Genomic DNA, 144,179 nt, shown 5'->3' with positions numbered 1-144,179 from the left:
ACAGAGATACCAGAAAGTGACAGAGTGACTGAAACCCCAGACATGAGTGAAGAGGCCAGATTAGAAATGGATGTTAGCCCCAGTTTCCCCAATTAATGCCACATGGATGATAGAGGAACTACCCAGCCAAGTCTTCCCTGAATTCATGAACTGAACAATTGTGATAAAAATAAAATGACTGTGTTAAATCACTATAAGTTTTGTGATAGTATCTATAGATAATAAACTGAACCATTAATCAAATTTTAAAAAAAAATCCATGAGTAGATAGTTAATGCACTAAACCAAACAGAGTAAGTCAGAAAATTTGTATAAACCTAGGCATTTAAAAAAATGCTGTCATGCAGATCACTAAGAATCAAAGCAGAACATTTCATTAAAACCCAACCTGCAAATCCTTGTCCTTCAGAGAAGTTCACAGGGATAACTTCAATCCAGACTTGGGGGATATGCCGAGCCAACACATCTGTATTACAGGTCCAAACTCATATTACATTTATATATCACTCAAGGCCACTGTGACTAATTCCTAATCAAGGTTGGCATAACCCCAGGAATACTGGCCAAGCAAAATCAAACCCCAAATTTGCAATGCAGCCATTATTTAGCATTTCTTAATCAAGTCCATGGCAGTATATGTGCTCATAAGTCATAAGGATAACATGCTTGGTAACACCCCAAATCTCAGATTCTAAGGCAGTTGCATGCCTCCCCCTTGAGAACATATCTTTATTGATTTAAGTCTCTAATTCTTTTTTTTTTTTTTTAAAGATTTATTTATTTATTTATACAAGCACTGGGTATAGTCAGAAGCACGGGAGGGTGAGAGAATTTACCAGAGCCCGCGTGGGGAACAGAACAGGCAGTGATGAAATACACTGCTGAGGGGAGCAGCAGGCGGCAGGAGAGGTCTGCGCACCATGTGGGACCCTCGCCGGTGGCCGGGGATCGAACCAGTGCTGCAGAGGTTGCGGGCAGCTTTGCAGCCCAGTGCTCAACCACTGTGCCACCAGGGGAGGCCCTAAGTCTCTAATTCTTGATAAACATCAACAAGGAAATCCCTAAAAAGGACAAAAACCATTCAACTGTTACCCAATTTAAAATTCCCAATTTAATTGCATTATTTCTTCTAATCTTTTATTTTTTTTCACAACATAGAGCAGTGCCAATTACAAGCAGTCACTTAAAAATATGTAACAATTACTCTTCAATTCTCAATGTAAACTAAGCTTTCACTAAGCTTTGAAAGAGTATCCTCCACCTTGTGAGTTTTAGAGAATATTTATCTGCTCCCTGACTGTCTAGGGAAGAAATGTCTACTTACTGGACAAACAGGTCAAAGAAAGGGGATTGATATTTATTTTTTGCTCATTGTTAAGCACAGGGAAAATTACAGAAATAGTTAGGTGTCAAATTACCTATTATGCTCTGACACTTTACTTCAGTTATGGCTTTGGGAAATTAGGTTCCTTTTCCTAGCAATTTAGATCTCTGCTGTAGACATCTCAGCAAAGCTGTAGTCTCCATCTCAGGCTTCACGTTTGCAGTTGAAGGATTTTTGTCAGTGGGGATTCATTCTAATTCTTCTGACATTTATAGGAAGTTGTTTTTTTTTTCCCCGTCCTATCCTTTCGATTTTTTTTTTTTAATTTTTTTTAAAGGACTTATTTATTTCTACAAACACTGGGTACAGTCAGAAGTGTGGGAGGGTGGGAGAAGTCACCAGAGCCAGAGCGGAAAGCAGAACAGGCAGACCGAAGAAGTACACTGCTGAGGGGAGCAGCGGGCGTGGCAGGAGAGGTCTGCATGCCATGTGGGACCCTCGCTGGCAGCCGGGGATCGAACTGGCGCTGCAGAAGCTATGGGCAGCTTTGCAGCCCAGTGCTCAACCACTGCGCCACCAGGGAGGCCCTATTTATTTATTTATTTATTTATTTATTTATTTATTTTTCTGTCCTTTTGGATAGCTGAAGGATACACCAAAGCATACTTATGGATTAAATTGTAGACATTTGAAAGTCTACTGATGTTGTACAACTTTTTTGGAGAAGATGTATGTGGGTCTAGTAAGAGAAGGACTATTCTGACTGTTAATCATAAACCTGCCCTGGGAACATACCCTGTTAGTGTGTAGGTGAGAGTGTGAATATGCGTTTTTGTTCCATTTATCTGTTGCTGCAAAACAAACCACTTTAAAACTTAGTGGAATAAATATAAACATTTTATTAATCTTAGCTTGCGGGTCAGACCTTTGGGCAGTTCAAAAGGGGATGCCTCATCTTTGCTCCATGGCAAGCTGAGGACGTTCAAGCAGTTCAAAGTGAATGAGATCCCTCAATGGGGGTTGTAAGTGTGGCTCTCAGTTCTTCTCTACTTCATATCTGCTGAGACTGGAATTCCCAAGGTGGCTTCCTCAGCTGGTCTGGGACAGCTGGCCATTGCTTTTTTCCATATGGATTTTCCATGTACTAACCTAGACTTTCTTTCAGGATACTGATGATAAGGAGGTTGGCCTTTCATGACTTTGGTTTCCCCAAGAACAAACACATGAAGAACCCAAATGACAGCGGCAAAGCTTTTAATGATGTTTGGCCTGGAAATCCCAAAACATCACTTCTGTGGCACTCTTTTGGTCAACCAAGTTATTAATATCACTCAGATTTAGGGAAGGAGAATTAGAATCCACCTCTATAGGAGGAATAGCAAAGCATTTGTGGTCCTTTAAAATCTGCAGTGATGGGTGCAATGAAGAGTAGATATCAGTTGGATAGGCACCTCATGCACAATACCATGGGATAACTGTAGAGGACTATGCCTATGGGGATGACATTTTCTTCCTCTCTTTGGCATCTGGGGCCGAGTTGAGACATTCCTCAGGCATTGCATCAAATGGACATGGAAAGCACTAGACTGATTGGGACTCATCGGTAAAGTATCAACCTGATGAGGCAGTAACATGAATGGTAGAGCAAATTCTGGGGCAGAGCTGTTCTCTCAGGGTCTCTGGATTTATCACCATATGCAAGGAATCTTGGAGAAGGAAAGAAAAGCAACCCATATTTTAGCAAGTTTGTGTCTAGAGATATAAAACATTTTAAAAAGACATGTGAAAGTATTGATATTAGAAGGTATTTGATATTTTACAAGTAGTGAAGAAAGATGGATGGTTATCATCCTCCTTCAATCAAAATCCTTGTACCTGTGTCAGTTCTTCATACACCTTATTACCAGCAGGAAGCACATTAAATAAATATCTCTTAATTTTCATGGAGATCAAGCTCCTAATAAAATTTTCTATCAATAGTTACCAAATTTTCTTTTTTGTTGGATTTTTGGTAAAACATTATGGACTTGAAAAAACATTGAAAAGCACCACACAAAAGAGACATCAAGTAATGCCCCCCCCCAACACGTTTAGAATATTAATGCAATAGCAGTGCGGATACAAAATAAAAATTGCCTGAAGTTTTAATAGATGATCATCTTATTTAACATTTTCTACAAATATATATTTGCAAAAGTTAAGATAATTTAGAAGCATATACATACAAAATAATTAGAAAGAAAGATATACAAGGAATGTATATACAGTTGTAGTTAGCGATTCCTGTTAGGACTCTCTATCCCCAAACTCATGAGTTTGTTACGAACATTTCCAGAAAACCATTTCACTGAATCATGTACTTCTATTTTCTGCTTAAAGAGACATGAAAGTTCTCATACAAATAAATCATTGAAATAAGCCTTGAGCACAAATTTTATAATTCAGTCAAACACAATCATAAAATTTCATTTGTGGTCTACTTTCAAAGGACAGATTTCTTTACCCAAATTTTCTAATCCACTTTTAAAAATAAAATAAGATTATGTGAATATTTGGAGAAAAAATATATATATATTTGTAGAATTCCTGATATTGGTCTTTTTATGAAGATTTAGTCTTTGCCTGTGTTTTACGTGGGTAACATAAAACTTTCCGTATTCTTTCTCCTTCAAATCTAGGGGTAGCTTCCATCCTGAATTTACTCATACAATTTTCTTAAACTAAATCCAACCAAGTCAGGATTCTACAGAGAAGAGAGCACGTGAGTCTGGTAGAGTATTTTTGGCTATTTGTTTTGTGAATTGCCTGTCAAGTCAAAGGATACTGCCTTTTCTAATGTGGTATTGTTCAATTTCACAGTAGTTGACATTATTTCTCTGCAACTAATCCTTCACGTTACACCACCATCTTTATGAAGCATAGGTCTCAGTGGTGACCCACAAGTTCCCACTGTGGAAGCAGCATTTTTCTCACTTATTACAGCTAGAGGGATCATTTTCTTCCATTGGCTTCATAAAATTAACTCATATAATTTTCTTCATCCTATCATCTATGAAGATCCTCTCACTCACTCTGAGCTTTCACTTGAGGCTTATTGCTGCAATTTAGAGACTTTCTATAAAGAGACCAAGAAAAGCATCTGTTTTCTAATTCTGCTTTGTTTCCACATTTGCAATCCAAGTTTTTGTATCACTAACATTAAGTCAAATTGATTAGATCTGGTTTGGAAGTGGCAACTGGACTCAGGACTAGTAAACTGTAACTGGTAATAATTGAAGTAGAAAATTGTATAAGTACAGTTCAGAGGAGAAATCATCTTACCCAAATCTAAGTCCACATTTATCTTGATGATGCTCAAGACTCTGGTTCCTATGATGCTTACAGACTTCATTGCCTTTAATCATATCCCAAGGCACATTATTTATTCACCAAGTGTGGTCAATCAGCTTAAATAATATGACTACATAATATCTTGGTAGATAATTTTCTTGACTTAAATCTCTGGTTTCTGGAGCAAAAATGCAGCCAATTTTTCTACTTTTCTATAGTTGGAGTTAGCGATTGCCTGCACAATTTTAGTTGACAAACTTAAGTTCATGTAATGTTAGTAATAGAACTGACCAATTCTATTGGCTTTATGGATGTCAGAAACTATCACAGAGTTTGTTGGGTTGTTCAAGTGTAGTGTAATAATGCTGCATCCTTATGGTGCAATTGGGGAGATTTTTATGGAGTTAATGTATGTAGTTGGCAAAGAAGAGAGATTGTAACACAGCACAAGTTCAAGAAATATGAATTACTATTATTACCATTGTTATTACTGCTACCATCACACATTCAATGATTGGTATCAAGTGTGACCATTGATTATTTTCTTCATTCCTTATAGCCATTCATTTTGATTTTGGTATGCAAATACTAAAATATAGTTCTTAACAAGAGCTAAAGCCCAGCAAGCAACACAGACACAGACTCAGAGAGAAATTTGTATTTTACATTCTTTGTTATCCCAACTGTATGAGAATGCATCAAAATCCTTGCAGAATATATAATAATCTGGATGAATGATAAATCATCAAGTAATAGTTTTATGTGGAAATGGTACATAGGAAATAGTAGTGAAAAAAGTAAAATGTCAGTCTGCATTCCAAACACGTAAGAATTCTCTGCTATTCTGAATGTCACCAGACACAGAAAGGGATCAGTGGTCCTTCAGTTTGATTCCACCCCCAACGCAAATGGATAAAACTGGAGAGAGCCAGCTGCTGTCCACACTGTTCGACATATCGGGAATCTGAGGGATGAACCAAGGGGCCCTGCTTCTAAGTCCAGGAAAGGGCTCTTGAGACTATCTGGTCAAAATTAAAGAATCCACAGACACTGGTGAGGGCAGGCAAGGACTTGGCATGTATTGAATACAAAAAGAGCAAGAGAGCTCTGGGTATAAGAGACTCCTCAAGATGTCAGGACTAGGGGGTCTAGGTTTTAGGGCTGGAGTTTGAGAACAAAATAATTAAACTTTATTGGCTGAGAAAGCAAGGAAAGTGAACTTGGCTGAAGTCCATTTGTCTGTCTGATTGTGAACACCAATCAGCTGCAACTTGGTGGTTGTGCTGGGCTCATGAGTATCTCCTGAGGACTGTGCTTGTGTGTATGCCCACGGCTCCAGCTTTTACTGGTCTGCTCTCAGGACCTGTAATTCTTTTCTTCTGTAACAGCCAGAGACTTGATAAGTGATAAAGAGATAGCTCAGGAATGCACAGGCTGAGGAAAAATTAGAAATATGAACACTGGGCCAAGGAGATTTATCCTGGCAGGTGTGCAAGCCTAGAGTCATCAGATCTGTTTAACCTCTTGTTTACTAACTCATGGAAACAGCAAAGTTCTCTTGGTGTCCTTGGCCCTTCCTACCTCATGAATATCCTTAAGCTTTTGACCAAAACAGAGATTGTGTATTCACTAAGTTGAAGAAAAATTTTAGAGCGCCAAATGAAGTTCATGACATTTGTGAATATATTTGTTAGCAAACCTTGATTCAGATATATTTTATGGATATGCTATTAAGAGGACTTTGAGGATCAGAAGTAAAAACTTACTTAAAATTTTGATAACTGGAATTAGACCAATGATGTGTTAAACATCATATACATATGGCATATATACATATATATGGAAAAAGAATATGAATATTCTATCAAAAAATGATCATTCATGAATAAAGTACAAGTCCAACATCTAATTTCCTTTCTTGCAGACTTTTAAAAATTTTGTGTTTATCAGGCAAAACCATGGAAGTGCTACCTAACAAGGCTTGGACAAGCTCTTGGCTGTTTATAGCAGTAAACACTGCTATGATGACATTTCTAAAGCAATTCTGAATCCTGTGACTCAAAGGGCAGAGAGCCCTGGAACATTTTCCAAAGTTGAAGTTGGATATTGCTTCACAAGGTATGCCTTCTTAATGAGAGTGTTCAACCTAAGCTTTTATGAAAATTGTTCCAATTAATAGTCTTATATGATGGATATGGGATTGTGGTTATGAATTTCCATTCCAGTTCACTTTGTGCAAGAGCAATCATCCTTAAAGGCTCATAATTTCTTTTAATTGGATATTTCATTACCAGGCAAGGGTACAGAGAGCAAAACTAATTTCCCTTGCCTTTTATTTAGCCCACTTGATTTGGGAGTAAGTGCTCATGAAGTAGACCTAAAAAGCAATCATTATTTCTGCTTCTAAAATTGAATTGCTGAACAATGGAGAGCAAATTATTTTGTGTTCTATGCCTCAGTTTCCCTTTTGGCAAAATGGGTTTTGACAGTTAATTTAAAAATAAAAAAGGAGACATTAAAGTGAACAGACTTGTCTCCATTTAGAATCTAAATATGTTGCTATTTTCATTGAGAAAACCTCTAAACACTTCATTTCCTTTGCTCCCTTTCCTGTCCAGGACTGGCTGCAGTTCACTCAGTAAAGTTTGGAAAGAGGGAAAAAAGAGCAAATTAGGATCAAATAACTTTCAGATTAGTTCTTGTTCCATCATTTACTTGCAACCTTGGCTTGGTCACTGAGCTGCTTCAAGGCTTACTTCTTCATTCACTGCTGTGTCCTATTGGCCCTCAACAGCCTTTCAGAAGTTGCTGTTATTACCTGCTGCATCACCAAGGTATCATTCCATCCCTGGCAACACATCTAGTTATGGGACCTCCACACAGAGAAATGAGGACTAATCCTGCCCTGAGCCATCCATATCTGTATTCACCTCAGACTGGACGATGCCGCCTCTGTCATTCACAATCATTCTGAGCCTCATTCCTGTGGTTCCCCCAATCCACACTCTGTCCTTGTCATGGCTCCCACCGTTCTTCCATTCTTTCTACAGTCTGCAGAGTCTCTAGTCCTTTGCTCACACCCCTTTTCACTATCTATCCATGCTCTCCTGAATTCATTTTTTTCTCCTTGCTCAGGTAAAATTCCACTGTGCCATTAGGATCCTGCCCTTGCAGATAACCATTGTCCTCATGTATCTTTCCCCTACTCTTTCAGTTATTTTTGACAAAAGCTTAAATCTTGGATAAACATTACTATACACTTTGTGCACATCTGTGCCCATGTAAATTGCACATTTCTGGGGGAAAATAACATGATTAATGCTTTACTCTAAATTAATTAGCTCAAGTCTCAATTTGACCCCATATAACCCCCAGATCCAACTACATTTCTCTAAAATTTTCATTTTTCTACTTGCCAAGGAGTATCTGTTGTTCAAACCTATCTTCTTTCACATTCAGTTGAACACCTCAAACGTTATTGAAAAAGGAAGAGTTATAAGAAAAAACTCATATTTTCCCACAAGGAACCCTACAAACATCCCTAAGTTTATTTCCATCTTCTCTTTGCTACTTTTTCTTATTGAAGCAAATTTTTCCTCTTTTTTTCCACAGGATCATTTAATTTTAATTTGATTTACAGCTTCCATGATGCTGAATGAAATTGTCATATTCCTGTCTTTTTCTTGCCCCATCTCTTCCCAGAATTCAATATACTTAACTGAGCTTTCCTGATACAACTCTCTCCTCTTGGCTTTTATGACACCCGTGCCTTCTGGTTTCTTTCTACTTCACCAGTCATTTCTTCTTGGGCTCCTTTGTTGCTCTTTTTTCTCTACAGGATCAATGTGGGAATAATTTGGATTTCTATCCTGGACCTGGTTCTTTAATTATATTTTTCTCTTGAGGGGATCTTTCCCTCTTTCTAGCTTTTATCATCATTGTTTATTTTGAGAAGTTCAAAAGCACCAGGTGTATTCAAGTTTTACGTAGTCAGCTCCCTGCTTTTCATCTCTAGTTGGATGTCTAGAGATATCCTTAACTTTACAAGAGCCCTTAAATCTACACACTAGCCAGAAAAATTAAACTTTGCCTCCCTTCTCAATAATGCTTTAACCCCTGTAACTTCCCTTTATAATAAATGGTAATAGCATCATCTTTGTTTCTCAAACCAAAATCTAGGCATAACATTTAAATGTAAGACTTTAGTAAATCCATTCTCTCTTGATGACAAATTTTCATTGATGTCCCATGAACTAGATCAAGCCTGGCCCACATGGATCAACAGGATATAGGTCTTCGCCTGATTTTCCCACCACTGGTCCTGGCTTCAGCCTTGCTCCTGTCATGCTGATCTACATTCACATTCTTTTTGTCCTCAGGACCCATGTTTTGTTCATTGGTTTAGAATTTCTTCCATCACTGATTCTATAATTAGCTTTTACTTCTTATTTTAGATCTCCTTAAAACAGTATTTCTAGCAACCATACCTGAAATAAAATGGACTTCTTATCTCTATTTTATTATTCTCCATATCAGAATTTCCACTTTCTTTTGTTGGAGTCACTATAATTGTTTTATAGTGATTTACAGGACCTTTAACCTCTTGTGGGTATCACTTCCCTCTGTATCTTTGCTTCCTGAAGCAGGAACATGATTTCCTTCTTATTTTTTCCTCCTAGTGCCTGATTCCTTCTTTGAGCATAGTAGTCACTCATAAATATTCATTAATGAATGAACTAAATAATAAATGAGGAAAGAGTCATATTTAAAGTTAATTTAAGGGTCAAATGAAATTATGTAGAACAAATCACCTTTGAAAATATAAAAGTGTTAAAGCAAGGTATTTTTTATCCTTTTTTTTTATTTTAGTGAGTGACAGACGTAGGACTACTTCCATCATCCTATCTTCCAAGCCACCTTTCTGCCCTCATTCATAAATCTTCACAAATTCCATCTCATGCAGGAAGCCTGTGTAGACCAGGTGGGTTGGGAGAAAATTCTCACCTCCCTCACATATTTATGCCTAGCAACTGTCTTTCCCATATGTCCAATTATGTCTACAAGATAAGAAAAGTGAAAATTATGTGGAACAAAACCAAGAACCTTAATTAACTCTAAACGATGAATGTTAATTTCTTCATTGTATGTATTTTATGTCAGTGCGAGCACGCTGTACACTGGTTTGCATGGGGTTTAGGTGGGACTGAACTTGATGACTTTTTTTTTTTTAAACTGTTATTCTACTAAAATACATCTTGACATTTCTTTTTTCCTTTTTTTTATTTGTATTTTTAAAAAGGATTTATTTATTTATACAAGAACTGGGGTACTGTCAGAGGCATGGGAGGGTGAGAGAATTCACCAGAGACAGAGTGGGGAGCAGAACAGGCAGACTGACCAAAGACACTGCTGAGGGGAGCAGCGGGCGAGACAGGAGAGGTCTGCTGCGCCATGTGGGTTTCTCCCTGGCCAGCCAGGAATCAAACCCATGCTGCAGAGGCTGTGGACAGCTTCACAGTGTGGCATTCAACCCACTGCACCACTGGAGAGATCTAAACTTAATGACTTTTAAGGCTTCATCAACTCTATGAATTTAGTTCTTTAGCATTATGTGGGATAGATGCAGATTTAGCCACAAGACAGGCTTAAATGTTTAATAGTGGAGGACTTTTCTTTCCTGTTTAATAATTTATACTAAGATGTCCTACTCATGGGACCCTTCAATTCACATGTAAGTCAAAATCCTTTCATCATTATTCCTTGATCTTATAAGACAAAATTTGAACCTTGGCTACCATATAGGAAGATGGAAAACATCGTCAGTCCATATGAGTGATTCACTATCTACCCATGCTGTCCTGAATTCACTTTCTCCTTGCTCAAATAAAATTCTACTGTGCCATAAGATCTTGCCCTTGCAGATAATCATTGTCCTCATGTTTCTTTCCCCCTCTCTTTTAGTTTTTTTTTTTTAACAAAAGATCCCTTGTGAATTAGAATCTTTCTATTATTGATTTCATTTTTTAAAATAACCTATTCTACTCATCCCAAATGCCTCTGGATACTTTGAAAAGTTCATGGCTTAGTGGCTAGAAAACATATAAACTACTTTATTTCATATTTTCTTCCTGAGAGCTCTGAGCCTTTTCTTTCTCTCCCTCCCCTCCATATCTTCCTTTTTTTAATTCTAAAAAATATTTATTCAGCCTCAAGAATCTGTTAAAACTGTATCTCTGCTATAAAGCTTTGTTTACTCTCTCTAGAAAGAGACTCTCTGATGAGGTGTTGTAGCACCAGAATATTCTTTTGGACTACCCACATCTACATTCATATTCATAACTTCAGGCGTGCCACTCTCACCGTATTCTGTGTGAATTATCCTCCTTGGAGTATATGGTGTATGTCTTATTGGCTAGATGTGGTAACTGGTTTTCATATCTTTATGTTCTTCTGTACATGTTACATGTATCACTTTATATCACAGCCTTTAGTCTTAGACATTATTATGGTCTTTTCAGTACATCATTGGTTATCTATATTGTTTTTTTTTTATTGTACCTCTATATTTATCACAATTCCCCTTATCATTGTAGGAGAGAGAACCATTTTCCTTGCCTCATGAATAAGAATGATGGGATTTCTAGAGAAACATACCTGTTCTCTCTCAACAGTCCTATTTCTATCTCTCAATTGATTATAAATCTGAAGGGTAGAAGACTTTACTGTTACTTATAGGTCCTCTCAACCTCAATCTACAGCTTTCTTTTTGTCTCAAACACAACCTTTGTTTTAATGGGTAGTGCCTCCTAGATAAGATTCAAGGTAGTCATAGTTAAAATGTGGCAATTTTTCTAATAAATGTTTCATTTTTGCCGATTGTAAGCCTGCAAATTTTTTTTAGTTCAGTTTAGTCTGCAGTGGTCCAGTTCTTTTGCTTTTTCTTACTGAAATGTCAGCTATAATTTAACGCAGTAAGCCAAGATGTAAAATACAGTAAAGCAAGCCTAGGTCTTATAATCAAGGTTTGGAGAGCATTTATACTTTACTGAAGTCATGTCATTTCTATTAAAAGTAGAATCCTCCTATAAATTCAGAAATCAATAACTTTTTGGTTTCTGCTCATTTGAAAATCCTATCTAGTAACAATTGCTCTTTGGCTGGGTTTTGAATATTAAAAAGCCAAAGACCACAAATACCACCCTCACGTAATTTTTCTGAGTTTAGTATTGCCAGTTGGCTAGAGGGCATTGTTAATGAAGCCAAAATCTAAGGTTTGTTGGGACTGTCAACCAGTAACTCTGCTCTAGTGTTTGGCCTCAATTACACTTTTAACTCTGAAGAGTGGAGTTATGATTGTGAGCCAATTATCTAAATAAACATTTAGAATATATAGATATATATAATATAATAGATGTAAAATCTATTACCACTTACACAAAAACAACTCATAGTTTAATTTAATGAAATTTACTCCCTTTATCAGCAAATTAGGTGAATTTTACCAATTCTATGCCATTGAGTATAATTTTTGTGTTGTTAAAAACCAATTTATGTTGCTTCTTTTGACATAAAATCCAACTCATGTCTATCAATATCTTCATTTGGGATCACTTTAGCATTTAAAACTTATAATTACCAACCAATGAAAACATTAAAAAAAACTGCTGTTTTCACTTCTTGTCCAACCTATTTTTTCCATGTCCTCTCTATGTCAGTTAATGTCATCACCACCTACCCAGTTGAGCAAACTCTAAACCTAGAAGTCACTCTTAATTCTTCTTTACTCTCTCACCTCTCAAATCCAACCACCAGCTAGTGATGTTGTCTTAGACCCATATTTACACTTAAGCTATCTCTGTATCTCCACTGCTATCACATTAGCCTGAGTCACCTAGACTATTGCTATAGACTTTCAACTAGCCATCTGCTTCCACTTTTGCTTCTTTTCAATCAGTTCTCCACAGAGCAGCTAACCTTATCACATAAGTTTGCAGTATAAAACTCTTTGGTGATTTACCTTTGAACTTCAGATATACCAGACCCCCATGAAATGCTTACATTGCCCTAACTTAGCAGATCTTTGCTGGAAGCCACTCTCTGCCTTGGTCAATGCATTCTAGACACACTGGCCTCTTTTCTGTTCCTTAGATTCACCAACTCTTTTCCATTACATACTTACATCTGCTCCTTTTGTGCCCAGGTTTGAATTCCCCATTCCTATTTTCTCATAATTCAGTGCTAAATTCATCCTAAGTGAGATGATCCTTTGATGGTCAGATTTTTATTATCACTCATTTCTTTGTCACTGTTACACCACTGATTTACTTTTGTCTGAGATTATTTTGTTTACTTCCTTGGTTTTTTTTGTATTATATGCCTTTATTGAGAAGATAAGCTTTATTGGAGCAGAGCCACTATCTGCTTTGGTCATGCTGCTGCTGTATACCTGGTACTCAGAGTTATATTTTAAATCTACTGGGCCTTCATTAAATATTTGTTGAGTAAATGAATGTTGGTTTCTGCAAGAATATTATGTATCATCAATGACAGATATTGTTCCCCATTTGACAGGCTGGTAGTTTGCTTAATTAATTGTTATCTTTACATCTTTAACTGTTTAATTAAAAATTTTGAGGTTCCAGATTGAATTTTCTAAATAGGAATGATGAAACAATTAATATGTTTTGAGAAGGTCAATGGTCCAAAGTAAGCTTATGATGAATTCCATTAGAAATATCAGCTGAAGCAAATGTAATTGGAAGTCAATAATAATAAATATTATCATAAAATTGTAAGAAATACACAGGAGATATGAGATCGGAAAAAAATAGAAAAGCTTAAAAACAGATGCTGTGGGGTTAAGTGAGATTGAAATAGGAAAAACATTTGTTATTTGAAGATTATGTGCATTTGTCAATTTTGGTGGAGAAAAAGCTTATGATTATTTTCCTTTGCAGCAGGATATAAGAGCAGATAAAAATGTCATGTCCTCTGGAAACCATTGCCTTTGGTGGCAAACTTTCTCTAATTTCTTTTGGAATATTTATCTAAAACATATACTCATTATCTGTGCAGTTCTAGGTAACTCCAAGAGCACCCTAAAAGCAAAAACTATAACTTATTCTTGCCTTTTGCACCCATTCATCAGCTAGTTCAATGTTTGGCATGGGATGGGTGCTCAAGTCACCTTTCTCATGGAGAAGCATGCACATTTTCTGTGGTGGTGCAAGCATAGACTTGGTGTCAGGATATTTGTGTTCTATTCCTCATTCTGCACCAAACCTTCTACGCTTTCTATTTTCACCAAGTTTGGACTAGTTGGTGACTACAGAGTCTCCATTTTCTCCAGTGAAGTTGTAAGCAGAGACTTGCATCTAAAATAGTAATTGACTGAGTTTAGTTGTAGAACCTCCTAATGTACCAAGGAGCACTCTGAAATTGAAGGTTTTCAAATTCCTCCAGTCTTAAGAATTCTATATGTAGTAGGATTTCAAGTGAAACTTTTCTTATTATCTGAAAATTGCAGTTAAGGCATTGCACAGTAAAGGATTAACCTTACCTAAAGAAAGATTTGAACTTCCCCCTTGAAAAAGGCCTTCAGTTCCTTGAATGTAACCTCTAAACCTTTAGAATATCCTACCTGATAAGGTAGTTATATTTACCTGGGGCCATAGACCATGCCAGATAGTCCGTGCTAACAAAATGATTTATTGTGGAACCCTTGGCCACAAGGTATTTGCTTGACTCCTGGAAGCTTTGGCAACTAAGGTTAGCTATGGATATGTGACCAACCCCAAATAAGAAGTTTGAACGCCAAGGCTTGAGTGAATTTCCCTGATTTGCAGTAGTGTATGCAGGTTGCCACATATCTTTACTGGGAGAAGAAGGCACTATCTACACAGCCCTATAGGCAAGTACAACTGGAACCTTATATTTGAAATTTTCCTAGATCCCTGCCCTCAGTTCCTTTTCCCATTGCTGATTTCAAATAACATCTTTTTGCTGTAATAAAAGATAACCATGAGTATGATGGCTTTGCTGAATTCTATGAGTCCTTCTCATGAATTGTTGAACTGAGGATGTCTTGGGGACCTCCTCTACAACAGGCACAAAATCTCCAACAAAAGGTACAAATAATGCTCTTCTAACCCATCAAACATTTTGAGAGACTCACTGAGAAGTGAGATGTAAGTCCAGTACCATTAACCATCATTCCACTACCCCAATTCATATCATATAAAGAGAGGTCTGAGATGCATGTATGTGAGTTAGGAGATATTGGCTTTATGTAGAATGTAGTGCTGTAGTGAAAGATCTCTCTACTCCCCGAAGCAAGTAAAAGGGTTTCTGAGAGAATCAGTGGTAAAGGTTGAAGAGGTGCTCCCAAATCCAGAGATTGGCAACTTCCCCTAGCCAAATGCTCTTGTATGAATGTTTTACAGCCCACTTGGTACTATCTTGGCCATAGTAGAATGGGCAGGAATGCTCTTGATAGAGCCTAATGTGAGTATCCTTAAAGTTTGGGGATAAATGTGATTATAGAGATCTATCATATCTACCTTTGACCTGAAGAAAAGATCAGCCCTGCTAAGCTCAGAGAGTAGGACTTAAAAAAATGGTGCTATACTATACCTTGTGGCTCGGAGAGAGTGGTGCAGAGGGGTCCAGAAGTTGTAGTGGGTTTATGTGAAGGAAATTGGAGGCTAGAGAAGGGTCCTGAGACCTGGGACAGTCTGGATAACTGCCCAGGGAAACAGTTTCTCAATCTCAAAGAATATTTGTGGTAGTGTGCTTCTGGCAGGACTGATGAAAGATGTAGTTACCCTTCTCTGAAAACATCCAAAGCGGGAAGAAGCTGGGGGTGACACTGTCATCTTAAAAACGTCTTAAACATCAACATCCATGCAGAGACTACTGGGTCACCTTGGGCCACCAGTAGTAGATGAAAATAAATGTAACTAGAGGGAGACCAACATTATCCTGCTCTCTCATATGTTACACAAGACCACCCTGTTCTCTCCTGTTCTTTCCACTGCCATTTCTAGCAGCAGAGAGATATGGCTTATATGAGGAATGCAAGTGTGCCTTGAACAGTTTTGTCTTCTTCCCCACCCAGCCTTTTCCAGACCATGTGTCTATTCTACACTGGAGAATAAGAAATGCTTCAGAACAAATAGGAGACCAAAACTTTAAAAATACAAAGGGAATCCAGCATAGAGTCAGTGAAAATTGTGACAAATAATATTTATATTTCTATCCTCCAAATTGGAGAATGCTAACAAATCTGGAATATTTGGATATATATGTATGTATGTAAGTACGTAACTACCTACCTATCAATCCATTCATCCATCTGCAATCAATCTATCTTTTACTTGTCTCTCATTTATCTGTTTCATGGGATCCCTGCCTCTAAAAACTGATACCCAGAGGTGCCAAAACACATCTCATACAAGAATTTCCATTTTTGCTAGCAATTGATTCACATAAAATGTGTTATTCATTTTTTCTGCATACATTTGTTAATGAAAAACAACAAAAGACTATAATCTATTCTCATATTGCTTTTTAAAAGGCATAAAGTTCACAAAGGCAAATGACTCTACATGCTTTAGCCTCACTCAGCCCCATTGTTAAAGCTGCAGTATAGATATGACATCAGGAAGGAATTTTCAGCATTACTTCATTATGGTATTCAGTGTGAAAACTTCCTGTGTCACTTTCATCATGGTGCTCTTTAGGGTCAAGAGTGTCTATCCATATAGGTGGTAAAGATCTCTTTGTCTGGGTAAAAGGAATTTTTGTGAGGCCATGGGTAATGTCATTATTCCCATGAAGTTAGACCATGAAAGTCTACACACACCTCAGGAGGTGCTTTTCTGCCTAACTTATAATATTAAACTTTATGTAAGAAAGATCCTGAAGAACTTTCACTCATTAATGAGTTAGGTCGCATTAAGATCCCATTTATGTTCATTCCCTACATGATGCTTGTCGCATAGAAACAACTTACCCTTTCAGAGTCTCAGTTTCTTAATTTTTTTTAAACAAATGCTGAGGTTGGATCAGATGATCTTTCAGATCTTTCAGATTCTAACATTTGTGATTACCTGAAACAGGTAGTTATGGGAGAAACAGTAATGTCCTGCTTCTGGACCAGCCCCATTATGAGCCTGTTTTATCAACAGGACACTGGCTTAGCTGCAGTAGAGTCCAAAAGACTCACAGGCTAGGTGGTTTTCTTGTAGATTTTGGTCACCAATTCTCAAATAAGAAATCACACAGAAAAATCATCTCATCATCTCTTCACAGTTGGAGAGAAATATTGAACTGCCTAAATTAGGCCAAGGACTGAACCACAGTGAGGACTAAACTGCCTCTTTAAAAGCTGCAGACTCTCCAAGTCAGGGTAAAGGGCATCATCAGAGGAAACCTGCATCAAGGCTAATGAGGATCTTACTGAAAGCAGCCATGGGAATACTTTAGAAAAACTGCCTTCCTGCCAGTGCCTGAATCTAAACTCTGCTATTCTTTACTTTACTTGTGCCTCCCTACCTGCTGCCAACCCACTAACTTTAATTCAGAGGGAAGGAGAATTGGTGCTGGCTGTGTCTGTCCCACCTTCTTTCCCCTTTCACCTGAAGGGCAGCATGGCGGGGACTCACTGCAGACCAACAGATAGAACAAGCTGCCTGCAAATATTACTTTAAAACTCCAGTGCACACTGAACAGCTCTTGCTGACCACTGCCTCTGTGAGCACGTAATTTTTATTTGTTTCTTTGTTTAGTGTTTCCACATGCATACTCTCCATGAGAGTCAAGATCATGTCTGCATTTTTTTTTCCTACCATATGTACTCAGAGTCTATCACAGCCCGTGACACACCACTGAAATCTAATACATGCTTGCTAGGAGAATGAAGAATGAATGATCATCTCCAAGTTATCATAAAGCATTTTGCTAGCTCAGAAGTTCTTCCCTATATCATTTTTAAAAATTTAATTGAACAACTATTGATTGAGTACTATTATAGGTCAGGCACCAGTCTAGATGTCGTGTGTACAACAACTAACAAAAACTGACTTGGAAATTCATATCCTGCTTGTTTTCTAGTGCAGCGTTTTCTTTTAAACAAATGAAAACTGCATATGTTAACGTATACAATGTGATGTTTTTGATATCGTGAAGTGGTTACCACAAACTAACCAACACACCCATCACTTCGCAGTTACCTCTGTCTCTGTGTGTGTATGGTAACAACACTTGCGATTTACTCTCCTAGCAAATTTCAACCATATATATCATTATTATTAACTATAGTCACCAAGTAATACATTATATCTCCAGAAGTTCTCTCTCTTTTATCTGAAATTTTGATCAATGTGTCCTCATTTCCCTTACCCTCCCTAGTTCCTGGTAACCATCTTTCTATTCCCTGTTAGAATGTTCAACTTTCTTATATTCTATTTATAAATGAGATCTTGTAGTATTTGTCTTTCTGTATCTGATAAATTTCACTTAAAGGCCCATCTTTGTCTCACCAATGGCAAGATTTCCTTCATTATACAGGCTATACAATATTCTACTGTGTGTACTGTTCTTAACAAAAAGACAATATTCTAGGTCTGGTAAAGCAAGACTTTTCTGTACAGGGCTAGGCAATAAATATTTTCCTCTTTGTGGGTCACATGGTCTCTGTCACAACTACTCAACCCTACATAGCAATGACCTTGGGCTGAGCATTCTTGCCAGGATGCTACTATCACTACTGTTGCTTTATTGCTTCTGCTGCCACCACTGCAATGAATAACTTTCAACTCTCCATCCTTTCCTCACTGCATCAAGATTTAAGCCCTAAGAGGAAGCATCCAATTGGATAACTTTAGTCCATTTGTACTTGCTCAGACACTGCCAGAAGGAGCAGAGAAGCCAAAATTGAATTACCTATCTGACTGAAGATGAATATAATGGGTTGGGGGGGGTTATTCCCTCAAACAGAATCAAGGTGCTAGTAGGAAAGAAAGATGCAGAGTAGCCAATAATGACAAATGACCCCTGCATTTACATGCTTATAATGCCAATAGAGTTTTAGAAATCTTTTCAAGAGGCTATAGACCAAAAACCATCTATGGATCCTCTAAAAGTTCATTTCTTCCTTTTTTCACACACAGTCTCAATTTAATCAAGCTATCAAACACTTAGAAGGGTGAGTCACTGGGACCCAAAGTCAAATCAGACACAGTACCTGACTCTCAGGAATTTCTAGTCTGGTAAGGCAAGGGAATTTATGCAAGTTACTATAATAAAATGGGTAATAACTGATAAATTTCTGATAAATTAAATAGGATTACCTAAGGAAAGTTATTCAATTGGGAGGTTCAATGTAGACTTAATGGAAGAGGTATTTTAAGATGAAACTTGAAGGAGGCTAACAATTCAATAAGTGAAAATGGAACAGAAGGGCATTATAGACATGAACTAAGACAAAAAAGAGGGGAAAAGGTATATACCTTTGCATGTCATTATAACCACTAGAAATTATTCATTTGGGGGGCAGGGGACATTAGGGACTGTGAGAGGTAAGGTCATAGAAGAACACAGGTACTTCTTGCCATGCTTAAAAGCACAACTTTTATACTGTGGGTGGTCAGAAGCAGTGTAAAGTAAATAACTGTGAACTGTGTAGAGATGTGATCATCAGTGAATTGAAAAAGATAGACTCTGGGATATTATTCATTATGAATTGAGTTTTGTCACAGGAGGTCATCGTGACTGCCAGCTGACACTTGAGTTGGAGCTGGCAATTATGGCTCCTCTTCTTGCTTTCCAAGTTTCAAAGGTCAGTTTCAGATTTCAGTATGGAAGCTTTTGAGAGTATAAACCAACAAGGTTGAAGAATTTGAAGACGGGCAGTGTTACAAAGAGGACACTGCACGCATTTGACATAGAGTGACCAAGAAGTAAATCAAGGTAATGTGGTCTGGAAGGAGAGGATAGATAGGAGATATTGTGATGAAAGTTGTCTGCACAGAGTGATGAAGAAAGAATTCTACATGGAATGCACATTGGGAACCAGCATGAATGACTGGTTATATGTGGCTAAAGAGTCTGACTTCCTCAAGTAGGTCTTTTTTTTTTTTTTTTAAAGATTTATTTATTTACACATACAAGAACTGGGGTACAGGCCAGAGGCACGGGAGGGTGAGAGGATTCACCAGCGACAGTGGAGAGTAGAACAGGTGGATGGACCGAAATACACTGCTGAGGGGAGCTGCGGGCAAGACAGGAGAGGTCTGCCGTGCCATGTGGGATTCTCCCTGGCCATCCGGGAATCAAACCCGCACTGCAGAGGCTGCGGACAGCTTCACAGCGCTGTGCTCAACCCGCTGTGCCACCAGGGAGGCCCCTCAAGTAGGTCTTCTAAGTTCAATTTTAGCAGTGTGGAGTTTCATGTACCATACATGCCAAAAATATCACTGGTTAGTAGGTAGTTGAAAATGTAGTATTAGACATACAGTGACTGAGACTACTAAATATGGTTACCAAGGGCCAGATTAGTAATATAGATAAGTAATTCAAGATGCAAATACATGACAGAAATGTATAAACTAGAGATTATTGTTATTTGAAATATAAAAATAAAAAATACAAATAGAACACAATTATATTTCATAATTATTTATTTATTTTATTTGGAACCCAAACCCCCAGCTTATTTTTTAATAGAGTTAAGCTATAACTTTCAGTTTTGCATTTTGAATTTCAATAAACACTCAACTGTAATAATTTTAGTGGAGGCAATGTTAGGTATCAGTCATTTTCATGCTTTGAGAACAGCTAATATAGAGGATTCTGAATATGGATGATATTTTAGCACATTTCTTTTGTATTTAGCATAACTTTATCTGAGAATTTTGATACTTTAATGCTCTCATATTTGGTTTTCAGCTCTTTGTTATGCTCCAGTTTAGTATCTTCTATTTGGTTCTTTGTTCACAGGAGTAGGCTAACTGCTAAATGTTAGGTCATTGCTATAAAATGTTAAGTCAGATAATATTTCTTGGACTCAGTCCTCAGCTCTACAATTTTGGGCAGATAGTTGAAACAATATTTTAATTTCTAAAAACCAATTTCAAGGTAGAAAGGTGAGCTAGTTATTTCTTTTTTTACTCCATACACTTCTATCACCTAGGAGCATATTGCTATCTTAAATTAAACTTGTAGAGAATTGATCACTTATATAGTCTTGATTACTAATTTTAGATTTGTCCAACATGAACATTTTCCTAACACACAAAAAGTAATTTCTAGACGTGATTCCTATCGTGGGCATTCTGCCCAAGAGTCCTTTGGTCACATCAAAATCCTTTTGACATCATAAATAAATATAGTTAACCATGTTGTTATTAATACCCATGCTTTCATCAGTTGCAATAGAATATGCCACCAAAGATTTAACTTTTTCATGCACTGTGTCCTATAAGTGCTTAGACAAGTCTATAATACATTGAACTACAATATTTCTGGCTAGGTATATTTTTGCAATTGATTATTTCTGCTTGAAGCACATAATTTCTAATGCATTCTGCAGACTTTTTTTTTTTAAATAAACTCACCATCTGCAGAAGGTTTTAAATTGTGAGGAAATTTTCATTTAATATGTGATGGCACTGTACTGTAGCAATGCTTATTTTATTTAAAAAGGTTAGAGATTTAAGTTCTTTCTCTGAAGTTTATTTATTTTTCATCATTCATCTTTTCTGTATACTAATCAGAGTTCTTATTATGGTTTGTCTCATAACAAAATATTAGAATAATATTCTCCTGCTACCTTTTTTGAATAGTGAATAGAACTAATCGTATTTTTTTTGGGGAAATATTCTTATTGGCTTGCCTCTCTTGACCCTATTTTAGATGGCAACAAGAAAATCATTTACCAACCCAGAGAACTAGTGGCATAATGATGAGTAGTCATTTCATTCTGGGCTCAGTTTTTAACTTCAATAGTGAATAGGAGGACTGTGATAAACTAGATATGAAATTCTCACATCAAAATGATTCCAGGTATACATAACTGATCTAGTTATTGTCTAGTTATTGATTTCTTGGTTAATTGCAGCAATCCTTTCAAATGTAATGCAACTTGTTATATGTATATACAATATTTGGGACATTTTGGTCAGTATCCCATCTTGGTATATTCCACAGTCATGGGGTGCGGTATTCTATGCAAGCTCATAGATCAGGCTTGCTAATTTTGGACAAGTACCCACATGCATATTGACTCTTGTCTGATCGATCAGTTCAGATCTATTGGCTAAAATCTCTAATTCAGCACTAAATTGTGTATTTTTACCTATGGCCTGTCAGTTTTGAATTTATGTCATATATTTTGATGCTATATAATTAGGGGCACATATAAATTTACAACTGAATCAAACATCATACTCTCACCCTTATTTCTAGTCATGCTTTGTTTTTTTATTAATATGCTCATACCAGTTTGTTTGGGTGAGTATTTGCCAGTCCTATTTTTGACATCCAGCATTTCTGTAACTTTACATATTAGGTATATCCCTTGGAAATGGTATCTAGGGTGATAAATATAAAACCTTGTGCTAGTTGCTTGCACAAGGAATACATGCTGCCATTTTCTAATGACTTTGAAATTGTTTTCCTTTTCAGTTCGAACTAATTTCAAAATCACTGAAAAGTTTCCAAAATAGTGCAACACATGAATATTTCATCTTCAACATTTGACTAAGTTTTCTTAATTCTCTCTCTTTGTCTATCTACCTTCCCCTATATTTTCTTTACATTTAGGAATAAATCACAGACATGATGCATCATCAGCTTTAAATTTTGAATGCATGGTTTTCTAAAATAAGGATACTCACCTGCATGTGGGGAGTAAATCTATTAATATCAGGAAACTAACATTGGTACAATATAATCACCTTAGCCATAAACTCTATTTAAATTTCTTTCTACTATCCCAATGATGTCATTTATAGCAAAAACACAAAGAAACAAACATCAATCAAATAAATAAGATATGCTTCTCTGTTTTCTCTTTCCTTTCTAGTTCAACATTCAATCTGGGACCAAGTATGGGATTTAGTTATTAAGTCTCTTTGTTTTTCTTTACTTTGCAACAATTTCTCAGTCCTTCTCTGTCTTTCATGATAACATTTTTATGTGTGGAGACCAGTTAACTTCACTGCATATTTGCTAAATACTTCCTCACAATTTAATTTAGGTTGTGCAATTTTAGCAGAAATATCAGAGTAGATACTCTAGTCAATATGAGTCTGATCTGTTCTATTACTATTAAAATGTGCTCTTTTATCATTTGGCTAAAATGATGCCTGCCAGATTTCATTACTATAAGGCCAATATAAATTATTCTTTTACCTATCAAATACCATAGTAAATATGGCTCTCTGGAAGAACAACTTTGAGGTTATAAACATATACTGTTCTCATCAATATACTTATCTTTTACCCACTGATTTTAGCATCCATTTGTGAATTTTTTCTTTTATAATTTATTGTTTAATTGAAAGATGGGGAGGAGAAAAGTTGAACCATGAAGATCCAAAGGAATTTCTTATTTTTCTCTTCAAAAATGAATGGGTGAAGAACTTGCTATTCTATAGGATGTGACTTCATTCTATGAATCATCTGCTGTTGGAGTCATTTCAGGTAATTCTTAATGGTGCTCAACCTCGGATCTACTAAATCAGAGTCTGTAATGTAGAAAATGGGAATTTTCATTTTTACCAAGTTCCTGGGTGATTCCTAAGTATAGAGAACCATGTTCAAAAATCAGTCAAGTGACCCTTACTTTAAGGATTTGTCTGATGCTTGCAAATTGTGGACAAAGGGTATAGAAGTTGCATTTTATAAAACAGGTTATAAATATTACATCAGACACACCATTGAGACAGGATGGATTTATTCAGTTTAGAATGCTCACATTCTGGCTCAAAATAGATGAATGTGCAGCAAGCCATTTAAGCAGAAGGCTGTTCTGCTCTACATAATCCAGCAAGTGAAGTGGGAAAAAAGATACCTTTCTCTGTAGTCCTAATGTCTCCACCCACAGGCTAAACTTTTAATTTTGCTTGGTGAATATCAAAGCAAATAGCACCCAGTCCTATCTAGCTTATTCCAAGTCTTCCATCTTCAGTTCCTATTTCCTCTGCTTTTCAGTAGCAAATACACTATTATCCAGTGAGTTGCTAGGTTCTTTTTCTCTTGAAAGCCTCTGCTGCTATGAATCATGAAAGAAAATTCTATCTTTGTGTATACCTTTTTAGTGCTGTTTTACCTTGGAAATTTTATCTGAACCATGGTCCCAGACCTGTTACTTCTGACCACTTTTATTATAGGAGCTAGTATGAATTGGCATCCATGAACTTTTCACAATTACAGTCCTGTTTCAAATCTCCCTCAAGTGCCATAACTTTGCCCAAGTGGATTTATTAAGTGCACTTTATCAGTTCAAATCTAAATCTCGTGAGCAAAATGCAATCTGGGTGTCCTCAGTTAACATGAATGTCTTTTTCCATCCAGGGTTTTCTGTAATTTCACCATAGGATAGTTCATTACACAAAAATTGCCCACCTAAAGAGGGCAACTCCTATTTTTTTGTTTTAGGTACACTGGTGGTTTTTTTTTTTTTTTTTTTTTTGAAGTACTGCTTATTTAATATGGCAGACACATAGCTTGGAATCTTTTTCCACTTGAAGACTGTTCTTCATAATTCTAAATAGAAATATTGTCATCCTAAATCTGAGGAAAACTCCTTGGAAAACAAAGATAAGAATTAGAGGAAATGCAAATGGCCAACAGACATATGAAAAAATGTTCAACATCACTTGTAATCAGGGAAATGCAAATCAAAACTACCATGAGATACCATCTTACACCAGTGAGAATGGCACATATTAAAAAAACTAGCAACAACAAATGTTGGCGAGGTTGTGGAGAAAAAGGAACTCTCCTGCACTGTTGGTGGGAATGCAAACTGGTCCAACCACTATGGAGAGCTGTGTGGAGATTTCTGGACCTACTAAACATAGAGCTTCCATATGATCCAGCAATTCCACTCCTAGTTATTTACCCAAAGGACACAGAAACATCAATTCCAAAGAACACCTGCACCCCTATGTTTATAGCAGCACTATTTACAATAGCTAAGCTTTGGAAACAGCCCAAATGCCCAAAAATAGATGACTGGATCAAGAAGATGTGGTATATATATACCATGGAATATTACTCAGCATTCAAAAAAGATAAACACATGCAATTTGCAGCAACATGGATGGTGCTGGAAAGGATCATGCTCAGCGAAATAAGCCAAAAAGAAAAAGAAAAATACCGGATGGTCTCACTCATAGCAGGAATCTAGAAAACTTAAATAAGGGATCAGGAAAATGAATAACTATAAGAAAGTGAAAATCAAAATCAACAAAAAACTATGAACCAGAGACACTTTTTGGGGGCTGGGGGCCGGGAAGGGAGGGATTGGGGTCAGAATGGGGCATGTGCAGTTGTATGGGGGAATATAAAAATAAAATTTATTATTTAAAAAAAAAAGAATTTTAAACACAGAAAAATCTTGCCATTTCTTGAATTTTTGTCAGTGGAATGATGAAACAGAAAGCAAAAGTAATATGGTTAATTTTTTTTTATACTGACCTGAGTGTTTATTAGTATATTAGTAGGTAATCTTTCATTGATTTTTATGCTGTTTGCCAAAAACTGTGACTTTATATAAATATATCATATAATTTTGACACAGCTGATTTTACAGATGGAAATGGATGCTTTATTCCACACCTAGGTCTCTACCCAAGGTATAAAAAAAACACTAATTTGAAGAGATAGTTGTACTCCTATGCTCATTGCAGCACTATTTACAATAGACAAGTTATGGAAAAACCTAAGTACCTAAAGAGAGATGAGTGGATTAGGAAATTGTGGTATATGTACATAATGGAATATTACTCAGCTATAAAAAATATAAGCTATTGCCATTTGCAACAATATGGATGGAACTGGAGGGGATTACATTAAGTAAAATAAGTCAGAATAGAGAAAAACAGATACTGAATGGTGTCAGTTATGTGTGAAATATGTGTAAACAAAACAAAGGGTCAGATAAAATCAAACCAATAACAAACCCTGGAAATCTGACTAGCATTGAGAGTACTAGAGGGGAAGGAGGAGGGAAGGAGAAAAGAGTGGGGAGGGGGCACAATGGACTGTGGTGGAGGACTGTGGGTACTGTGGTGGAGGTTGTGGTGTGGTAACATATACTTGAAGGGTGTGATCCTATACCTCTAAATCATATACAGCATTGTAAACCAATTTTATCTTAAAACAAACAAAGAAAATGGAAACTCTGAAAGACTAAGTAACTTTCCCTAAGGCATATATTGGCATAAACCTCAACCTGTTAGGTTTAAATGAGAAAATGTAAATTTTCTTAATTTCTATAAAAGAGATCATTCCCGTATTTCTATTTGCATCAAAACCAAAAGATGACTCTGCAAATGAAATATTTCTCTTTTTTTTTTGAACAGCAGATTGTGATGAGAAAATTATATTTCTTAGAAGTCTTTTTTTTTTTTTAAGATTTATTTATTTATACAAGAACCGGGGTACAGGCCGGAGGTGTGGGGGGTGAGAGGACTCACCAGAGACAGAGTGGGGAACAGAACAGGCAGACTGACTGAAATATGCTGCTGAGGGGAGCAGCGGGTGAGACAGGAGAGGTCTGCCCTCCATGTGGGTATCTCCACTGCTGGTGGGGATTGAACCAGCTCTGCAGAGGCTGCAGACAGCTTCACAGCACTGCGCTCAACTGCCTGCGCCACCAGGGAGGCCCATCTTAGAAGTCTTAAGCCTAAAAACTTATGTACTTAAGAGTTTTGTTGGCAAATCCAAGTGCTTATTGGTTTTCATCCTACTTCGATGAATAAGAGCATTGTTAACAAAACCAAATAAAGCAGATAGGTTGGAAATGTTCTATTATTTTGAGGCATTGGCAATTTGAAAATCTTGGCAGTAGATGACTAGGCATATGTGTGCCCTTGCACCACCAGGATATCTGTCTCCCTTTCCCTGCCTGCCCCTCCCTTTCCTCTTGTCCACTCCCCTCTCATTTATTTTTTTTTCCCCGACTCTTGCTCTGTATATATTTCTCACTTTCTTGCTGAACACTTAGAAATCAATATCCACCTCTACTTAACATGTATTATGCCTGCTCCAAATAATTTTATCTCTTTTCAAGATACATATATATTTAGTCACTTTGTCAGGCTTTCACAAATGAAAAATAATGTTTTCAATTTCAACAAAAATTCCAGCTCACTTGACAATTAATTTACTAATAACAGTAGAAGCTTCCAAGGTAAACTTAAAAAAAATAACTTATTTACTTTAAAGATTGAAGGTCTTTCAAACAAAATGTGTTTGTGTTAATGAGAAAGAGTTTATAATAAGAAAAATATTTTTTTCTAGTTTTTCCTTCTGTTACTGACCATAAGGACTTGGTTGTTTGGTGTATGTTAACCAACTGACCAGAGTAAGTCAAAAATTTATACCAGAAATAGCTTTAATTTTTGAATCAAGTAAGGATGCAGATGGAGGGAGTGCTCCCAAAGTACTGTATCTCCTTCCTAAAGGGAGTTAGGATTTTTATAGAATTAGTGGTGTTTGGAGAGCAGGTCGGCTGGAATGTCTGGCATCTTGGTTGCATAGACACAATAAAGTTTCATAACCAAATCATGACTCTTCATGGATTAAATGTTCAGAAAATGGTGGCCAAGCACACCCCTGGTGAGAATTTTATTATGTAAATGTAAGCTAATGAGCCTGCAGTAATGTTAGATTACTGGGGTCTTCTCTGGATTATGTTGCTTTTAACTAATTTTGGCCAGAGTGAAGGTCTGTTCTTTAACTAATCAGCTCTAAATAGTTTTGTTTTTTTTTTTAAAGATTTATTTATTTATTTATATAAGAACCGGGGTACAGGCCAGATGTGCGGGAGGGTGAGAGGATCCACCAGAGACAGAGCAGGGAACAGAACAGGCAGACTGATGAAATACACTGCTGAGGGAGGCAATGGGCAACAATGCAGGAGAGGTCTGCTCGCCATGTGGGACCCTCATCGGGCCCGCAGAGATCAAATGGTGCTGCAGAGGCTGTGGACAGCTTCACAGCTCTGCGCTTAACCACCTGCGCCACAAGGGGAGGCCCAACTCTAAATAGTTTTAAGGATTTTTCTGATGTTGAAAGTTTGCCTTGTAAGCATTGTGGGTAACAATTCTTATATTTATTTTTATAAATGTGTCTTTTGATTATAAAAGTTACTCAACATACTACTTGACATTAGGGGAAAGTATATTGAATAAAATAAAATTACCCGCCATCTCACAAATGAAAAATTTACACTATTATTTAGGGTATATATCATTTTCTTCTCACTTGTTCCTTGCCATCCCTTGAAAAGGGCAGCTAAAATTCCACAGATTCTTTTTTATTGTCCCCTCCTCAAGCCAACTGGATCGTGTCCAGTTATATGGTATTATAATTATCTGTGCTTCTTACTCACAGCAATGAGAACTTTAGATGCAACAAATTATATTATCTATCCTCATCTGTAGCATAGACTATCTGAATTGTTTTCTCTGCAGGCCAGACTCTTAGAAAAGGAACAAAATTTTGAATGATGATGTATTAGAATCTGTTTTAAAATGGCATGTTATGAGGAGACTATTTCCTTGTTTTAAGTATTTTCTGAATCTGTGTGTGTGTGTGTAGTGGTAATATGTAAATGTGTTATATATTATATATATGTTTTATCTGTTTGTGTAACTACAGGTAAATATACATGAAGATACTTCCATTTTATGTAATCAAATATATATTTTTTGTAGTCAAATCTGTTAATTATTTTCTTTGATGTACTTCACCTATCTTATTATGCATTAAAAAGACATGTGTTTGACAACATTTCCCCCACTACTTTATGTGCTTGTTATTTATATTTACATTTGATCCCTTCTAGAATTGCTTTTTTAATTTCTTGTTATGAAAATGTAGAAAAATAGTTTAATGACCCCTTATGTACATTATAACCTAGATTCACAATGATAAATTTATAATTCTGTTTCATTACCTTTTTTACTACTCTCATCTTGATTATTTTTGGGGGGGAATCCCAGATATCATTTATTCATCTGCAAATATTTATTTTGGTACCTATAAAAGATTATTGCTCTGTAAGATTGCTACATTACTATCCTCACATCTAAAATAATGAACAATTATTCCTTACAGTTTTAGTTTTTAATGTAATGAATGAAGTAGGAATCACTATCATTTCCTTCCTGTATCTTAGCATCTGTGTCATCAACAATTTTTCAATGACCTATGTTTTTTTTCATGTAGATTTATCTTTCTCTTTGACAAAACTCAGGGAAAGTGACCAATTTCTTTGTTTATCTGGCTGGCCTGGGCTTAATGCATTTGGCGCTACTGGTTCCCTGCTTTCTCTATGCTGATTCCCACTGGTATGAGTAGTGTTTACAAATCTGCGGCTTCTCAGCATCTTTTGAATATGATTAAAAATGAAGTATGGATTTGAATAGTTAAAACTTTTCCTCCACTACCAGGGTCAACATTCTTCTTAATGTACAACCTTCCAAATTAGGAAGGTTTTGTTGACTTCTTTCAGTTCCTTTGACAGCTTCCGCCATACCACATAACTTTCTCAGGAGGAGGAAATACAATATGTACCTCAATAATTTTCTTCAATCTGTTTCGTCTGCACTTTAACATACTTTAGACTTTACAGTTTGCAGCTGCATTTTCTCTTCATTTTTATTCCAAATATAGGATTTGTATTTGTATTCACTATTCTGCTGACAAATTTAATAGAATCTTGATCAGAGGAACTGGACACCCCAAAAAATATGAATTCTACTGCCCCTGGCTTATTCAGCCATCATTGTTTAATTGATATTCTCATTTCCTTACTTTAATCAGCAATTCAATGAGATGTGGAGTGAATACCATAAATTTAGGGGATAAGTTTGGTATTATTGGTATTCCTTAACGCAGTCTCTGATTAAGTAACCCTCTGAAATTTTTAAAGGGAAATTAGTGGTTGTTAAAGATTAGCACCTAAATGAAGACCTCATCCTAGGAATTCAAAGTACCAACTGGCTAAAAATTGCCCATGTATGCAGTTTAGAAAGATCTGTCTTCTCTAGCTTCTCTGCTCAAATTAAAAATTATCCCTTTTCTTGTAGCCATCTTCTCTCAATTGGAAGACATTAAAGTAATCCTTGCTATATAGTTTTTAGGTCTTTGACCTTAGTTATAATATAATCACTTATATATGGGCTGTGTTAATATCATATGAATGAATAAGCATACTGTTTTGCATACAAACAAAGGCAACTAGTTTGTATTGAATTACATAATTATTTTTCTAGGAGAAATGCTTTTGAATGGGGATGGATAATCTCTTAACTGGGCTGCTGCAGCTGGTACTTCACATCCATTCAAATTGTTACAGAACAGGGAGAGAGGCAGCCCAGACCTTGCAAACCTGCCTGCTCTAAATAGGTTCTGCCATCTGCCACATCAACACAAAACATATGAGACTTTAATGGGAAGGAACTTTAATACAATTAGGAAACAATACAGGAAAGGCAAAGAATCTAGTTTCTAAATCAAGCACCCAAAGTTACCCATCCCCTCATGGGTAAAACTCCATCCAAACAGGATTGGCCCAGAGCAAGGCCCCAAATCCTGCACAAGTCTAAAGCATCCTCCAGTGGGGACCCACAGAAAAGGGTCAGAAACAACCAGACAAGTCTGGAAGGAAAAGAGCAGAATCAAAATCAAGACAAAAACCGCCATTGTCACCTCCTCACAGGTCTCTCACCCACATCTGTGTTACCCAGCCCACGACAAAAGGCAAGTGTAGTTTCTTCACGTGTCTCTTGGCTCCATGTGCCTCCTCCAGGTCTCTTTCTGGCTCTCCATCCTGCTTCCTTCCTTCCTCAGTCTCCTCTGCAGCTTCTTCTCTCTCTGCTCAGCTCCACCCTCCTTTTGGGTGGGGCAGGAAACCTGGAACTTCCCCCTTTCCTGGGGACTACCCTGTTACAAAATGATTGAAGAAGCTGGTTGCAAGGAGTGGAGACCAGCGCCAGAAACAAAGACATTCCTGAAGACCCCCCTCCCACTTTACACAATACTATATAACTTTACCTTACTGCTTTCTGTAAGACAATTTCTTTGGAAGCACTAGGGTCACTCTCTCCTTTTCTTCTCATGAGGAAATAAACACTTGTCCTTTATTCATGCCACCTTGGCAGTGTCTTTTATTCAGTCCAGACACCCACGGGAGAATGACCCCATTGAATTCAATTATACTCTGAAGCTACCAGAGAAGCTGTAGCATTGCTAGAGACACATGAGGGCAAGAGTAAACATGGATTACTTCTTAAAGGCCTAGGTTTGAAATTGGCATAATAGCTGTGTTATTTCTGCCTACATGTCATGGTTGAAAGCAAGTCATATGGACTGCCCCAAAGTCAAAGGGTAGAGAAATATATCCCACTTTGGATGAAGTCATGACAAGCATGTGAATAGAGGGTCCTTCAATTAATCAAACTGGAAATATACATCTAAAAAAAAATCACTTTGGGCCCCATAGCCAGAGGTTCTAATTCAGCAGGTCCCCGGCTAAGTTCAGAAATATGTAGGAGCTGAAACATCTTGATGATCAATAACCACAGAGAATCACTCCATTAAATGCTTTCTAAAGCCACTTGCAACTCCATTTCATTTGATTCTATAAAATGAAGTTTTCTTAGAGTGCACTTTGTTCTCAGAAAGTTTTTTTTTAATATGATGGCCAGTCTCTGCAGTGGCTCAGCATTTCAGGGCCACAAAGCAGGCAGACCACGGCCTTGATGGAAACTGCTTTTTGCTCCCACAGAGAGCTCTGACCCGCTTTATCCTTACCCACTCCTCCACCTCTCACCCAGACCTCTCCTGTTGGGGTCGACTCATCAGGTACTCATGGAGGGAAGTTGATGATAACCATCAGTCAGCACAGCTGGACTAAAACCAACTCATTTCACACTGCAGTGGCTGGTAATCAAATGGTACTACATGCTTTATTAATTTGTAATCACCTTCTCCCTCCCTTTTCTTTTCCTCATAGGTCACTTAAAAATTCCTTGATTGTGCAACAGTGGGGAATAATCCTTTTACAAAATATGTCACACTTTCATTATGCAATTGCTAAAGTCAGCATCTTGGGGGCATTTCTCATAAATATTTAATGCTGCATTTTAAAATTTATATTTAGGATGATTTTTCTTTTCTCACGTGAAAGAAGCATTTAATTGTGGCGTAATGGCTGGTCTTGTCACCATCAATATCTGTGGGTCAATAGTATATTAAGGGGTAGCAGTGTTAGGTCTCTGTTAAGTCACAGCTGTGGTTAGGAAGAACATGGATGCCCGCAGAAGCTCTTTCATGAAAGCTGATGTCAGCATGTCATTGCCAACCACATAGGAATTATGTTCATCATTTGGCTTGCTAAAGTAACATGAATTTCTTTTAAAAGTCCATACATTTAAATTGCCAGCATATGATTTATGCAACACCAGAATTTGTCAGCTGGTTTAAGCCTACATAGAGACATATGCAGGCAGTAAGTAGAAAGAAAATGCAATGCAGGATCCAGAATTTTTTTATATATTACTCATTTTTATTAATACATTACATTTACATGGAAACCTTCTTTTGCATACCATAAAACTCCTTAAAACCAAATTTTATAAATTCCACTAATATCACCCAGGATAATTGTACATTAGCCTCTCGAGATGATTAGACTTAGTTCATGTGTTGTTTTGATATTCTTTTTAAAATGACAAGTAAAACAGTCTCCAATATTTGCATCAGTTGGCATGTGAATGATTCTAAATTGGGTACAAAAAAATTCCACAAAACCCAAGCCATCAGGAATAGTTTTTATAAAAAGGAAATAATAACAGGGGGCTGTGATCTTACAGGTGACAGCAAAATTTTTTTGTAAAAGGCTAGATAATATTTTCACCGTTATAAGCTAAATTGTCTCTGTTGCAGCTGTTGTTATAGCATAAAACAGCAGTAGACGAACATAAGCAAATACCTAAAGGCCATAAAATTTTACATACATAAACAGCAATGAAATACATCAATTAAAAGAGATCACCAGAGGGCCTTCCTGGTGGCACAAGGGGTTAAGACGCAACCTATGAAGCTATCCACAGCCACTACAGCACGAGTTCGATTCCCTCCCAGGGAGCTACACACATGGTGCAGCAGACTTCTGACTCGCCTACTGCTCCCCTCAGCAGTGTATTTCAGTCACTCTGCCTGTTCTGTTCCCCACTCTGTTTCTGGTGAATCTTCTCACCCCCAAAACCTCTGGCCTCTACCCTAGTTCTTGTATGCATAAATAAATAAGTCTTTAAAAAACAAAAGAAATCACCAGAGACCCAACTATAGATTATTTACAAGAAAACTTCTTAAAATATGTATATACATATAGATTAAAGTTAAGGAATTAGGGGTTAACATATAGCTAACATTAGTCAAAGGAAAGTGGGATTATAAGTTTCTATGTTAGGTTTTTGCTCACTGCACAGAAAACCAAACTCTGAACAATGCAGAACATTTTTTCACTAGGAGTTTATTTGAATTGGTCACCAAGGGAGATGGTGGAATCGGTATCCTAAAAAGACTGGCTCCCTGAATGGCTGGAGTGGGAGGAAAGTGATGGGGTACAGGATGTGAAGGAAGTGGGGGCTTTGAATTCCCAGGCCCAAGGAGGTGCCAGGAGTCTAGGTGCCATGAGTCAAGGTGTTTGGCTCTCTCAGAAGCAACTGTTTTCTCCTGGCCAGCATCTAGCAACACTCAGCAGATGTTTGTTTTTGTATCCTCAAAGGAGCACAGAGAACTTTTGTTAATGATGCAACACAGTCAATTTTCCAAGTTTCTGGGAATGCAGCTGGATAGAAATGCATTAGTTGCAAGTTAAAAGTTAATTGCAAGGAAAAGTTGGGTGGGGGTGGGGTACGGGGGAGGGTGAAGAGAGGAACAGAAGTGGTTATAATTAAATTCCTCTTGCTCCTGGTTTTCTTCTAGGAGAGTTTTTGCTGCACAATGGAGGAGATCTGGCTATAGAAGTTGTTATATTAATTTCAAATAAAGCAGACTTCTAGAACAAGAAAAGTTATCAGGGATTAGAAGGGTTATTACATAATTATAAAGATGTCAATTCTCCAAGAAGTCATGTTACCTCTCTTAAATAAGGACATTTGTGATTACATTTAGGGTGCATCCAGATAATCCAGGATAATCTCTCCACCTCAAGATTCTTCATTCAATTATATCTGCAAAGTCTTTTTTGGAATTTAAGTGAATATTCACAGTTCTGTACATGAAGACAGGGATATACTTGAGCAAACTTATGAAGCCTACCACACTACCATCTTCCAGATCTGTCTCTGTCATTTGCCCAGAGAAGACAGCCTGACACTCCAACCTACATGTGTCACTTGGGTTGTCTCTTTCATCAAACCCTCTAATTTTTAATTCATCTCAGTTACATTTTAGTGTAATTCCTGTCTTCCTCACCAGATTTTAAGCTGGGAGAGTTTAGGGGGCATGTCTGTTTTGTTTACCATTGGTAAATAAAGGAACTGTTGATGCAGTGATGTGTCTTCACATTTGCCACGAAAAGCCACAACTTGGTTTCCTTTAAGCAACTTAAATTTATAATAATAACTTTTAAAGTAATTTTTTCTTTGCTTGGTCATTCATTTTTCCTTTTTTTTTTTTTTTTAGAATAAGCTTAAGGAAAGAATTTTTAGCAATTTTTTCCTTCTCATAAGAAAAATAAACAAAGCTAAGAATCCTATTAGCATCTAGATTAAGTGTCAAGTGCTTTCTCATTTAATATACTCTGTCTTCTCAAAGAAAGAAACTTCTCAAAAAATATTTGTATAACAGCAGTCTCTATCAATTATGGATTTTTACATTTTTATTGAATTTTATTTAACATATAATAAAATGTATAATAAAATGTGTTAGGTATTTGCCATTCACATTTTAATCAACAACGGAATGCTTGAAAGCTTTCGTTGGCTGCTGTAGGGAAAATAGGGAAATGATCTTCAATTTTTAGTTACTTTATATGGCTTTAAGTATAATATTAGTTTATGGGAGGAAAAAAGGTATATTGAGAACCCAAATAAGAAAATAAAAATCATGAAGAATTCTACTACCCGGCATTCATCAGTCTTAATCCTGAGAGGCCAGGCACACTCCTATCGCTTCTCTCCCCATTTTTCCTCAGATAGGCTTATTCAGTTCCAACTATAAACCCTGTTTATAAGCAGATCTATTATCTCTTGTTCCTTACTTCTCTCTGACCTACTGCAGTCAATTTGGCAATTTCTAGTTCTTTTCATTTATACTGAAGTAGCATTGCATAACGACATTATATAACTTTTAAGTGTACATCATCAAAAATCAGCATGTACTACATTACAAATGCTACATTAAATTTACCACTGAAAGTCCAATTACTTATTTTACCATACAGTTGTCTTTTTTTTTAACCCAATTTACTCACCACCCACTCCCTTTCATTCTGGTAACCTCTAATTGGTCAGTACTCTGAAAGTTTATTTTTGTTTTATTTCATTCTTCTATTTGTTTTGTTTAATATGTCACAGGTGAGTGAAATCATATGGTGTTTATCTTTCTCTGTCTGAATTATTTAACTAAACATAATAATCTGTAGGTCCATTCATGATGTTGCAAATGGCAGTATTTCATCTTTTAATAACTGAGTTGTATTCCATTGTGTGTATATATATATATATATATATATATATATCACACATTTTTTTATCCACTCATCTGTGGACAGGCACTTAGGTTGCTTCCAACTCTTGGTTTTTGTGAATAAAGCTGCAATAAACACAGGGGTGTAGATATATTATTATATATACATATATAATATATATACATATATATATACACACACACACAAAAACACTCATTTGAATATATATATATTCAAATGAGTGTTTTTGTATTTTGTAGATACCCAGAAATGGGATGACTGGATTGTATGAAAGTTCTACTTTTTTTTTTTTTTTTTGAGGAATATGCACACTTGTTTCCATAATGGCTGCCCAATTTACATTCCCACCAACAGTATACAGGGTTCCCTTCTCTCCTCATCCCCTCCAGCAGTTGTGTTTTGTATATAGCCATTCTCCCAGGTGTGAAGTGATATCTCATTGTTTTACCTTTCATTTTCTTAATAATACGAGATGATGAATATCTTTTCATGTGCATATTAGTCACCTGTATGTCATGTTTAGAGAAGTATCTATTTCATGCTTCTGCCCATTTTTAATTTGGGTTGTTTTTTCTTGTTAATGAATTCTTTATATACTTTGGATTTTTTTTAAAGATTTATTTATTTTTATACAAGAATTGGCGTACAAAGCCAGAGATGTGGGGGTGGTGAGAGGATTCACCAGAGACAGAGCCGGGAACAGAACAGGCAGATGGGCCGAAGTACACCGCTGAGGGGAGCAGCAGGTGAGACAGGAGAGGTCTGTCCCACCATGTGGGTTTCTCCCTGGCAGGCCGGGAATCAAACTCGTGCTGCAGTGGCTGCGGATTGTGTCTTAATCCCTGTGCCACCAGAGACGCCCTATATTTTGGATATTAACCTCTGTGGAACATATGATGTACAAATATCTTCTCACATTTGATGGAGTATCTTTTGATTTTAATGCAGATTTTTCCACGGTGCAGAAAACTTAGTTTGCTGTAACTATATTTGTTTATTTTTACTTTTGCTTACATTGCTGTCGGAGTCAAGTACTCCAAACCATCTGTAAGGCCAATGCCAAGGTCTGTGTTTTCTTCTATGTATTTTGTGACGTTAGGGCTTACATCCAAGTCTTTAATTCATTTTGAATTAATCTATACAGTGGTGTAGTCTCATCCTTTTGCAGGTTGTTATCCTGTTTTCCCAACACATTTACTAAGACAATTTTCTCGCTCAATCATAAGCTCTTAGTTCCTTTGTCATAAACTAGCCATTCATACATGTATGGTTTTGTTTCTGGGTTCTCAGTTCTCTTCCTCTGTTTTGTCTTTTGTTTTATCCCAATACCAAAATGGTTTAATTATTATCATTTTATAGTATAGCTTGATGTAAGGGAACATGATATCTCTGTTCTTTTATTTCAGAGTTGTTTCATTATATGGTATCTTTTAGTTCAAAATTTCATGATTCTTTAACCAAAATCAACAGGCAGCTATAAACAAGAGACATTTTGCAGTGGGAGAAGAAGGGAATAGGATCAAAATAGGGGTGGGAAGAGCACAAGGGACTATGGTGATAGTACATGGGTGGTAGGAATTTGGTGGTAGGAATTTCATGGGGACTATAACCGAGATGAGAAAGCATACATTGTACAAAAATGAAGATTAATGTGAAAAATATATAAAATAAAATTAAAAACCCCGAAAACTTCATGATATTTTGACTGGGATTTGAAGGGAATTGCATTATATATGTATTTTGTTTTTGATAACATAACCATTTTAATGATGTTAACTTTTCCATCCATGAGCATAAAGACATTTATTTATGTCTTCTATTTCATTCAACAATGTCTCATACTTTTCCCTTATAGTTCTTTCACTTCTCTGGTAAAATTTATTCCAAGTTGGGGCCTCCCTGGTGGCACAAGGGGTTAACCACTGCACTATGAAGCTATCAGAAGCCTCTGCAGCACTAGTTCAATTCCTGGCCTGCTAGGGAGCTACCCATAATGGCACAACAGAACTCTCCTGTCTCATCTGCTGCTCCCCTCAGTAGTGTATTTCAGTCAGTCTGCTTGTTCTGCTTCCCATTGTGTCTCTGGTGAATCCTCTCACACGCCTGCCCTCCCGACCGCACCTCTGGCCTGTGCCCCAGTTCTTGTATGCATAAATAAATAAATCTTAAAAAAATTTATTCCAAGTTATTTAATGCTTTCTAATGCAAGTGTAAATGGGAGTTTTCCTGATTTCTCTTTCTGCTAGTTCATTATTTGTATATAATAACACAACAGATTTATGTGCATTAATTTTTTACCCTGCCATTTTACTGTATATGTTTATTATTTCTACTATTTTTTATTGGTGTCTGTGGCATTTTTATGTCTATTATTATGTCATATCAAAATAGTGATAGTTTTATTTCTTCCTTTCAAATGTATTTATATTCTTTTGTATTATTCTGGCTAGAACTTCTAACACTATATTGAATATCAAGATTGCCATATATAGATTTTATTATGTTGAAATACATTTCTTCTATGCTTAATTCATTGTCAATTTTTTTTATGATAGTGTACAAAGCTTGAATATCTGTTACTAACTTAAAAGTCAGAGGAAAATCTAGGATTGACCTGGTTGTATAAATACTTTGTAGCATTGTGTAACATAGCTTTGATAGCCTAGATTCAAAGTGTCAGACGGTGTTGAAATTTTGCTTATGGTCCAGTCTACCACCAGAGAGGTACATGGGAAGGTGAAATGAAGATACAGATGATCCTTGCTCCAGGCTCTTCCTGTGGGTAATTGGGGAGGCAAAATTATGGGACAGGGAAGAATAAGGACAGTAAATGCTGTTGTATAGGCTTTGTCTTTATTGATAGATGTGAACTCTTTTAAGGAGACTAACTGATATTTCTAAGCCAATTTTCTTTATTTACGAGTAAAGCATGGTTGAGGTCACCCTCACACCTTCTCAGCACATTAATCCCTCCCTCTGCCCTAGATTCTAGGAGAACAGGGTTTGGGTTCAGCTTTATTCCAGAAATTATCCCCTGGGTCAGAGGGAGAGGAGCAGAACTCAAATAGATTTCTTGACAGAGAAAGTGTTGAGGACCATTACTTTATGGCTCCTTAAATAGCATCTGTTGCTACTATGTGACTGGCATATTCTCTGAACTCTATCTCCCTGCCTTTTGCTGCAGAGGACTAGAATAGTTTATGTTCAAATTGACAGTGACTGCAAGATCATCTAGTGTGATTTTCTATTCCAGAATATGGATTGAGAATACACACACACACACACACACACACACATATTTTATTATTCATTTGTAGCCTATTTTATTTTATTTTAAAGATTTATTTATTTATGCATACAAGAGGAGCTGGGGTACAGGCCAGAGATGCAGGTGTGTGTGTGTGTGTGTGTGTGTGTGAGAGAGAGAGAGAGAGAGAGAGAGAGAGGATTCATCAGAGACAGAGTGGGGAACAGAACAGGCAGACTGACTGAAATACACTGCTAAGGGGAGTAGTGGGCAAGCCAGGAGAGGCCTGATGAGCCATGTGGGTTGTTCCCTGGCTGGCTGGGGATCAAACTCGTGCTGCAGAGGCTGTGGATTGCTTCATAGTGTGGTTCTTAACCACTTGCGCCACAAGGGAGGCCCCTGTAGCCTATTTTAAATGTAAACTTAAAATCATTAACTATTTTTTTTAAATAAATTTTATTGTTATATTCCCCATACAATTGCAGCCCCCCCATTCTGACCCCAATCCCTCCCCTCCCACCCCCGCCCCCCTAAAAGTGTCTCTGGTTCATAGTTTTTTGTTGATTTTGATTTTCACTTTCTTATAGTTATTCATTTTCCTGGTCCCTTATTTAAGTTTTCTAGATTCCTGCTATGAGTGAGACCATCCGGTATTTTTCTTTTTCTTTTTGGCTTATTTCGCTGAGCATGATCCCTTCCAGCGCCATCCATGTTGCTGCAAATTGCATGTGTTTATCTTTTTTGAATGCTGAGTAATATTCCATGGTATATATGTACCACATCTTCTTGATCCAGTCATCTATTTTTGGGCATTTGGGTTGTTTCCAAAGCTTAGCTATTGTAAACAGTGCTGCTATAAACATAGGGGTGCAGGTGTTCTTTGGTATTGATGTTTCTGTGTCCTTTGGGTAAATACCTAGGAGTGGAATTGCTGGATCATATGGAAGCTCTATGTTTAGTAGGTCCAGAAATCTCCATACAGCTTTCCACAGTGGTTGGACCAGTTTGCACTCCCACCAACAGTGCAGAAGAGTTCCTTTTTCTCCACACCCTCGCCAACATTTGTTGTTGCTAGTTTTTTTAATATGTGCCATTCTCACTGGTGTAAGATGGTATCTCATGGTAGTTTTGATTTGCATTTCCCTGATGACAAGTGATGTTGAACATTTTTTCATATGCCTGTTGGCCATTTGCATTTCCTCTTCAGAGAAGTTTCTTTTAAGCTCTTCTGCCCATTTTTTGACTGGATTATTTTCTTTGTTGTTGTTGAGTCTCATCAGCTCTTTGCAGATTTTTGTGATCAGTCCTTTATCATTAGTGTTGGGTGCAAAAATGTTCTCCCAGTTGGTGGGGTTTCTCTTTGTTTTTGTTATTGTCTCTTTTGCTGTGCAAAAGCTCTTTAATTTGATGTAGTCCCAGCTGTTTATCTTTGCCTTCACTATCACTGCTTTGGGTGATGTGTCTGTAAAGATGTCTTTGATGTGCAAATCACGTAGTGTTTCGCCTATATTTCCTTCTATATATAAAATCATTAACTATTGCTTAAGTTTTCTAGGTGAGCCTGAGATTGGAAGCACCACTTAACTATGTTGTTTCTGTGCATTTTGAGTTCCTAACCAGTAACCAATATGACTATGAACCTTTGGAACATAGTCCATTTGTAGCCTGGAAATGTAAGTAAGTCCCAGTGCAATTATCAGACCCACTTATTCATAAGTGCCATTCCCTGAACTAATTTACATATTCATTCTTGTTGGCAGCACGTACCCTTTAATGACCTCCACATCCCCATTATATTGGCCTGTTTTGCCACAGCAGGCCATGACACCCTGAAACATTCAGCTTAGAATTAATAATCTACTATAGTAATTAGCAACCCAGTAGAATGAAAAGATCACAGCTGAAGTTGTAGCTATTTATTTAAAAGCAAATTATTGTGTAGGTGTTCAAGATTGTTTCTATGCTCTCAACCTCAGGGAGTGTTCTTGTAAATTGCAAGTTTGCTTTCTCCAACATAAAAAGGCCCTACAGCAGCAATAAATATATTTGGAAGGGAAATATAGACACTCAATTTGGATGGCTGACTTGATCAAAAAATACTGTCTTAGTTTAATTAGAACAGAACTACACACACATACATATACATATGTTTGTGCATGTACACTATACATACAAGCACACACTCACACAAAGGCAAACACACAAAGTGGAAGCAATAATTGGTAGCATTTTTCAATTGATGACTATTATAGCATCACAGATTCCATGGAAAAAACAATCTAGTAAAGTTCAAATTTAGAAAAAAATCAGAATTTTATGGATCAATGCAATCCTGACTCTGATTTATAACTATTTATTTGTGAAAAATATGATGCTTAATAAAAATAACCCTATTATTTGCACAGGTGATGGTTGAAGATTAATACTCCTTACTCTAAAGAGAGACAGTGAGACTTTAATGCCACATGTGTAACTGAAACCAGTATATTTGATAATATCCTGTTCATAATGCTTATAAACCAAATGTCTTTTAGGAGGGGAGGTGAGTAGAACAGTATAGCTGGAACAAGAAATCACATACTTTAAATAGATTTATTAAACAAGTTCATTTTCTCAATGTACTAAACTTGTAAGAGAAGTTAGGCATTTGGAAACTTTGCTAATCCGATTTTATCTGATATTAATCCCAGATTTTATTTCTAGCTCCTTTGAAGAGCTTGTCTTTTCAGACATACACAATGTCCCTTAGATTTCCTTGGTCTTGTCTGCCTTGAAACCCTAGTCACAGCTGTCAGATTCTAGGCAGGACCATGCACTTTCCACCACTTGTAAGGCTAGAACAAGCTAGCCTTATTAACCCAAATCTGAAGGTTTTTCTTATTGTCAAAATTGACAATATAACAAGAAGAGGAAAGGGAAGAGAGAGAATGAAAAAACTAAACCAAATCAAACCCTCAATCCAAAAGTCCTATTATATTAACATCAGTCAAGGGAGGATGTCTCTCCAAGATTTATCCTGTGTTCTGTACGGCAAGATGAGAAGAAAACCATATTTTGATTTTCTAAATTAATTCGGAAGCAGATTTCTTCCATGATGTATTCTAATGTTTTTACAAAATGCTACTCATTTTTCTTGGTCATTATCTCTTTCAATTTTTTAGAGAAAAGATCCCCAGGAGTGTTGGAATACTTGATAATTGCTATTTCTCAGAAATAACTTACTCTTTTTACAAGCGGAAGGAAAGAAAAATAATAAGAAACATATACACCATGAGTTTTTAAACTTTTTGCCTGAAAAGACTAAATCTCCCAACAGGATATTATTACCCAACACAATGACAGTCCTTTCTGATCCGATTGCGTGGAATTATTTCCTTCTGCTCTATTCAAAACCTCCCATTGGCCAAAGAACTTCTTATCTTTTCACAGAATAAGCTGCAGAGAAAGTACAGTTGATAAAAGAAGTTCTGTCTAATGGTGAAAGCTGAGAATTAAGTTGGTGTAAGTTGGTCAAACAGAGATTTTATGTATCTCTTTCTCCTCTTGGTTTAGTTATCACATTTAAAAAATATTGCCAAGCCATGAAATAGGATTACTGATTTATTATTATTAGTGAATTCTTTTTAATCTTCAGAAAGGTATTTTTACACTGGGGTAATACTTTTTCTTCACATTTGATATTTTGCAATTCATTATTTCGTTCTTTTGTACTGTCTCTGTATTATGTTACTATGTCTTGGTTTTCCAATATAAAATTAACTTACTATATGAGAGATTTTTTTTTATTGAAGTACCATTGGTTTACATTGTTGTTAGTATTTTTAAATTTTTTTAGTTGAGTTAATATTGGTTTACATTGTTGTATCCATAATAGAAGTATAGATTTCCCCCCTTTCGGCATTGTCGCCATTTTGCACCCAAAAGACAAGAGATTTATTGATAGATAGGGAGGATGGGAAAGCTCTCTGAGTGGAGAGGTGTCCTGAATGGGGTAGTTGATTAACAGATAAAAGGAAGGACAGGAATGTTCTCTAAGTGGAGTGGGTCCTGAGTGAGTAGCCAATTGAGATGACAAGATGCAGGTGCATCCAGTGGGTGTCTCCATGTTGTGTCTTTTGCTGATTGGCTGGGACTGGGGGTCTCCTAGGCTACCAAGGCTTTCTGAGCTTTCCCACGTTACCCAGCCCACTTTTCTGAAACCAGTTTTGGTCCATTGCTATTGTGCTTTCATGTTGGTGTTGTGAACATTCCATTTTTAATTGAATTGTGGGGGCATCCTCCTGGTCTGTTATTTTTTTTCTCAATCAGGCTAGTAAATGGACTTGGTGCATGGGGTACCCTCTAACTGACTGCCTATACACATTTCCTAACTTCCTCCTTCGCCAGGATGGCCACAGATACTCCTGGGAGCCCAGAGAAAATACTGGGGATGACCATGTGCCTCTTCCTATTGCCAAATGCAGTCTCTGGTCACCTGGGTGTCCCTTGTTGAACTGTGGAACAGGCTGCACTTTCACAGTGTTATACTTGTTTACTTCATAGGATGGCAGGGGAACCTGGTGATTGTTACAGGAAGTCCTTCCAGTGAACTGGCACCATTCCTGACTTACTGTTTCTCAGTCTCTTTTTTCCTTTGCAATGGCTTCTTGCTCTCTTTCTTGCTGAGACACTGATTGTCACATTCCCTGCTCTGTTCTAGATGTACTGCTCTCTCTGGGTGCTTCTACTCAGGGCTCCTGAGGGAAGCAATGGCTCAATGATCCTGTCTATCTGCCATCATCTCACCCTCCCCTATTGTCATGTTATCCTCCAGAATGTAAAATTTCACATTTTTGACCAACTGTATTTCTCTAACACTTGGTGTATTTGCTGTCTATTTCTGTCTAAGAAATTCCCTAAAAACAAAAGCATTTATTATCTCATAGTTTCTGTAGGTATCTGCATGTGGCTTAGGTGGGTTTGTCTGAGTCAAGGTATGTAAGAAGTCTGCAATGAAACTGTGAGCTAGGGATAGAGTCTCATATGAAGGCGCAGCTAGGGGAGGATTCACTTCTAAGATATTCATGTGGTTGTTGGTAGGTTTAAGTTCCTCATGGGCCATTGGACTAAGAGTCTCAATTTTTTATTAGCTGTTGACTGGTATTCCCCTTTTGTTCCTTGCACTTGGGTCACCCCACATGGGAGCTTGCAATATGCCAATTGACTTCAATAAAAGCAAACAAAAGAGAGAATGAGAAAGAAAGAATAAGACAAAAGCCTTATTCTCTGCGATCTAATATTTGTAATGTCATTCTCTCACTTTTACCATGCATATTTGTTAGAAGCAAGTCAGTAAGTAGGTCTCTACTCTGATTTCTTTCCCAGTTGAATTGTTAGGAGGCAATCATGCAGAGCATTTAGAGAAGTAGGTTTTGGATTTAGACAGTCCTGCTTCTTGATCCTACTTCTGCCTCTGCCTCATTATGTGATCCCAGGCAATTTACTTATTTGCATAAAATTCAGTTTTCTCATTGTTAAAATGAGGATAATACTAGCATCTATCACATGAAATTATTCTGAAAATTTAACAAAATGTAATATAGGAAAAGCTTAACATAATGTATATGGCACATATGAATTTTCAGGTACTATTTCCTACTGTTATTTTAATTAAATTATTTTTTTGGTATTAGGATTTATACTGAGAAAATGATGGCAAAAATATATTATCTTAAGTTATATTTCCTGCAAGAGTGGAAAGGAATGGAAATAAAAAAGCATTGGATATTAAAATGAATGTTTAACAAAATCCATGAAGTCAGGGGAAAATCCTGAGTCCTGATTGGAGGATGGTCTCAGTAAAGGTTTCATTGTAGGATTTAAATAGCCTACTACTCTAGGATTTGAATGTATTGTTTCAGAAGGTGAAAATGGAGTATGAGTTTCAGTAAAGCCGTAGGTAGAAAGTATGAAATAAGCTTGATTTTTACAAAGTTAACCAATTGGCAGAAAAAATTTCTGTGGATATGATGATGATGCTCTTTGTTATGTGGAATTATTCTATTTATTCAAGCTTATTTATTTTTAATTTTTAAAGATCTATTTTTATTTATTTATGCATATTAGAACTGGGGTGTTGGCCAGAGGTTGGGGGGTGGTGAGATGATTCACCAGAGATAGAGTGGGGAGCAGAACAGGTGGATCTACTAAAATATACTGCCAAGGGAGCAGCAGGCAAGACAGGAGGTCTGCTGCCCTATGTGGGTTAGCTCCCTTGCTGGGGATGGATCTTAAGCTGCAGTGGCTGGCTATAGCCTGATAGCACTTAGACTTTAACCCCTGAGCCACCAGGGAGACCCATTAATAGGAAAAATAGATATGAGTTTGCCCAGTTTTTCAGTTCTGCATTGTTAATGAGTGATAAAAACTAAATTTCAGTATGAGGTCATAGGGGTGAAGTAATAGCAAAAGTGCTGCAGACTTCTGTTTAGAAGCAGTAAGAACTAGATGCCCTGACAAGGGCTCTCTCCACGTGCACTAAGTTCACAGGGATCCCATCAGTCAAATCCCAGCAGTCATCTGCTTTCAATGGTAGTGCTGCCAACTGGTGTTTTACTGCATGCATTATTCATCTCAATATAAAGATAAACTCAGCTCTGTTAACCACTGCCCAAGGGCCTTTGCAGTCACGAGTGGAATATCTGGTTTTGGATTTGTGTTTTTTTATGGGACTGGAAAAAGCAAACTTGCCATGAACACTTGCCACTACAATTTAGTTAGTAAAACATATGTAGTCTAATTAGTATTTACAGGTTGCTTATGGTAGCAGAAAAATTTCCAGAGAAGACACAATTTGTTTTTACTTTGTTTTTTTGAAGGTAGATGAATTTTGTTTCTGGACAGTCAAGCTACCTAGCAACTAGATAAGGAAAATGTGAATATTGAATGATGTCAAAAATCCCAGAGTATCCTGTTTGAAATCTCAGGCAATAATTTGACAGGTCATGAACTAAGTAGCTTAAGTAGTAAGGCAATTAAAATCTCTGAAGCAAATGAAAATCAGTTTATGTGGTGAAAACAGCTAAGATTAGCAGCAAACACCTGTAAATACAGTGAAATTAAATGAGGTAATATTGATATTTTAACATAAAAATTTAATTCCCTTTATGCTGTAAAATAAACAGGCATTTTCCAAAATGTCCCTTTTTAACAGTTTTATTGAGATAGAGAGATATTAAAAAAACTACACATAGTTGATTTGTACAATTAGATGAGTTTGGACACATGCATACACTTTTGATATCACCAGAATCAGGGTAATAGACATATCCAGTTCCTCTCAGATTTTCCTCATCTCTTTGCTTTTACTGTTTTAAATGTTTAAGAACACTTAACATGAGATATACCCTCTTAACCATGTCCAAGTACACAGTACCATATTGTTAACTTCAGGCACTAGGCTATATAGCAGATCTCTAGAACTTACTCTTAATTAAAACTTTATACCCATTGAATAGAAGTTTATTAGTCTGAAGTCTCTATGAGTTAAGTTTTTTTTTTAATTTACATATATTTTACATCATTGTTCATTTTTTTTTTTTTTTTTTAAATAGAGGCATGTTTTATTTATTTATTTATTTTGTTTACACATGCACTGGGTACAGTCAGGAGCGCGGGAGGGTGAGAGAATTCACCAGAGCCAGAGTGGGGAGCAGAGCAGGCAGAAGGACCGAAGTACACTGCTGAGGGGAGCAGCGGGCAGCAGGAGAGGTCTGCGCGCCATGTGGGACCCTCCTCCGGTGGCCGGGGAGCAGCCGGGGATCGAACCGGCGCCGCAGAGGCCGCGGGCAGCTTCGCAACCCAACGCTCAACCGCTGTGCCACCAGGGAGGCCCACATCATTGTTCATTTTTAAACAATGCTTGCTTTCTATTTTCAGGTGTTGTCCCCCTAGAATTTCCACCACCAATTCACCCATGCTATTAAGTTTTTAGTCCATGTTGGGGTGATTTTTGTGTATAGTGTAAGATACATGTCCAATTTCATGTCTTTTGCTTATTATGGTTATTCAGTTTTCCCAACACTGTTGAAGAGACAATCCATTTGCCAAAATACGCATAATACAATTATCTTCTTTAGTTTGTAAGTTAAATATTTGAGTGTTATATATTTTGTTAAATTTTATATTTTTTCTTTATATATTTCTTCAATATGCCATCTAAAAATAACTACTATTGGGGCCTCCCTGGTGGCGCAGCGGTTGAGTGCTGGGTTGCGAAGCTGCCTGAAGCCTTTAAAGCGCCAGTTCGATCCCCGGCCGCTGGGCGAGGGTCCCATATGGCGCGCAGACCTCTCCTGCCGCCCGCTGCTCCCCTCAGCAGTGTACTTCGTCAGTCTGCCTGCTCTGCTCTCCGCTCTGACTCTGGTGAATTCTCTCACCCTCCCATGCTTCTGACTGTACCCAGTGCTTATATAAATAAATAAATCTTTAAAAAAAAAATAAAAATAACTACTATTAAATTTTTGTGTATTCTATTAGTTTTTTATACATCATATCTGTGCATATTCCTTTACACTATTATATTAAAAATACAAAACAAAATTTGTTCATGTTGTTTTAATTGTGCACATCTCTTTGTGATGTTTAAAAAACAAAATCATTATCATTTACATGTTATCAAATCTTTTTCAGTATTTTAAATACTTTTATAGTTTGCTATTTAAAATGAAAATTTTTGTAGTTGTATCCTTGTGAACTTCTATAATTATGTCTTCCATATAAATTGTAGAAATTGAAAAATTAAAGGGTTTAAACATTTTGAGGCATTTAGTGAATATTATGTGTTTCCAGAAAGATAGATCAAATGTGTCTGAAAGTATTTTTTTTGCATTCCCATCAACACCAAGGGATTTATATTCTGATTTTAATGTCATTTTGCTCTATTTTTATTCATGTTGCATTGAAAATGAAACTTTATGTAAATTTATTGATCATAAGCATTTATTTAAATTTTTTTTACATATTTTCTATTTCATGAGCTTCATACTTTTCCCTTAATGGATTATCAACTTATTTTAAAGACTTTTAACCTATATATTTTTAAAGACTTTTAATCTATATTTTTCTGATTTTAGCTCTTCATATCTTGCAAATTATTTTTATATCAGTAGTTAGCTTTTAAATTTTCTTTATAATGTTATTGGTATATGAAAGTTTTTAATATTGTCAAATTAGCCAACTTTTCCCTCAATTTCATTTTTCTTTAGTATTTTCTTTCTCAAAATACTTATCTGTTCTTTTTGTACATAGTTTACTTGATTTTTCTACATTGCAACATTTATCTGGCTCTTATAATTAACATTGGTCCATAGATTGAGGTGAGGATTAATAATTATTTATTAATTATTCTTCCCTGATGATTTAAACATTAGTGATACCTACTCATCTTTGGATTTTCTGCTTTGTTGATTTTATTCACACCATTTCAATTTTATATGTCAGATTTATAATACATTTTAGACTCTGAAGGTAATAATCCCTGTAATTATTCCTCTGTCTTGTTATTTTTTTTCTTTCTTTTTGACATATTTTTCTGGGTGCTGATCATTAAACACAATGCTAGATTTTGACTTAACACAGACATTCTTTATCATCTTAATAAGCATGCTATTGTTGTCAAGTTATAAATAGCTCTATTTTTCTTTTCTTTTTTAAAAGATTTATTTATTTATTTATTTATTTATTTATTTATTTATTTATTTATTCTTAGAAGAGTTGGGGTAGAGGCCAGCAGTGACAGGAGGGGTGAGAGGATTCACCTAAGACAGAGTGGGGAGCAGAACAGGCAGACTGACTGAAATACACTGCTGAGGGGAGCAGCGGGCCCGGCAGGAGAGGTCTGCTACACCATGTGGGTTAGCTCCCTGGCAGGGGATTGAACTCAGGCCATGGTCGTGATAGTGCTGAGACTTAACTCCTACACCACAAGGAGTCCCAATACCTGTTGGGGTATTTTTATTTTCTTTTTGCTGAGAAGATGTTAAAGTTTGTTAACTGACTTTTTTTGGGAACTATGGAGTTGAATGATTATTTGTTTTCCTTAAGTTAAGTTGAGGGGATTCCTGCCCATATTCTTTTAGTCATGTTCTAATAATCTTTTAGATTTTTTACATCCATATTAATTACTGAGTTTGATGTGTGTGTGCTCTCTCTCTCTCTTTCTATCTCTTGTTTCTCAGGACTTTCTATCTGTTTTAGGGTTACTTTTAAAACTGAATTGGGGGCTTTCAGATTCTATGCAGAACTAAGTAGAACTGTTTTTTGATAGAGAAATTTTCCCCTAATATCACTTTCTAAATGTCTGTTTCTGATACTTTTTTTGGACATCATTTTCATTTTCTTCCAAAGTTATTTATCCTTTACTGTTTCAGATCCATAATGAGTCAAATCTGATAATTTTTACTTTTTTACTATTAAACTTTAATTTTATTTTACAATTTTGTTGTGACAGTTTTTCTTACTTGTGACTTATTTTAAAATCATCTCAGTGTAACTTCAGTGATCAAGAAATATGGTTTCATTTTTTAAAAATTGAAATAAAGATGTAATTCAATCTGGGTAACCTTTATGTGAAATAAGAAACTTGGACCAGTATATTTCCTCTTCCACCTACCTTTTTTTCAGTGCTTAGAGTTTATTTTTCTTAGATATATTTCTTTGAGTAGAACTTTCTCCCTCTATACTCATGGAAGATTCAATGTTTACCATAAAGTATGCAACTAAGTAGTTCATTCTTGTGTTCCTTGATCTAAAGACCACACACCAGTCCAAATGATTGTCTCAAAACAAAAAGAGAAACATGTGATTCCACTGTTCATCCTCCCCCTCACCCCACCAAAGGCTTCCATTGGATAAAATACAAATTCTTCTCATGGAGAAGGTTTTGCATAATCTGAACCTTTCAACCTGTAGGCTGTCTCGGCATCGGTGGTGGTTTCGTGGTCCCACCATTTTCAAGGCAGACAGACTTCTTGTGTTATCTTCCAGAATCTCCTGCCTGCCTTACAGCCTTAACTAATGCTCTTCCCTAGGCCTGGAACACTTGTTTTTTTTAAAGATTGATTGATTGATTTATACATACATGTATACAAGCACTGGGAACAGCCAGAAGCGCGGGAGGGTGAGAGAATTCACCAGAGCCAGAGCGGGGAGCAGAGCAGGCAGAAGGACCGAGGTACACTGCTGAGGGGAGCAGCGGGCGGCAGGAGAGGTCTGCGCGCCATGTGGGACCCTCCTCAGGTGGCCGGGGAGCAGCCGGGGATCGAACCGGCGCTGCAGAGGCCGCGGGCAGCCTCGCAAACCAGCGCTCAACCACTGCGCCACCGGGGAGGCCCAGGCATGGAGACTTTTGACTCCCTGCTACACATAGCCAAGTTATGCAAAGTCCACCTTACCTATGGGGACTTCAGGTCTCAGCAGAAAATAATGTCATTCCCTCTATAATCCTCCTTGAACCTTCCCAGTCCCTTCTAATTTTCTGCATGTTACTAGTCTCTGAGAATGCCCTAGCAAATTTCATGAAGTCTGGAGGCAGAATGGGTTAAAATTCTGGATCTACCTTTTATTAGCATTGTGACCCTGGGCCAGTTACTTAACCTTCTGTATTTTAATTTCCTTGTTTATAAAATACAGATATGAAGAACTTAAAGTAATGCTTGGCACCTGTAAATATTGTCTGTTTTAGACATTATTATAATTATTTCTTTTGCATTATAGAACCTATTTTACATAACTCTGCATTCGTGAGCATGCTTATTTCATGTCCGTTTTACTCCACTAGGCTACAGGCCTCATGAAAACAGGGTCTGGGTTTGTTCATTACTATGTACTATTCCCTGGCATAGGGGTGTGGAGATATTTGTTGAATGATTATTTATTGCTCCATTTCTTTATGTTCCCATTTCTTTAGGCTTTTTATATTCCTGTAAACTTTGGTAATGTTCTTCAAGAGACATTTCCCTTTTCATTTACTAGACAAAAATTAGGACTCTGACAATTTTACCTCTATTCTAATAATACAGTTTAATACCTTCATCATTTTCCTCAAGCATTTTCACTAGACACCCAATTCTATGGTGCTGAGATTGGTTTCATACAATGAAGTGATTTTTAATTACATGACTTCATGATGCAATATTTTTTTTCTTTCTTATTGGTCTTCATCTTAAATTCTTCTTTTTCAGAGAAGATATGGGCTGAATGGGATGGGGAAGAGGTGATTTCTCACTATCTACAATATTCAGCATTAAGCACTACAAAATGCTTCGATTTCCAGTAGTGTGATTTCCCTCATTTTGCCCTCAGGCGGCTCCTTATCACCTGGGTGCTGTGGTGATACTGTTGGACATGCCTGTGCTATTTAATCTTCGCATATACAACACTGGTGACACTTCCAGCCTCGGGGAACCCCTATGATACATGCCTGCCACAGTGCAGCATTCTATCACGAAAATAAAAAATAGCACGAGGGACAGTGATCCTGCTAGAGCACTTTCTCATAGTCATTGGAGGTGACAGTGATTGAAGATTGAAGAATGCCCAGCTCTGCTGTGAGGGCTTGGCTTGAAATGGAGTACTGTCCCTGTAATTTGGGTGCTCCCACTGCAAACATGGACAGGAAGTTACCAAGACATAGACTCAGTTTCATCTGGTTATACCTCCCTCCTCGGTGCACCTCAACTATCAGCCTTCTTCCCTGCACACATAAAAACACACTAAATTAAACTTGTCCCTTTTTCTTTCTTCTGGACCTAAAGGATTAAGTATGAATTCAGACTGGCTCTAACAGAGCCTGTCTAAATTCCCAACATGGGCCAGAACTACTTTATTCTGAGCTAAACAAATGAGAACAGAGATTGGAGATTTAGCAATTCAAAAAAAAGATTTCCATCTGAGTCATTGTCTTTCTAGAGTGGAGTTTATCACCACAGACTTCTGAGAGAACTTCACATCTCTGAAATCAGCGAAAATCATCAGGACAAAGGGGAAAAAATACAGATTCTTGGACTCCAAAGCCACCCTTGGGGGTCATACCATTCCTTTACCAAGGTCATAGCAATGATTTCAGTCAGTGTGAGACACTTAAATAACAAATCACTGCATTTACTGAGGAAGTCATCTTCTTCATCTCTTTGTAGATTTACTGTAATTCCTTATCCCACTTAGTGTAGAGAAAACATTTCCTCTCCAAAATGAGAATAACAACCTCAGCTCATTTCTAGTAACATTGGTGTCCCAGGTACATATGCCAGGTGGAAGGGTCTGATTCCACTCCCTGTGGAAAGGATTCACATTACATGCATGTCACAGAACTAACAATACCATTGTATAGTTTGTTAGGTCTGACATAGTCAATTACCACCACTGGGTTGCTCAAAGCAACAGAAATTCATTTTCTTATTGTTCTGAAGCCTGGAAGTCCAAAATCAAGGTGTCATGTTCTTTCTGAAGGCTGTAAAAGAGAATGCTTTCTTGCTTCTTCCTAGTCTCTGGTGGTGGGCTGCAATCTCTGTCATTCCTTGGTTTGTCTGATTTCTACCTATTTTATCACATAGTGTTCTCTGCATCTTCACATGGTTTCTGTCCATGCGTTCAAATTTCCTTTTCTAATAAGAACACCTATCATTGGCTTAGGGCCCATTCTAATCTAGAATGACCTCATCTTAAATTGGTTACATCTTTAAAGACTTTATTTTCAGTAAGGTTATATTCACAGGTACTGGAAATTAAGACTTGAATGTATCTTTTTTATTAAAGATTTATTTATTTATGCACACAAGAGCTGGGGTACAGGCCAGAGATCTGGGGGGTGAGGGGATTCACCAGAGACAGAGTGGGGAACAGAACAGGAGGATTGACCAAAGTACACTGCTGCGGGGAGCAGTGGGTGAGTCAGGAGAGGTCTGCTGCACTATGTGGGTTGCTCCCTGGCTGGCCAGGGATCAAACTCGTGCTGCAGAGGCTGCAGATTGCTTCATAGTGCGGTGCTTAACCCCCTGTGCTACCAGGGAGGCCCCTGAATGTATCTTTTAAGGGAATACAATTCTATCATCTATAGCCACCCAGAAATTACGTTATCTGGTAGTTACCTGACAGGGCATTTTCTTGCTTCCAACTTTAGTTCTGCCAGTTCTACAAGACATTTATCATCTCAAAGTACTCCCTATATACAACTAATCAAAACATATTTCTAAACTATTTAATTTCAAATGTTATCTAAAACTCAGATTTGCAGATGTATCTAACTCAGATTTGCAGGTATGTAAGCCACTACCAAACTACCTTTAATAAATACTTCTGGTATTTTTGGGTGGTAAATGCATAGCAGTAAAACTTACTGTGCTTTTCTTTTACAAATCTCAGTGTTGCCAATGTTTAGGTCCCTAGTGGTTTTATGATAAAAGTCCAAGTACAGTGGCCACTATATTTTACTTGATGTATGCTATGATTTATTCTTGGATTTCCTGAACCTCAGCCCATCACAGCCCATAACCTTCAGTACCCTTCTGTTTTTAGCACTTTGTATAGTGAATTGCTCCTAAGGAAATGAGTGAGTGTTTGATAGCAGATGAACATTCATTTTAATTTCCATCTCTCCAGTGGATGCAGTTGGGTTGTTTTTCTGAATTGATCAGGAAGGATTTCTTTTTCTACCTAAAGGCTTCTAGGTCAACAGCTTAGGTCACTAAATGCCAGAGTTCTCTTCAATCTTAGAAGTCCTCATTATGGTCAATTTCCTCTAAGAAATAAAAAAATAGTTGTTTTATGATGTGTTATATTGCTATAGAACAGGGGAAATGCCTTGAGGATATCAGCTATTTTCAGGAATGAGAAACCAGTGTACCCATTAAGTTGCGTTATACTAGTCCATCATGCTGTCACTGAAATGAGGTTCCTGTCACCTGGTGCTAGTTGAGCAATATATTGTTTTGAGGCTTGTTCATAGGCCTTGCTCACCACACATGCATTCACTTATGAGGGATAAAGTATATTAAAATATAATTTAATATAGTCAATAATATAGTCAACAATTTAATATGTCAGTATAATATAATATAGTCAATGTCCACCCAAAATTTGGTGAAAATTCTTCTGCACTATATCCCAACAGTCCTGCTGAAACAGGATCTCCTGTTTCACAGATCCCCACTGTTATCTCTGAAATTCCCTTATATGCTACTATCTCAGCCTGGGATGAGGGGAGAGAATGCAAAGGGTCCTGGAACACACCAGAGTGGTATTAAAAGATAATTTTTCAACAAAGGGTAAAATCATGACTTAAATATTAGACATAAAATGAATACACATTGCTTTTATTTAACTCATAATTAATGAGGGAATCAGGTGGATGCTAAAACTGATTCAAAAGAGAATCTGAAGCATAAATTTATAGATGAAGAATATTGTAATGAGTTTACAAATGAAGGCAAAACTATATTTCCCATTGGTGAGCTTTGTTAAAGATGAAAAAAATGAATGGAATGAGACAGAGAAGATTTATCATCAAAAAAGTATACCCATTCGAGTGAGTGAGTGAATGTCAATCATTCAACCTCTACTACACAGGACATCATTTCCATGTATAAAGGAAAGAATGAATTTGCATTTTTCACAGTTGTTTGCATTCTAAATCAGATAACTAAGAGGGCCTCCAAAATGTAGACAAAGTAGCCTTTTTCATTGTAGCTCTCATTTCCCTCTACAATATCCTGCTAAGTCCAGTTTTAGAAGTCTTTCTGATGTTTTCGGTATACCAGAATATAAAATTAGGCACAAAATCCTTTATATTGGTGTGGATAAAAAATTACGGAAGATTTGGGATATATGCTTACAGCAGGGCAGGGAGAGAAGGAAGTATGACTAATGGGAGAATTGGGTAGAGAGACAGAAGAGGGAAGAGAGAGAGAGAGAAAGAGAAAGAGAGAGAGAGAGAGAGAGAGAATATGAAATGAATAGCTGCACTTAACAAGTGTTGGTGCTCCCCTAGCAGGAACAGACCAAACCATCCACACCACATCAGTAGAGACCCACAGGTTTGCAAATTGTCTCAAAACTTCTCTGTACACACGGAGGCTCTGTGAATTTTCTCATGCTTGCAGATGTCTTTTTAGGGAGGGAAAGGAAGAAGAAACCCTTCTGAAGAAAGACAAACTACCCTGATAGGAAGATTAAATTTTGAATGGAATATTTTCCCCAGAGTGACTAAGTAAGAATAAGTATGTATGCAGTGGACCAGAAGAGTCCACATTTCTCTAAGTCAGCAAATGTATTTCTTCTATTGTCATCAGGAGTAGGGTCTCAAGAGCAAAATAGGATTAGTTATAAATTATATGAAAAGTCATTAAGTGATACATTTAGAAATGATGTTTATATTTTGATTCACACAATATATCCTCTGGAGACTTAAGTACATCTCCCTCATCTTTCGTAGCTTTTCCCCATATCAGAAAATATTTGAAAATTTAAAAAAATGGTATTTTTTTCTCTAGTATGTTTGAGTTCATTTGATGGTCATTTTACTGGGGCTACCTATAATGGTTAGAGGCTAAAATACTCTGTAATTTTATATATATCATCATTGCTAAAAATAAACACTTAACTCTTAATATAATAGATGTAACGTAATTGACTTTGGAATCTTTATTTTATAATTGGACACCAACCTGAACACACTTACTGGCTTTCTTCTTTGACAAATATTCAAGGTAGACAGTCATATTTTCAAACAATGATGCTTTTGTTTTTGTTAGTATATGTGGCTATTATTTCTTATCTTAAATTCCAGAACAGCATTGATCTAACACAACTGTATTTAGGTTAGCTTTTTTGTTTCTTTTTCACTTTAGTGGAAAAAGTCATGGGTTTTACTTTTAAGTATAATGTTAGTTGCTGTTTGATACTGATATTATTCAGCAGATACAAATGTGATTTAACTTGTAGTTGTCTAAAGCTATAAAAAGATCAGAAAGAAATGTTGAATTTTTCTCCTTGACTTATTGAAGTAATGAACTGTATTGATAGTGTTCATAATATCGAACCATTTATACTTCTGAGACAAAACCCCTTTGGTCAAAGTGTATTGTTCTTTAATAGAGTGCTGTATCTATTTGATATTTTTATTTGATTTTTGTCATTATTTATGTTTTATTGCATTGAGGTCAGCAAACACAAACTGTAAAATTTCTACACTTTGGAATGTATTGAAGTTTGCTTTATGGCTGAATATATAAGCTATTTTTGTAAATGTTTCATTGACATTTGAATAGAATGTAAATGTGATATATAACAGGCATATGATTTAGCATTGATAAATCTATTAAATTTAGTTCACAGAGTTATTATTATAGGCATCTAATTCTTTATTTTTGTTCTTCCTAATTTGTCAAAGACCAAGCTCCATATGTCAAAATCTCTTTTTATGGTGATGGCTTTGTCTGTTTCTTTTTGATTACTCACACATTTACTAAACTATTGTACCTCTAGTCTTTTTTATCCAATTGAACACACTGTTTATATTCATTTATGTCTATTTGCTTGGTATTTTTCTTTCCCTAACTGTACCTAGAACATTGCTGTGCTCACATTAGTTGCTTGATAGACACTCATGGATAGCTTTTATTATGTTGCCTGAGAATCATTCTGAACAGGACTTTGTTGAACTGATTTCAAGGTTAGTATTCAACCATTACAGGATTTTTTCCCTATGATTTATACCCTGTTCTATTATCACTGATCATTTACCTGTTGTAATGTCATTTCTTATTCCCACTTAAACAAGCCTTTGCTACTAATTAATTAATATATTTCGAAGAAATAGCACCAATAAAGGGTAGTTCCTAATAAATTATTTTTTGTATTTTCAGTTGGATTCTGCAAAAATCTGCTGTGGTAGGAATTTCTTTAGGTCCTCTGAAAAAAGAAGCAAACCAATAATGCTGAGGGAATTCAACATCAGCTTTATTCATTTAGCTAACATTTGCCCTTCCTTCAGCATCTGTATTCTTTCCCAGAAATTGTACTTTGCAAAATCTACTGTGAATGATAAGTTCCTGAGTGGAGCTACAGTTAAAAATAACTGCCTGTTAACTGTTAATAAGCATTTGTATGGCAGAGGCTAGATGCTGTAGTGACCTAATTCAGACAGAAGCAAAGTGAGCTCTGCTAAAGGGCACAGGCTTTAGAATCTTTCCCATTTCCTCTTTCTTGTGTCTTAATCAGGAATTCCTATAAAGAGTTCCCCTCTCTCTGAGGCTGAGTAGCTGTTTGCATTATGACTCTCCTCATTTTACTAGTCAAGAACTTTTTTTTTCATAGTGATTCTTCCCTTGATTCTAAATTTGTTCTTATCACCAAGAGAAAGTCTTTATGTATTAAAGTTTTGCTTGTGACTGTTTATAACTGCTGTGATAAATAAGGAGGGGGTAAAGAATGCTTTTTATGTGTCATATAAAAATCTGTGTAACTCAGGAATTTTTGTATAGATGCTTGCAAGCAGAAGGCAAGTAAAAAAGGATTTAAAATTATGATTGAGGAAATTATAAATTGCCTAATTGATTATGGTATGGATCATAGGGTATATGTATTTTAAAGCTTTCACAAGCCTCGAATTGGAAGGAAGGATGATAAGAGGAATAGGAGACTATATAATAGTAGGTAGGTAGGATTGTTTTAGTAATTGCCTCAAAGACTGAGTGATCTTTGCAGGAGTTTTAGAACCACACACAAATGAGCAATGGTCAGAGGTCAGAAATATTCACACGTCCTTTTGTTCTCTAGGAAATACAATATCCAAATGACATAAAGATATTAATGACACTATTTCAATTTGCAGGCGGAGGACTTGATTATTATCTTGTGCTCTAACTGCCTTTTCAGCCTTGGCAACTGGGGAATATAAGATAAGATGATCTTATCTGAGTTGGAACTGTGGCCCCTTATTGTCAAGAAAGGGAAAAATCCAACATGGCTAAGATCAACTGACTGTCATACATTTAGGAAGAATTTTTCTGAAGATTCCCCAAACCAGAGCTCACAAAGAAATTTCAATGAATGTTTTTTTTTTTTTTTTTGAGTGAGAAATTGAGGCAAGGAATATCTACTTCCACATTGCTTTGGTATATTGAATTACAGAGTTAGTAAAATGTAGGCTTCTAATTTTTGTGTATTATTCTTGAAGCCAAAGGTCATGGTTAGAGGTAAAGATTGAGCTAGTTAAATAAATAATAGAATGGGTGGTATTTTCAGAACCCATTAATTTGATACACATAGTTTATATGTAGCAGAAGAATAATACAAAAAAAAAAGGATAAAAGATATTACAACCAGAAAAATGTGACACCATCCATAAATATAACTGGGTACCAAAAACAGAATTTTGGAGGAAAAATTTAAAAGATAAAATTTCACATATTAGCTAATTGATTACCTAAAGCTCATTGTAGTTTGTATCCAAATTTTTTTTTTGCAATATATTCATTTTATATTATTTAAACTTTTAAAAATTATTGTGCAAAATTTGGGTTAAAATGTGAAATGAATAATTAATATCCATTCATAATCCCTCAAATAAGAGCCAATTATGATGAACATTTGTTATATATTTTCCAGTATATTTTTCTATGTAATGTATAATTTTAAATTCAGATGATTTTTACTCTTATAAAATAGTAGCATGGGCACCTCCCTTTACTAATCTTTTGAAAAAATGATTTTACTTTTTTTAAAAATAATTTTCTTTTGTAAATTTTTTTTAAAGATTTATTTATTTTTGCAAACAAGAACTGGGATATAGGCCAGAGGTTCGGGGAGGGTGTGTGTGTGAGAGGATTCACCAGAGAAAGAGTGGGGAGCAGTTAAGGCAGACTGACTGAAACACACTGCTGAGGGAAGCAGCAGGTGGGCGAGACAGGAGAGGTCTGCTGTGCCGTGTGGGTAGCTCCCTGGCAGGCCAGGGATCAAACTCATACTGCAGAGGCTGTGGATATTCACAGCGCTATTCTTAACCCCTTGTACCACCAGGGAGATCCCCAAATGATTTTACTTTTCTAATATCAATCTAAGGTTGTTTAAACAAATAAAGTGCTGTCAAAAAGCTTCATAACCCAATTTAAAACCCCAGTTTCCTAATGCAAAGTAGACACCTATGAGTGTGAATCCTATCTGCTCTCACTCAGTACCTCTCCATGGAGTGCCAAGAATGCAAGACAGTCAATGAAAGGTTGTTAGATTTAAAGTAGATAGGGGTAGCAGAAGAGACTTGACTTTTTGCAGTAGTATAAGATTGATGGCACACCTTTAAAAAATGACAAATGTCCTGGCTCAGCTGTTAAATAGGGTGTAATTCTCTTAAAACAGTCATGTCTGGTATTTATGCCTTTGTATCAGAACATGATTTTATGTGTTAGGAAATACGATTTGACTGGTAGTATTTTAAAGCTGTGTTGCAATGGGTTATTTCTTTGGGAATACCAATTCATCTTTTTTTTTATTTTTTATCAAATATTTATTTATTTATGTATACAAGAACTGGGATACAGACCAGAGGTGTGTGTGTGTGTGTGTTGGTGGGGGGTGAGAGGATTCATCAGAGACAGAGCAGGGAACAGAACAGGCAGACTTACTGAAATACACTGCTGAGAGGAGTAGTGGGCGAGTCAGGAGAGGTCTGCTGCACCATTTGGGTAGCTCCCTGGTAGGGATTGAACTCATGTAGCAGAGGCTGTGGACAGCTTCATAGGCTGCATCTTAACCCCTTGTGCCACCAGGGAGGCTCCCCAACTCATCTTTAAAACCCAAGTTGATGGTACCAATAGGCAGTACACAGTTATTCCATTTTATTCACTTCATAAAATTTTTGTGGTAAGGTCTAATGAGTTGAATCTTCCTGGGGGGGAAAAAAAAATAAGTTTCCTCCTCTGTTGTTGGAGTGCACATTCTTGGGGAGGAAAGCTACCCTGATGGATTAAAACTTATAGAGCTTTCATTTCTCCTTGGTAGTTTATTAACAATGCAGATTCTCGGGTCCTGTTTCCAAAGGTTCTGATGTAGTGTTGTGTGGGGGTGAAAACTCTACTTGTAATCAGTACTCCAGGGCAGGGTCATGATGGACATTGGCGGGGACATATTTTTTATTGTGCTAAGGTTGGTATGTTGAATAAGACTATCTCTGATTGTGGAAGTTATCAAGGATGACAGGCAAGAGATTTTTTAAATGAATTTTTATCAAGTCTCATCCTCCTCCCTCTTTCCTTGCAGCTTGGTGGTCTACATAGTCTGTGTGTGTGTGTGTGTGTGTGTGTGTGTGTAAAATGATTTCAACTCTGTCTCATATTTAGAAATGTCATGAAATGCCTTTAAATATTCATCTACTTGCATACATTTCCCTGTTAACAGAGACCATTTAAGGATCAGTCCTTCAGAGGGCATCTCAGGCATCCTGCAGGGGATACCAGGCTGAGGAAAGATAAGAACCAGTGGATGGGGACCCACAGTCATCAAGTTCCCCTCCCTTTAGACAGAACAATGTTATTATGAGTCTCCTCAATATGTTGTCTTTTGAATCTCAGGCCCCAGGATCCTACAAATTTTTGAGAACTATTATAGATGTTGCAAATGATTCTCATGAAGTTTCATTTTATTTTTTTATTGTAAAAGTGATCCATGAATATATTTTCATTGTAAAATTTTCAAACAATATATTTATGTAATGGATTAGTGAAAACTTCCATTTTCTTAGAGTAACTGTATAATGTATCTTTCAAACAAGGACACCTGAGGATAAAAGTGTGGTTATTAGTACTTGCACTGGTATAAATTGTGACTCTTCTGGACAAACTAAGACTTGAAGTGATCCTATACTTTCTTTGCCAAACTCATTCATTTCCTCCTTTCCTCTTATTTCCCCACAGATATTACCACCAATTACAGCTTGTTATTTATTTTTTCATAGTTAAAATGTGATAAAATTTATTTTATCACTTCCCTTTATACTTTGCATTTTCCGGGCCTCCCCGATGGCGCAGCGGTTGAGCGCTGGGTTGCGAAGCTCCCCGGCCTCTGCGGCGCCGGTTCGATCCCCGGCTGCTCCCCGGCCACCGGAGGAGGGTCCCACATGGCGCGCAGACCTCTCCTGCCGCCCGCTGCTCCCCTCAGCAGTGTACTTCAGTCCTTCTGCCTGCTCTGCTCCCTGCTCTGGCTCTGGTGAATTCTCTCACCCTCCCGCACTTCTGACTGTACCCAGTGCATGTATAAACAAAAAGAAACAAACAGACCAGCAAACAAATAAATAAAGCATGCCTCTATACAAAAAAAAAAAAAAAAAAAAAAAAGACTGTTTATACTTTGCATTTTCCTTTCTTTTTAGCTTTTACAAAAAATGCTTCAGTGCAATGCACAAAACTCTAATGGCACACGTGCAGAATTACTGGTTGTATTTTAAATTTTAATGCATTTATGTTTAAGACTTCCAAAATATATTACCATAATAAAATGGTAACTCTACTTGATGACCTGATATCATGAATATTAATTCTTGCACTGTGGACAAAAAAAAAAAAAAAACAATCAGGCTCTCAGGGGCTATTTAACCTTGCCCTAACTGGCCCCTTTGAGTTAGTGTACCTGTTTATATTACTAATAAGACCAAATAATTAACTGTTCAGGACCTCAGAAATCATCAAATACGATTCTGTCCTTTAAACATTACAATGCCAAGACTTGCAAAACTAAATTCCCCTATCCAAGGAGAACTAGAACATTTGTGACTCTAACAAAGATTTCCTGAGTACCAGGTTAATTTTGCTTTTCTCTTCTTTGCTAGCTTTCAGCTAAGCTTCATGTACCTAGGAACACCTCTCCCTAAACTTATGGAATTGCTCTTTTCTCACTGGCTATTCTATATGTGTGTGATGATGCCATGGCAAGCGAATTTTGGTTCCAAGTGACAGAAACCCAAACAAAATTGATCAAAAAACGGCAACAAATGTATTGACTCATACACTGGAAACATCTAACAGATTTAGCAATTCACAGATTGAAGGGGTTCTAGGTGAACAGTCTGTGGTTCTCTAGACACTAGCCTCCTCCTGCTCTCAGGATGATGATTCACGGAAGCAACAGGGCTGAGCTTTCCAGGAACTCCCACTCTGTTCCAGACTGCCTGGAGACGCTCTAATCTTTCACGGTGGTTCCCACAGGAGTCAGGGTACATCTTTTCCCCTAAAGGATCCATCAAGAATCTCCTCTTGCATTATTGATGGAATAATGACTCATATCCTCCTGAAACAGGGGTTTTGGGAGAAAGGATAATACACTGATTGACTTAAATTAAATTGAGTCCATTTTGGGGCTAGGGTTGGGCCAACTCTTCACTGAAACTATACAACTGAATTAGGAATGAGGGTTTCCCAAAAGAAGAAAACCTGGATATTTTTTTTTTAAAGGATTGGGTTATGAATGCTGAGGAGGGATCCTATTAATGAGCATGATATCTGGAAATTCAGAAATGACATTTTTAGAACTAGGAAGAAATAGAGAACAGATAGGCTATGAGTGAAAAAGGTATGACCACTTTTTCTATAATTAAATTCAGTGTTAATGTTTTATGTGATCCACTGTTTATGAGATAACTTCTTTTAAGCTTTTTGGTGATCATTATTCTACATAGTTGATTTTTATAGCAGTGTCCTGAAAAAACAGTTTGAAGTCATAGAGTGACAGCACACCCTGGGGGGAGGGGAAACATCAACAGTAAATAGGATTGATGAGAATTTTAATAGAAATCTTTGAGCCTTTTTATTGTTGTAGAATTTCAAGTCATTGAGTTAACTTGGACAATAACTTTTTGTTCACAGGGTTCTGACCTCTGATTCCCAGTGGGCTCTTTGGTGCTTTCTTTCATTTAGTTTCATTTCACCTCACTTTGGAGTTTATGTGAAATTATGCTGAGAATTGAAGAATTTAGAATGTTTTGGAGTTTAGATGCCAAAAACAAGAATCTCAGAGATACAATTAATTATTGCTCTTTGTAGTCTTGAGAGAAAGAGTGGGGGACATACTTGTCAGATTTCTTTTTCCAAAGTGGGAAGGTAGGTGTTACCATCTGACACGCTTTGGTCATTGAAATGTGAGCAGAAGTGAGAGATGCTATTTCCAAGGGAAACTTTAAGAGCCAGAGTATGACCCATCTCTTTTGTCTTTGTAATTTGGGGGCCATTTGTCAAGAATGAGAATCCAATAGACTGGTGACCTCTGTGATATGAGTGACCTACTGACCTGAGATGGACATTTTAGTATAAATGAGGAAAAAAACTAGTTGGAAGCAAGGTACCTGAAAACTACAGAGTTTAACCTATGTTAGGTCACTAATATTTAGGGTCTTTTATTAATAGAGCATAATCTACCCTGTTCTAACAATAAAAAATTAAAACAAATTTTTTTTTTGTGACAGTGTTAAGATGTAAAATAACAAAAATGAAAATTCAAAATGATTTCCCTTGCTACTTATAATAGGTAGCACCATTGAGCACTTAGTCCTTTGAAACCGCTGAATTATGTGATTAGTGATTAGTACTACCTTGGGAAATGGCCATGGGGTATCTGAGAGTTGGAATTTCAGAAGGAACATGTGCAAAAATATGTGCAAAATAACATCTTACCATTTCTTTGACATTCTAACACCCTTAAAACAAGGTGAAGAAAAATAAGATCAAGAAAAAGACATTGCTTTTACTGGGTTGTTTTTCTCCCTTCACTTTGAAAGCACACATGAGTCTAAAAATTATGATTTAAACCACATGTTTTTTTCTTCACTACTTTTCTAACTTTTCTGAAGGCCTTTAAGTTACGATAAATATAAAGAAAACACCAAAAGTGCTAGATACATTGCCTTTTCTGAAAAAGATGTGACCTTTAAATTAAAATCAATAAAAAGCTGACATCTCTTATTCATACTTTGGGGTAAAATAACAAGACAGATAAAGAGAAAAGAGATTGAAATTTTAGAAGATTTTGACCTTACTATTCCAAACCACCTATTTGAATATATTCACTCATTTTCTCATTCATTTCTTTAGAGATTTATAATTTCCATGATTTTCAAAGACTGGTTGATTTGGGCTTTTTGATCCATAATCTAAGATACTTCTAATTTAATGACAAAGGTAGTGTAGTTTGGACTAGTTCACATGATTCAGTTATGAGAGAACTAAATATCATCTTTGCCTAGTATTTCAAATACCGAAGAGCATAAATACCATACAATCTGACCAGCAGCCTTGCTCTTTGCCTTCCCCTTATCTTCATCTCATATTATTTCACTTCTTGCTCATTTTGATCTAGCCACACTCATCCTCTTTTGTTCTTGATGCCCCTTTATAATAAAAGAACCAGTTCTTCCCACTTCTTGAAAAGTTCTTAGCCCAGATATTTGCATGTCTGCATGGCTCACTCTCTTATCTGCTTGAACATGGCCTAACTTTAACTGCATGTAAAATTAAAGTTTCCTCCTCCGTGACTCCAAATATCCCTTATCTGTGCTGTTCTTTTCAACCGTATAACATTTTCCAGTATCAAACATCCTGGTTATGTTTATATTATCTATCTCCATCCTAGAATGTAACTTTCATGAAATTAGGGATTTTGTTTTGTTTATTGATGTGCCTAGAATTGATTTGTTTATTATTCTGTGCCTAGAATAGTGCTGCTGGTTCATGGTAGGGATGCCAAAAATATATATTTGTTGAATGAGTGAATGTACCAGAAGATGAGAGAAAAGATTCTGTAAGTGACTAAAAGGAAAGGAGCATATTCAATTCAAAGACTTATTGAAAGTCTCTGACATAATTATATATCTAACACTGCTTATGCCTGGCTTTTGTGATCTCTTCTCTGTACTGGAGGAAAAACCATTACATTTTTTTAATACTTATAGGTATGCATTTGGGAGTATTAGATACAATATCTGTTTTGTTTTCACATGAGCAGCAATCTTAGTGCCTTTGAGGTAGGGCTATTATTTCCATTTATAGGTAGAGACTTCAACTGCAGGTTTAAGAAGCTGCTTAAATTACTACAGCTGGAAACTGTATATTTGAATTCACATCAATTGGCTCCAGGGTCTTTGTTTGTTTGTTTTTTTTCCATTCTACTATAGAAGCAGAGAGGAAACTCAGTCCTACCCCTCTGGGTTATTGTCAGATTGGTGAGCAATCAACATCAGACAGATTAGTAGGAGAAAAACCAAATTTAGTTACATACATGTGGAGAATCCATGTTCATATAAATTCTAAAGCCAATAGGGTAAAAAGAGGATATACAAAAATCTTGAATTAAGGCATAGCATAGGGACCTGGGTCTAAAGGAGAAAGGATGGGGGCTCAAATGATGAGGAAAGTACTCTCAGATGATAAAGACAGGTGCTTTGTAATTAGATGTTTGCCCTGTCATACAAATAGCCTTCTCTGAATCAAAGGTAAGTTTTGATAGAAACCCCAATTCCTTGTAATGTGCCCAATTTTCATTCTTCTAGGTAGTTAAGGGAGTGGTAAAGGTTTCTTGTGATCCTGAAGGGCATTAATTGACCTCAGCTCAAAATAATCCACATGCCAATGTGACATGTCTTGGGAAAGTCTGTTTTGAACATCTTGGGGAGTCCTACACTTTACTGGCTAAGGTATAAATATAATGAAAGAATGAAAGCCTTAACATACTTTATACAGACACATATTTTGTTGGACATTCATAGGCTCTATGTTGTACCCTTGAACATAGGACGAAGTAACTCACCCTTCTTTGTCCTTAGAAGAGACTTAGTTATTATATATATCAATGATTCAAATTCATTCTAATTAAAAATGTTAATTGATTTTACAGTTTTTGGCCCTCACATACAGAACTCTTCAATTCATAAATACTGTTAATTTATGCCCTTGACATACAACTCAAAATGAGGGTTAAATATCTTCCGGAAATCACACATTTCAAATATTGGTCAATATAGAGTTGTGAATAAATGAAAAAAAATATAAACTTTCCTTGGCATGGTTCCTTGAGCAATTAAACATTTCTAGTGAATGTAAAGAAAGTTTTTCTGTTTGGAGGTAGACCTGCATGAAGGCCTTCCACTGGCAATATACTCAATATCAGGCTGAAGAAGCAGAGTTGACAGACTTGATGACAGTTGCACTGTTGTTTCAGTTGTCACTCAGGGTTCTGGTCTCCCTAAAGACACTTAAGGTTTTCCTGTCCTTGTAAGGAAAGTTTTGCCCATAATAGGAATAAGCAGCCAAGAAGTGGAATGTTATAGCCAAATTTTGGAATCAATGTTAAGTGCCCCAAAACAGATGAGTGGATCAAGAAGAAAAAAGACAAACTCATGTCAAGGGCAATAAGCTCACCTCTGATAATATTATTTTAGACTCAACTAAGAAATATTTCTGGGCAGAAAGTTGACAGTCTTTGAAATATTTTAGAGCAGTCATCTTAAAAAGTTGATTACAATGAACTGCAGATTATGGTTTATCAGCAATTTTCATGGCCTTTATATATAGGGAAATGGGTACAAAATGCACAACTTTAAGTAACCTCTAATTTTTATAAATTCTATTTCTGGGAATCTTCAATTTATAGCTTTCAACATCTACTCAGAAATAGTAATTGCAAGTAAAATACAGATTAGGAAATTGGAAGATATGCTTTTCACATTGAGAGGTATGGTCTCATCCTTCCAATCCTTAGCTCCCAAATAAAAAGTGCTAGACATTCCTCTATGTATAGAGGAGAAAGAGACAGAGAAGATCTGTTCATGATTTATGCTAGGAATTAAGTTTTGATGTATTAAGATTTTTTTCCTGAGTTCTCATTGTCTCATCAGGGATCTAGGCGATGAAAACTCTTTGGGTTTCACCGGTTTACTAGAAATTGTGAATTGGGCTTAGAGTAAATTGTATCAAGCATTGAGTCATGTAGGATGTGAGAAAGATACTAAAATAACCCAAGTGCATGTGCTGGGAGTTAAGACAGGCAATTTACTGGATAGAGCTTGACTTCATTCATAGGGAACAAGTAGAAATCTCCCCATATGCATGAGAAAAACTACCACACACCAGAAGAAAGGGAAGAGTATCTAGAAGCCTCAGAGGAAGAAATTGTTTTTGTATTTAATCTACTGAATGGTCTGCATGTAATTTTAAGGCAAGTTATTTGCATCTTTAGAGCACACAAAGGCATTATATTTTCTTAAGAGAAGCAGCATTCATTTTAAGAAAAGAAAGGGTTATGAACAGGCAGTAGAATTAGAAGAAAGTGTGATTATAAAACTAAGATTGGCCTCAGAGAAAATAAAATCCTAATGACAGAAATAAAATATCTTCAGCTATAAAGAATTAAAGTGGTAGAAAATCATTTAGGAATGTGAAAGTCAACTTGAGCAGAGCATCAAGAATTTAAAGGAAAAAGATAAAGAGGAAAATGATGAGTCAAAGAAGTTGAACTGAGTGACATGAGCTACAAATAGCAGATATATCTGAAGGGGAGAAAGAGTTCAATAAATTCCAATGAAAGAAAAAAAGATAATGACTTTTCCAAAACTGGAATATATAAATTGGGAAAGCTTAATGTATTCTAGACTTAGTCAGTGAAAATAAACTCAAGCATAGTTATTTCATTGCAAAATTTTAAGGACTTTAAGGATAAAGGAAAGATAACCTACAAGAATTTTCTGCCGAAATATAAGATGAGATCTCTTTAATCTTCAATTCTGCAACATCGAAGTCAGGATGTCAGTTCAGTGCAGCAGTACATATAATTTTGAGAGTAAAAAACCCATTTGAAACCAATCAATTTAATGTATTTTATGTGGTACTTTTTTAATATTATAGTGTTAGTAAGATTTAAATTTATGGATATATAACAGTAAGTGATGGATCAGACTATGGGCCAGAGGATAGACAGTGGTGTGGGAGACAAGAAGGGAGGGAGTGAAGTCTTAGGAGAAAATAAACGAGTTTCTTGATGACATATCCTTATATAGTGTACTTGAAAATATTATAGGATTTCACTTGAGGATACAGGATAAAAAGGAAGTTTTGGTCAGAGAACAAGTATGTCAGCATTTGTACCATTCATTCTATTTTTTTTAAGATTTATTTATTTATGCATGCAAGAACTGGGGTACAGATCAGAGGTGGGGGGGAGAGGATTCACCAGAGACAGAGTGGGGAACAGAACAGGCAGAAGGACTGAAATACACTGCTGAGGGGAGCAGCAGTGAGACAGGAGAGGTCTGCTGAGCCATGTGGGCTGTACAGGCTGCTGATAGGTTGATAGTGCAGTGCTTAACCCCTTGTGCCACCAGAGAGACCCACCATTCATTCTTTTTTTTTTTTTTTTTTTTGTGAAATAGCAATGACTTTATTTTTCATTACTTATAAGTTGTCACAAAGCAAAATTACACTGCTTTTAAAAATTACTCAATTTGTACTCTATTTGAATTATGTTTTAATGTAATGCTGCAGTATTTGTTTATTGCCTGTTCTGTTTTTTTTTTAACATATGTACTTTTTATTTATTTTTATTTTTTTATTATTATTTTTTTAATAATAAATATTATTTTTATATTCCCCATACAATTGCAGCCCCCCCATTCTGACCCCAATCCCTCCCCTCCAGCCCCCGCCCCCCTAAAAGTGTCTCTGGTTCATAGTTTTTTGTTGATTTTGATTTTCACTTTCTTATAGTTATTCATTTTCCTGGTCCCTTATTTAAGTTTTCTAGATTCCTGCAATGAGTGAGACCATCTGGTATTTTTCTTTTTCTTTTTGGCTTATTTCGCTGAGCATGATCCCTTCCAGCGCCATCCATGTTGCTGCAAATTGCATGTGTTTATCTTTTTTGAATGCTGAGTAATATTCCATGGTATATATGTACCACATCTTCTTGATCCAGTCATCTGGGAATAAATCTAACAAAAGAGGTAAAGGACCTATACAAAGAAAACTATAAAACACTGTTAAAAGAAATAGAAGAAGACACAAAGAAATGGAAAGACATCCCCTGCTCATGGACTGGAAGAATAAACATTATCAAAATGGCCATCCTTCCAAAAATAATATACAGATTCAATGCTATTCCAATAAAAATTTCAATGTCATTCTTCAAAGAAATAGAACAATTATTGATGAAATTCATATGGAATCACAAAAAACCCCGAATAGCCAAAGCTCTCCTGAAAAAAAAAGAAGGGAATGGAGGCATCACACTCCCAGACTTCACACTATACTACAAAGCCATAATCATCAAAACTGCATGGTATTGGAACAAGAACAGACATACAGACCAATGGAATCGAATAGAAAATCCAGAAATAAACCCACAGATTTATGGTCAACTAATCTTTGACAAAGGAGCAAAGACTATGCATTGGAGCAAAGAAAGTTTGTTCAATAAATGGTGCTGGGAAAACTGGGTCGCTACATGCAAAAGAATGAAGCTTGACCACTACCTCACACCATACTCAAAAATCAACTCAAAATGGATTAAAGAACTAGACATAAGACCTGAAACCATAAAATATATAGAAGGAAATATAGGCGAAACACTACGTGATTTGCACATCAAAGACATCTTTACAGACACATCACCCAAAGCAGTGATAGTGAAGGCAAAGATAAACAGCTGGGACTACATGAAATTAAAGAGCTTCTGCACAGCAAAAGAGACAATAACAAAAACAAAGAGAAACCCCACCAACTGGGAGAACATTTTTGCACACAACACTAATTATAAAGGACTGATCACAAAAATCTGCAAAGAGCTGATGAGACTCAGCAACAACAAAGAAAATAATCCAGTCAAAAAATGGGCAGAAGAGCTAAAAAGAAACTTCTCTGAAGAGGAAATGCAAATGGCCTACAGGCATATGAAAAAATGTTCAACATCACTTGTCATCAGGGAAATGCAAATCAAAATTACCATGAGATACCATCTCACACCAGTGAGAATGGCACATATTAAAAAAACTAGCAACAACAAATGTTGGCGAGGGTGTGGAGAAAAAGGAACTCTTCTGCACTGTTGGTGGGAGTGCAAACTGGTCCAACCACTGTGGAGAGCTGTGTGGAGATTTCTGGACCTACTAAACATAGAGCTTCCATATGATCCAGCAATTCCACTCCTAGGTATTTACCCAAAGGACACAGAAACATCAATTCCAAAGAACACCTGCACCCCTATGTTTATAGCAGCACTGTTTACAATAGCTAAGCTTTGGAAACAACCCAAATGCCCACCATTCATTCTTAAGAAGGACTATCTATAGGAAATAACATGATCTAAGGAAAGGATATAAGAGTTTGAAGAAAAATGATGAACCAAAAACAAAAGAGAGGAGAAGCTATGGGGTGAAGTTCTGAGAAGACAGTATGTCTTCTGGATTGTCCACAGGACATTTAATTCACTAAATACAACAGTAGGACTTGGTGAAAAGTGGAAAAATGTGAGCTGGAAATCAAGTAAAGAAGGAAATGAAATGGTAAATTAGAGCAGTGAGGAGCTGATTATGTGGAATGGAACAAGCTTCAAGGAACAGAGGAGCCTTAAAAGTGGAGAGGAATAAGGGAGGCTGAAAGCAGACTTGGAAATCAAAAAGAGAGTGTATATCAGCTTTTTGCCTCAAGACATTTAAGGTTGGTAGAATGAGGAGAGTTTATTTGAGAGTGATGCTGATAAGAATGCATCTTCAAGAAAGAGTTAGGAAATGGAGAAAATATTGTAAGAATAGATTATTTAGATGATTTTATTTACCATGAAATAAAGTTATTTTAGAGGACACAGAGGGTTTGAGAGAGCAATATAAAGTTAATGAAAGAAAGAAAATAAATTCAATATTACTTAGTAGTCAAAAAAATTCAAGACAGATACCATTTTCATCTCTAAATTGGCAACAGTGTTACTCATTATTACTGATGCTGTGGCTGAATCTTCCTACACATTCTCTGTAGTGATTTAAATGGTGCAGTCTTTGTGAAGGCATTCTGGCAATATAGGCTAATGTGTTAAAATTGTATATACTTTTGAGGCTGTCCTCTCTTTTCCCTTTATAACAAAGGTTTCCAGTTTAGATTTTATATATTATAGCTAGCATTTCCTCTTTTCCCAAAACTAAGTTGTATGCCTTTCCTTTGTGCTTACATAATGCTCTCTACTCTCTGTCATAGCACTTATCACAATCTATTTTGACTGCCCATTTACTTCTAGGTATCTTTCTTCCAAGTTTAAGATCCACTTTGGCTGTCTACCCTAACACTGTTTACCTCAGTATATGTAATGGTTTCTAGGACTTAAAATGTGCTCACCCGCAATATAAGTGAACAAATAGATTAAATATAAAGACTGAGGAAAGAATAAAAGAAAAGAGGACAGCCTATGTTTTTATGGTTCTATCTAATACAATAGCATGCAGTGGGGAAAGGTTTTAACTGCTAGAAATAGGGAGACAAAGGTCATTTTAGTTTTGCAGTGGGTACGAATATTTTTGATTAACTCCAGAGTAGTCAGGCAACAGGATGGTAGCATAAATAATAGTTAATAAGGTGACTGCAACTAGGCAATGTTAAAAATTCTTGCAGCGTGAAGCTGCATTCCCAATCTTAGATAATTTTGTGAACAAATGGCAAATCAATAAAATTTTGATGGGAGAAATTCTGTAATTTGACTACATGTCCCAAATGAGGAGTTAGAAAATATAGTAATTAAGATAGTTCATGACGATGTACATAGTTTTGCCCCCTTACAAAGAAGATACTCAAAGAGTATTGTCAGGAAAGTAAATAGTAATACAGCCTAGTAGAAGGGTTTTGAGAAATTCTTTTGAGAAAAGCTTTGAAGATGAAAGATAGAATTTGGTTAATAGGGAAAAAATCCAGCAGAAATAGTGGCATGCAACACAGAACAAAGCTGTAGGACAGGAGCTAGACACAGAACAAAGCTATAGAAGTAAAATCAAATCTCAACCTACAGAGTATAGAACAAATCCAATCTGAAGTCAATATTCACAAACAGAGGCCCTTGGGAGAATTATTGTGTAATTGATTAAGGAACTGTTTCAGCCAAAGCAGTTCCTCTTCCAAGGTGTTCTCCGAGTCTGAGAATAGATGCATCTTCCCTAGGTTAAAAAAAAATTCTATGACTATTCTGAAATAAGTGAAAGCTCTGCCTGTGGGAATTCTCATATATTTCAGTGTAACAAGCGATTCTTAATGGAATGAGGATTCCTGGTGGAGGGATTTGGGTTGTTGAAATGACCTGGGGTTTCTAATGGCATTTAATAACCAAATGTCAGGAATGCTTAATATCCTGCTGTATACAGGAAAATGCTGTGATGTTTTCCCAAATGATCAAAATCGGTGCTCTCTAACAGAAACACAATGCAAACCATGCACACAATTTTAACTTTTTCTAACTATATTATATAATGATACAGGTATGAAATATAATAATGAAATGTTATATATGTAATATATTTAATATCAACATAATGAAATATTTTCAAAATATTATTTCAACTTGTAATCAATATAAAATTATCCATGATATATTTTGTATAGTTTTTATTTGAATTAAATTTTGGAAATCCAATATATATATTTTACACTTAAGACATCTAAATTCAGATACCAATTTTTATTGAAATGACTTTATCACCACTTATATTTCATGAAATTCATAGTTGAAAATAGATTCCCATATCACAGTTGTTTCAAGCATGCTCAAATTTTGCATGCCAAAAAACTAGAAACACTTTAAAACTAGAAACATAATTTAATTATTCTATCATTTAAGAGATAAGTATCTCAATGTAATTCTCAGTTACATTTTACATAGATAACTGATGTGGTCAGTTTAAAATAGTCAAATATATTTAATGTTATAGAAATGTTTTGAAAAAAATCTGTGAATTTTCAAACTGGACGATTTGTTAATACTGGCTGGATCAGTGGTGCGTTTATGTGTAAAAATAGAAAAATACACGCAATTGACATGTATACTACAGCAACACTATCTTACAGAGTGCAATGTTTACAATGAAAGGTAGTCTTAAAAATATAAATTTGTGTTTAATAAAAAAAAATGCTACACTGCTTCAGTTCTTAAATTTGAATCCATATTCATTAAAACACAAAGTCCTAACTATTCTGGCACCTTGGTCTCTTTTCTCTAGCTACCTTGGTCTCACTGCTATTCCTTGAACATTAAGCCTGCTCCCAACTCAGGAATTTTTCACTTGTTTCCTCTTCTTAGAAAGTCCCCTCAGATATCAATATCAGGCCTTCTTTCAGATTATTTAAACTTGTTCCTTACCTCATCTCCTTATGTCTACTCCCTTCTTTACTTTATAGTATATATAACCCATTACCATACAACAAGATTTGCATATATATTTCCAATATTTGCTTTTCTGTAGCTTAGTGGAATATAAACTTCATATGGATAGGGATTTGCTCAGTTCTGTTCACTGCTATACCCCTGGAAGCAAGAAAAATTCCTGAAAATAGTTGAAAACCAATAACTATTTATTGAATAAGTGACTATAAAGATAATTATTAAAGAATAGATATAATATGCAATTTTTTTAAGCAAGGAGGGGAAAATGGAACAAAAATACTCAACTGATTTAGTAAAAGGCAAGAATGAATGAAAAAGAATTTATAGTTAAAGATAACATAAAATAACATGGAAGAATAAATCCAATCAAAACAATAATAAGAAGAGTGAATTAGTAAATTTCCTCTATTAGAAACAGAGTAAAAATCCAATTAAATGATATCATAGTTTAAGAAATAAATAAAATATAGGAGAATTTGTAGAAACTTGAATCCATAATTATAGGGGATGAGTTTTACGAACTTAGTTTAATTTACATATAAATTAGACCCAATTAGGATATGGAAGATTTGAATAATAAAGTAATATGCCTAATATTGAGTATAGTTGGTACCCTTTATTCAATCAATAAAAACTAGAATAATTTCAAACATCCCTGGAACCTCAAAATCATAATACCATGACTAGGTATTAAGCACAGAATTACAGAGAAAAAGCTAAATGAAGGGTGGCAGAACAAAGGGAAATCTGACTATATATTTGAACTGAAAAGGTTGCGTGGGACAAAGACAGGTGACTTATTAGTTCAGGCCCCAAAGAAATCATCTACTTGTATTGGAGGGCAATTTGAAAAAAACTCACACAATGTTATAATCCATACAACTATTGACCTGTTATTTTACATTCCCAATTCTATATTGAAATATATAGATGAAAAGAAAAATATATGTACTGAATTGATCATTGGAGCATTTTTAATAGTGAAAAACTGAACATAATTTTTAGTTTATCAATGAGAGAATGATTAAAAGAACAAAAGTTAATCTTTATTGTAGAACCCTATTCAGAAATCACAAGTATCTTCAAGGTTTTAAAAATATATTGTTAATCAAAAATGTTACAAAATAGTCATGTGGATTTATTCCATTATACAATACAATAAATGTAAGTGAATAGATCTGGAATTGATAGGATATATATTTAAATCCATTAACAGTTAATTCTGTGGTGAAGGAGACAAAAATGTAAGATAAGTGGCAAAAATGTAAGATAAGTGGAAACTTTCATTTTTGCTTTCGTGTAGGTTTGTTTTTTTTTTTGATGGGATCTCGCTGGCGGCGGGGAATGAACCTGCGCTGCAGAGGCCGCGGGCAGCCTCGCAGCCCAGCGCTCAACCGCTGCGCCACCAGGGGAGGCCCTTTCATGTAGGTTTTTTAAAAGATAAATATTATAATTTTGATTTCTATATTAGACTTTTATTTTAAATAATTTCTATAATGTCTCTTCAATAATTCAGAGAAAGATAAATTGAAATTCAGAGGGAAAAAAGCTATAAAATTAAGGAAAGTTCTTTAGCAATAGAAGATAATTCTAAATCCATTCATCATAATTTCCAAGAACAAATCACTGGAAAACTACATTTAAAGAGGGTGATTGACAATCAGAGGTCCAGTCATCTTGGCAGTTTAAAAACATTTTACATAACAGAAATAAAATATCACTACAGAAATCGTTAATATACTCTTAAAATATCTTTTGAAATATTCTTCTACAACTGTATAATGTTTGATGGAAAATCATGGTCTAGAAAACCTAGTCATTTTAGATCAATTGATAATTATGATGGACTCTGATTCATAACATCATTTAAAGCATCTTAAAATGATAAACATATTTTAGTAGAAAGTAAAAAAAAATGAAAAAAAAAAAGCTGTAGGATAATTGCTTCACTTTATCCAGTGTGTGTTACAATCAATAATCATAATTCTTTGAACACACATTCTTTTTTCACTCCCTCCTCCTTCTTAAACACACACACACACCTTTCGCTCTACAATTAATCTGCTTTTTCTATCAGAATCTATTAAGAGTTTCTGTAGGTATACTTTGCTCCCAACTTAATTATCAATGGAGGAGTCTTTAAGTACTCAACTGACATGGTTGTAAAAATATATTAATAGACAGAAAAGGGCATATTTGCTTCTAGATATTACTGGGAAGATATGGTGGTTTTTATCAATATATGATAGGCCTGATGAAGACAGAGGAAGAGTAGATTTTAAGGCCTATTATGCCAGTACAGGTGTGTTTACACGTGCTTGGTGACACACACACACACTATTGAATAAAGCTAAGTGAAGGGAAATCTAGCAAAGGAAAGTTTAGATATTTGGATTGAAAGAATATTATGGGACAAAGGCAAGTAACAATATGGATTTAGCTTTGCCATATTTTGAGGGAGAATAAATCACTTATTAAATTCCTCATACTGTCATTCTGTGGAAGACTTTCTTGGATGTTTGGATAGCTCATGTTTTTTGTGCCATGGGCTGTTAACTTCATGTGCATATTATACATATCTGCCAGGGCAAGGCAAGACAACTATTGTTTATAAATAATGCAAGTTAATGTAATGTAGCAATGTTAAATTAGATAGTTTTACTTGAATAATAATATCAGGGCACTGGAACTTCTTGGTGTCACCTAAATAAATGACATCAAATTGGGGAGCACACAGAATTACCACCCCAGCATTAGGGAGGGCATTTAAGAATTCCATGGATTTTGAACAATTACCTAGTGTCTCTTTACAATAAAGATCTCCTTTTTATTTAACATAAGACGCATTCTAGAACTATAGTTCTCTCTTCTGTTATATCGCTCAATCAATATTAAATTTAAATATTTAAAAATAATTATCTGAAAGTTTGATGCTTCATTAAAATTATTAATGAAATAGTTCAATTAATTATAGAAATATATGTGTATATTTCAAAATATAGAAGACATTTAATTTCTTAATGCAATGCCTATATTTATCATAAAACTCATGAAAACCAAATAACCTGTAACTTTGCATCCATCTTATATCAATTTTGCATCCTAACTTCTCAGTAGAGTTGTTTATATTCTTTTACTTATTTTCTCCAACTGTCCTCTCATATCTATCCTTGTACCATCTCCTTTTTGAAATGACTTTTGTTCTGATTCTCAATGACTTCTTGTCACAAATCCAAAGAAATTAAATTACCTCTTATATAACTTGGGTTCTCAGTGGTATTGATCCTGCTGAACTACTCTCTATTCTTGGATCCTTCACCCTCTTCAGCTCAGTTCATCTTAACCAAATTTCAGATGTGGATTTCTCACTAATTAATATTTCTACTAGATTGTCTTAAGCCCAACTAAAAACCTTCTTTCTCAAAATGGTCTTTTAAAATTTTAAATGAAAAATTGAAATCATTGTTTTGTAAGCCAGAAACTAGGAGTCACGATTGAAACATCCTTCTTCAACCTAGATCTGATTCATCACCAGGAACTGTCAGTTTCTTACTTTGAAGGATCTTTGAAAACTTTCAGTCATTTCTTTTTATAAATCAATATCATATTCAAGTTATTGTAAGCTCTTACTTTGTCTTCCAAAATATTTTCATATACTATCTTGGTCAACTTACCTCACTTTCCTCATTTCACCCAAAGTGATTCTCCAAACATCCCTGTCTTTGAGCATCTAGGGACATATATGAAAAGAAATGGAGTTGAGATTTGAACCAATGAGTCTGTTTGCAGGATTCATGTCCCATGTCTCTGTTTCTTTGTGAATGAAGAGCTGACACAATAAATAAAATCTAATTCTTTCGGGCCTGTGTTCTTTTCTTACTCCCTAGTGTTTCCTTGAACATAATCACCTCTTGTAAACATGAAGTTCCTAAGGGTACTAGACACACACACACACAAACAAAAAGTAACATAAGTCATTCTTGATCAGTTACCTAGGTCCATGCCAGGTTATAAGAGAGGTGCAAAGGGAAATATCATTCTTCCTTTAAAAGAGATTTGGGCTTCAAATTTCTATGAGGGCTATGCTAAGCTGAAAAAGCCTTTGCTAAAGTGGCAGATGAATTTGAGATCTAAATCAGAAACAGACTATGTTTCCTTCCTTCCCCTGAGTGTTTTCCTAGTATGTTGATTTGTTTCTTTCAATCATACTTTTTTAACTTGAGGAAATCTAATTTACAGATAAAGTATATCAAGGGAAAGAGGATGCTGTCCTCTAAATTACTGCATAGCTTGTTAAAACTGTTCATTCCAATATTCCTGTGCTATGAGCTCAGAAAAAGCCTCTCCTAAGTGGGAAGTATGCTGTTCCTGATACAGAAGTCACATGGGAGAATGAGAGGCAGAAACCTCATAAAGGAACCACTGTCACAAAAGACTTTGCTAAGTTTGACTTGAGGTGGTAGTGTCGAGAGGAATTGATATAAATGCTTAACTATTTAAAAGTAATGTTAATGTAATTGGGCCCTAAACAAAACTGTAGCTCCACTACTTTATTGGTTCTAAATCTAGATAAAGGAACATGTCAAAAAAATCAGGAAATGCTATCAAAGAAATTAATCTAGTAGAAAAAAGGAAGTATCATATTCTTAGCAGATAAAACCATGAGGTGTTTTTCTTTTTTCTTTTTTTTAAGTAAAGGGCAACTATAACACACAGATAAAAATATTCTAAGGCATTTTATGTATTAGGTCAAGAAGAAACGGAGCCACCGTCATCACCACCATCATCATCAATTTTAAAGTACATCTTCCAATTTTTGAAAAGTTAGATAAATAAAACGAACATATGGAAATGCCAATAATATAATTTAAAGTCTAATTCAACATATTTCAAACTTTGTATATGAAAGAAATAACACCACCTTTTCTATATCACATGGGACATTTGCATGAATCTATTTTTTTCTAGGAAAAATGAACTATGAATATCAAATAGTAGAAGAACTTTATTGAGTCTAACTATCAGAAAAAAAGAAAAACAACAATATAGCAAACTAAAATCAGAAGAGTCTGGTGGAAATGGGAGAAAGTGTGGTTGTTAATTTTATCATATTTTGTTGCAAGAAGTCAATAGATTATTTGTAAAGATAAGAAAGCAAGAAGCATTGGCTTAGATAGATTACAAAAAGTTATCTAAGTAACCCAAAGAACACATGGGAATAAGCCTTCCAAGTTATCAGAAGAAACACCTGAAACACATATAAAATAAAGTAGAAACCAAATATCAAGATACAGAAAACATTAAAATAAAGGGTAACATAAATGATGAGCTATACCAAATATATGTGTATCATCAATTTTTTTGTGAAAGTGGTAAACTCTTTTATTCTAAGGTTTTTCAGGGGATTTATTTATTCACATAACAAATACCTCAGAGCAATGGCTTTGGATAAAGCATTATGCTACACAGAATCCTCTGCTTCACTGTGCTTATATTCAAATGGAGAGACAAATAATATATAATTTCATAAAATTAGAAAATAAAGTGGGCTAAAGGATATCGGGAATGGGGACATGATTAGCTACGTTGTGTAGGGAGGGTGTCTTTAGAGTGGTTGCAACTGAGCTTGTACCTGACCATTGACACTCAAGGGAGTGTGGGTGTGTACCAGACAGAAGAGCAAAAGCAGACTGTGGGAGCCTGGATTGAGTGTGTTGCAATTTTAGAAGACTGGTGCGCCTCAAAGCTTGGGTAATAAAGTTTGGGTAATAGTTGATTAGCTCAAGTGTCTGAGTTCTGACAGAGGTGAAAATGGGACTGTTTATATGTGTGTAGCTGATTTAGGAACATAATTCCAAGGACCAGGTTTGAGGGATGGGTAGACACTTTATGAAGACACTATGTGAAGTTGGCTACTGGTAGAGTTACTTGATTATGAAATATATCTTAAAACCATCTCTCACAGGAAGAAAAGGGATACATTATCCATGAACTTCAGTCTGTGACAATGACATCAGAGAAGACTAAGAGCAGAAACAGAGTTCAAGGTACTATCATGTTATAGGTGTCAAAAGATGATCTAAGCCTGAACGGGATAGGTTACTGTAGCTGAGGCTGGAATGAGGGAATTTAAAGGGGTGCATGGGAAAAGTCTGATGGATAAAAGTAGATGGAATTGGAAAAGATCGCACATTTAGATGGCATAATACAGAAAAAACACATAAAGTGTCTCAGACATAGTGCAAGTAAAAGAATATGCACTGACTTAGCTGCTTATGAAAAGAAAAATAAATAGGGGTTAATATATTCATATCAGAGAGAGTTGAATTCAAGGCAGATATAACCAAGGAGGTAAGAGACCTATACAATGGAAATTGTAAGACATTGTTAAATAAAAAATACAAGGACATGGAAAGATACTCCATGCTCATGCATTTGAAGAACTAACATTATTAAAATGGTTATCCTACCTAAAGCAATATTTGATGCAAGATTTGATGAATCCCCATCAAAATTCTAACGGAATTCTTTAAATAAATACAGCAAGTGTTAGGGAATTATTTTTTAATGATAAAGAATGTCTTTATATAATAAATGTTTAGAGCTCATTATAAAACTGTGCTATAAATCATTCTGAACCAAACTATATATAGCATACAACTTATGAAGTGGAATGGATGTATATATTTTAAATTAGAGTACATTTATATGCATTCTGCAGGGTAAATCATTTTCAGGCTTTTCTGCCCTGGCTATTAGGAGTGCATGCTTGATGGTGGGCACCCATTTGTTACATTGTTATAAGTTGTGTTGTTTACTTCTGTGGGCCATGGCTGCAGTATTGATATATATTCGCCAAGAGAAGCAGAGAAAAGGAGAAAGAAGGGGTGAAAGAAGGCCAGAGAGCCCAGGTGAAGACTTGCAGGCTTCCTGGCACCTGGGCACCCCTGCCTGCCATGTACCTGGTTGCTGCACTACATGTAAAAGCTCAATAAAAGCCTGAGAAAGCCACTGAGAGCTCTAGGAGTCTCTGTAAGGGCCGGACTGCACACAGTGCAGGTTTTCTGATCCCATGCAGACCAGGTAAAGGAGGAGTCAGAGTCCTCAGTAGTTTTGCAGGTTTTTTATTTGGGGTTCACCAGGCATATGGCAGGCAGGGGTGCTGGCTGGGGGGCTGGGAGGCTGGCAGGCCTCCCAGCCCCCAGCAAGTCTTCACTCCATCTGGGCTCTCTAGCGTTCGTTCTGCTGCTTCTCGGCTTCTCGGCTTCTCGGCTTCTCGCTGCTGCTGCTGCTGCTGCTGCTGCTGCTGCTGCTGCTGCTGCTGCTGCTGCTGCTGCTGCTGCTGCTGCTGCTGCTGCTGCTGCTGCTGCTGCTGCTGCTGCTGCTGCTGCTGCTGCTGCTGCTGCTGCTGCTGCTGCTGCTGCTGCTGCTGCTGCTGCTGCTGCTGCTGCTGCTGCTGCTGCTGCTGCTGCTGCTGCTGCTGCTGCTGCTGCTGCTGCTGCTGCTGCTGCTGCTGCTGCTGCTGCTGCTGCTGCTGCTGCTGCTGCTGCTGCTGCTGCTGCTGCTGCTGCTGCTGCTGCTGCTGCTGCTGCTGCTGCTGCTGCTGCTGCTGCTGCTGCTGCTGCTGCTGCTGCTGCTGCTGCTGCTGCTGCTGCTGCTGCTGCTGCTGCTGCTGCTGCTGCTGCTGCTGCTGCTGCTGCTGCTGCTGCTGCTGCTGCTGCTGCTGCTGCTGCTGCTGCTGCTGCTGCTGCTGCTGCTGCTGCTGCTGCTGCTGCTGCTGCTGCTGCTGCTGCTGCTGCTGCTGCTGCTGCTGCTGCTGTCTTCACTCCATCTGGGCTCTCTAGCGTTCGTTCTGCTGCTTCTCGGCTTCTCGGCTTCTCGGCTTCTCGGCTTCTCGCTGCTGCTGCTGCTGCTGCTGCTGCTGCTGCTGCTGCTGCTGCTGCTGCTGCTGCTGCTGCTGCTGCTGCTGCTGCTGCTGCTGCTGCTGCTGCTGCTGCTGCTGCTGCTGCTGCTGCTGCTGCTGCTGCTGCTGCTGCTGCTGCTGCTGCTGCTGCTGCTGCTGCTGCTGTCTTCACTCCATCTGGGCTCTCTAGCGTTCGTTCTGCTGCTTCTCGGCTTCTCGGCTTCTCGGCTTCTCGGCTTCTCGCTGCTGCTGCTGCTGCTGCTGCTGCTGCTGCTGCTGCTGCTGCTGCTGCTGCTGCTGCTGCTGCTGCTGCTGCTGCTGCTGCTGCTGCTGCTGCTGCTGCTGCTGCTGCTGCTGCTGCTGCTGCTGCTGCTGCTGCTGCTGCTGCTGCTGCTGCTGCTGCTGCTGCTGCTGCTGCTGCTGCTGCTGCTGCTGCTGCTGCTGCTGCTGCTGCTGCTGCTGCTGCTGCTGCTGCTGCTGCTGCTGCTGCTGCTGCTGCTGCTGCTGCTGCTGCTGCTGCTGCTGCTGCTGCTGCTGCTGCTGCTGCTGCTGCTGCTGCTGCTGCTGCTGCTGCTGCTGCTGCTGCTGCTGCTGCTGCTGCTGCTGCTGCTGCTGCTGCTGCTGCTGCTGCTGCTGCTGCTGCTGCTGCTGCTGCTGCTGCTGCTGCTCCTGGCGTCCCGTGACGCCGCCCTTAAAAAGCACAGTCTTAGCGCAGGTGAATCCCATCTACCTATGCCCACACCCTATTCCAGGTGCCCGCCATCAGGCATGCATTCAGGACAAGGATCCATCACCTATCCTGATAGCAGAAGGGCAGAAAAGCCTGACATTTTCTTTACCCTACAGTCTCCTCTACCGGGTCTGGTCTGCATAGAATCATAAAGAACCAGCTCTGTCCTTGTCCTGCCACTACATATTCATACCCTTAACACAAAGGTTATACTTTTTTCTTCAGTACTTATAAAAACATTTGCAAAAATTAAAATTGATTATATATGAAACTATAATCAGAGCTTAAGCAAACTGCAAAACTATAAAGCAGACCATATTTCTTAAAACAATTTAATGAAAGAAAAATAAAATAACAATTGGATGGACAACTATAAATTTAAAAAACTACATTTTCAGAATAGAAAATAATAACAATGAAAATGTTATCGCTACATACAGAATTCAGTTAAAACAAAATCAAATAAAGATTCCTAATCTTAACATTCAACTTATTAAGGAGTTGTAGGGTAAGGTAAAAGTATCAGGCTTTTCTGCCCTCCAGCCATCAGGATAGATGAAGGACCCCTGCGGTCCTGAATGCATGCCTGATGGAGGACACCTGGAGTAGGGTGTGGGCATAGGTAGATGGGATTCACCTGGGCTAAGACCGGCTTTTAAGGGCAGCATCACGGGGACACCAGCAGAAACTGAGAGAAGAGGAAGCAGAGAAGCAGCAGAAGCCGAGAAACAGAGAACCACGAGAGCAAGAAAGATCACCAGAGAGCCCAGAGAGAGTGAAGACTTGCTGGGGGCTGGGAGGCCTGCCACCCTCCCGGCCCTCCAGTACCCCTGCCTGCCGTGTACCTGGTAAATCCCAATAAAAGCCTGAAAAGCCACTAAGGGCTCCAGGACTCTTTCTTCCTTTCCGCATGGGATTATAGAGATCCAGCTCCGTGTCCCTTCTTGCTGCTACAGGAATGAAAGTCAAATTAAGCAGATTATCAAAAAAGTTAAAGAAGCAATAAAGCAGAAGGAACAAAATAATAAAAATAACACAATGATATAAAAAACAAGTACCTGCCTTCTTAGGAAATCTCGTGATATGTATTTGTTTTTGTGTTTTTTGAAAATAAGGAGGAGGAACAAATAGCCACTGAAAAAAGAAAACAGAACAGAGATTCTAAATCTCAATCAAGCATCAGAATCACAAGCAGGTATTGTAAATACATAGGTGGTTATGATTCACCCCCAGAGTTTCTGATTTAGCCAATCTGGGATGGGACCCAAATGAACATTTCTGGTTTTCAGATGAAGTCTATATAGCTACAACAAGGAATACACTCAGAGATGTTCTGAGACCAATAACTAACATAAATGAAAGAAAAAAGAAAGGAAAAAAAACCCACAAAGTCATAAACAAAATCTGATTAGGTAAGTAATGACAACAGGGAGCCTTTTTTCAGCCTTTAATTCAATGGAAACTTTAATTTAGCAGGTTTCAACCTTGATAAACCATGGGAATGAAGTGGTAGCTTTCACAAAAACTTGTTCTCCATACCCCTTTAAGGTTGGATTCAATCAGAAAATTTAAGGGGTCAAGACTCTGGCACAATTTAAAAGTTCGGAAGTGACTTTGATACCCAATAAACTTTGAGAAATATCAGAGTAAGGGATGAGCTGTATTTCACTATACACTGGCACAATTTGGAGACAATGCAGGTGCAGTTCCAGAATCACTAGTAAACCTAACATTTCAATAAAGTAAATATTGCAATAAAGCAAGTCACAAGAGATTTTTGGTTTCCCAGTGCAAACAGGTTGTATTTATATAATACTGCAGCCTGTTAAATGTGCAATAGCATTATGTCTAAAAAGCAATGTACATGCATTAATTTTAAAGTGCTAGCCATCATCTCAGTCTTTAGCAAGTCATAATCATTTTGCTGTTAGAAGGTCATGCATCAATATTGATGGTTGCTAATTGATCAGGTGAGGCAATTTCATAAAATAAGACAAAAGCTAAGTTTGCTGCATTGACTTGACTCTTCCTTCTATGAAAGACTTCTGTGCCGCTTGTGATGTTATTTGATGGTGATTTACCCACATTGGAAACTATTTTCAAAACTGGAGTCAATTCTCTCAAACCCTGCCACTGCTTTATAAACTCAGTTTATTACTTGTTGTAAATCCTTTGTTGTCATTTCATTAATGTTCACAGCATCTTTGCCAAGATTAGATTTGTTCTTAAGAAACCACTTTGCTACTCCATCACAAGCAACAATTCATCTGTTCAAGTTTTATTGTGAGATTGCAACAATTTAGTCACATCTTTAGACTTCTAATTCAAGTTCTTTTGCTACTTACCACACCTGTAGTTGCTTCCTCCCTTGAAATTTTGCTCCCTTTTAAAACTTGCTTTGGCTAAAAGGATTACTGTGGCTGGTTTGATCTTCTGCACAGATCACCAAAACTTTCTCCATATCAACCATAGGCTATTTCACTTTTTTATCATTCATATGTTCAGTAGTATAGCACTTTTAATTTCTTTCAAGGTCTTATCCTTTGCATTCACAACTTGGCTAAGTGTACAAGAAGCTTATTTACCTTTAGGCCTAGCTCACCTTTCTCCATGTCTTCCTCATTAAGCACAGTTATTTCTAGATTTTGATTTAAAGTGAGAAATGTGCCATTTGTCCTTTTACTTGGTCACTCAAAGGCCATTGTAGGATTATTGGCCTGATTTCAATATTATTGTTTCTCAGGGAATAGGAAAGAGAGAGAGAGAGAGAGAGACCAGGAAAGGCTGGCTGGTGGAGGAGTAAGAGCACCCACATTTATCTAGTAAGTTCTCCATCTTATATGGACACTGTTCATGGACACCACTAAACAATTAAGATCACTGATCACAGAACACCATAACAAATAAGAAAAAAGTTGGAAATATTGTGGAAATTACCAAAATGTGACACAAAGACATGAGGTGAGCACATGCTGTTGGAAAAATGGTACCAACAGACTTGTCTCAGGCAGGGTTGCCACAAACTTTCAATTTGTAAAGAATGCAATATCTGAGAAACACAATGAAGAAAAGAACAATGAAATGAGGTATTCCTGTTATTTATAAACTGAGACCTTATTTGGCAAATTCTCCTATTTTTATGGAATTGAAAGTCCAGATAGCTGGTAGAGGTATATTCCAGCATCTTTTGGTTCTTTTACTGGCCGTGTTGCAGTGGCTGTGGATTGCTTCATAGGTTGTGTCATAACCCTTGCGCCACCAGGGAGGCCCTGAGTTTTTTATTTTAAAGCACATGGTTGAGGACTCCAACACAGGACATCCCATTTCCCTCTGAGGTTGCCCTGTAATAATATGAGTATTGTCTCACATTCAGATCATCTTTTACCAGGTGACATAAGAATAATCATCTTTAACCAGTCAGTATCTGGCTATATGTTGGAACTATTTCTCTACCTCTAAATTTGATCTCTCCATTATTTGATTTGTTAAAATAACAAACGTAAAATGGCAACAATGGAAGTATTCTTTTTTTTTTTTTTAAAGATTTATTTATTTATATAAGCACTGGGTACAGTCAGAAGTGCAGGAGGGTGAGAGAATTCACCAGAGCCAGAGCAGGGAACAGAACAGGCAGACTGACAAAGTACACTGCTGAGGGGAGCAGCAGGTGAGGCAGGAGATGTTTGCGGTCCATGTGGGACCCTCACTGGCGGCCAGGGATTGAACAACCTCTGCAGAGGCTGCGGGCAGCTTCACAGCCCAGCGCTCAACCTCTGGCCACCAGGGAGGCCCAACAATGGAAGTATTCTTTAGAATATATTTGTTTTTTGTTTTGTTTTGTTTTTTAAGATTTATTTATTTATTTATACAAGCACTGGGTACAGTCAGAAGCGCGGGAGGGTGAGAGAATTCACCAGAGCCAGAGCGGGGAACAGAACAGGCAGACTGACGAAATACACTGCTGAGGGGAGCAGCGGGCGTGGCAGGAGATGTCTGTCATGCCATGTGGGACCCTCACCCGGCGGCCTGGGATCGAACCGGCATTGCAGAGGCTGCAGGCAGCTTCGCAGCCCAGTGCTCAAATGCTGGGCCACCAGGGGAGGCCCTAGAATATATTTGTAATGCAAATATTCAGAGCAACTAAACTATTGATCAGTTTTATAGATTCAGTTTGTCTTCTTTAAAACCATAAAAACTTTCCTACAGAGATTTTCATTCACATGTAAAGAAAGGGAACCAAGGAAACAGAGATTGAAGATTTCATTTCTGGCAGCCAGGCAGGAGGAGACCTAAGCCACTCAGGTCTGTGATTCCCTGGCATTGGCTGTGCATGAAAAGATTGTTTGATGCTTTTTATCCATGTGAATTAAGGATGGAAGAACAGACATTTGAGTTCTGAATCCAATTTGGGTCTGGTCCCTAAGTTTTGCATCCTGGATTCAGGAATTCTGGCCTTAAGTGGATTCTGAGAGCTGGAAGCTCATTGAGCCTTAATTTGGTGAGTTAAATCAAATAAATTTAGATAAACTTGGGACTAAAATCCAGGTTTCCTGATTTTTTGGGTAAAAGTGGTGTCGTTTTGATGAGATGTTGGGTTCAGTGAGAGGGATCCTGGGATAACCTCTGAGAAAAGTTTCAGCAGAGTTCCCCTTTCAATGGCCCTTGGCAAATTTGCCAAAGAGATGAAGATGTTTGGTTATATCCCAAAAGGACAGGTTTATTAGAAAAAAAAAGAAAGGAGAAGAAAATGCTTGCACAGATACAAAGAGGATACAAAGAGTTGCCCTTTGCCAGGGTAGAATTTGTTCTGATATCATGTTCCTTTTGGGAGGGATTCACCCCTTTGTGGAATTGTTATTCTATTGTTAAATTAGTCACTTCTAGAGTGTGACTTGGTTAATTTGTAAGGACAGGTGATTCTCTGTAATGGCCCTGAATCTCCATATCCCCACCTCTGGTCTGAGCCTAAGGATCTCCTATGCCTAAGGATTTTCATTTCCATAGCTGGTTTAATGACTATGTTAATCATTTCTATCCCCACAGCTGTTATAGAGCAGCCCGGGTTCCTGGCTGTGGGTCCTCACCCGCGCGCTTTAAAGAGACTTATGAATACTCTACTACAGACACACACAAAAGGGTTAATAAAAGGTTTATTTACAAGAGAAAAAGAAAATAAGGAAAAGGTACAACTCAGGGAGAAAATAGGGAAATAAAGTCTTTAATGCGTCCTACCCGATCCGACGACCTGGAAACCCAAAGTCACTCTCAGAGCTGACCGGACGCTGCAAGCTGGCCGCGAGCCCAAAATGGAGAGCCCCCCAAAGCCCACGTGTCTGCCTTTTGTATCCACCTGGCTGCTTAACCCCACCCTCAGGTCCCAGCCACCTTCCCTTTGGTGGTGATGGGATTTGGAGTTCCCAGTGTCTTTGGCTTTGACCTGGGGTGGGGGTGGAGTCCACAAAGCCTATATGGAATTTGCTTTGGGACATCCTTTTCCCCCTAACACTTCCAGTTTTTGGCCTTGTGAAGCCTCCATCCCAGATTTTCTACTCAAAACCTCCATCAATGCCCACTGTGTCTGATTGACTTTTCCATATTTTAAGAGCAGCCAGATTTCTCGATATTTATGTGAATCCCTTCATTTTTATATTTTAGGAAATACTTAAATATCAGATAACAGTATGGGTCAAGGAAACACATCATATGTGTCCCTGGGATAGCCACCTCTGGCTTAGATCAAATCAAATTAAAAGACATCCACTTCACTGTTCAATTCCTTCCCTCCAGAGTTTATGAAGGGAAGCACTAATCATTGCAAACAAGCTCTAATTTGGCAGTTTCTCAGAAAGATCAACATTTCCCAGGGCAAGATATTAAGAGATTTATGGGTTAGAGGACCTTAACATAGTTTACTTGGGGGAATGGGAGCAAGGAAGATAAATTAAGAGAACCAAAGACATGGATATGTAATCTGCATTTGGAAAATGTTCCTCGACCTCTGAGATCCTTTCTTTTCTCTCTGCCAATACCTCCCCCTCCCCCAACCCCCTGCAATTATGCCAGGCTGTCTGTAATGTGCTTCTCCACATCATTTGATGAACATAGCTTGATAGTGTTAGAAAAACTGCACCCTGCTAAGCTGCTATATCATATCATTTGAATTGATGAATAAAATGAGAATTCATTATCTTCAGGGCATTGAAATGCAGCCTGGATTACTCAGCTTTGCACTGCTTTAAGAGGACATTTGCAGCAGAATCTCCCTTTCAAATGTAAGAGTTCTTCAGAGAATGTTAAGCAACACCCATGGTTTCACATGTGCAAAGCAGTCAAAAGTAAGCAAACTGCAATATCTGAAGAATTCCCTAGTTTTGTCAAAAATGAGAAGGAAGGTATTGGGGACATAGGCATGACATTTAGCTCCTCTTTTATTACATTCTAGTTTTAAACCAGTTCTGAACTTGTAGGCAGATGGCAATGGGTAATTAAAATGCTAGCAAAAATTATGGAAGGTGAAAGTAACTTATATATGTCTCTGTAATGACAGACATGAAAAAAAAAATATGCACACAGTTTGCAATGAAATGATGCAAAGATGAGGACTGAAATCAAATATGTTGCTGGGTAAAAAAGCATCCATCAAGGTGTTCTCTTTTCCTTTGTGTTCCACTTGAGAAAGACACTGATTTATACCTGGGAACTAAAAAGAGCAAGGCAAAATTTTTCAAAGTAAAATGGATACATATATTTCTGGATATTATATATGCAGCTTGGAAACATAAATGTTGATTGCTTGTTGCTTTTATTACCAGGGATAAAAGGTGACATCCATCAAAACTGAAGGAAAATAATCATAATAACTTTTAGTGCAAATTCATTAATGCCAACTTGGGAAATTACACTATTTCTATAAACTAAATTAAATGTTAAAAGTCAAGAAATGAGATACAAAACTTTGTTTTCCACTTAATCATTTTTTCGTTATAGTATTTTATTTATTTTTATTTATTTTTATTGAGGCAACATTAGTTTACAATGCCATATATGATTTAGAAGTATAGGATCACAGACTTTGGCTGTGTGTTATCACACCACAGACACCACCAATGTACACATGTTCTTCCACTATAGACCACTGTAACCCTTCTTACTCTGTTCTCTCTCCTGCCTTTCCCTACCGGTAGCCTCAATTCTGCAGTCAAATATCTAGGGTTTATTACTTGCTTGTTTTTCTCTGACCCTTTGTTTTGATTCCATGAACCTTTCTTTTTTTTCTCTACATTACTCTTACAAATGAAATCAATGAATATTTGTCTTTCCTTTTTGACTTATTTCACTTAGCATAATCCCTTCCAGTTCCATCCAAGTTGTTGCAAATGGCCACATTCCATAATTTTTTAGCTGAGTAGTATTCCATTGAATATATACTACAACTTTTTAATCCATTCATCTGTCATTGGGTGTTTAGGTTTTTCATTGGTTTTTGAAAGCAGTGCTGCAACGAGTGTAGGAGTGCATTTATCAGTTGAAATTATTGTTTTTACATTCTTCAGGTAGATACCTAATAGTAGAATTGTAACAGGGTGATATCCAGGAAAGGGGGAGGTTCCAGGTTTCCTGCCCCACCCAAGGGAGGGTGGAGTTGAGCAGGGAGAGAAGAAGCTTCAGAGGAGACTGAGGAAGGAAGCAGGATGGAGCCAGAAGGAGACCTGGAGGAGGCGCATGGAGCCTAGAGACACATGAAGAAACTGCGCTTGTCTTTTGGTCGTGGATGGGGTGACACAGATGTGGGTGAGACCCATGGGGAGGTGACCATGGCAGCTTTTATCTTGATTTTGATTTTGCTCTTTTCCTTCTGGGCTTGTCTGGTTGTTTCTGACCCTTTTCTGTGGGTCCCCACTGGAAGATGCTTTAGATTTGTGGCAGGCTTTGGGGCCTTGCTCTGGGCCAATCCCATTTGGATGGAGTTTTACCCACGAGGGGATGGGTAACTTTGGGTGCTTGATTTAGAAACTAGATTCTTTGCCTTTCCTATATTGTTTCCTAATTGTATTAAAGTTCCTTCCCATTAAAGTCTCATGTTTTGTGTTAATGCGGCAGATGGCAGAACCCTATATAGAACAGGCAGATTTGTGGGGTTTGGGCTGCCCCTCTCCCTGTCCTGTAACAGATTCAATTTGATTAAGATAGTTAAAACTTAGTAGTATGTTTTTCAAAGAGCTGAAAGGTAAAGCAGTCTCACTAGATATTTTTAAGTCTACCAAAATGTTTTCCATGCTTTTTGCTGATAACCACAGGGCAGATGTAATCATATTAGGATGCTCTATAGAGTGTTAGGAAGGTCACTTATTCTATCACCCTGCCCAAATAGTATCACCAAAGCAGCCTTGGGAACTTTGTTCAATGGCAGAACTATCATGGAAGTTAGTAATATTGTTAATGGGAGGCCTCCCTGATGGCGCAGGGGGTTAAAGCACAGCACTGTGAAGCTATCCGCAGTTCTGCAGCAGTAGTTCAATCCAGGCTGTCCAGGGAGCTACTCTCATAGTGCAGCAGACCTCTCCTGTCTTGCCTGCTGCTGCCCTCAGCAGTGTATTTCACTCTGCCTGTTCTGTTCCCCACTCTGTCTCTGGTGAATTCTCTCACCCCCTGCACCCCTGGCCTGTACCCCAGTTCTTGTATGCATAAATAAATAAATCTTTTAAAAAAAGATTGTTAATGGACTGAGAGGCACCCTGAGAGGCTCACACTTGCATGCTCTAAGTGGGTTCTGTCATCCTCCTCATAAAGACAAAGCATATTCTTAGTGTATAAGACCATCAGAAGAAAAGAACTTTAATGGAGTTAGTGCGCAATAGAGAGAGAAGAAGATAAAGATGATAGTTTCGTAATGAAACACCCAAAGTTACCCATGCCCTTGTGAGTAAATGCCCAGCCAAACAGAATTGGCTGAAAATGAAGCCAGTGAGGACTGAAAGCTTGCCACAAGTCGAACGCACTTTCTGGAGGGAATCGTAGAAATGGGACAAAGGGACTCAGGTAAGTATGGATGTAAAGGAACACAATCAAAGTACAAGTTAATATAAGGGCTCTCATTGCATTCCTCCCCCTGGGTCTTTCTCACCCATGTCACTTCCACTTCCATTTGTCTCCTTTCATGTCCCCCAAGTCCCTGGTACAAGTCCAAGGCCAAGAAGCAAGCACAGCTTCTTCTTCACATGTCTCTGCTCCACATGCCTCCCTCATGTCTTCTTTCCCAAGTCCTTTTTTAAAAAAAATTTTAAAAAATTTCTTTCTGTGTAGAAGAACTAGAATGTAGACCAGAGGGGTGGAGGGGGTGAGAGGATTCACCAGAGACAGAGTGGGGAGCAGAACAGGTGGATTTACTGAAATACACTACTAATGGGCACAGCGGGAGAGATGAGAGGTCTGCTGGACCATGTGGGTTAGGTCCCTGGTGGGGAATCAAACTCAGGTGGCCATAGTGGTGATAGCTCTGACACTTACCTGTAGGCTACCAGGGAGGCGTCCAAAATCCTTTTGAGCTTCCCCTTACTACTCAGCATCACCTCTCACTAGATGGGATAGGGCCATGGAACTTCCCCTTTCCATGGAGATTACACTGTTGCAAGATCATTTCCTGATATCCAACCCACAGAATACCTGGCATAAATTCTTTTTCTATTTTTATATCTCTGAGACATGGGATATAATGTTGTAAATCCCTCTGGGATATTTTATGTTAATCTTAAGGCAAACCTTTCTTTTTCATGTATGCAAACATAGACCATTCAGACACCTGTTTAACCAGTAGTGATTTTTTGAGTAATCTTAAAAAGGGCTTGTAAAGAAACCCTATTATTTTAAAATTATGGTTTTATATATATATATGTATATATAGATAGACAAAAACACATACAAGTACATATTTACACATACATACACATACATGCTTTTCATTTTAGTATATTTAATCTCCCTCTATTTGTTTATGCATATATGTACCGATATAAAGTGTTATTAAATATATATACTATTTTTCATAAGAATTTAAATAATATATTATTTCTAAAGAAAAACAAAAGTTATTATTTTGGGGGGATAGTCTTTGTCAGTTGAAAATTTGTTCATTAGATATTAATAGAGACATAAAATAGTTGCTTAAACAACTTAGGAAGTATTTTCTTTCACATAAAGAATTCCAAAGTTATAGTCCTAAAATTTATCTAGTATTGTAAACCAGATCAATTAAGGAATAAAATCAAAATAAAGCAAAAAATTCAGAGGTGTCTAGTTCATGTCTAGAATGATTGATGGCTCTGCAGACTCTCAGGATTCCAGGCTTCCACTATCTCTTTGCTTTACCATCTTTTATAGGTGGCCTCCATTCTCTAGGTCATAAGAGAACTGCTGAAAATCAGTCAAAAAGTTTGCTTTACAGGTTAGAATTACAGGAAAAACAAGGAGGCAAAAGGAGCTCCAAATGGAAGCTACATCAGTTTTCTTTAAGAAGTTTTCCTGGAGACTCATCAAACATTTGCTTACATTTCATTGGTCAGCACTTTAAGTTAGTCTTTTTGCTTTTCCAAATAAAATAAAGTTAATGTTTTATTATAGAAGAGTATGGCATCATGGATACTGACTATTAGAAATCTATGTTCCCATTAAATATTTTTCTATAATCACACATTTTGGTGGGGAGGGGGGCTGTATTATCACCCAGTGATAATTACACTATCATTTAACAAAATCCCTTTTGTCAGACACCAATTGTTTTAAATTCTTCACCTCTACAAAGGGGGCTGTGAACATCCCCATAGTTGTACATATATATGGGATTACATCCTTAGAATAAATTTCTAAGAGTGGAATTACTAGGTGAAAGGATATGCATCATTTTAAGACTTTTTGATGGGAATTGCCAAAAATCAGCCTTCCCGATCTTTGAGTGTTTATCATTTCTTGACTTGCAATTTTGGACAAAGCCCCATGATTTAGTATGGTGTTTCTCAAATTTTGTCTACTGCATCTATTTTCTCCTTCCATTAAAAAAATCTTGTCAAAGTTAATGGTGAGACCAGCACAGTGTGTGATGATATCCCATTGAGGTGGTGTTTAGTTTTGATTAAACATTATGAGTAAATTATTAAATCATACAAAGAAAAGACATCTGCATTGCCACGGACATTAGCTTGGAACATAAACAAGGCTTCAGATAAGCTGGGGAATTGTTCGTGCTTCATGGAATCCACTTAATCACTTCTGTAGGAAAGGAAGAGATTGTTTCTTATAGCCACTAAAATACATTCCTTATAAATGTTAGTTCATTCTATGATATACAGAGCTTCACTTTAAAAGCATAAACGCTTAACTTTTTCACACACACACATACATTCACATGCACGTGCAGACATGGACACATGTAGAAAGCCTCTAAATTTGTAGTTTCAATGTCCATAAAACTTTCCCAGAGGAGCATTTTGAAAATGTGCAGTGTAACACTTTACAGAAATTTCATCACACTAAGATGTGACTCTGATATGAAATTCTATTAAGATTAAATCTAAAGAGAAGAATTATTCTTTTTCTGTTCTTTGAAATTAATTTTGGCTAGGTATACAGGCAAGAGAGAATATCTCTTTGTCCCTCTGGGTGGGTGGAGATTTTTGCTATGCTACCAGTAATGAATATAGGTGAAAGCAAACGTAAGAATCTGGAATCAGGAGCCTCCCTGGTGGTGCAAGGGGTTGAGGGCAACATTATGAGGCTGTTTGCAGCAGATGCAACATGAGTTAGATCCTCTGCCTGCCAAGGCACTACCCACATGGTGCAGCAGACCTCTCCCGTCTCCCCTGCTACTCCCCTCAGCAGTGTATTTCAGTATATCTGCCTGTTCTGCTCCCCACTCTGTTTCTCGTGAATCCTTTCCCCCTCCACCCCCCACTCCGTTGGCTTTTGCCCCAGTTCTTGTATGCATAAATAAATGAATAAATGTTAAAAAAAAATTGGAAATCATCCAAACAGATCCAGATCATGATAGAAATTAAATTAAGATAGCAAATGCTTAATTGGGGGCAAATTGAGGAAGCAAAGCAGAGCAAAACAATAATCAGACAAATAATGCCTGAAACCACAAACACCATATTATATCCTCAACAAGAGATAAACAGATAAATTTATCAGCTAGACAGATCCAAATCCAGTGAGAATATTGTGAAATCTTCTCTCACCTTTACCACTTCTGGATTATTTCTTTTACTCTCTACCATTATTAAAGCTATTTGGCTTGAAAAACCAAACATACATTTACTAAAATCTGATGAATTTAATCTTATAAAGAGCCTTTTTAGATGCAAGTGGTGCTTTGTAATCTTGTGAATATCATTTAACTTTTGATATTATATTATTGCATTTTTTCTTTATATACCTTTTAAGAAATCCCCAATATATGTCAACTTAACAAAATTAAGTATTTTTATGAAGGACAAATGTATATGAAATTAAGTTTACCAAAATTGTAAAAGAAGGAAATATAGAATCTAGTTAGCTATTCTTTTTTTTTATTTATTTATACAAGCACTGGGTACAGTCAGAAGCGCAGGAGGGTGAGAGAATTCACCAGAGCCAGAGCGAAAAGCAGAATAGGCAGAATAACGAAGTACACTGCTGAGGGGAGCAGCGGGCAGCAGGAGAGGTCTGCACGCCATGTGGGACCCTTACCAGTGGCTGGGGATTGAACCGGCACTGCAGAGGCTGCGGGCAGTTTCGCAGCCCAGCGCTCAACCGCTGCGCCACTGGGGAGGCCCAGAATCTAGTTAGCTATTAATGTAAATGAATTATAAGATACATATCAATACAAATGAATATTAAAAGCATAACATTGAATTAAAATTCAAGTTGCATAAGAATAATATAGTAGAATGTCATATGTGTAGGATCCTACTATAATATCATATATATTAGAGTATGTCATAATATTTAGCATATATTATAACATATATACCACATGAATATTTCAATAAATGTATACTATAATACATATATCCATATAACATTATACATTTATAGTTTAAAATATAAGTAACAATGTACTATATATTGCTTAGTAGGTAAATATTAAGAAATAACTGTCTTGTTTATAGACATATTGTCAGTCAAGGAAAAGTAAATTTAAAAGTGCTAGCTAACTATGGTAATGAAATGCCAATATTTGACTACTCTAGGTTTTAAAAGTGTGCATTAGAGGGCCTCCCCTGGTAGTGCAGCAGTTGAGCACTGGGCTGCAAAGCTGCCCGCAGCTTTTGCAGCGCCGGTTTGATCCCCGGCCACTGGCGAGGGTCCCACATGGCGCGCAGACCTCTCCTGTCTCATCCGCTGCTCCCCTCAGCAGTGTATTTCATCAGTCTGCCTGTTCTGTTCCCCGCTCTGGCTCTGGTGAATTCTCTCACCCTCCCGCGCTTCTGACTGTACCCAGTGCTTGTATAAATAAATAAATCTTAAAAAAAAAATTGTGCATTAGAACTGACAAATTTCTGTGGCAATATATCTTTAAACGTAACATTTATAGATGGCTTAGTAAGTGGTAGATACTGAGAAAACAATGCCTTCAATTTGATTGTCACAATCACCCTAAGAAGCACGCATTTCACAGAAATCACAATCCCAATATCTAACACCCTTTTGTCATCTCACCTCCTTAGGCACACCCATTTTTCTTCACTCATTGCTCCTTCTGGTAATCCCTCTCTACATTCCAACCTTAACTATTTTCCCTAAGGAAACACACAGCATAAGCACATCAAAGTTTCTCGTCACCTTCATAACCTCCCCTTCTTTGGGGTAACTCATACAAACTTCTATGTGAGTCCTCTTCATAGTGGCTTATAATTATTTGTACCATAGCATCTTAGAATGATTGATGAGTGAAGAAACCCTTTGTTATTTCTGGGCTTCTAGGAATTAGATTTATATTTAAATGTATAATATATGTTTATAAAATTAAATTGAACTCTTCTCAGAAGAAGGCTGATTGGGGGCCTCCCCTGGTGGCGCAGCGGTTGAGCGCTGGGCTGTGAAGCTGCCCGCAGCCTCTGCAGCGCCGGTTCAATCCCCGGCCACCAGCGAGGGTCCCACATGGCGCGACAGACCTCCCCTGCCGCACCCGCTGCTCCCCTCAGCAGTGTATTTCTTCGTCAGTCTGCCTATTCTGTTCCCCGCTCTGGCTCTGGTAAATTCTGTCACCCTCCTGTGCTTCTGACTGTACCCAGTGCTTGTATTTAAAAAAAAAAAATGCTTAAAAAAAAAGGCTGATTGGAGGGTAAAAAAAAAGGCTGCAGCCTCGCAGGACAAGAAGACATTCCTTTGGAGGCATGGTTTGCAGCCTTTAATTACTCTAAGTTTCTTGACTTAGGATACAGTCACTTTCTGCTTATGGCTGAGGAGAGGAAAGGTTGGAAAGACAAAACTGGAAGGGGAAATAAGTATATATGACATAAGCTCACCTTGTCAGAAGTTAAGTGAATGCAAAGAATTGGGAGATAGTGGTTGGTGACTTGTGATTAATAAGGCTACGAGAAAAGAAAAGAAATAGGAGAAAATGATGTTGATATAGAATAAGATGAACACAAATCCTTTATGTGATCATATTTCCATTTGCCTCACCCTTTCTTTGTAAATTAATGGATGTGGAGGAAAATCACAAATAAGATAGAAATTAGGGTAACCTGTCTTGTAAGATAGCAATAAAATCAATCAGAATAAAATGCATTATTGAAAAACACTAAGAATAGAAGTTAGGCAATAAATGATCATTAACTGCTCGCTTGGTGCTTGCTACTGATGTTAAGGTTGCAAAGGATCGAAGAAGTAGAAGAAATATAATCCATGGTCGTTGTTCTTAAGGTATTACTTTTTTGGGAAGAGGTTTATCTGCATGAAATAAGTAGAAAATAGCACAGCATTTTATGCTGGCAACTCTGTGTGCTGTAGCAATTCTGAAAAAAGAAAGTCCCTGTCAAGTGTCAGATACTGTCTTGGGATTGTGAGTGGTTTGTTTACTTCTCTTAAGAGCTGAGAAGCACAGGCTGTTTCTTGTTTATGGATAAGGACCCCGAATCTCCAAGTGGTTAACAAATAGTAAATAGTAAAGCAAGGTCATAAAAACAGTCAATCATAAAATATCTCTCACTTACTGAAAAATATCAAATGGCATCATATTTCCTACCAGATCAAGTCTATTTAGCCAGGTAATTAAACATTTCTGCAGGATATAATGGAAGCCAGGTGATCCAAGTTATACATATGGGTCTATTAGTAGTGCATCATTGGACAAGTCTTTACACCTTATTTTTTTCTTTAATTGAGGTAAAATTCACATAACCTAAAATTTACAATTTTATAGTGAACAATTCATTGGCTTTTACCACATTTGCAGTGATTTGTAGCAACTACATCTAACTCCAAAACATTTTGACCACTCCAAAATAATATCCCATGTCCATTAACCAGTTACTCTCCATTTCTTTATCTCCCCTTCCCTTGACAAATATCAATTTGCTTTTTATTTCTATAGACCTATTCTTTTTCTGGGTATTTTATATAAGTGAAATAGTATGTGATCTTTTGTGTCTGGTTTCTTTCACTTAGCATAATGTTTTCAAGATTTATCCGTGTTGTGGTAGATATAAGTACTTAATTCTTTTTTATGGCCAAATAGTATTCCACATATTTTCACATGTTATATATAAAATAAACATATAGTTTATATATGTTAAATATATATACATAACTATATGTTATTTATAACATATATGTTATACATAAACTATGTATGTGTGCATGTGTGTGTGTATATATATATATATATATATATATATATATAAATGTCTATATATGCCACAATCTGTTTAAGCATACATCTGTTAATGGACATTGGGGTTATTTCTATCTTTGCAAATAGTGCTATGTACCACAGTTTTAATAGCAATAAAATGAATATATTGTACTAAATGGCCTCCTGTTACTTCCATCTCTAATAATTGTTCTGTGACTATATTTCAGGCTTGAAAACTTCTTTTCATCCCACTTACTAGATGGACAAGACCTCAGAATGCACATTGATCTTGCTTTCCCCAATCTTAGTTTAGTCTCCTATGCCTAATATGAAGTAAATTTTTCATGGTCTCATTCATAGCAGGAATTTAGAAAACCTAAATAAGGGTCCAGGAAAAAAAAAAACCCTAATTATAATAAAGTAAAAATCAAAATCAACAAGCAACTATAAACCAGATACACACTACGGGGGGTGGGGGTAGGAGTAGGATCAAAACAAGGAGGGTGGGAATTGTATGGGGACTGTAACGAAGATGAAAATGCATACATTGTGCAAAAATGAAAAATGCATAAAAAAAATTATTAAAATCCTGCTCAATATTTAAAATAAATGCCAAATTCTACCTTTTGCAATCAGGCTTTTTTGATCCTACCTGTAAATGACCTCATCCTTCCTATACCTTGCTATACTTTTAATTTTTACCAAGTTCCTTTAATACCATCTAGTATCTAATTCAAATTCAAATACCCACATCTGTTGCTAGTATATTTTTATAACTTTTTTGGAAACCAGTGTTAATTAAAGTTTAGCATTCCATTTTATTTTTATATCATTTTAGGTTTTTCTACCTTTGAAAAAACAATGCTGACTTTTTTTATGCATTCAAGCCAATTTCTTTATAGATAGTTCCACATTTTGGATTTGTCTCATTTTTTCTCTGTGAAATTAACTTAAATCTACAGGCTTATTTCATATTCAAGTTAAATATTTCACCAGGAATATTTTACAGGTGATGCACATTTCATATTATATCATATCAGAAGGGCAGGTTGTCCTATTGTTAATGTTGTCACGTGTTACCGTTTGGTAAGAAGTGTGGCCACCATATCTCCCCATTATATAAACACATCACCCACTTTGTGATTAGTAAGTAATCTGTGGGACAAAATGTTATATTTGTGCAGATGACCTGTTCTTGAATAAACTTTCCATAATGACTTTACTATCAGTTGATGACACTTGATAGAGTCAACATACTCTAGTCTCCCCATGACAGGTCACCAGATGCTATAAAGATACATAAAATGCCACAACAAATACAGAACTTCCAAATCAAAATGTCATCATGCCAGCACTTTCCCATTTAACTTCTCCTACTCTCCTAGAATAACTACAATAAAGAGAATAAATGCAATTGGTAGCCATACTAAAAATGAAAATTCAAGTCAAACTTACGCCATTATATGAGAGGAGCCGTTTAACTATATAATGAATTACAGTGAATTGAGGAAAACCTATAAAGGTATATATTGAAAGACTTAATAAGACAGGAACTTCGTAAGTTACAGTGACTTAGCAAGTGACAAGAACCTGACTTAGAATAGCCTAAGAAAAAGAAAGAATTGGCTCACATGACTGACCTCCCTATGTTTCCTTGGATACAGTTGCATCAATCCCCCAAATAACAGGGTGTTTAGTCTCTGTTTGAGCAAGATTCATATTTATTCATCTTAGTACTTGTAGAGGAAGACAAATTTAATTTTCTAATGTATGCAAGCCCCACAGGACTCAGATTAATCATCCTGGGTCACATGATAATCCTGAACCAATTATTTTCCTGGTGTGTTGGAATACCATTGACTCAGCAGAGGCCCTGTGTTAATCCCTGAAGCTAGGGAGGAGAAAGATAACTACCTTTTTGACAGCTACACATGGAACAATTTGAAATGAGGCAGGTCTTAAAAAAATAGAATTGATAGATGGGCAAAATCAACAAGTATCATTACTCTAAGTTTCAACTCTTGCTTCATCTAGAATCAGATTCTGCTTAGCTTCAGAGATATTAGGTTTGCTATTTTTTTTTTATTTTTTGCAATCCCATGACTGTTATTAGAGCTAGAAACTGCCAGAAAATAATTCTTAAGTTTAGAAGTATGAAAAGATAAAGACAACTTCTTCCTTACATCAGGTAACTTAGGGTAGTTAACTTGAAGACACACAAAGAAGAGATCTGACTTAGGGGAAAGATGGTTCATCCATAAATAATTTTTTAATAAGACAGTCACCACACTTCCCTAAACTCAGGAATTCATTTTCCTTACTTTGATGTTAAACTCAGGCAATGAACAGATGCTTACACACAAACACAAAATTTCTGGGTACTCTTAAATTCCCTGGTTCAAAGTTGGTATCATAAGTTTGCAGTTTTGGGTTTTTGGGAGCTTCTTTTTTCCCTGCAGGCTTTTAAGAGTCCCTTTTAAAATAGCAAAGTTCACTAGGACAGAGATTTTTCACCTGAGATCCATAATTCAATTACACTTTTGCGGGGCAGGGGAATATGCATGAACTTTGAAATTTTATGCAAAATTATAAGATTTTTCTTGAGAAGGGGCTTTTTCCTTCATCAGATTCTAAAATGGGTACTTTGTCCCATTAATCGGCATTATTGGGGAAGTTTTAACTCTGTTTCCAAATATCAGAGACATTTTTCAGTAGTATTGCTAGTAGTGCTTTTTATAATATTGTATGGCATTTTTAAACTTATTTAAAACATTTTATAACTCAACCATCTTGCTTTTCTTATTTTTGCCCATATTACATTAAGCTCCCTTTTATCTCAGTTTGCTTTCTTATCTCACCTGTCATCTATGTTATAATTTAAATTTTATTGAGAACAAAGGCAAAAGTAGAGTCTGTTTAAAATGTACATTTTTTTTGTAGTAAGTATCCCTACTGCCTTTAACTCTTCCTTATCCCTTTGAGCATATATTAATAATGACTTTTTTTTCCCCAAGTTATTTCCCAAGTCTTTTTTTTTAAAAAAGATTTATTTATTTATTTATACAAGCACTGGGTACAGTCAGAAGCGCGGGAGGGTGAGAGAATTCACCAGAGCCAGAGGGGAGAGCAGAGCAGGCAGACTGATGAAGTACACTGCTGAGGGGAGCAGCGGGCAGCAGGAGAGGTCTGCGCGCCTTGTGGGACCCTCACCCGACAGCCAGGGATCGAACTGGAGCTGCAGAGGCTGCGGGCAGCTTTGCAACCCAACGCTCAACCACTGCGCCACCAGGGGAGGCCCTATTTCCCAAGTCTTCATATTGATTTTTGTCTGCTTCTCACCTGTCTGAAGTTTGAATTTTGTTCAATATAATGTGAGTAAATTTTTTTGCAAAATCTCTCCATTTTTCCTCTGGGTGAGGCTAGGTTTCTACTCTTCAGGGGTAAGCAGTGTTACATCACATCTTCCAGTCGGAACAATAGATATGGACCTGTGACTGAGGACAGTCACAATTTGAGAGTTTAACTTTTTTATAAATCCTCGATTTGAATTTAGCCCCTGTGACAGGCAGAATAGTGGTTCCCCCAAATATGTTCACACACCAAGCCCTAGAATTTATAAATATAAGTTAAGATTGCAGGTGGAATTAAGGTTGTTAATCAGCTGAGCTTACATTATGGAGATTATCTTAGATTATTTGGAGAGGTGCACTGCTGGCTTTGATGAGAGTGGAAGGGATCCATGAACTATCAATAAGAAGCACAGGTGGCTTCTAGTGATTGGGAAAGTCAAGGAAACATTCTCTCCTACAAACTCCATAAAGGAGTGTAGCTTTGTTAACCTCTTGGTTTTGGAACACAATGAGATCTGTGTTAGACTTAAACTACAGAACTATACAATGATAAATTTTTATTAAGTGACCAATATAGAGGCAGCCTGTTACAGTGGCAATAACAAACTAATGCAACCCACTTTATTTTAATTTGGCTTTTACTCCAGGTATGCTTTGTATCTGTATCTAGAGTCCTTCCTGGTTTTACTGCTGCTACATGGGTAAAAGTCATCCTCTTGCCATTTGCCTTTGTGTGGTTATAATAAGGACCTGATGCCCCAGCACGATTACTTCTGAATAGTGTTATTTCATAGCAAAGAAGGGAAATACACATGCTGTACACTCTCATGACCTCATTTGTCCTGTGGGCCAGCCTTCCCTGTACTAAAAGTTGATGACTTTTGCCAATACAACTTCTCTGTATCTCCCTCAACAATTTTTCTTTCATGTGGAGTTGTGCTTTGTTTTTCCTCAGTTTTGTCCCCACTTGTGCTATCCTAGAATTCCTTCATATTTTGAGAAAGGAAAAGTCCCTAGTTACTTCTCTTATCTCTTCTTTGAACCTGTTTATTTTAATCATTAAATAGGACATTGAGATATTAATGCTCAAGTAACCATCTTACTTAGAACCCTTTACAGTATAGAATATAAACTTTTATTTTTATTAACAGCATATGTTTTATGAATGATTCCTTTATAAGGTCTTACCTGCATAAGAATTCTGATTTTCATAGGATCATAGTAATAAAAACCAATGTACCTGTATTAAGTAAATTTTGGGACTGCTGTGGACTGAATTGTTCCCATTACCTTTACCCAGCCCTCCTCAATTCATACATTGAAAACCTAACTCTCAATTGCGCCTATATTCATAGATAGGTCTATTAGGAGGTAATTAAGGTGAAATGAGGTAATTAGGGTAGGCCTCAAATCTGATAGGGTTGGTGGCCTGAGAAATAGAAGAAGGAAAAAGGAGGGGAGGGGGAGTGTGCAAAGAGGAAAAGAGATTTCTCTTTGTTTTTAAATATAAAGGGTCATGTGTCCACATAGCCAGAAAGCAGCTGCCTATGAGTCATAAAATTGGATCTCTTTGTGGTTCTATGATTTTGGACTTCCCAGCCTCCAGAACTGTGAGAAATAAATTTCTGTTGTTTAAGCCACCTGGTCTCTGGTGGTTTGTTATGGTGGCCTGAGCTAAGTAAGACAGAACAGTGTGGAATTCAGCTGAGCCCTCCAGGTGCAATTTTGGCAAGGCAGGGTTATGACTTGTCTGTATGTAGGAGGAGTGTACAGACAGGAAAACAATTATTTCAAGAGCCTTCATTTTGGAGCTCCAAGAGACTTCTGAATGGTAGATTCTGAAGGTTTCTATCATTTGGATGAACCATTCTTTTCCTAGGAAAGAAATCTTCCTAAAGACTAGAATCATTCAGGATTACCTATGGCACTTCTCTGCCAACATAAGTCAATTTTCTGTAAGAGTTTAAGGGTATTCTGATGATAATATTTGAACTCCTTCAAATATTTTTAGAGGATTCACTTCAGCCTCATACACAATTTAAGAAAGTAAGTATTTATTCAAAGATTTTGTAATATAGTGAGATAGATGGGAACAGAACCTGGAGTAAGGTGAACTCGGCTTCATTGCTTGCTAGTTTTGCAAAACCGGTCAAGTTACTTAACTTCTCAGAGGTTTTGTGGATATATCATGTATAAAATGGGAGTGTGTGCTGGCTAGTATGAAGGTTAAAAGATATAATGCCTTTTAAATTAGTGCTCCACAATGGCAGCCACATTATTTCATTTGAAAAAAGCAGTTAGTATATATTTTACTACCTCCTGATCTAGTATATGTCCTTCTCAGGTAAGCTGTCTTTTCTCCCTCATCTTGAATGGATGAATAGTTCCTTACTAGCAAATACCTAATTTGACCAGGTTTAGTTTTCTCTTTCTTTTAGACAAATGCCATTTTGCCAGTTTAGTGGAAATACAAAACTAAAGAAAGCTATGAAATAACAAATCTCTCCTCTCTCTCTCTCTTTCCCCCCCAGTTCCTGACACAGGGTTCTTATTAACCACATAATTGCTTTAGTGACAAGAGCACTAATGAGGAGACTCTGAAATGAGCTTGTGATGATTCCTGGTTGAGAGCTGACCACCAGAAAGACCAAATCATGATTTGAAATTTGGAATTTTTTTTTAAGATTTATTTCTTTATTTATACAAGCACTGGGTACAGTCAGAAGCGCGGGAGGGTGAGATAATTCACCAGAGCCACAGCAGGGAACAGAACAGGCAGACTGATGAAACACACTGCTGAGAGGAGCAGCGGGCGGCAGGAGAGGTCTGTGTGCCATGTGGGACCCTTGCCAGCAGCTGGGGATTGAACCGGTGCTCCAGAGGCTGCGGGCAGCTTTGCAGCCCAGCGCTCAACCACTGCACCCTGGGGGAGGTCCTGAAGTTTGGAATTTTTATACTGACCCCCACATTATCCAGAGAGAGAAGAGAGACAGGGTATGGAGTTAATGATGATCACAATAAGACCTCCATTTAAGTCTCCAAAGTATGAGGTTTGGATTGGTTTTAGATAAACAAACACTTCTACATGTGTGGGTGATATACCCCTAATCCACAGGTACAGAAGCTCTTGTGTAAGTGAGTCTCCCAGGTCTTGCCCTGTCTATCTTTTCACCAGACTGGTCTGCAGCGGACCAGCACAGCAGTAGACGATGAGGCCACCTCAGAGTTGAGAGAAGCGTGCAGGGTGGTCAGGGCGTCGGCGAAAGAAATGACACACAGACACACTTCAAGAGTGAAAATCTGAGTGTAATTTTCTTTAAGTTTGTGACCAGTATATATATGTTTTCCAAAAGCACAGGAATGAATATCAAAGAAATTAGCTTGCTCATGGGCTCAGTCTATCACTAACAGGGAGGTGATCTACATAACAAGCAATGACCATTATAGAAGAAAGAAGGAAGTTTAGAAAGACAAATAAGGGACTGCACTTCCTCTGCTTTCAGGCTGTTCTCCCCCCAGGGGCTGGTTGCCCAGCCGGATCTAGGGACCATGGCTAAAGCCATTCCTAAAGATCACTGCGGGGGGAGGTGCAGCAGGTAGGGTTTTGCTGTTCTCCCCCTGTGCGCTGGTTGCCCAGCCGGACCTAGGGACGGTTAGCCCTAAAGGTCACTGCAGGGGGAGGTGCAGCACTGGTCATCTGTATCTCTGTCATATCCTTTAATAAATTTGTAAATGTAAGTGCTTCCCTGAGTTTTGTGAGCTTTTCTAGCAAATAATTGAATCCAAGGAGGGTGTCATGGGTACATCATGTTTATAACCAAGTGGGACAGAAGTTTTGCATAACCTGCTACTTGTGATTGGCATCCGAAGTGGGGGTTAGTCTGTTGCACTGATAAATTGTGTCAGAATTGAGTTAAATTATAGGTCAACTATCTGGTGTCACAGAGAATTGCTTATTTCTGGGAAGCCACATAGTTCCCCACTGTCTCTCTAGCCCCCATACACAACACCAGATGTCTTAAGTTGAGAGTAATGGAGAGACATAGGAGGAAATGTTATAGAGCAGCCCCGATATTAAACGGGTTCCTGGCTGTGGGTCCTCACCCGCGCGCTTTAAAGAGACTTATGAATACTCTACTACAGACACACACAAAAGGTTAATAAAAGGTTTATTTACAAGAGAAAAAGAAAATAAGGAAAAGGTACAACTCAGGGAGAAAATAGGGAAATAAAGTCTTTAATGCGTCCTACCCGATCCGACAACCTGGAAACCCAAAGTCACTCTCAGAGCTGACCGGACACTGCAAGCTGGCCGAGAGCACAAAATGGAGAGCACCCCCAAAGCCCACGTGTCTGCCTTTTGTATCCACCTGGCTGCTTAACCCCACCCTCAGGTCCCAGCCACCTTCCCTTTGGTGGTGATGGTGTAACAGGGTGGTCCCCAGGAAAGGGGGAGGTTCCCTGCCCCACCCAAGGGAGGGTGGAGCTGAGCAGGAAGAGGAGAAGCAGAAGAGACTGAGGTAGGAAGCAGGATGGAGCCAGGAGACCTGGAGGAGGCGCGTGGAGCCTAGAGACATGTGAAGAAACTGTGCTTGTCTTTTGGTCGTGGACTGGGTGACACAGATGTGGGTGAGACCCGTGGAGAGGTGACCATGGCAGCTTTTATCTTGATGTTGATTTTGCTCTTTTCCTTCCGGGCTTGTCTGGTTGTTTCTGACTCTTTTCTGTGGGTCCCCACTGGAAGATGCTTTAGACTTGTGGCAGGCTTTGGGGCCTTGCTCTGGGCCGATCCCATTTGGATGGACTTTTACCCACGAGGGGATGGGTAACTTTGGGTGCTTGATTTAGAAACTAGACTCTTTGCCTTACCTGTATTGTTTCCTAGTTTTATTAAAGTTCCTTCCCATTAAAGTCTCCTATGTTTTGTGTTGATGCAGCGGATGGCAGAACCCATTTAGAATAGGCAGGTTTGCGGGGGTTTGGGCTGCCCCTCTCCCTGTCCTATAACAATGGGATTTGGAGTTCCCAGTGTCTTTGGCTTTGACCTGGGATGGGGGTGGAGTCCACAAAGCCTATATGGAATTTGCTTTGGGACATCCTTTTCCCCCTAACAGAAAGGCTGTTTTTTTTTTTGTTTATTTGTCTGTTTATACATAAGCAAAGCAGAAACAACATTAAGACATCCACATTTTCTCTTAGCCTGGAGCATATTCTCCACAATGCTGCCAAACTAAGTTTTCTTAATTTTTATTTGGTCTTCGGTTTTACCACAAAAGGAGACACCTTTTCACTTGTACTTTTCTTAACTTCCTGTTGACCATTTCTAAAATAATAAAAAAAAAATCCTCTACTTGATCTCATTTGTGAATTTTAATTATCCATTTTACTAATGTAATTAAAAATAACAGTGATTTGAGATTTCCATGAAAATTGATTTTGGAGGATGCATGTAAAAATTTATGTTTACTTAATTCTCTATTACATTATTTATCTACCTAGGTTAGAAACAGAAATATTTCATATGCTTCAAAAATACATATTGTCAAGTACTCAAAGTGTTCTCTTTAAGTTTCAATTTATTATTTATTCATTTTGGGGAAATATTTCTAAAGTTTAATTCATAGTCTCCTGTCCTCTTAAAAAGATTACATTTTATAGAACTTACAACTTTCTTCAGTGTTATCAGTCTTTGTTAAAAAAATAAAATATCTTGAGGTAAGATGCTCATGGTTACTTTAGAAGGTAGTACTCTGTATGCAGTCACTAAAAAATTGTCTTCTTTTTCTGTTCTTTTGAGCAACAATGAATTTCTAGTTCAGTTGAGTTCAGTGAGGAGGTTTGCTGAGAGGTTTTGGGACAGAATTTTCCTTTTTCTAGAAAAAATTCAAAGGAGGAGGAACTCCTTTATTTTTTCAAGGGTCATTTGGTAGCCATTAAATAGGCAACCTTGGAGAAGTATGATAGAGTATAACAGATCCTGGCAAATGGCAAGGAAATAGAATCAGAGATCAAACCTCTCCTAGTTATATGTTTACTTATTGCCTTGATTATTAATGAATCTGGCTTAAATTTGACATCCTGCCACTTTATGTTAAGATATTTCCAACATATTACAGGATAAGGTAAATTGAATTTTTGACATTTGTTTTAGTTACTAGAAAAATTCTTTTTCTTGATTTTATCCATTACTTAATTTTTGAAAGCAGACTTACATAAGGGCTGTGTGGCTTTATATATATGTATTTCTCCCACTGTTTGTATATACACTCACACTTACTTTGGAAATCAGATATCAGCTATCCATAACAATATCAGCAATAGTCAAACATATTGAATCATCAATACTGTTATTTTGATAGTTTTCTAAAAAAGTAGGCTTTTCTAATTATCCTTGACTATTGCCTTTGTTAATTATAATTCTTGAGGTAGAGCTATGATAGGGGTAATTATAGGTATTAAAAAATCATGATGTGTCTAAAATTGTTGCCTAAATCTCAAAATCTGTGCAGCTTACTTATATGAAAACAAGATAAATAAATAATTTTAGACATGCTTTGGATATAACTGGACAATGGAAAAAAATTTCTATGAGAAAATGGATAGGATGATGTTTCTATGAGTTTCTTCATTCTGACTAGGTACAATTCCAGTTTTGAATATTGTAAGACACCCTATAAAATTTTAATTTCACCCAAAATTAACTTTAAATTTCCTCTCAGAAGAACAGTAAAAGGCCAATGAGAAAAAGGAATTGGTGCATAAGGCTCTCTGAAATATTCATTAGAAAAAAAATGTGTTGCTCTTTCTAATAGGCAATTTCCCCATCTTTAAGTCCACTGATGTTCAAAATTTTATTTTAAGCACTTAAACTTGTGACTTTGATCTTTGTTAAAATATGCATGCTCTTTGGGATGTTTAATATACTATGGTGTAAGAAAAAAAAAAAAACCAAATGTTTTACTGATTTCACGGGACACTGGGAAAAGGGATCATGAAGCTTTGCCTCCCATTCTGGGGAAAGAGTTAAAAACTGAAGATCAAAATCAAAGATGAATTCTATCTATTCTCTTTTCATTTTTGAACAGCAATGGTTATAAGCTTCTGGCAGCCACTGTGTACAAATTTGAAAGGCTGTGAAATTTTGCCCAAGATTGGAAAGATTGCCAGTGGAGTGAGAAATTGGAAAAGCCAGCTGGGGTTTCCTTCATAAAAATACTAAAAAAAGAATTGGAATGGCATTTGACACTTTAGGAAGAACTCCCATATCTAACTTTGCCACATTCTTGCTTGTAGATTAAAAGCTTTGGCAGGTTTTGGTTAAATCACTCTCCAGTAAGTGTTTTAATGCTTTAATCTTTAAATTAAAAATGATCTGAAGGATAGACTAGTCCATAGAGACTACATTCAACTCACTCCTGATTCAGGGGTAAAAGCCCTCAGCCTTTTAGGATCTGAAAGTTCTTGCTGTCATTTGGGACCAGATACATAAAATGACTACTTCTATAAGGTTGCTATTACTTATAATTATATGTATGTGTGTGTGTGTTTGTTATATATATATACATTTATTGAGGCAATGCTGATTTACAACGTTGTATATATCGTAGGCACTTATACAAATCTCTGTTATCATAGCACAACCAACATCAAAGCACCAACAATCTTTTACCAGAGTCTATTGAGCCTCATTTCTCCTTTGTGTCCATTTCCTCTCCTGCATTGCCTTTTTTATATTCCATGTATGAGTGAAATCATCTGGGATTTGTCTTCCTCTTTTGGACATTTAATTTTGCATAATTCCTTCCAGTTCCATCCACGTTGTTGCAAATACCAAGAGTTAATGTTTTTATGCCTGCCTTGCATAGTATTCCATTGTTCCTGTATACCCCATCTTTACCCACTCCTCTGTCCTTGGGCATATAAGTTGTTTCCATAGCTTAAAAATTGTAAATTGTGCTGTAATGGATACAGGAATGTTAGTGTTTTTGTAATGTTTGGGTCGGTAATGAGGAGTGGAGTTGCTAGGTCATAGAGTATATCTATTTTCACATTGTTGAGACATCACCATACTGTTTTACATAGTGTACAAAGATTCCTTATTCTTCACACCCTCACCAACACTTGTTATTTCTGGTCTTTGTGATATTGATCAGTCCCACAGGTATGGGATGATATATCATTATAGTTTTTGTTCTGTCTTTTTCTGATAAGTGATGATGAGGTTTTCTTTTGATGTGTCTGCCAAACATCTGTATATCTTCAGTGGAGAAGTGTCTAGCTCTTTAGCTTATTTTCTGATTGGGTTATTTGTTTTCTTATTTGAGTTATATGACTTCTTTGTAGATTTTGGATATTAGTCCCTTGTCAGACATATGATATGCAATTTTTTTCTCCCTCTATGAAAGATGTCTTGTTTTAATGATAGTTTCTTTTGTTGTGCAGATGCTTTTTAATTTGCTGTAGTATTTTTGTTTAGTTTGCTTTTGTTTCACTTACCACTGTAGTTGCATCACCATAGGCAAACCTGAAGACAATGTTGGAGAGGGTTTTGCCTACGTTTTCTTCCATGGATTTTACAGTTGCAAGTCTTACATCCAAACTTTTTATCCATTTTGAAATAATTTTTGTTTATGATGTGAGATAGTATCTATTTCTCTTGTATGTGGCTATTCAATTTTCCCAGTACCATTTGTTAAATAGACTTCTTGTTTTCCATTGTATGCTTCTGGATCCTTTGTTGTAAATCTATAACTCATATAAATGTGAGTTATTCTGGGTTTTCAATTCTATTCCATTGATCTGGGTGTCTATTTTTAGCCATTACCATACTGTTTTGATTATTATTGCTTTATAGTACAATTTGAATTTTGTGAGCATAATCTGTTATTTTTACTCAGATTTATTTTTTAGCTGTAGGATCTTTTGTGATTCCTTAAAAATTTTAATAATGTTTACTGAATTTCCTTGAAGAACATGATTGAAATTTTGACAGGGATTGCATTAATTTGTATATAGCTAGGGTAAAATAGACATTTTAGCAATGTGAAATCTTCTAATCCATGAACATAGAATGTGTTTCCACTTCATTGTATCTTCTTTGATTTCTCCTAACTGTATCTTATAGTTTGTGTTGGATAAGTCTTTCACCTAATTTGTTAAATTTATTCCTAAGTGTATAATTCTTTTTGATGCAATTGTAAATGTGGTAGTTTTCTAGATTTCTTTCTCTTCTAGCCTGATGTTTTCATGTAAGAATGCAACATACTTTTGTATATTATATCATAGGCTGCAACTATCCTGAAAATTATTGCTTCTGAACGTATTTGCTGTGGAGTCTTTTGGGTTTTCTTTGTATGCTATGATGTCATTCTCAAATAGTGATAGTTTTACTTCTTTCCCAGTTTGGATTCCTTTTATTACTTTCTCTTCCTAATTGTTCTAGCTGGGATTTCCAATACTGTATTGAATAGAGGGGTGAGAGTAGGCATCTTGTCTTTATACCTGATTTTAGAGCATAAGCTTTCATTTTCTTCTGAGTAAGATGTAAGATATAGGTTTGTCACAAGTAGCCTTTATTATATTGAGGTATGTTCTATTTATCCTCTTTTTTGGAGGTTTTATTTTTATAACATGATTTGATGTTGAATCTTATCAAATTCTTTATCTGCAACTATTGACTTGATCATAAAAATTGCATTTTTCCTTTTGTTGATGTGGTAATTATATTCATCAATTTTCAACTATGGAATCATCCTTGCATTGCTGTAATAAATCCCACTTTGTAGATTTTAGTCATGATGTATAAACCTTTTAATGAATTTTTTAATATGATTTCCTAATATTTGTTGAGGAATTTTGCATCTGTGTTCATCAGGAGTATTGGTCTGTAATTTTTTTTTTTTTTTTTTTTTGTGATGCCTTCCTTTGTTCATTTTTTGTTTTTGGGTAATATTGTCCTTGTCTGCCTTTATTATCAGAGTAATGTTGGCCTCATAAACTGTGTTTGGAGATATCCTATCTTACTCAATGTTTTGGAAGAATTTGCGAAGGATAGGATAGGTACTAGTTTGGCTTTATGGTATTATATTCACTAGTAAAACCATTTGGTCCTGGACTTTTTTTCATTGGCAGACTTGATTACTGTTTCAATTTCCTTTCTTGTAACTGGTCTGTTCTGGTTTTCTATTTCTTCCTGATTCATTCTTATAAAATTGTATATTTGTAAGAATTTGCCAATTTCTTTTAGGTTATTCAACTTACAGATGTTCACAGTAGTCTCATGATATTCTGTATTTCTGAGGGTCTATTGTCATTTCTATTCATTTCTGATTCTGTTTATTGGAGTGCTGTGAGCCCAGCTAGAGTTTTTTCTATTTTATTTTTTCAAAGAACCAAATCTTAGATTCATTTATCTCTGGGCTCTTTTTTATTCTATTTCATCTATTTCTGCTCTAATTTTGATTATCTACTTCCTCTTACTAGTTTTTGGTTTTGTATGTTCTTTTTCTAATTCTTTAAGGTGAGAGACAAGATTTTTTATTTGAGTTCTTTGTTATTATGGACCTATTGAAGTCCCCTTTCACGAATATGTTGTCCCAATTTCTTTTGCAGTTTTCATAGTTTTCCTGGGTGCTGCTGATGCTTGAACTAATGGGTTGATCTGCAGTCACATTTGGACAAAGTTGATTAAGACAGACTAATTGTGGTAGGAGCCCCAAACTTCAATTGCCCCTTTAGCTGTTGCCTAGTTATGACCTCAACAGCTTTCGTTGGCTGTGCCTTTCTCTGAGACTCTGGCATGAGCACAGTGACAAGGAGTTTGTGGGTTTATGCTATAGGCAGGTACTATGAGAAGTTGCAGATAGCATTGAGGTGAGATAGTCCAAATGTCTGCCAATCTCAGATGGAAGAGGGGTTGATTCTTCTTGGGGTTGCCAAGCTTGCCACCAGAAGTCCCAGGTGCTGTCAGTTCAGTACCTTCCCAGCAGTCAGTGCTTCTTAGAACACTGATATAGAAGTCCTAGGAGTTTGGTAATGGAAAGGTTGCCTTTTGGAACTATCAAGCTAGTTGTGAGCATGTAGTCCCTGGTGTATCAAATCCAAGCTGGTCCAGCAGTTAAGCATTCTTTCGGGAATCCAGGGTGGTAGGGAGTCAGGAAGAAGGGGCTCACTGGTTGCTAGTAGACTAGGAGCAGAAGGAAAGTCCTAGAAATCCAGGCAGGGGAGGGGCAGGTGCTTTTTGAAAAACTGAGGTAGCTGCCAACAGCCTCAGATAAGTCCGGTCAGGGCCTGCCCAGCCATCAGTTTTACATATAATAAGTGGATTTCACCTAACTGTAGTGGGCTAGGAGCCAGTGGGAAGTAGGGCAGGTTTCACAGCTGATAGAGGTTGAAGGTTGACATGGGGGGACGAGTTTCCTCACTTTGGCTAGGGGGTGGAGGGCAGGGCTTCCAGCCACCACTTCAGGCAGTGAACATCACAGATATGCATAGTCTCACCACTGCCTCTAACTTGTGTTTTGTGGTGTTGGGAAAATGGGGGGTGATGTTCATGGCTCATGGTTCTGTTATAGGGCAGCCCCGATATTGAACGGGTTGCCTGCTGTGGGTCCTCACCCGCGCGCTTTAAAAGGGACTTATTAATACTCCACTACAGGCATACACAAAAGGTTAATAAAAGGTTTATTTACAAGGGAAAAGGAAATAAGGAAAATGTACAACTCAGGGGGAAAATAGGGAAATAAAGTCTTTAATGCGTCCTACCCAATCCGCCGACCTGGAAACCCAAAGGCACTCTCAGAGCTGGCCGGACGCTGTGAGCTGGCGGAGAGCCAAAATGGGGGATCCCCTCCAAAGCCCATGTGTCTGGCTTTATACCAACCTGGCTGCTTAACCCCACCCTCATGTCCCAGCCACCTTCCCTTTGGTGGTGATGGGATTTGGAGTTCCCAGGGTCTTTGGCTTTGGCCTGGGGTGGGGGTGGAGTCCACAAAGCCTGTATGGAATTAGCTTTAGGACATCCTTTTCCCCCTAACAGTTCCTCCCTACTTCTGTGCAGTACCTCTAAAGAAATGTGCCCCCTAAATCTTGAGCCTCTTCTGCCTGTACCTGGATTCTTCATGTTTCCTCTGCTGCTGCTCTGTTTGCTGTTCTGCCCTCCCTCTGGACTCTGCCAACAACATGGGTTTTTTGGCCACCCACCTTCAGTAATGCCAGTGTGTAAGTCCTTAGGCATTCCCTGATGATAAGTTGATATGGGATGCATGAGATTTTAAGCTCTTTTCTGAATAGCTATTTGCCTGACTTGGTTTGTTCTGTCGTGTTTTCTGGGTGTGGCCTTATTAATAATCTTAAGAACATGCTTGCTGACTTTTTTTTTTTTGTATGTACCCCCATATCTTTAAATGCCTGCAAAGAATTTTAATGGGTCAAATAAGAAAAGATTTTAGCATTTTGAAACATATGGTCAAATTGATCTCTTGGAAATATGTGCCAATTTTCTCACTCACCAGCATTGCTCCCTGTAACATTTTTTCAGGTACTCTGAAGGGTTTCACTCATTAGAGCATGCCTTTTATGAACATCTACTGGGTGATCATTAGTCATTCTGAAACTCTGACAAGCTATAACACCCGATTGCCATGAATTTAAGTTATTCTGATTTTTATTATTGCAAGTTCCTCTTAAAGCATAAAAAAGTATCAATGACACTCTCAACAGAAACTTAAGTAAAGGTAGGGTCTCCCCTTGGACATAGTTTGTACCTGGGATAATAAAGTACCAGGCTTGCTTCACACTGAGCATGTCATGTTGGGCCTGAATGTGCATAGCTCAGCAACACAAAACATTAGGTGTCATTATTAACAAATTTGTCAGTTCTACTACCTAAATAATTTTTTGAGTTTCTTTCTCCATCCACCTTGCAGCAGGCATGAGAGAAGCTACCACCTTCTCTCACCTGTCCTATTGAGTACAACTTCTCTAATTCTTTCTGGATGTGCTTTTACACTCTCAAATCTCTTCTTAATCTTGAAGCCAAAGAGATATTTTAAAAATATAAATCTGATTGTGCCAACTATCTGCTTAACTGAACCCTTCAGAGAAATCTCAGTGTTCTTAAAGAAAAAGATCTTTAGTACTGCTTTTAAAACCACAATTGATATGATGCTATGTACCACTGCAGCTTCAATTTTCTCCTTTGTGCATTTCAGTCACACAGAAATTTTGATTTCCTAAATCTGCCATGTTTACTTCTATCTCAGGATATTTGCACATGCTGTTTCCTTTTCCAGACACACCATTCCTTTCTTCCTTCTGTCTCTTAGTTTATTTCTCCCAAATGTCATTTAGAATCTCCTTGATTTCCAAACTATATCAGATACTTCATTTGTGTTTTTCAAAGCACTCTGCCATTTTCTGACAAGGTTTACTGTACCTTGATTGGACTTACATATTTGTATTATTATTAGATTATACTCTATCTCTGCCATGAGACTCTAAGTTGTATGAGAAGAGAAAATATTTCTGTTTAGTAATACAAATCACAACCCCAGAAATGCACATAACATAGTACATGCTTAATAAATATATGTGAAGTGAGTGAAGTTAAGACTTCAGAAAATCTCCTAGGACAACAGAGTAGTATTATGTAATTGAAAGTTTGATAGCAATCTGTACCTACGATTAAGTGTTTCCCAACCAGGACTGATTTACCCACCAGAGAACATGTTTAGTGATATTTTTGGTTGTGCAGCTGGGAGATGGTACTGGTATCTAGTGGACACAGGTCAGAAGATGCTTTAACATCCTCTGACAAACTGGGAGGCCAAGTTTGAGAAGCTTACTATAAAATGAACTCTCTTTGAAATATAGAGCTCTAAACTTCTTTGAAAGATAGGGAGTTCACTCAGAAGTGTAAACAGACTTTATTAAATTGTTGTTTTTATTGTTAAAGTCTTTAGATTTGCCAACTCAATCTATATGGTTCTCAGCATTAATTTATTTATAGAAACATGCAAGGATGATACTCTTATTATTAAACAATCAGCGTAGCTGGGACAGTGACTGATTAAAATGGATGTTTGTTCTTCAGAAAAGCAAAGCAACTCAAGATGGCATTGCTAGCTGAATACAAGCCCTGCTATATACTGTGTGCCATTGTGTAGATTTTTTCAGAATGTTAAAAAAAATTAAGGTATTATATACGAAATAAAAATAAACAGTTTGGTTAATACCAACTCACATGTGTGTGCTAAATTATATGGTAACAATCATTTAATTTTATTGTTTTCTATCTTACTTGCTGATGTGTATCTAACCATGATACAGTAAGTAGTTCAATTTATCCTGTCTTTAAGTAATATTTCCATTGTTTGAAATAGAGCTTATATGCATATTTCTGAGATGAGATTCCCACTTTGCTCTAAATAGCTATTTCTAACAGTTCTCAATATTGATCTTTCTTAGGAAGCAGAATATCTTATAATTGAAGAATGTGACTATAATAGGTAGATAGATGGAAACAGCTAAAGAAAAGAAATGAGAAAAGATAAAACATTATTTTATATTAGAGAGCTTGTGTTGTTGTAAAAAACAAGTGATTTTTAATATTTTGAATCACTAAGTGCAGAAGAAGGAGGCTGAGGAAGGCATAGAGATGCCAACAATAGTAGCTCTGAACGTGAGACTAGAATAAAGATGCAGACAGGCAAAGTGGTATGGTAGATTCAGGAGGAAAGGTTAAGAATGGCATGAGGATGGTAGACTAGATCATAATGACACAGAAAAATGAAATAATAAGAGAAAGAAGTGGAAGACGCAGAGGAGGAAATTATGGTTGACTTTTGCTTCTATTTGTTTTGTTAGTTTGGTAGTTGACTCTGTGGGCCTGCCTACCTCAGGATCAGACACAACAAAGGGATTGGGATCAATTCTTTTAACCAGTCCCCTTTCTCTGAGAGTTCAATCCTGATTGTCTTAAGGCTACATCCCCACTTACATAGAAATTACTGGAGTAAAGGAAATAACTTAATGTTACACATAAAATTGCACATCACCCTTGCCTTTTCAAAATTTTATTTCTTATTTTGACAATCCATAAATTTATAATAAAAATCAGAAAGTAAAAATTAGAGCAAAAAAACAAAAACAATAACAAAAACATCTGCCTGCCTGGCACCAACTCATTCTTGAATTAATCATCTCAGACATAACTACTTTCAACTTCATAGTCCTCTTGCCTCTTATTTAATTTCATATTTCTATTTTAGATATTACCTATTTACTTCTTTCTTTGGAAGCTAAAAATTTGCTCCTTCTTTTACCCACCACCCTCCCATTTTTATTACTCCTTATTTTTGTTTAAAATCATATTTATACATGATTTGCTATGAACAGGTAAATACTGCTTATATATGAGCTAAGTAGTGTTTTGTTATGATCATACTTCCCTTCTTTTATCATCTCTTTTGCATTTAATGGTGATTTCATGTTCTTATTTTTTTGGTTTACTTTGAATCTTCAGCTAAACAAAGGTGGTGTAAAAATAAAAAACAAACATATACTTAAGTATTTATATGTATATATGTCTAAATCTGTATGTGTGTATATGCACATATAATTTTTTCTATAGTTAATCTGACAGATATTATTAATAGATTCCATTTTTTTCCCCTTAGGGACTCTTTTTTTGTATTACTTGACCTTTGCTTCATTCTGGACTTGTTTTTTTTTAGGCCCAGAGATCCTCCTGGGATTTTCCATTTGCTGCCATTCTTACATAACTTGCACCCTCCCATTATATTGGCCCATTTCCTGAATCCTATTTATTATTTACTGCTTTGATGTGTTGGGCACATTTTGTGGATTTCTGAGAATGAACCATAGGGATTTGGTTTGGAGGAATTTTCTGATCTGCCCTGTTTGTATCATCACAAGTAAATAATAATTTGACTTGCTGAAATTTTAGGTTTAATGAAATTTTGTGTGCCTTGATGACATTTGCTCAATGACAGGTGGCATATACAGCACTGGTCCCAACTGGCTATACCACATAGCCTAGGTGTGCAATAGGCTGTACCAACTAGGTCTGTAAAATTATACTCTATATGTGTTCACACAACAACAAAATGCCTAACAACACACTTCTCAAGAATCTATCCATGCTGTTAAGTGACACATGAATATAGCTGGTGGATGCCAGGGGATGAAGGGTCAGGAAATAGGTGAAGATAGTCAAAGGTATGAACTTCTAGTTATAAGATGAATAATTTCCAGGGATCTAATGTCCAGTGTGGTGACTATAGATAACAGTCGTGCATTATATACTTGAAAGTTGTTAAAAGTGGATCTTAAAAGTTTTCACCACAAAAAAATGAAATGAAATTGGAAATTATATGAGGTGATGGATGTCTTAAGTAATCTTAGTTAAGATAGTTTGGTAACCATTTTACAGTTCATATATATATTAAGTTATTCTGTGGTATACCTTAAACTTACGTAATGTTATGTATCAATTATTTCTCAGTGAAAGTGGGAAATGAATTCATTGAAAGGGACAAAATCAACAGGAAATCATTCTTTCGCCTGTGTCTTTTACCACTTAAAAAAAAATCAATCACTGTTACCCATGTGACAGTCTCACAGTGTTGAAAAATCTGCCATTACTATTGTCTTCCTTTAATTTTTTATTATGGTCTTAATAGTTTTTACCTTAGAAAATTTGATGCTATGTCATCTGCTATAACAATAGATTTTTCTCATAGACTACATTTCAATTTAGATATACCTGGATTTTGATTTTACTATGTCATATTTTTTTATCCATTGGCCTATTTATACTCTTTTATGTCAACCTTTCTGAATTACTTTATGGATAAGTTCTTTTATCCATACCCATAAATCTATGTCCCTGTTTGAGGAAAATAAAATTAAAGAAGACTGCATTCCTTTTGCATTTGTTGTCAAACACAATCACAGTTCTTAGGATTGTCTGATGTTTTTATTATAAGCTTTGTCCTTTTCTACATGGATGGGTTATTTTAAAATATTCCATAGGGTTTATATTTGATAGTCTGCCTTAAATACCGTACAGGATATCTTTATTTTTTTATACATATTTTATTTTTCTTTCTATTTCTCTAGTAATCTAGAATAAGAAACTGTAATTGTTGAAGATTCTCTAAATATGATGCAGTGAAGTCTACACACACATTTTCCCCTTTCATTTATTTCCTCTTTTGCCAGCATGATTTGGGATTTTTGTTATAATTTATTATTTATTAAGTATGTTACACATATTTTTAAATTAAAAAATCTCTTTGGTATCCTTGTATACAATTGCTATTAGGATTTACTTATAAATTTAAACAGTTTTAAGGATCATGTTAGTCCTTCCATACTATGCTTTTCTGTGTGTTCATTAAGTCTTTGAATTTTATATATGGGTATCAATTTTTGAGTATAATGAATTTTTTTTTTAAGATTTATTTTATTTATTTATGCATACAGGAACTGAGGACTAGGCCAGAGGTGCTGGGGTGAGAGAATTCACCAGAGACAGAGTGGGGAGCAGAACAGGCAGACAGGCAGATCTATTGAAATATACTGCTGAGGGGAGCATGCAAAGGAGACAGGGGAGGTCTGCTGTACCATGTGGGTTAGCTTCCTGGCCAGGGATCGAACTCATGATGCAGTGGCTGGGGATAACTTTGTAGCACTGAGACTTAATCCCTGAGCCACCAGGGAGGCCTGTATAATGAATTCTTTAGGGGGAAATATTTCCTAATCATATTTCTCTTGATACTTCTCTGTGTTTTCCATTATCTAATGAATGAGGAAAATTCCATGGGTATCCTAATTTTCTTTATAGTGAACTTTTAAATTAATACATGTAGAAATTTATCTTAAGATTTCAAAAATTTAAGGTTATGTCCAGGTGTTGGCCATTGGTGTGGGGGTGGGGAGGGGCTTAAACAAAGTACAGTTTTGATGTATGAAATTTCTATGATTCTCCTTGTATTTGGTACAAAATTTTGATGTGTGGATATATTTTCCTCTGTGTCCAAGAAGGCCTAGGAAGTTTTCTTTTATTATGTCTTTAAATATTGTTCTTTTAGTCAATTATTTTAAATTGTATTTGTTATCTTTCTATAACAAAAATCCTCTTCTCCTTGAATGCTGTCTCTTTGGATTCTGTCCTTTGCTTTTAACTTTGAAAAAATTATGTTTAAAAGTACATTCAAAATTCAGTTTCTAATAGTTTCCTTGTCTGTTTTTAGAAACTCTTACAGCACCAGTTTCATTGCAGTTTATAACCTTGTTGTTTACTTCATCAGAAAATATATTTCATTTCACATCTACAGTGTGAAAACTATACACTGCTTAAAAATTTTTGGCGTATCCTATGGTAATTTACTTTTCAAAACAAATTCTTACTTTATTTCTTGTATACAGCACCTTTGCAATTTTTTATAATTTATCTGCTCTTACCAATTGCCCATTTAATCACTTATGAAAAGGGACATTTCTATTCTGGTCAACTATTATCCAACTATTTGAGAATAATTCTTTGTTCACTGTAGAGCAAAAAGATCTAGAATTCCTATTCTTCTTTGGCTGGATGTGTGAATAATTCAGGTTTATACCTCTAGATTTCCAGCAGATTGAGTTTTAAGAGTAGGAAATAAGCAGTGTCAAGTTCTAAGAAGGAAGTTGCCTCTTTGCAACTCTGTCTCAATGTTGGCAATTGGTAAAAATTGCATAGCAAGGGGTGAAATTTTCCATGTCTGGTTTCTTGTTTGGTCCAGACTTTGCTCTGGTATTTTATAGTCATCTCCAATTTCTTCTTCCCTGATATTATCCCTTGCTTATTAGAAACATATCCTCCCTCATTAGAAGAAAGCCCCTTCATTTCAGCACATGTTTTAATGCAGTGTTTCAGGCACTAGGTATAGAGAGACTGGGTCAAAAAATAGTTCTATTATTTATAGATTTTTCTTTTGATGTTTCTGTGTCTGGATTGCCAGCCTTGATAGAGCTGCCACATAAACTATTGGCATAAGGAAAAGTGCTCTGAGTTGTCTGATCTTATCTCTCCTGCTTATTCTTATAGTTACTCAATATGAGGAATAGTAAGTTCTTGAATAATGTAGCTTCATTCAGTGTTTTTTTATTTTTATTTTTTATAACAATGAAGAGAAGAATAAAATCAACTCCCTGCTGGAGCCACTGTCTTGTCCCACTGTGCAGTGGATTTCTCTGGGCTCTGATTTACCTGCCACATTCCAAATATGTGCATTTTAGGATGTTAGGGTCATTAGCAGGTCTAAACTGTCAGAGAGAGTGAGAGAGAGTGAGAGAGTGAGTGGATAAAACGATGGTATGGTGTCCTATCAAAGATTGGTTCCTGCCTTGTACCCTGAGCTATGGGGATAGGATTCTGCCACCACAGTCCCTGAATTGAAATAAACATAATGTAAAATAAATGCATGAGTGAATGCAAATTAGTGTTTAATATTAGGAGTGGTTTTTATATTTAGAAGTTTGGAGTTTTATTATATTTCATATAATTATATTATATTATAATAGTTTTATATTTTATTTTGCTTAAAGTTGTATTTTCCAAGAACCTACCCAAAAAGTTAAGAGGGGACTTAATGTATTGCTCAGGGCAAAATGACTTCCTTTAATTCTAATCTATAGCACTGTACTGCTTTCTCCAAAAGCAGAAGAGTATGATATAATATGCTCTGTGTAAGATAGGGGTCTCTAAATGTGTGGGGGTTAGTTTAGATCCTAGTTTTAGATTTTATGACTTTTTACCCTCAAATTCTACATTTTTGTGTTCTTTTATTCTTTTTTGTGTGTGGGAAGAGAGAGAGAGCAGGGTAATAGAAGGCAGTATGTAACAATTGCTCTGCCACATTGTTTCCGAAAGTATCTCTGTAACTCTTTTGAAATGGGTACACTGTGTCTTTGAAAGGTGAATGGTAGCAGCATTAAACATTTGTATTGGAAACTGTTTACTGGAAATGGAAATTATAGTGATGTAGCAGTGAGATGAGACCACCTCAATCCTGACACACAGAGATAGCTTTTTGGAAACTAAGATCTCATTATGAAATAATAATTAAATCACTGATCTGTGCATTTTTTCCAGCCCATGAAATGACCATGAAATATATCAACTTTTTCCAGGAAGTCACCATGAAATCAGCACAAAATTTCCATCAAAAATGGACCACTGTTGAGATTAGAACTAGGATTGCTGAAGGCCTTATTATCTGTGCTGCTGTAATTAAATGTTTCTTGTCAGAAGAAAAAGCTTTTATTACCTTTATATAACTAATTTTATGACAGTGGCTTGAGCATAAGAGGTTTTGGAGATGAAATGAGAAATATGGTTCTGTAAGGTCTTGTTGCACTTTTATTTAGGATCTTATGACTATAAGTAAAGAGACCTTTAATAAGTCTTAATTTAAGGGACAGAACCTGCCATATATATTTATAATCCAATATGACTTGTCTGTTTTTACTTCCCCCACACAATCTGTTTTATCCAATATGGGCTTCCTTTAGCATTCCCACACTTGAAACCTACTATTCCCATGGTTATGTATGTTTGCACTCCCCATTGAGTGTCAAGACAGACATCCAAAGTTAAGAAACTGTAGAATTTCTAGCTTAACCAATCATGCTAAGCAATCTATATGCCAATTGCTTCATTTGTCTTTTTATTTATCTATCTATCTATCTATCTATCTATTTATTTAATTTTTTAAAAAAGATTTATTTATTTATTTATACAAGTACTGGATATAGTCAGAAGTGCGGGAGGGTGAGAGAATTCACCAAAGCCAGAGCGGGGAGTAGAGCAGGCAGAAGGACTGAAGTACACTGCTGAGGGCAGCAGTGGGTGGTAGGAGAGGTCTGTGCGCCATGTGGGATCCTCCTCCAGTGGCCAGGGAGCAGCTGGGGATCGAACCAGCGCTGCAGAGGCTGCGGGCAGATTTACAACCCAGCGCTCAACCGCTGCACCACTTGGGAGGACCTTTATTTTTATTTTAATACAATTTATTTATATATATGTATATTTTACATCATTATTCATTTTTGTACAATGTTTGCTTTCTCCTCTCAGGTTTAGTACCCATAGGATTCCCACCACCAGTTCACCCATGCACCATCATCATAGTAATTCAGTTAGAAATACAAATGTAAAACTAAGTCTTCAGAGTATAGACTATGCAGGAGTTATTTATATTTAAGTTTTTAAACCTAGTTATATTTAAATTTTTGAAGAAAAATACTTATCCTTAATGGGTATTGGTAACCTATACATATTGATATTCAGTCACTTTAATTTGCTTAATAATTAAAAAAAATAATTTGGATACAAATAATATACACAATAAATATTTAGGAAAATATTTTCTGGAGAAAATATTCACTTTGTATTGTGAGGTGAAAATAAAATAAAATAAGTAGAGGAGTTTTTGACATTCTTACATGTGAATTGATAAAATCTGGGAGAATATATACCAAGTTAATGATTTTTCACTGAGAGGTGGAATCATAGGCAATTTTATGCCTTTCTTCTTTCTTTTTATTTGTATTTTTGATATTTTCTACATAAACATGTATTACCTATGCCCCAAATGGAAAAGGAATATATAATACATATATTTTAAAGCATTTTTAATTTAACTGTACTTGCTGCTAGCAATTTCATATCATTTGGCTTGGCTCACTGAGTTTCTCAAGTGATACCAGGCTGTTTATATTAGAGAGTACTACAAATTGGATAACCAAAAATCTCCTAGAGAGAGCTCATAAAATGACATGGTTGGATGGAAACCTGAACAGATGGGCTAACTCTACCATGTGCTGTATTAACCCTGCTGTTCTAAGACTTGTGGCCAATAACACATTGAAAGAGTACAGTTCTAAAAATAAGTTTGTGAAATGGAAGATGTTTAAACAATTTAATCTATGAGTTGGGACTTGGTGGACAGGCACTTGTTGAAATGTTCTGCTCTTATTAAGACCATATTTTTTTATGACTATGAAAATACTTGAGCTTCAGAGGAGTTCTGGAAAGATAACTTCTAATAGAGGAAAGAGGGAACAGCAACCCAACATGTTTCCAAGCGGCTTGACAGGAGTCAGTATCTTACATTGAAACTAGTGCGGGTGGTACCTCATTATGTATAAGATAATCAAAGGGAGAGTGGAGTTGTAATTGGCTAAATGAAAAGAATAGGATCATTTCCTAATCTTTTCTATGTTCCAATCACAGGTTGGAAATCAGTGGCAAAAACACATATACTTTGCAAAAAAAAAAAAAGTTATCTGTAGAGAGAATAGAGTCTAGTCTCAAGTAATCTACCTGAATTATAAAAAAAAGATTTTTTTTTGAAAAAAAAAGAATTTAAAGAAATTGTCATAATTTAAAATCAAGTCATAAGAGTAGAAATTTACAGCTTCTGGAAATATATATTTTTAAATAACTCTAGTTGGTGGTTCATTAAATGTCAACCGAGATCTAAAGGATCACTTAATAGTATTACACAGAAGAAAGGCAGGTAATACCATTTTGAGCAGGGAGCTCAATAACTCTGTTGTCTGAAACCTTGCTTTCTTGTCACAAATCTGCCATTAATGAGGTTTAGAACTTTGAAGAAATATATCTTATGGGACAGCATCCTCTTATAAAATAAAATAAAGCTAAATAGATAAAATCTATAGGCCTTCCCAATGATATGATTCTATAAAAAGCATACATTTTTTGAAGTAGTTATTTCAAATTGATGTTGTTTGGAAGGATTTGTTCCATAGGGGATGAAGGGATAATCATATAATATCCTCAAGATTGTTTCTTTTTAAAGGCATTTTACAAATATAATATTTAGTCAGATAAAATAGAGTGAATTGAGGAGATTAAGTTGCAGAGTTTCTTATTTGAAGTGTAATTAAAGAAATCTCCCTTCTTTCAGTCATTCTGTGTTAGTCATGGTTGCAGACCTATGTGGGGCTCAAGTCCCAAACTCTGATTAATGATTCAACTCTATTCAACCCACTTCTGCTTTTCCCTGCCAGAAATCAGTCTATCTCTAAATGACTAATTTAATATTGCTTTTGGAGAGAAACCAGCCAGGATTTTCTGAAATGTATTTAAAGACTAAGTTCTTCATTTAACCCAAATTCAAAAGCAGGAGCACTCTTATATTAGGATAAAACAATAACAGACACTAACTCTTAAAGGAGTTGAGTTCAGACTGTTCTTAGAAACCATATTTAGATGATCTCCATCATATCCATCATATCCCATCATATCCCATAAAACTCCATGCCTTAAAACTTTCAGCCTAGGATTCTAAAGAATTTCAAGACTGCTATTTTATGAATATAGGGATTTATTTGGTTGTGGGAAAACTGACTTGCTTAAAGTAATCCACATGAAGGTAAGCAAAAACAGCAAAATATGTGGTATTAGCAATATTGTATTCATTTTTTAGATTACTAATAAATAACATTTCATGAATGCTTATGAAGCAAGGGAGAGCAAATGGAAAAATAACTGAGAAATAAAATAAAATGATCTTTGGAAAGATAATTGAAATGATGAGAATTTATTGTATCAAAAATAGTAGAGATGGCATCATAGACTTTATACAAGAAAAGCTCACTAAAGAGCAGAGAAGTCCTATCATTGACATGCAGGTAAGGAAATTTTGGATTTTATTATATACTTCAATATGATAAAGAATTTTATTGATTTAGAAGTTGAAATGGATGCGGTGTGTCAAAGAAATAAAAATATTCCCCTGAAAAATGTTGGTTATGTTAGTGAGAGATACAAATGGATTTGCATATCACAGAAAAGGATTTTTGCTTGAAGAAATTTTTAGTAGAGAAGTGATAAATCTTTCCAGAAAGGAGTAAACCTAGACCAGCACTAATCACTCGCAAAATTAAGAATTTCCCCGGAAAGTATATATACATCTTTTTATAGTATAAAAGAAGGAAAATCTAGTGGGATTTATTATTGGATAATCTACAATAAAAAAGATAGAAAATAATAACTAAAACGGGGAAATTGTAAAACAGGGGTAGATGAATTAATGCTTATCTTTAGAATAGGTCAATAGATTCTAAAAATTGAAATCAGAAAGATAAACAACCTGAACAACACAGCTATGAGGGAACAGCCTAAATTTAATTGGGGCACACCTCAAGTCTCAATTATTTTATTCATTTGTTGACTGTCAACCACGTTTTCCCCATTTGTCCATTTTCTGTTTTCTATTGTCTGGTAGTTTTAAGAAAAATTTCTGGGTAAAGTGACTTTCTTCACATATATTTATTTCAAACATTTATCCAACTGTTACTTTCTTTAGCAGTAACTCTGAGTTTAAGATTGAGAATGCTACCTTAGACTGAAAGGAGTAACAGGATTATAGTTTTACTCCTAGTATTAATGAAAAGGTACATTTCTAAACTCTTTTGTCCAATCAACTCTATCTTCTACTTCTGAATATTAATTACCATTTCCTGAAATTTTGCATGTGCTAAGAACTTTGCATGCAACAGTCAAATTCCACAACCACTGGGCCTCCCCCGTGGTGCAGAGGTTGAGCGCTGGGTTGCGAAGCTGCCTGAGGACTGCAGCGCTGGTTCTATCCCCGGCCACTGGGTGAGGGTCCCACATGGCACACAGACCTCTCCTGCTGCCCGCTACTCCCCTCAGCAGTGTACTTCGTCAGTCTGCCTGCTCTGCTCTCCCCTCTGGCTCTGGTGAATTCTCTCACCCTCCCGCGCTTCTGACTGTACCCAGTGCTTGTATAAATAAATAAATAAATCTTTAAAAAAACCCCAAAAAACAAATTCCACAACCACTATTTATAAATTAAACAATCAAACAGTAGAGGGCTTAAGTGACTATGAGTCACACAGAAAAGTTAAAGCAAATATTTATACTCAATCAACTTGATACTGAAGTATCTGTTCTGTGTACCTCACTTGCTTCTATCATCACATCCAAATTTTGGAAAGAACAGAGGGCAGATTTGGGAAACTCTCCATCTTCTAATAGAGTTCATCAAAAGATTAATGCATGGGAAAGCAGAAACAAATAAAATTTCTGGTTTCAAGAGTTTAAACACAGGTCCTCCCCTGGTGGCACGGGCGGTTGAGCACGCCACAGCTGTGAAGCTGTCTGCAGCCTCGGTTCCATCCCCGCCAGCCAGTGAGGGTCCCACATGGCACGGCAGACCTCTCCTGCTGCCCGCTGCTCCCCTCAACAGTGTACTTTGTCAGTCTGCCTGTTCTGTTCCCCGCTCTGTCTCTGGTGAATCCTCTCACCCTTCCGCGCATCTGGCCTGTACCCTGGTTCTTGTATAAAATAAATAAATAAATCTTTGGGGGAAAAAAAAAAGTTTAAACACAGAGGGACCTATGGTAGACTGTGAAATGGCCACAATTCAATTTAATTTCTAACTTTTCTGCTTAGGATCTTATTTTTTCCCACCAGTCTTATGCTTTAGTTAGCCCTAGTACTTTCTAAAATGGAAATTAACCAAGAGTTTAGATGCTAATTTGTTAATAACACAATATCTTTTAATTTATAAAATTTCCAAAGTCATAAATCATTCAAAATTCCAAAGGGAAAGCCCAAATTCTGAGGGGTTATTCTAAGGTAGAGGACTTTTTCCAAAAATTCATAAATACCGCCGTGGAGGCAGTCAGTCAGATAAACACTTTGACTCAATTCTTAGGCTGTACACAAGGCATCTTTTTTCCACTCTTGAAATCCTTCAAACCTTGTGAGTGTGGGTTTTTTTTTCCCCAGAGCACATCCGCTCTACAAATTATAAAAAATGAATTGCTGTGTGCCTATGGCCTCTTTAAAGGTATTTTCAGTTGATGGACTGACCCATGAGAAGAGGTAAAAGCTTTTAACTTTTACATCAATGAAACTAGGAAAATGAAAGGTTTTCCAGGCAAGACAATTTCTATAGGTCCCTTAGCAATTAAAGGATGGTCAAGGAAATACAATTATAAAACAGAAGTTATTTGCTCTCTATCATAGCCCATAAAACTCCGTGCCTTAAAACTTCTTGCAAACACTCCAGTTTATATAAAGATGCAACGACAGTTACAAAATTTCTAATTTATTTAAAGCTTCCCTCAGAATGTTTGTTCTTATTATCAGTGCTTTATTCTTTCTGGTTAGATTATCTACAAATATTTGTTTGGAATAAATATGGATGGGATAGAGACAGATTTTGTAATTTTTTAGAATTTAGTTTTTGTGTTTTTTAATATGATTGTTCTCAGCTTTACAAACCTACATGTTTGTATTTCATTATCCTGCCAAGACTCTATAGGAAAAAAACTTTAACCTTAAATGATTAGCAGAGAATATCAAAAGCAAGTTACAAAAGACATTTATTTTTATTATTCTATACTTCTTCGGTCTTCCTGAATCCTGCACCTGTAAGGGAGATTTTGTACATAAATTTTGGAGTCATTTGGGGATTCCCTCAAATCTCACATTTCTTTGGCTGTGAATTATACCCCATTATGTGCTACACTGCACTTTATATCCTACATTTGGCACTTTTAGTGATAATTCCTCCAAATAGATACAGGAAACCATGGTTGGTATTCTTTAAAGGGAACAAATAGATGAGCTAATTGTTTTAAATGGCTCCAATGAGATAAGTGGCAGGAAGCTGGAATTGATCATCTAATTACCTATTTGCTATTTCAGAGTAGAGAAAAAACAACCATAATTAATGTTTAGAGAATGTAAAATTTGTTATCTTAAATCAAGGTAAAATATAATAATCAGATTGAAGTCTTACTACAGAAAAATACAAATGATTTGCTAGATGGTTGGGGGGACTGGTTGCTTAGTATTTTAGCTAATTGAGTGCTGACATCTGTGATATGGTATTACCAAAGAATTAGTCTGGAATTTAGTTCTGATTTATATGCAGATTCATTTATAGAACTTTGGACACCATTCCCTTTATGTCAAGAGAAAAATGGCTATCGAGTTCTCAGTTCAGGGCCAGCCACTCATCCATAAAACATGCAACTTATTTGCCAGAAAAGAGCAATGGCAAAGGAAGCTATGGCATTAGTTATAAGAAAATTATGGATGTGTCCTAAGAGATATATACACTGGAAGTATCTATAAGATATACAAAATCTTGCAGAACAACATGCCTTTTATGGTTCATGTGCTATTTATTCCATGAATAGTCTTACTGTGTTCAATTGAGGGGGACAACAAAAGTTGTCATAGGCCACAAAGAAATTTGGAAGGGAAATTTGTACATGTATGGTTGTCACCTTCTTACTTTTTGCCAAAAGCAAGACAAATAGGCTTTTGTACTCAAAGTGGACATTGCATCTCACCATGGACTAATACAGCCTATGAATAATAGAGAGATCATGTAACACAGCAACAAAATCTCTGTTATTTTGATTGATAAAGGAATACAAATTATTAATGTCCCTGTATAAGGGCAGCCTCAGACAAACTGGAATGTATGAACACAGTAATCCAGACATTGCATTAGCATTTGGAGCAGTAATGAGGTATTTATTTGCCTTTCCCTGTCATCTTACACATAATTTCAAGGATGACTTTGGGACCTATTCAGAGGATGGGTATGGTAGAATGGATTCTGAAATTTAGAAATCTTGGGTTCAGCCATCTGTCAGTCCCTTACCACTTGGGAAAGAGCTAACTTTTGATATTTTTGGCATATCAAGGCTTAAGAATGGAAAGATATTTCTGTGTCCTTTGTGTAAATACCTAGGAGTGGAATTGCTGGATCATATGGAAGCTCTATGTTTAGTAGGTCCAGAAATCTCCACACAGCTCTCCATAGTGGTTGGACCAGTTTGCACTCCCACCAACAGTGCAGGAGAGTTCCTTTTTCTCCACACCCTCACCAACATTTGTTGTTGCTAGTTTTTTTAATATGTGCCATTCTCACTGGTGTAAGATGGTATCTCATGGTAGTTTTAATTTGCATTTCCCTGATTACAAGTGATGTTGAGCATTTTTTCATATGCCTGTTGGCCATTTGCATTTCCTCTTCAGAGAAGTTTCTTTTTAGCTCACCAATTCCAAAGAGCACCTGCACCCCTATGTTTACAGCAGCACTATTTACAATAGCTAAGCTTTGGAAACAACCCAAATGCCCAAAAATAGATGACTGGATCAAGAAGATGTGGTACATATACACCATGGAATATTACTCAGCATTCAAAAAAGATAAACACATGCAATTTGCAGCAACATGGATGGTGCTGGAAGGGATCATGCTCAGTGAAATAAGCCAGAAAGAAAAAGAAAAATACCAGATGGTCTCACTCATAGCAGGAATCTAGAAAACTTAAATAAGGGACCAGGAAAATGAATAACTATAAGAAAGTGAAAATCAGAATCAACAAAAAACTATGAAACAGAGACACTTTTGGGGGGGTGGGGGGCGGGGAGGGGAGGGATTGGGGTCAAAATAAGGGGATTGCAATTGTATGGGGAATATAAAAATAAAATTTATTTAAAAAAAAGAATGGAAAGATAAACTAGAGAATGGAAAGAGATGAGGAGAGGAGGACTTAGGTGATGGGAAAGACAGTAGTTATAATCCAACTGATAGTGTAAATGTAGGACTGTTTAACTAGGTCTTAATTAGTCAGCAGGTTGTGATTTTTTTTTTAATAGAGGCACATTTTATTTATTTATTTGTTTGTTTGTTTTGTTTATACATGCACTGGGTACAGTCAGAAGTGCGGGAGGTTGAGAGAATTCACCAGAGCCAGAGCGGGAAGCAGAACAGGCAGAAGGACCGAAGTACACTGCTGAGGGGAGCAGCGGGCGGCAGGAGAGGTCTGCTCGCCATGTGGGACCCTCACCCAGTGGCCGGCGATCGAACCGTCGCTGCAGTCCGCGGGCAGCTCAACCGCTGCGCCACCGGGGAGGCCCTGCAGGGTGTGATATTAATGGGGATAAGTTTCCTTTGTATAGACAGAACCAGCTCCATCGGCAACTTCATTGGTGGGAGTATCTGGCTTTTGCATTCCACCTGTAAGGTAATAAAGCTCTCAAACTGGCTATGGAAATGGAAGATGGAATTTGGTATTAGTGGAGGTTTGGGCTTAATGTAAAAACCTGGACAGGCTTATCTAGCACTTAAAATTGAAGTTGTAAGTCTAGTGGAAAACACCTCTTGTGAAGTGATTAGGAATGCTAGAGGCAAAGTTTCATATGTAATGCTAGGGCAGATGATACATTTCTGCATCAATTCTAATTTGATGGTGGGCAATTTTTGTGTTTTTAAAGTTATCTTGAAGATGTGGGAAACATGATATGCTTAGGTGTCCTGTTGACATTCTAGAAACCTTGAAAGTGTAGGGCACAAGAAATTTATATTGAGATATTTTCATTTTGGAGGTTCTAAAAAATGTAATTTTCTTGGTGGAAGATAGACCCAAAGGGAAATTTTAACCAAGAAGGACACTGAAGTTGCCCAGTTCATCTCAGGCCAGGAAGCATTTCGAGAATGTCTGAGGAAGACAGGCTTAATATTTTCTTTGGGACTTTAATTTCTCCTGTGTAACATCAAAATAAGTATCACAAAAATACAATAAATTTAATTATTTTCCTGAGGAAGATAATTTGTCTGGCAACGTTGCTTTAAGATGAATTGAACCAGCTGTAAAATCAATAGAAGATGCCAAGAGGTTATCGATAAGTAAGCTAGTAGTTTTCATTTTGGGCCAATTTGTTTTCAGAAAAAATGCAGAAAAATCATTGATGTATTATGTAAACACAAACAAAGAAGGTCAGATGCTGTCTAAAAATTAATTAGAAAACAAAATTCTGAAAGATAAACACTATTGCTGAAAAACTTTGAAAATATGCTATTGACCTAGGATTTATAAGAGTTATTTTTCCTTTAATTGAATATTTTTAAAATCTATAAATTAAAACAATTAATTTATAAAATTCCACAAAGTCACATTGAGAAACAGGAAAGATTGTTCCCAGCCCCCAACTAATTCTTGACAAATAGGCAAAAAACACTTAAAGGAATATAAGAAGAAATAAATTTGTCACTCCATCTAATTTTCAAAACTTTCCTTCATTGTGGTAAGAATACTTAATCTGATATATGCTCTCTTTACAAATTTATAAATGCACAGTATATTACATTATTGGCTATAGGTACAATGTACAGTAGTTTCCTAGAGCTCATTTATCTTAATTAAAATTTTATTCCCATCGATTATTAAGTCCTCATTTCTTCCTACACTCAGTCCCTGGCAACCACCATTCCATTATTTGATTCTATGAATTTAACTATTTCAGCTCATATAAATGGAATCATGCAGTATTTGTCTTTTTTTTTTTTTTATAGAGGCATGCTTTATTTATTTAGTTTGTTTGTTTGTTTGTTTGTTTATACATACACTGGGTACAGTCAGAAGCGCGGGAGGGTGAGAGAATTCACCAGAGCCAGAGCAGGAAGCAGAACAGGCAGAAGGACCGAAGTACACTGCTGAGGGGAGCAGTGGGCGGCAGGAGAGGTCTGCGCGCCATGCGGGACCCTCCTCCGGTGGCCGGGGAGCAGCCGGGGATCGAACCGGCGCCGCAGAGGCCGCGGGCAGCTTCGCAACCCAGCGCTCAACCACTGCGCCACCGGGGAGGCCCAGTATTTGTCTTTCTGTCACTAATTTATTTTACTTAGCATGCCACCATCAAGATTCACTCACCTTGCATATTGTAGAATTTTATTCTTTGTAAAGGCCAAATGGTATTCTGTTGTATGTTTATATAACCTTATCTTTATCCATTTATCCATTGCTTGACATCTATATTGTTCTGCATTTTAGTTCTTATGAAGTGCTACAAAAATATGGGAGTGCATGTGTCTTTTTGATAACAAGTTTTCATTTTGGGGGTGATATATACATAGGATTACTGGTATTCTATTCTTAACTTTTTAATGAAATGTCATATTGTTCTCCATAGTGGCTAACCAGCTAGCAATCCCATCAACAGTACAAAAATTTTCCAATTTCTCTGCATCTTCACTGACAGTTATCTTTTATTTCTTTGATGATAGCCATTCTTAAAGATATGAAGTGATAGCTAATCTAATCATGGTTTGAGTTGCATTCCACTGATGATTAATGATATTGAGCTTATTTTCATGTACCTATTGTCCATTTGGATGACATCCTCAGAAAAATGTCTACTTAGTTCCTTCATCAAATTTTCATTTGGAATGTTTTGTTATTGAGTTGTATGAGTTCTTTATAAATTTTGAATATTAAACCTTTATCAGATACATTGTTTGAATTATTTTTCTCCCATTCTATAGGTTGTCTTTTCTTCTTGTTTTTTGCTGTGCAGAAACATTTAAGTTTGATATAGTCCCACTTGATTTTTTTCCCCCTGATGTTGCTTATACTTCTGGTATCAAATTCAAAAGCCATTATTAAGATGAACGTCAAGGGACTTCTTCCCTATGTTTTTGTTCAGGACTTTTGTAGTTCATGTCCTATATTTAAGTTTTTGATCCATTTCAAATTAATTAGTGAGTGGTGTAAGATAGGGGCCTGCATTATTTTCTGCATGTGGTTATCCATTTTTCTTAATACCATTTGTTGAAATCACTATCATTTCCTCAATTCTTGCTCTTGGCTCCATTGTCAAATATTAGTTTATTATATATGTAGGGGTTTAATTCTGGGATGTCTATTTTTATACCAGTACCATATTGTTTTAGTTATTGTAACTTTGTACTATAATTTGAAAACAGAAACTGTGATGCCCCCAATTTTGTTCTTTCTCATTGCTTTGGGATCTTGTGTGATTTCATGCCAGTTTTGGAATGTATTTTCTACTTCTGTGAAAAATGCCATTGGAATTTTGATACATTTCATTCAATCTGTGGATAACTTGATATAGCATAGACATTTTAACAACATTAAATCTCTGATTCTTGAACATGGATATCCTTCCATTTTTTCAGAGTCTTGTAGTTTACATTGGGTAGATCTTTTATGTCCATAATTAAATTTATTCCTAGGAATTTAATTGTTTTTGATGCTTTCTAAGTTGGATAATTTTATTTCTTTTCAGATGTTTCATTGTTAGTGTATAGGAAAACAACTTATTTTTGTGTATTGTTTTATATAAGGCAACTTGGCAACTTTACTGAATCTGTTGATTAGGCCCAATAGGTTTTTTTTTTTTTTAAAGATCTATCTATCTGTCTATCTATCTATCTATCTATCTATCTATCTATCTATCTATCTATCTATCTATCTATTTATTTATACAAGCACTGGGCACAGTCAGAAGTGCGGGAGGGTGAGACAATTCACCAGAGACAGAGCGGGGAGCAGAACAGACAGACTGATGAAATACACTGCTGAGGGGAGCAGCGGGAACAGCAGGAGAGGTCTGCGTGCCATGTGAGACCCTCGCCTGGCAGCTGGGGATCGAACCAGTGCTGCAGAGGTCGGGCAGCTTTGCAGCCCAGTGGGCAACCGCTGCGCCACTGGGGAGGCCCAGATCCAATAGTTTTTTAGTTGAGTGTTTGGGACTTTCAAAATATAAGGTTAAATCTTTGGGAAATAGCCTGTTTTTCAAGGTAGATGGGTCTTTGTTGCTTTCTCTTACATGATTGCTTTGCCTAGGATTTCTAGTATATGTTGAATAAGAATGCAGAAAGAGTGCACCTTTAACTTGTTTCTGATCTTCAAGAATGTTTTCAATTTTTCTCCTTTGAGAATAATCTTAGTAGTGGATTTCTCATATATGACCTTTATTATGTTCTTTCTATACCTAATCTGTTGAGGTTTTTAAAAAAAAATCATGAAAGTATTTTTTTTTTAAATTATGAAGGCATGTTGTTTTTGTTAAATGCTTTTTGTGCATCAATTGTATGATTGTATTATTTCTCTCTTTCATTCAATTAATGTGGTATATCACATTTATTGATTTGCATATGTTGAAACATCCTTGCTTCCTGGGGATAAATCCTTCTTTGTTAATATTGTGTAATCCTTTTAATAAATTCTTGAATTTGGTTTGCTAGCATTTTGTTGAGAATTTTGCATCTAAGTTCATCAGGGATAGTGGTCTATTGTTTTCTTTCTTTGTTATTTTAAATAGCCAATATCTTCTTACTAAGCTTTTATGTTTTCTTTGATTCTTACAATTTACCAGGCTGGCTACTAGGAATCTTTCTTTAGTATCACAGAGGTGGAACTATAGTCAAGTTTGTGGTTACTCTCTTGCCAAGCAAGCTCCCTGTTGGTGCTCTCTCTTGTGGATATATTTGAGAGCATGCACATGAGCTTGCAGCAGAGTGGTGGAAAGTGTGGGGGTTAGCATTTGGGAATTTGGGCATGTCTTCCAATGTGGAGATCCTTAAGTGAGTTACTCCCAGAGGTTTGTAGGTGGCCTTCTTGTTTAAGTACTTAAAGATATAGCAGAAACCCTATTTTAAAAATGTTATTCAATATTCTTATCTGTTTTCCCCACATTCTCTTCCCTCTCTCCAGTAATGGCAGTGTCCTCAGTGTACTGCAGGAGAGTTTTTTCCAGCCATGACTTACACAACTAGGGTAGCTGGTGAGTCATTCATCACTTTCCATTTCTTCCATGATTCCTCCATGGATTCCTCCTATACAGTGTCTCTCCCAGGGAGGGTAGGAACAGCTTGGGTAGAGTTCTTTCTTACCTTTGTATCTAAACTTATCTCTATCCCACTCTGATGATGTGGTGTAATCTCCCCTCAAGTAGACTGGATATTTACAAATTCTTCCTTGCTCACAGTTATCTGCCCAGGTCAGCACTCTCCAGGTTTTTTTCACTGGCCAAGAGAGTAGAGATAGGTCAGGTTCTCTGACTCCCTTAGATTTGCAGCATGCAAGAGTCCTTCTGGGTTCCTTGGTGTAGGAAGCTGAGACACTTCCATTTATGTATGGATGTCTACTTAGTTGTTTAAAGAGGGAAGAGAATGGATGAATGACTTACACTGCCATGATGCAGGTATCACTCATCTTTAACTTTTGACAATTTGATTATAACATGTCTTGGTGTAGATTTCTTTAGTTTAATCTTTTTTTGATCTTTCAGGGGCTCTTAATTTTGGCTGTTCATTTCCTTCCCCAGATTTGTTAAGTTTTTAGCCACTATTTCTTCATATAAACTTTCTGGTCTTCTCTCTCTCTTTCCCCCTCCCCTCCCTTCTCTTTCTGGGACTCTCATAATAGCTATTTTGGTGATAGAGAATGGTATTCTACTAGCTAATTAGAATTTCTTTACTTTTTCATTCTCACTTCTCACTAAATTATTTCTAATGATCAGTCTTCAATCTCTCTGATCCTTTCTCAATAAGATCTAGTATTCTGGGGAACCCTTCTAGTGTATTTTTTTTTTTTTAGTAAGTTACTGTGTTATTCAGATATATGATTTCTATTTGGCACTTTAAATATTTTTGATCTCTGTTGAAATTCTCATTTTGTTCATGCATTGGTCTTCTCACCTCAGTGAACATCTTCATAACAGTTATTTTGAAATCTCTGTTAGGTAAATCATACAACTGTTTCATTAGGATCTTTTTCTAGAGATTTATTTTGTTTGTTTGAAACATCTTTGCTTGTTTGTTTTCTTTTTCATTTTCTTTGACTCTCTCTTTTCATGTCTACAAAATATATAAAGAAAGCATGACCCCCCTCAGCCCCCACTAATGGGGGGCCTTGTACAAAAGACCCTCATCAATTCATCTGGCCAGAGACCCTGGAGCCTCTATTAACTCTTTCCCTTCTTATAAAAGCAGGCAGCTATAGTTTTTGTCCACTTTCTTGCTGTTCAACTGAAGTTAGGAAAACAGCTATGAAATTTACCAGTGCAAACAATTACCTTTATTTTCCCAGGCAACTAGATTTTCCACATCTACCAGGACTCTAAACTTGGAAGACTGGTGCCAGTCTTTGGGCAATACCAGATAAGTTGGGGCATTGCACATAATGATCAATTCTTTCCCTTACCAATGGTAACTGAAAGTTTAATTTTTTTTTCCTGCTTGCTTTATGCAGAGCAGGGGAGAGGATCTATGGCATCTACCATCCCAAGCCTCTACTTCTGTTCTTCCACAGATAGCTGATCTGTGTTGGATCTGTCAGAACTTCAAACTGGCAAGACAAAAACCAGTTCTCTGGGGATACCTCAGAATCCCACTGCATGTATAAAACAAACTTTTCCATCCCCTGGGAGAAGCCAAATACCAGGAGGTCTCTTCATCTAATGGCGCTATGCTGGGGGTAGGATCTTAGGCAAGAGAGTCCCCCCACCTAGCTTCATTGAGTCTGGTTTCATGTTTCCAAGAATGTAGGAACCTTTCAATTGGTTTCCAGATTTCTGACCAAGGGAATTTGTCTATGAATTATTGCCAAATTGGTATTTGTGGAAGGAAAGAGGATCCAGGACTTTTTATTCCATCCTTTTGCTAATGTAACTCCTATCCAATTGTCTTTGAGCATTATGTTTTTATCATTTCACCAGGAAGAATAATATTTAGTGATATTTAAGCCTCATCACACTCCAACAACCTTGTATTAAAATAGAATCACAAGCTTAATCAGTGAAGTCTGGTAGAAGACCCTCTACATGCAAAGTACTTGGGGAAGCAAAGAAGAAAATCTATGATTCCTGAATGTATGAAGTTTTTAGTGTCTTCAGAATTGTCATTAACTGGACTGCAAAGTGTGACAAGGACTTGAGAGATAAGGAGAAATCATTGGATTTCCTTTGCTGGTTGTAATAATTGCTTTTAATTATAAGAAAAAATATGCAAATATAATGTAGAATTCTGTCAAATATAAAGATGTTACCTAACAATTATGTAAAGGCACAAAGCAGTCTACAGAATTTTATTACATGAAATTTAAAACCAGAAGGAAAGACACTTAGAATAGCTTAAGAAAACAAAATACAAGTACTTTGAATTAAAGTACTAAAATAAATCAGCTGTAATTTTAGTGGGTATTTCAAACATTTGTGAATAAATGGAAGTCAGGCAAACCCATGTGTGGCATGGGGTCTTTGTGGTCAAAATAAATACATAAAGTTATATCATCTGAGCTACTCCGCCACTCACAAAAAAAATGCTATCGAGGTCTTCAGCCTTTAAGCACTGAGAAGGTCACCTCAGATTACTGGGTATTATAAATTAGTGAGTAATGCTTTTTAAACTTTAGGTCATTATAATTAAGGGCAAAAACAGTTATGGTAATAAAAAATGCTTTGTAATATTTTCTCTTAATTTTAGGTATAATTGGTATATTTTCAGTTCTTTAAATGTAGTGATTAAGAAAATTTGGTATATGAGACTATATACAAGACTAATATTTTGATCCAATCTGAAATACATACTTGAATTGTTGATTTAGACTAATGGTATTAAATTAAGTGATATAAGGCACTTTTAAAATGTAAATAATGTTGAAATGCTGAGGAATGAAGTCATGGTTTTGCAAGCTTAATTGCTGAGATTCATAAAAATTGCTTAAATATTGGGAAAGGTTTTATTTGCTCCATAGATAATTAAAGTATCTTAAAAAAGGTTGCTTATACTTCCAAATGTAAGTTTCAATGTTTAAAGGAAGTTATTTAACTAAGTTTAAAGCCCTCTAATGAGTGGTTTTCAAAATTTAGTAGATTTACAAAAATAATACAATTTTAAGGTATACTTTAAGGCTTAGGAAAAAAACTATGCTTTTAAATGTACAACTTTATATAATTATATTTCAATGTAAAATAGCTAAAAAGCCAAAAATCCTTTTTTTTTTTTTTTTGGTTGTGCATTAAGGTTACTCACAAGGATATAAAAAAATTCATGTAGGTTGAGAGAAGAACAAACAGTTTGAAATTTTTTAAGTACAAGATAATGATGCCTTGGGTGTCCCAATGATAGCTGATAGTCAAATAAATCTTGCAGACAGTAAAACTGGGGGTTTAGAGACAGTTCACTGTGGTCTGAATTATTCTGGTAGAGCTCAATTAAAATGCATTAAATGATCTCCATCTTTATCCTCATGAGTTGAGTTGAATATATCTTTAAAATTTGCAAGATGTAGAGGCGATAACAAGATAGAGGTCACTTATCATTAATGCTTTGTTTAAAGATGAGAAATGTTCTTTCATGTGAAAGTCTGAAAATATTATTCTTCCTTTAATGTGAAGACGTCAGTGTGTTTTATTGATTTATGTTTTTGTATTTATTGTTCGTTAAGTGTGAAAATGTGCCCCTTTTGACTGAACAACGTTTCTTGCTCAGTATTGAAAAATGACCTCATTCCTTTTTAAGTATTAGTCACATTTTAATGGGGACATATTCAACGTTTGTACAAGAACTCCCGAATCTTCTGAAAGCATTATCATCACACATGGGTGAATTTCAATTACCAATGGTGCCGCCACTTCAATGTTCTTCTTATATTATGATCACACATGAAGGTGAGTTTTAGATGGTCAGTGACTAAAGGCATTAAAACAGCTTATGTCTTTTTTTTCTTTTTGTATCTTTTTTACTCTTAATTGTTGCTGTTCCTAATACGCAGATGTGTTATTTCAAAATATGCTCAGCTTTGAAAATGTAAGCTCATTTCCTAAGTGACTAAGTTAATGCATCATCACTGCTTCCTATTTGGTACATGAAGAACAAATAAAACCAGGGTTTGAAGTTAAATTTCAGGGAAGGAAATAGATTTAGCTCTTCAGTGCAAAGAAGAAAAAGTAAGGGTTGCAAACAAAACAAAAAGAACTCTTGAGTTATACTTGGGAAATGACTGTCAGAGAAGCAGAATTTTTTGAGATTTGGACTGAAGATGGTCATAGAATATGCTTTGCCTTTTCCATTTAGGCAGTATGGGGCTAAAGAAGGTTTTAAATGTTATTCCAAGTACAGCAGGGGAAGCAGATCAAAGAAAGGCTTTACAGTCCATTAGGTTGCTCTTAAGACCCCTCACTTTACTTACCCGGAAAGTTATTTCCTCCACTGTAAACAAGAGATAAAAACATCTACCTTGCAATGGTGATGTGTAACATGCTGATCACAGTGCTGATACAGAGGAGGTATTCAATAAAAAGAGTATTCTGGATGTTAATGACAGAAGTTAAAAGTCTGCTCAGGAAAGTAAGAGGCCCCAAACTCTACCCTGAGATTCATTTTCCTCTTCTCTAAATCAGGTATGATGAGTCTGTTCTCAAGGTTTTAGTGAGCATTAAATCAACAGCTCACAGGAAAATGCTGCATAGAGCCTGGTCAATCATAGGCACTAAATGAAGATTTTTCTCCTTTCTCTTCACCTACAGATTTGGGCAAGCTTCTATATTTGTTTGTGCTTTGGTGATTGTCTTTTAAATTTATGAAACTTTTAAGTAAATGTTTGAAATATTTAAATTTATGAAACATTTAAGTAAATATAGTAAAACAATATTTTCTAGAGAACTGGCCTTATAGTGAATGGTTTATGGTCTGTCAGAAGTCATACTGGAGATCAAGTAATTCAAGATATGCCTGTTACATGGGGGAAACAATTACATCAGTAGAATGGAAGAACAAAGAACTGGAGGGAAAATACAAGCTACCATCAGTCAATTAACAGAGACTCTAGATTAGGCAACATGATCTGGAGGACAGCGCTATTGACTGCAAACTTTTGAAATAGTTTTTTTTTTTTATAGAGGCATGTTTTTATTTATTTATTTATTATATTTGTTTGTTTGTTTTGTTTATACATGCACTGGGTATAGTCAGAAGCGCGGGAGGGTGAGAGAATTCACCAGAGCCAGAGTGGGGAGCAGAGCAGGCAGAAGGACCCAAGTCCACTGCTGAGGGGAGCAGCGGGTGGCAGGAGAGGTCTGCGCACCATGTGGGATCCTCCTCCGCTGGCCGGGGAGCAGCCGGGGATCGAACCTGCGCCGCAGAGGCCGCAGGCAGCTTCGCAACCCAGCGCTCAACCACTGCGCCAACGGGGAGGCCCGACTGCAAACTTTTGAAAAAGCCATTGGGATGACGTGTTGCTCAGCAAAACCACATTGGTGAACCTGTTGCAATAGGGGAGAGAACCTCCCTGCAAGAATTTTAGTAGTGTCAGATAGGGAGTGTTGAATAAGATTTAAGGATTGTTCAATGGCAGAATATAACACAATAACACTCAGAAGAAAGGCAGAACTTTTTGTGACTTCAAGCTGCAAATGAGAGAAGACTGACAGGCAGGACCACAGATGTACCTGAATATAGATTAATATCAAACTGGAGCTATAGGATACAGGTTAATTATAGCAAGGAGGAAGTGTATAGCTAGTTTTGTATGTTCCTCATGGATTAGTTGATTTAGATAGTTTCCTGGAGTCCAGGATATAGAGATTGTCTCTAGTTACCTGGTACCTGGCCCTGTGTTCAGTGGCTAGGAGGAGGAGGGCCTCATAAGGCAAGTTGTTGGGGTTCAGACAAAGTCAGTTGTCCATAAAGGAAAACTGAAATAGCCAAGGATTCAAAACTGGGTCAAGACAGCATTTAAAACAAAGCAAAATAAAACAAAACAAAACAAAGCTATAGTCTAGAAGAATGTCAAGCAAAGTAATTTATCCTGTCTTGGGGTCTAGACTCACAGGATTTAAGGTGACTCTTTTATGGCGGGACTGGCTGGTAGTGAGAAAAGTTTATCACATGCAATTTTAATATTGGGAGACCACAGAGGTGACGATCTTGAGACACATCTTGATAAATAAACTGTTGCTTGCTAAGTGAGCTGTTTGCCCTGGTGAACAATCTTAACTCTTTAGAAGGGGCTATTTTCTCTAAAGGAGGAAACTATTTACCTGAATACATTAGTCATCTGAAACAAACTGAAACAGACAGTGAAGTTCATCTGTGTCCAGTCTTTTTTTTTTTGCACTTTTTTTTTTTAATTTTATTGTTATATTCCCCATACAATTGCAGCCCCCCATTCTGACCCCAATCCCTCCCCTCCCGCCCCCGCCCCCCTAAAAGTGTCTCTGGTTCATAGTTTTTTGTTGATTTTGATTTTCACTTTCTTATAGTTATTCATTTTCCTGGTCCCTTATTTAAGTTTTCTAGATTCCTGCTATGAGTGAGACCATCCGGTATTTTTCTTTTTCTTTTTGGCTTATTTCGCTGAGCATGATCCCTTCCAGCGCCATCCATGTTGCTGCAAATTGCATGTGTTTATCTTTTTTGAATGCTGAGTAATATTCCATGGTATATATGGACCACATATTCTTGATCCAGTCATCTATTTTTGGGCATTTGGGTTGTTTCCAAAGCTTAGCTATTGTAAACAGTGCTGCTATAAACATAGGGGTGCAGGTGTTCTTTGGAATTGATGTTTCTGTGTCCTTTGGGTAAATACCTAGGAGTGGAATTGCTGGATCATATGGAAGCTCTATGTTTAGTAGGTCCAGAAATCTCCACACAGCTTTCCACAGTGGTTGGACCAGTTTGCACTCCCACCAACAGTGTAGAAGAGTTCCTTTTTCTCCACACCCTCGCCAGCATTTGTTGTTGCTAGTTTTTTTAATATGTGCCATTCTCACTGGTGTAAGATGGTATCTCATGGTAGTTTTGATTTGCATTTCCCTGATGGCAAGTGATGTTGAACATTTTTTCATATGCCTGTTGGCGATTTGCATTTCCTCTTCAGAGAAGTTTCTTTTTAGCTCTTCTGCCCATTTTTTGACTGGATTATTTTCTTTGTTGTTGTTGAGTCTCATCAGCTCTTTGCAGATTTTTGTGATCAGTCCCTTATCATTAGTGTTGGGTGCAAAAATGTTCTCCCAGTTGGTGGGGTTTCTCTTTGTTTTTGTTATTGTCTCTTTTGCTGTGCAGAAGCTCTTTAATTTGATGTAGTCCCAGCTGTTTATCTTTGCCTTCACTATCACTGCTTTGGGTGATGTGTTTGTAAAGATGTCTTTGATGTGCAAATCACGTAGTGTTTCGCCTATATTTCCTTCTATATATTTTATGGTTTCAGGTCTTATGTCTAGTTCTTTAATCCATTTTGAGTTGATTTTTGTGTATGGTGTGAGGTAGTGGTCAAGCTTCATTCTTTTGCATGTAGCGACCCAGTTTTCCTAGCACCATTTATTGAACAAACTTTCTTTGCTCCAATGCATAGTCTTTGCTCCTTTGTCTTAGTTGACCATAAATCTGTGGGTTTATTTCTGGATTTTCAATTTATTCCATTGGTCTGTATGTCTGTTCTTGTTCCAATACCATGCAGTTTTGATGATTATGGCTTTGTAGTATAGTTTGAAGTCTGGGAGTGTGATGCCTCCATTCCCTTCTTTTTTTTTCAGGAGAGCTTTGGCTATTCGGGGTTTTTTGTGATTCCATATGAATTTCATCAATAATTGTTCTATTTCTTTGAAGAATGACATTGAAATTTTGATTGGAATAGCATTGAATCTGTATATTGCCTTTGGAAGGATGGCCATTTTAATAATGTTTATTCTTCCAATCCACAAGCAGGGGATGTCTCTCCATTTCTTTGTGTCTTCTTCTATTTCTTTTCACAGAGTTTTATAGTTTTCTTTGTATAGGTCCTTTACCTCTTTTGTTAGATTTATTCCCAAATATTTGATTTTTTTTGTTTCAATAACAAAAGGGATGGTTTTTTTGATTTCTTCTTCTTCAGATTTATTGTTTGTGTATAGGAAGGCTACTGACTTTTGCGTGTTGATTTTGTATCCTGCCACTTTACTGAACTGATTGATGAGTTGAATTAGCTTTTCTGTGGAGTTTTTGGGGTTCTCTATGTATAATATCATATCGTCTGCAAATAGTGATAGTTTGACTTCTTCTTTTCCTATTTGGATTCCTTGGATGTCTTTCTCTTGTCTTATTGCCATGGCTAGGACTTCCAGTATTATATTGAAAAGCAGTGGTGAGAGTGGACATCCTTGTCTTGTTCCAGATCTTAATGGAATTGCTTTCAGCTTTTCACCATTGAGAATGATACTGGCTGTTGGCTTGTCATAGATGGCCTTTATGATGTTGAGGTATGTTCCTTGTATCCCAAGAATTTCAAGGGCTTTTATCATGAATGGGTGTTGCACTTTGTCGAAAGCTTTCTCAGCATCTATTGATATTATCATATGGTTTTTATATTTCTTTTTGTTGATGTGTTGGATAACGTTGATTGATTTTCGGATGTTAAACCATCCTTGTGCCCCTGGAATGAATCCTACTTGGTCGTGGTGAATTATCTTATGGATACATTGTTGGATTCTGATGGCTAAAATTTTATTGAGGATTTTTGCATCAGTGTTCATTTGGGAGATTGGCCTGTAGTTTTCCTTTTTTGTGTTGTCCTTGTTCGGTTTTGGTATTAGTGTAATGTTGGCTTCATAGAACGTGTTTGGTATTGTCCCTTCCTTCTCAATTTTTTGGAAGAGTTTGTGAAGGATAGGCACTAATTCGTCTCTGAATGTTTGGTAGAATTCATTTTTTTTTTTTTTTGCACTTTTTTAAAGATTTATTTATTCATGCAATCAAGAACTGAGGTACAGGTCAGATGTGCGGGAGGATGAAAGGATTCACCAGAAACAAAGTGGGGAACAGAACAGGCAGATCGACTGAAATACACTGGTGAGGGGAGCAGCAGGCAAGACAGGAGAGGTCTGCCACGCCTTGTGGGTATCTCCCCGGCCGGCTGGGATCTAACACGTACTGCAGAGGCTGCGGACAGCTTCACAGTGCTGTGCTCAACTGCCTGCATCACCAGGGAGGCCCTCAAGTCTTATATTATTACACTCAAATTTGTTGGAAAAAATAGAAAAGACATCTTGACACAGGGATTCATCGTGACAGTTAAGTACATGAAATCTGGTGCCTGAGTCCTTGTAGGAAAGAATGTCTTGGCTTCTTTTACTCTAGGATTAATATAGAGAGACTACTAATACATATGGAATGATAGAAATTGCATAAAACAATAACACGTGTACTTATGATATGT

Source organism: Talpa europaea (assembly GCF_964194135.1).
Source record: "Talpa europaea genome assembly, chromosome: 6".
Classification (NCBI taxonomy): domain Eukaryota; kingdom Metazoa; phylum Chordata; class Mammalia; order Eulipotyphla; family Talpidae; genus Talpa; species Talpa europaea.
The sequence above is the reverse complement of the archived record's forward strand: the minus strand, read 5'-3'. Positions refer to the sequence as shown.